The 121,896-nt window shown below is 41.4% G+C and overlaps 3 protein-coding genes and 1 long non-coding RNA gene across 9 annotated transcripts; 2 read left to right on the forward strand and 2 right to left on the reverse strand.

Moving 5' to 3' along the window:
* Window positions 1–4,031: 4,031 nt before the first annotated feature.
* PKNOX1 (PBX/knotted 1 homeobox 1) lies at window positions 4,032–46,884 on the reverse strand. Of its 4 annotated transcripts, none has more exons than XM_060234206.1 (12): window positions 46,760–46,884; window positions 33,922–34,023; window positions 25,100–25,227; window positions 23,937–24,108; window positions 22,451–22,621; window positions 22,084–22,161; window positions 20,223–20,322; window positions 19,424–19,521; window positions 17,830–17,958; window positions 11,861–11,937; window positions 10,441–10,613; window positions 4,032–5,512 (listed from the first exon to the last, which is right to left on the reverse strand). In XM_060234206.1, exons 2-12 carry the CDS (start codon window positions 33,970–33,972, stop codon window positions 5,301–5,303), a joined length of 1,389 nt encoding a protein of 462 aa, XP_060090189.1. In that variant the 5' UTR covers window positions 33,973–34,023; window positions 46,760–46,884; the 3' UTR covers window positions 4,032–5,300. The 4 variants fall into 4 exon arrangements, with proteins under 4 accessions (XP_060090189.1, XP_060090188.1, XP_060090191.1 ...); XM_060234205.1 differs by having other exon boundaries at window positions 25,100–25,230; XM_060234208.1 differs by lacking the exon at window positions 22,084–22,161.
* Window positions 33,937–51,638, forward strand: LOC132568415 (uncharacterized). Its single transcript, XR_009555186.1, has 3 exons — window positions 33,937–34,012; window positions 46,747–47,407; window positions 50,966–51,638. It is a non-coding gene; the product is annotated as an uncharacterized LOC132568415 (long non-coding RNA).
* Window positions 51,639–62,221: 10,583 nt separating this feature from the next.
* On the reverse strand, window positions 62,222–86,184 carry NDUFV3 (NADH:ubiquinone oxidoreductase subunit V3). The gene is made up of 5 exons (XM_060235259.1): window positions 86,068–86,184; window positions 77,967–78,060; window positions 64,831–65,785; window positions 64,079–64,083; window positions 62,222–62,479 (listed from the first exon to the last, which is right to left on the reverse strand). The coding sequence occupies exons 1-5, from the start codon at window positions 86,113–86,115 to the stop codon at window positions 62,313–62,315; spliced, it is 1,269 nt and encodes a 422-aa protein (XP_060091242.1). The 5' UTR covers window positions 86,116–86,184; the 3' UTR covers window positions 62,222–62,312.
* Window positions 86,185–90,241: 4,057 nt separating this feature from the next.
* WDR4 (WD repeat domain 4) lies at window positions 90,242–119,245 on the forward strand. Of its 3 annotated transcripts, XM_060234209.1 has the most exons (11): window positions 90,242–90,457; window positions 91,646–91,708; window positions 96,273–96,419; window positions 97,341–97,497; window positions 101,320–101,432; window positions 104,244–104,304; window positions 110,751–110,849; window positions 112,321–112,385; window positions 114,348–114,531; window positions 116,084–116,153; window positions 118,053–119,245. In XM_060234209.1, the coding sequence occupies exons 1-11, from the start codon at window positions 90,339–90,341 to the stop codon at window positions 118,229–118,231; spliced, it is 1,257 nt and encodes a 418-aa protein (XP_060090192.1). In that variant the 5' UTR covers window positions 90,242–90,338; the 3' UTR covers window positions 118,232–119,245. The 3 variants fall into 3 exon arrangements, with proteins under 3 accessions (XP_060090192.1, XP_060090193.1, XP_060090195.1); XM_060234210.1 differs by lacking the exon at window positions 96,273–96,419 and having other exon boundaries at window positions 90,315–90,457; window positions 118,053–118,377; XM_060234212.1 differs by lacking the exons at window positions 101,320–101,432; window positions 104,244–104,304 and having other exon boundaries at window positions 90,315–90,457; window positions 118,053–118,377.
* The last annotated feature ends 2,651 nt before the right edge of the window (window positions 119,246–121,896 follow it).

The raw sequence follows: 121,896 nt of genomic DNA on the forward strand, positions 1-121,896 counted from the left end.
AAACCCACAGCAAGGAACAGGAAGCACTTCCCTAAGTATAACATCTACTAAAGTCATGGCACCTGCTAACTGAAGGCATACTAGGGAGCTCATCAGGCCTGGTTACCTGTGCTGGTGGGTGGAAGGTTCCTGTGTAGCATACAGGAGTAAAATAGCGGATCATGTTCCATATGACTCCCTTTCATATTGCTGGCAGGCTCAGGGCTACGGGTGCCTGCGCCCCTAGGCTGAAGGTCTATCCTCTGCCCCCCCACCCAGTGTTAATTTCGCATGCACACCCAATGACATCATAATGATGTCACTGCCACACACCCCAGACTTAGGCAAGCCAGTGCAGGGAGGGGCAGGACAGGATGGCAGCTAGGAGCTGAGCGAGGCTGGTGCTGGGAGGCGAATGGCAGCAAAGCGGGGGCCGAGCACTGGGAAGTGAGCGGGGAGTGGGCACTGGGAGGTGAACAGCAGCGGGGGGCAGGCTCTGGGAGGCGAACGGTGGCAGAGGAGTGGGCACTGGGAGGTGAACGGTGGTGGGGCGGGTGCTGGGAGGGGAGCGGATGCTGGGAGGCGAATGGCAGCAGGCACTTGGAGGTGGGCGGCCACAGGGAGGGGAGGGGAGGGCTGCGGGGAGAGGGGGTGCCTTATGGCACTCCTAGGCCAAGTGGTGCCCGAGGTGGCCGCCTACTTGGCCTACTCCCACGTGCCGGCCCTGATTGTTGGATGGCTAAGGCTTGATTATTTTGCCTTCACAGACTCAAATTAAGTCCAAGCAAGCATATGATCTCCAAAGTTCATGTGTATTTCATAGTCCACTGCACAACATTTGTTAATAGTATGGTGGAAAATACCTATAATGTGCTAAACCTCCAGAAACTAGCTTACTGCAAAATGTATTTTAGATGTTCAGAAATGAAATTTTATTTCCTTTTTGTTAGAAAGTCTTCTTGCATAAAAATTCAAAGCGGCTTCTCTGCTCGGTCTTGTGAACCTCCAGCCTGACTCACATTGCCAAGAAGGCAACAACAACAGCCAACTGAAATCCATACCACACAGAAAACGCTTTGTGCATTATGCTGTTCACATGCCACAGCTTGCTTCAAAGACTGCAGCTTCAGTGCTGGAAGGGTTTGTTGAAAATGCACTGATTCTGCTGATAAGCTCACTCATGAGTTGGGACTTCAGACAACAACACTGACATATATACATATGAAATGAGACTAGGGCAGTCTTGGGTGCTCTTTTCCGCCTGCCTTTGCCTCAGGGCCCCCTGCTATAGTGTGGAAGGCCCACATTTTCATTCTTATTACTTTGTACTTTTTAGATGTAGGGAAAAAGTGACAAGATGTTGCAGTGCATCTCTTTCCTTGACTTTTCTAATAAGATCTCAGAGAAATAATGAATAAACATAAAATCAAACTTGATTGTATTAAAAAAAATTGATAGTGGGGCTATTTTATCGAACACCATACAAAGAAAAAAAGTCAGCATTTAGATCATTCATATCAGCTACATCCCTTTAACTCAATGATATAAATTATGAGTGATTTTAAGAGGGGCTAGTGGCAGGTTCAGATGCACATATTTGCACATTTCTAAAGTTCTCTTTCTCTGTTAATTTTATGGTCATAAAACATCATTTGAATCAGTTATATTATACTATCATTCTGTTTTAAAAAACATGTTGTAAACTCTTTCTGGAATACTTCCAATACCACAAAATAGAAATAATGGGTTAAAATCAGCTTTCACGTAGTTATAAAAATGAATGTATTTATAGAAATTTAATCATTAAGGCTTTACATGAAGTGCTTCAGAACAACTACAGCTTCAGGTTGCCATCCTTCTGCAGGCCACTTGTTGCAGTGTTTTCAAGGGCACTGAGAATGAATTTTTTTTCTTTCTTATTTTGAAAGGCTATGACGATCAAGGCACTCTAGTCATTGCTGCCTGCTGCTATTTTATCTGGTGTTTAGGATTATCCCTGTACTATAGGAAACAAAGAAAATGGGCATATAGTTCGTAAATCAGTTTAACTATGGGTGTCAAACATGCGGTCTGGGAGCCGAATCAGGCTGCTGGAGAGCTCTTATCAGGTCCCTGAGCAGCTGGCTTGTCATCTGCTTCCTTCTCCCTCTCTCTTGCTTCCTTCTGCATTACAGCTTGCTTTGCAAGGCTTGCTCAATCGCACAGGAGCTACAGAGCAAGACCTAAATTTTCTCCATTGGTTGAGGCTCTTCCCTTGGGGGGGGGGAGGAAGAGCTTTCTTTGCCAGGTTCTCTCAATCGCACAGCAGCGCTATTGAACCAAGCATCTCTTCCTTCCATTGATTGAGGCTCCTCCCCCTCTTGGTCCCCCGGGGAAGGAAGGAAAGAGCCAGAGCTTCCTTTGCCCAGTTCCCTGGATCCCATGAGAGAAATACAAAGAAAGCACCTTTAAGACCAGGGGTGGCCAAACTGGCCTGGGAGCCATATGTGCTCTATCACACATATTGTGTGGGTCTCAAAGCCCCAACCATCCCATCAGCTGACATGGAGAAGGCATTTGTATCTTTAAATCAGTTCTCCAAGCCAAGCCAGCCAGCAGCTTGGAGAATGCATTTAAAATTGCTTTCTTTCCACCTCCACATCTATTTCATTTCTGCCTGCCTGCTCTCAAACATCTGACATTCATGTCTTGTAGCTTTCAAGCATCTGACATTTATTCTATGTGGCTCTTACGTTAAGCAAGTTTGGCCACCCCTGTTTAAGACCAATGAGTGCTAATGTTTTAAGCATTTGTTTTATTTTAATTTTTTTTTAAAAAATTGTGTTTGTCTGTGTCCTTTTTAAAGTTTATATCTCTGCTACTTGACATTACATTTTATGACACTCATGGCCCGGCCCGACAAACTCTCATTGTCTAATCTGGCCCTCATAACATATGCATGTGGCACCCCTGGTTTAAACATTAAAGGAGTGGAGGGGTTGGCACAGAAAAACACCTCTGCATGGAAGAAATTTCTATTACTACCAAAGCATTTTTACTCCTTTTGATAGCCATGTCCTGCAATGCTGTAGGGGACAATAGTGCTAGTGTGAATAATTCCTCCAGCCAATCTACATAGCAAGGTAATTATGGATATTAAGAGAGTTATAGGGAGTCCCTAGCAAGTGGAAGGGTTTTGGCAAAACTATGCCCTCACAGTAATGTTGGGCTTTAGTCTGATGTGGGCAAGAAGAAAGATCTGACAGTTTTCTTCCAATCTCAGTAGGATGATGAGGCAGACTTTAGAGGCAGCACCTTTAACTAAATCCCTCTGAAAAGAACAGGCTGAACAAAAGAGATCCTTGAATGCTTTGTGGAATCAAGACTTTCATCAAAGCCAATCTATCACATTCAACTGGAGACAGTTCTTTTGACTAAACAAAGATGTATCCCTAGCTTTCCTCCAAGAGCTAGTTCTGATGGGCCTCCAAACTATTTTACTTTATGAGGGAATACCAGCTTTAAGTAGAGTCAGCACCACTACCCACAAAACACTTTCAGCAAACTCAAATTGTAAGGAGGCCAAAGAAAGGTAACTGCAGCCATGGCTGGAGTCATATCATCACTATTTTTGAGTGAGCTGACATGACGTCAGTATGCTGCATCAGGATGATCTGAGTATGCTCATGCTTGAGAAATCTGTTTTTATATCATCCTATCAATTATTTCCCACTATAGATATTAAAACACATTTGAGAATTCATTATCATTAGCATGAGAAAAACCCATCCCACCTAAGAGATTAGTATATCCATATGGCTGACGGGCAAGAAGTGTGTACTGCTGAGAATTTTCTCTTGATTGCAGTGAAGATTACAGGTGTTGCCTCATCAGAGCACCTGTTCTTCAAATCTCTTGATATGAGATCCAAATTAGACTAAAATGTAACTGAAAATTAGCTTACACAAAACTCAAAGCGATGTTTTAAAAGATCCAACATCTCATTAAGGAGCAGGCTCTTAGGACACTATCAAATAGACTGTATTACTATGGGATAGCAGAGATCCAGAAGATATAGCACAGGCATGTTTTATTCAATCCGGACAGTCTTTATAACCTTCCAAATGGGAGTACTAAACAATTTTTTTCATGCGCAATACAGTCATCCCAATTCTTAGAGAATTTATAAAAATATTTTTAATCCAATAATCCTGATAAGGTAAAAATAAGTGTTTTATAGCAAATGATGAACAGAGCCACTGGCTATGAGTAGGGCTATCAGGTTACAACCTAGAGATTCTCCCTATACCTTTAAATTTGCCACCAGATGGATTGAGACAGCAGCTGCACATCTTGTCCTACTTTACATCGATCCTTTGGTCTGACCCCACTCCTCACAAGTGCAGCTAGCAGGGTTCCAGGCATGCCACAGGCCAAAATGGGAGGGGGGGCAGGGCAGGCAAAGGACTAGAGGCAGAAAACATGTGGAAGAAGCTGTGCCTGTGACAACTTTACATGGAAGCAGGAACCTTGAAGATTCCATCTAAGAACTCTATGAGAGAACTTAAACTTATATAGTCATTACTGGAATCACACATCTCCATTTTCTTTTGCATGTTCGGTTGCCCATTTCCAACTGGCAGTTTTGTTTTGTTTGTTTTTAAGGTGCAGAAGCATCTTTCAAATCTACATGACTAACTCCATAAACAAAGCCCATACACTAGTTTGACATGCTTTACATTTATATTGTTAAACCACCAAAAATTGTCTTTGAATGACAGCACTAATTGAAACTGCATCATTAATGCAGGAGATAGGAAGTACTTTCATTTCTCCTATGAAGGCAATTTCATAGGTCACAAAATTGCAGCAGACTTCAAGATGTCAGATAACAACAAACCTTGGGCCAGATGACAACTGTAGGCTGATTTTTAAGTTCATGCTGAGTTTTTTAAAAAAATAACGCAGCCATCAAAACAATCATCACCTTGCCCTACAACTGCTGTACTTTCCTCAGGCAGGTTGATCTGGGATCAATTTTGTGACCGAGAAAGTTACCCTAAGAAAAGAATGGGGTGATATTGTTGTGGTCTTTTTTTTTTAAATTACTAGATTTACATTTTCAAAATTAAAACCAAAAGAACAACACATTTGAAAGAAGTTGCTGCACCTGCAAAGACACTCGTTAAGCTTACTATGAAATACAAAAAAGTGCACTCTTCTATATCTACATATAAAACATATTAGAAATAAAACTTGTGTAAAATGTTTGCTGTGCAAACTATAAAAAGTCAGTGAGTCCATTGTTTTTCCTAAACATTTAAGCCAGCTTTTCTTGCTTCCTACTGCAGAGAATCACTGTTATCCAAGACAAGACCACTGATGTTTGTGGTTGAGAGGTCTGCACCATCATCTTCAGTGCTGTCTACAGATTCGTCCTCGCTCTGCCCCGCCATCATGACTTGCTGAACAGCCAAAGTAGTACCATCTGATGAAAGAGACTGGAGACTGTCTACATTCATGTTGACTGGAGCTGTAATTGTAACAACGGCTCCTAAAAAGGCACAACAAAAACCAGGTCTGACTGAAACAACAGTTCTCAATTAGGAAAATCTACTGTTTCTTTTTTCCCTGAAAAACTTTTGCTTTTTAAAAAGTATCTAACTCACAACAGAAATAATCACAGGACACAGATTACAGCATCATCCAGATGTGTTATTACTTAATATAAGCTTAGGGCTTGGTATACAATGGTCTACATTGAGGTTTATAGAATTCTTGTTAAAAGCAGCGAGAATGGCTATAGCATCTCAATGGAAGGCTAAGCATCCACACACCACTGACTTGTGGGTTGATATATTATGGAAAAGATAGCTTATCATAGTAACAGTTGTATAAACTCTAGAGAAGACCATTCAGGTTTTGTGGAAATATGGTGGCCATACCAAAACTATATGGTCTCTGAAGAGAAACTGTCAATACATCCTTGCTGGAAGATGCAATTACTCTCTAATATTCTTACAGATGTTATTAACTTTGACAGGTTTTTGTGTTTCTTTACTGGGATATGGCTTTGTAGTTATTGTTGTTGCAGCTACAATTATTTATTATTGTACCTGAGTGGTTAATAAACAATAAAGGTCATTTTAAAAAGAAGTAAAACCAGAATCACAAATAAACACATATAAATAAATAACAATAACATTATAGATTTGTAAATATGTATATATCTATAGTTAATGATAAATGTTCTTGCCAAAAATTAAACCAGGGTTTCCAACCTAACGAGAACTGACTTTTTTGATGTCTATCCCTTAATTGTTCACTCAATTTAGGTAACTTTGTAATTTGAAAGATTTTGCCAACCCATTGCTTCATAGTTAGGTTTTATATGCTCTTTTACCCTTTGGCTATGATCATTCTGGTAAAGGTAAAGGTAGTCCCCTGTGCAAGCACCAGTCATTTCTGACTCTGGGGTGACGTTGCTTTCACAACGTTTTCACGGCAGACTTTTTACGGGGTGGTTTGCCATTGCCTTCCTCAATCATCTACACTCCCCCCCCAGCAAGCTGGGTACTCATTTTACCGACCTCGGAAGGATGGAAGGCTGAGTCAACCTGGAGCCGGCTACCTGAACCAGCTTCTGCTGGGACTGAACTCAGGTTGTGAGCAGAGGGCTCCGACTGCAGTACTGCAGCTTTACCACTCTGCGCCATGGGGCTCTTGATCATTCTGGTAGCTGTAAGTAATTCATGCACTGTACTTTTATGTCTATCCAGAACAAAGCCTGCTATCAAACCCAACATCAATAGTTTCATCTTCTTCACAATCCGCCTTGGTTTTCACCATTCTAAATAATTTAGTATAATCCACAAAGTTGGCCACTACACTGCTCCTCAATTCTGGATCATTTAAGGACAAATTAAATAGCAGGAGTCCCAATATGAATCCTTGTGGGACCTCACTATTCACTTCCCTGTATTGCAAGAACTGTCAATTTATTCTTACTCTCTGCTCCCTACCATTTAAACAAATTTTAATCCATAAAATGACCCATCCTCTTATCCCATAATTGCTATGTTTACTTGGGAGTCTTTGATGTGGTACCTTGTCAAAGGCCATTTTGAAGTCCAAGTATATAATGTCTATGTATACAAGATAACTTTTATTCACCTGCATGTTAACTTGCTCAAAAAACTCCAAAAGGTTAGTAAAGCAAGATTTCCCTTTGCAAAAGCCATGCTGATTTTCTCTCCGCAGACTTTGTATGTGCTTACTAATGCTATCTTTAATAACACTTTCAACTAATACAATTGGAACAGATGATAGGCTAATTGGCCTATAATTCCCCGAATCCACTTTTGGACCCTTCCCCCGGCTTTAAAATGTTATTTGTTATTTTCCAGTTGTCTGGCATAGAGGCCAATTTTAGTAACACATTTTATTTATTTGCTTTATTTGTAGTCTGCCTTTTTCATTGGGACTCAAGGAGGAATATAGGATGTAAAATAACACAATCAGTATAAATTACATATATTGGTTTAATAGATCAACAATTTCACATTTGAGTTCTTGAAAGTGTTATGCCATCCAGATATGGAGACGCAATTTTTTCAGTTTGTCTAGCAGTCATAGAACAATCTCTTATCACCTCATTTCAGCTCAGTTCTTCAGATACCATTCCTCAAAACAGTGGCTCTGGCACAGCAGCGTGCCTCCACTTTCCACGGTGAAAATATATGCAAAAAACTCATTTGGTCTCTCTTTGATTTCCCTATCCTCTTTAAGCAATCCCTTTTTCCCTTTGTCATCCAAAGTTCCAACTGCTTCCCTAGCTGGTTTTCTGCTGTGGATATATTTGAAGAATCTCCTCCTCATCTTTTTTGCTCACTTTGAACCTGTGCCCCGCTTCATTTCATTAATCTTTCCACTTTTTAAAGGAAGACTTTTAGTCTTCTATGGCTTCCTTGACTTGGGTCATTAATTATGCAGTCATTGTTTTATACTAGGTGTAGCTGTCTTAACTTGAAGTGTGCATTCTATCTGAGCTTTAACTGGTGTAATTTTAAATAGTTTCCTGGCACCCAGGAGAGAGTTAATTCTTCCTTCTGACTAGACCCCTCACTTTTGCAAAGTTCTTTCTTTTGAAATCAAAATTAATTGTTTGGACTTTGGGAGCAACTTAATAGCACTGTGGTCACTGTTCCTAACTACTGCAACCACATCTACACATCATACCATGCCTCAAGCTCAGTTTGGAACCAAGTCCTGAGTTATTACACCTCTGGTTTGCTCCATGGCCAACTGCTTCAATACCCAGTCATTTATAAAATACATCTAGAAAACTATGTATGATATGACTCAAGTGCTCATTTTCCCAGTTGCTGCAAGGATAATTGAAGTCACTCAGTATTACAACATTTTCCATTTTAACCATCTCTGTTAATTTTGTCTCAATCTCAAGAGTTGCTTCTGGTTTGATAAGGGAGACAATAGTACTGCCCCATGAGAAACCCCTTAGGGACTAGTATTTCCACCTATCGCAATTTCATGGAAGGAGTTTCTTCCCCTAATGTTTTTTACCTTGATATATAGCCCCCTTTTTATATACAGAGCAATGCTGTTCCCAACATGTCTGTAACGGACAGGCAACAGTCATGCCATTTCTATTAATCACTAATCCTCTCTATGCCTTTTTGGTAAGTGCGCAGAGCAGCTAACAGCCAATCAGGATCCATGGAATGCTGGAGGAGCCAGGAAAGTTAAGAAAAAATCCACAAAACTGTCAGTCAAATAGTGCTTGAGCCTCCTGACAGTGAGATTGAAAGGATCCATTCTCAGGAGACTGCTGTCTCAGAGACTGGCTTTGAGGGAAAGCAGGCTAATATTGTGAATTTTTAATATTTAAGATATAGGGTTTGTGCCTCCATGAGGTTAGGCTGTAAGGGAACCTCTATCAGAAGATTATATAGGTCTCAAATTCTGGCTTATAGGAAAAGCAGTCAAATTTGGGGAATTCTTAGGACTGTATCTGTCTCGGAGCCTATCTTCCAGTGAAACCGGCTACGGATTTGGGTTTTCTAGTATGAGCTCACACATATACTGTGGAGTTCATGAACTTATGGAAAGGCCAGATTCATGTCAACAGCTTTAAAAGGTTGAGTGATAACTGCTCTCTGCACCCACTGTCAACTGAAATGTTATACTTGAATAAGTCTCGCAAATGCTGTGTGCTACACTTGTAAAATTTTCAAGCCGCTTTTCTGAACATCCTTATTCCTCTATGCCAGGATGCAAATAAACTGGTCACTGGTTTTTATTTTGTTTCCCTCATGTCTCATGTGGCATCCTAGGGAGGGCAAGGCATTTCTAGACATAATTCATGCAGTATTACAGGAAAGGAGAACTGTAAGGCCATCATAACTGTCCCAGGCAGCAATACTAATTAGGCTGAGGTAAAGCCCCTCACATGTACCTAAATAAGTGCATTCAGAAGCCACTTTGGTTCAAACTGTCAGATGCAGGTTGAGAGAGTCCATGCTGGTTAAATACATCACACTACTTCTATTGACATTTAATTTAAAATACACATTTAATTTAAAATACCAGCCTTCACAAAGTCTCTCTCTGTCCTACATATAAACATTGTATCCAGGGATAACACTGATTTTCCCCAATCAGGCTTCTGCCCATTGTAACTAAATTGTCATTTAGCACCAAGCACTTCAGCCTCTCCATCTTGGCTCAGAGACTTCTAGCACTGGCATATAGGCTAGTTTCCCTCTCTAAGGATCTCTGTTTCCTCACAGATCTCTCACTTACTGTCTTATTCTAATTCTCAAGTTCTAGCCCACCAATATTTTCCCAAGAATTTACCACACCATTACTTCGGAATGAGTCATTTCTAACTAGAGGCTCCTCCACATTTGCCAGCTTTCCTCAGGAATTAGTTTAAAAGCTGCTCTGGAAACTGCTGTATGTGTAAATTCAGGAGCCAGTCGAAAGCAGCTGCAGGTTGCAACCTCAAGTTGCCATCTTTAAAGTTGCAGTTTTATGTACTTTACATGGAAGTAAGTCCTGTTCAGCCTGGTAGGCTTTACTTGCAATACAATATGTGTAAGACTGGGTTACAAACATGAATCAGATCTAGGCACATTTACCTGAACCACTACATAAGAGTGCATGTATATCTGATGGGAAGTGTGAAGCAGATAGGAGGGAAATCTGCTGTGCATCCTCCTTTACTTTTGGATGAAAAGGTAAGGAAAATATAGAAGAAAGTGTTGTTATGAGGAAAATATAGAAGAAAGTGTTGTTATGATACACCACTTCTTTCAAGGCAGTTTGTACCAAAATACTGCATTCCGTGTGTCCATTCAAGTCACATGCAAAATAATTTAACTAATTTTAGAAGTTCCCTCAAGCAATAAAGACTAAATAAAGAGCTCCTTTTAATTCAAGACATGTACTTAATCTGCTCACCATCTGACATTGTAAGTTCATTTGATTGATGCTGAGCTACTCCTGATGCAATGGAGTCTGGCCAGAACCTTTGAACTGGTCGGTTTTGAGCTGTTTTCTTCTTTGTTTTAGGAGTTTCAGAACAACTGGAATCCAACATTGGCTGGAGAATTCGTCTCCTGGCATTGATAAACCTGAATATGGTCAATGTGAATATGTCAGACAAAATTAGACAATGTCAACATTAACCAACCAAAAAATGTTACCTTGCTTAGTATATTTCGTGGCAATTTTTAATCATGGGAAGGGACGAGAAGTTTTTGATTTTAGAAGTGGCTCCTGGAGTTTAAAAGTTGATTTTAAAAAGCAGTTTACAATTTATTGTTACTTCTTAGTTGGCTTTCTTCTTGGGGCCCTTTTTCTTACTTCTGTGGCCACATAGTTGCATATGCGCAATATAGCCCCGCACCCCACATGACAAAGCAAGCTGTGTATCACTGCTTTATCCATTTAGATCATTTCATGTGGCCCCAACTATTTCACTCTTCTGGGGTTTTTTTTAATTAATTGGAGTTTTGCAGCACCTTTGGACTAAGAAGTTTTGATTCCAACATCAACTTTCATTGACTACAGCTGAGTTTGTCAACAAACTCATAAAGGAAAAATATTAATAAACAGCAGGGGCATGAAATCAGGAGGAACACAGTGAGACATAATTACACAAAATTAAAATGTAATCACAAAAAGTACAAACCATTCACAATAGCAGTAATTCATAATACTACAATTAATTTTGCTAAGCTAGTTAACACCTGTTGCTGAGTTGAAGAATACTGCCCGTTTATGTCAACACAGTTCTGTTCTCTGAAAGCCAATGCAATGTAGTGGTTATTGTGTCAGACTATGACAAAGAAGGCAGAGTCAGATCCTTTCTGTGACATGAAACCCACTGGCTTTGGGAAAGTCACTCTCTCTTAACCTAACCTGCCTCAGAAAGTTGCCCCACCCATAAAATGGGGTGGAGCATTTTTAATGGGGAGCAGAGTTTCTGGGTTTTATTGTATTTTAGCCCCACACCCCATTTATATTTAAAAGTGTTAAGCTGCCTTGGAATTTCCCAACACTCAGAAAAGTTCTGGTATAAATGGAAAATGAGGGGGATAAAATCTAAGAAAACAAGCAAACAAAAACATATATATAATTACCTTTAGCATTAGCCATTCTGCTACAACAGGCCCATTGTCTGGTTATAACTAACTCCTATGAGACCTAACACATTACAGCAGCAAGACTTGCAATGGCAAATGAGTGTAATGGACGCTTTTTCACTTGCACAAAGGACCACAACAGACGTCAGTAAGCTAATCTTCTCCTGATCTTATTTTTATATTTTTATTATAGATAAAACATTGCATCATATCCAAATATGTATTCATCTTACCAGTTGTTAACCTGGAGTAATGTCAGATTTGTTTGTGCTGCTATCTGCTTCTTCTCATCTTCTGTTGGATATGGATGCTATAGACAAAGGGGAAAGGATATTTTAGAGGGAAAAAACTCGGATGACCTTTCAGTTTTTTTATATCTATAAACATACATTCACGAAGCAACAAGTTAGCATAAAGTTTAGCTATCACCTTCTGACCAGCAAACTGATTGTTCCCATAATGCATGTCACTGTAAAATTATTTTTCATAAATAGCTTGCAGCTTCCCTTGTCTATACCCAATATGTTAGTTTTAGAAGGCTACCAAATTTATTAATAAAATGATGAATCAAAAGTAATTTCTTAGATTTTAATTTTTGTGCATTTAAAATTTTTGCAGCTTTTAACATATTAAAACCCAACATTTTCTCACTCCTTGTACCAGTCTCATATTAATTATGCACTATAAGATCCATAGGAGCTTGAATGCCTGGAATCTGAAAAAGTAACATATCAGTAAAAATAGCAGTAGCTTGTTTCCCTCAACATTCCCAGGCATTTGCAATATTTTAAATTATTCCTCTAACTTTAATTTCCCAATGTGTATTTAACTACGCTATTCAATTGAATTATACTTTATTGTTTCATGGAAATTATAGATACATCCTCCTCTTCTGTTCATGTTATATAGATTCATGTATTTCAGGACATAAATTCACATATTTCAGAACATATTTTTTTTCTAATTTCAGTTCTACTCTAAGAACATAAGAGAAGCCATGCTGGATCAGGCCAATGGCCCATCCAGTCCAACACTCTGTGTCACACAGTGGCAAAAATTTTTATATATATACACACACACTGTGGCTAATAGCCACTGATGGACCTGTGCTCCATATTTTTATCTAAACCCCTCTTGAAGGTGGCTATGCTTGTGGCCGCCACCACATCCTGTGGCAGTGAATTCCACATGTTAATCACCCTTTGTGTGAAGAAGTACTTCCTTTTATCCGTTTTAACCTGTCTGCTCAGCAATTTCATCGAATGCCCACGAGTTCTTGTATTGTGAGAAAGGGAGAAAAGTACTTCTTTCTCTACTTTCTCCACCCCATGCATTATCTTGTAAACCTCTATCATGTCACCCCGCAGTCGACGTTTCTCCAAGCTAAAGAGTCCCAAGCGTTTCAACCTTTCTTCATAGGGAAAGTGTTCCAGCCCTTTAATCATTCTAGTTGCCCTTTTCTGGACTTCCTCCAATGCTATAATATCCTTTTTGAGGTGCGGCGACCAGAACTGCACACAGTACTCCAAATGAGACCGCACCATCGATTTATACAGGGGCATTATGATACTGGCTGATTTGTTTTCAATTCCCTTCCTAATAATTCCCAGCATGGCATTGGCCTTTTTTATTGCAATCGCACACTGTCTTGACATTTTCAGTGAGTTATCTACCACGACCCCAAGATCTCTCTCTTGGTCAGTCTCTGCCAGTTCACACCACATCAACTTGTATTTGTAGCTGGGATTCTTGGCCCCAATGTGCATTACTTTGCACTTGGCCACATTGAACCGCATCTGCCGCGCTGACGCCCACTCACCCAGCCTCAACAGATCCCTTTGGAGTTCCTCACAATCCTCTCTGGTTCTCACCACCCTGAACAATTTAGTGTCATCCGCAAACTTGGCCACTTCACTGCTCACTCCCAACTCTAATTGTCCTTCTGGCTATCAGTGGAACCTCTTCCACTGGCAAAAGAGAATCTTGCAGAGATAGAAGGCTCCTTTGTGCAGGAGTCACAAGCCGCCATTAGCCAAGCAGAGTGATAGGATACAACCCGATAATCTCCCAAGAGTTCATCCTCTGAATGGCTGTGCTGAAAAAAGCGTCTGTCTGTTTTTCTTTAAACTAAGAACAAACATCTAAAAACCAGCTGACCCATAAAAAGTTATAAACCTCCTAATGTAGTTGACTGCTAAAAGATGTTGAATTCATCTGTTAATACCCTCATAACAGAAATGTCACCATTATTAACCATGTACGATTGAGAAAAAAACCCCTTACAGCTGCCAGAAGCCCTGCTGGGTGGCATGGATCTTGACATAAGTAACATGACAAAACTGGATTCACAATATACTGTTTGTCGTATGACAGAGAATGGGTCATATGATAGAGATTAAAAACCTTAATTTTTTTTTTAAGGTAAAAGTAGTCCCCTGTGCAAGCAGCAGTCGTTTCTGACTCTAGGGTGACATTGCTTTCACAACGTTTTCACAGCAGACCTTTTACAGGGTGGTTTGCCATTGCCTTCCCCAGTCATCTACGCTTTCCACCCAGCAAGCTGGGTACTCATTTTACCGACCTCGGAAGGATGGAAGGCTGAGTCAACCTTGAGCTGGCTACCTGAACCCAGCTTCCGCCGGGATCAAACTCAGGTCGTGAGCAGAGCTTAGGACTGCAGTACTGCAGCTTTACCACTCTGCGCCACGGGGCAGAGTTAACGCACACTCACAGTTATCCCACAGTTAACACACACCAAGAATGTATATGATTTTTTTTGCCTACAGTATTTGTTACAGGAACATTACTAACTTATGGAGAGCTGTTAACATAGATTTTTTTCCTCCTTTCGCTGATATTACACTATGGCTGTGTTCACACACAATAAATCAGGGGTGTCAAACATGTGGCCTGGGGGTCAAATCAGGCCCCTGTAGGGTTCCTATCAGGCCCTCAAGCAACTGGCTGCCATCTGCCTCCTTCTCCCTCTCTCTTGCTTCCTTCTGCATAACAGCTTTCTTTGCAGACTTGCACAGGAACTACAGAGCAAAACCTCCATTTTCTCCATTGGCTGAGGCTCCTCCCTTGGGGAGGAAAGGGAGGATGGAGAGCTTGCTTTGCCAAGCTCTCTCAATCACCCAGCAGAGCTACTGAGCCAAGCTTCTCTTCCTTCTACTGGCTGCGGCTCCTCTCTCTCCTCATCTCCTGGGGAAGGAAGGAAAGAGCCAGAGCTTCCTTTGCCCAGTTCCCTGGATCCCATGGGAGAGCTACAAAGAAAGCACTTTCAAGACCAATGAATGCTAATGTTTTAAGCATGTTTAAAGGTTTTTTTTTTTAAAAAAACCCATTAATTGTGGTTATCTGTGTCCTTTATAAAATTTATGTGTCTGCTACCTAATCTTAAATAGGTACACATATGGCCTGATCCAACATGGCCCGGCCCGGCCTGATAAGGTCTCATTTATGTCAAATCCGGCCCTCATAACAAATAAGTTTGACACCGCTGCACTAACAATGCACTTTCTATCCACTTTCAGTGCACTTTCCAACTGGATTGAAAGTGCATTATTTAGTGTGTGTGATCACAGCCTATATGTCTAATAGCTAAGAATGGTCTGCCAATGCAAACAACAACAACAAAAATGCACAAGGTGGAGGCCAAACAGGGTTAATGCAAGATTTCTGAAAGCCTAGGGGAATCCAAAGCATTCAGAAAAATCCAGCTTTTAAAAATGTACTAGCAACATGTTATATATAATCTATTTAAACTGAAAAGTCTGACATTCAGTCATTCTACACAGAATATTTAGGGTTAGATCCAAAGAACTGCAAGTAGACCTCCATTAGCAGGATGGATCCTTCCCAGTTCCTCCTACCTTCCCCCACCTATGCTATAAACATGCTACTCTGGAAGGTCAGGAGACTCAAGAAAACTATGGGCTGCAGCAGGTGCTTTTGGAAGAGTTGAGTAAAATCTAACATACAATCTGCTGATTGAATTCTATATTCACAAGCATGTAGCATAAAAATGAAGACAGAAAAATTTAACAATATCTAAATGATTTTTCAGACCTCAAGGCTTTGCTTCCTAATACAAAAAAATGCAACCCCACATAATTTGTAATGAGGATGACAGTGCACATGATACTTGGATGTTAGGTTATTAAAATCACATATAGTTCTCATCTGCATACAGATCACACTCTGGGGAATATTTTTCATACCCTTATGAAATAGATTGGTGATTTAAAAATAGTCTTCAAAAGGTTACTGATTAAGAAAGCACATGATAAATAACTCTAGGCATAATGAAATAAAACAAAAATTCTTCTAGCATTTAAGATCACAAGATTATGATATCTACAAATGTGGGCCTAATTCAACTCTAATAAATTAATTAAATGAATTTTGACTATGTCTGTTGAAGCTGTTTTCATATTTTAAAAACTGCAGATATGGGCTAAACCTTTTCTTTTTGTATCTATAGACATAAAGCTGGTTTCATGTTGGCAAATCCCAGTTCCCTTATTGGGTGGGACTGCACTTCATCAACCTTTGGCCTGTCAAATCATCAGTCAAGAGTACTTCCATGCCATTGGTTGAGTCCGCTCCTCTCTCCCACCCAAGTGGCTCTTGCTACCTAGCAAAACTAGTTTTGTCAGTGAAAGGCAAACAACCTGGAAGTTACTGGCTCTCCCTACTCTCCTCCTATTGGCTGAGCTGCCTGCCGCACTGATTCACAGAGGAAAGAAAATCTTCTTTTGATTGGCTGAGGGAGGGAGGAAGGGAGAGACAGCCAGAGAAAGGCTTCCTTTGATTGGCTGAGGTCTCCTTCCTATTCTCCTCTGGAAAGCGGGGTGGGTGGGAAATGGCATACTGTGCCAACAGACCAGATACACAGAGAGATTGAAGCCCTGTGCTTAAGACCAGCAAGTTTTGAGAGAGATTGTTAGTCTGAAAGGTCTTACTACAGGCCTCTGAGGCAGAACTCCTTGGGGCCAGTCCTGACTATGGCTGCCAGTTCCAGGTTCTGTGGTGGAGTCTGGGGAGGGCACAGGAGTCAGGGCTTCAATGTGGGGTAGGCCAGACCCAGATGCAGGCTGTGGAAGCTGACTGGATTGTGAGAGGAGAATTATGTAAACTGCTTTGGTTCTCCCCCCCCCCACCCACTGTCGAGAAAGACTGTCCTTTGCCCATGTAGAGACTGCAAGGAGAGGGAAGGTGATAGAAACCTGAAATCAAAGGGGCAGATAAGAAAAAGGAGATAGGTTTGCCAACTCCACATTAGGAAATTCCTGGAGATTTAAGGGGTGGGGCCTGGAGGGGGTGGGGTTTGAGGAAGGGTAGTACTTCAGACAGGTACAATGCCATTTCCCCCTTGGGAACCACTGTTGCCAATCCTCAGGTGATTAAAAAACCGCTAAGAGACACCATAAATTTTAAACAACAAAACCAACAAGGTTCAGAACATGTCTGAGAACCTGGAAATCTTACAGATATGTTCTGAACCTTGTTGGTCTCCTGTGAAGATTGGATTCCAGTGATAAATAAGCCTCCAGACTGAAGAAAGATGGATGAAACGTCTAGATATCTAGAACAGACGTCTTTGGAAGGGCTTGTTTAGTTCCATGAACTAAATACTGGAAAACTGTCACTCCTTGGTGATTGGAAAGACTGAACTGTCTTCTGTTAATGTCTTCTTGCTACATGCTCTTGTATATTTGAAGTTCTATGTGCAAGCTCTGTCAGGACACCACTGACCTTTAAATTACACTGTTTTGTTGTTTAAAATTTATCGTGTCTCTTAGCAGTTTTTTTATTTACACAGCTGTACACTAAGATACTATAGTTTCGCTAATCTCCAGGAGATGGCTGGAGATCACTCAGAATTACAACTGTTGTCCAAATGTTTCCTGCATTGTGCAGGGGGTTGGACTAGATGATCCTTGAGGTCCCTTCCAACTCATGATTCTATGAAATGGCAGAGATCAGCTCCCCTTGAGGTGGGGAGGGAGTGAATACCTTCACTTGGGTGGGTGGGAAGATGGAAAGGGGGGGGGCACTTGCCCAGAGCCTCTTTCTAGAGCCCATTGTATTTTTCTTCACAACGGACCTTATTCCTAGTGCATCAATAATAATATACCAGCAGAAACTCTCAAAATAATAGTAAATGTCATCACCAATCACTGCAACCAAACCTTACCCCTATGTGCTGAAAAAGCCACGACCTCATCACATTCGTAGCATGCTTTGGAAGAACTCCTCTTTTATTTTTTGATGACCCATCATCTTGATGCAAGATGCTTAAATCCTGGTTTAACTGTAACTGGAGCTGTACAGAATTGACAAATAACACAAAACCATTAAACACAGTGTTATGCAACTGTAGGGTTTTAAGTTTCACAAAAAAATGTTATAGAAAAATCTACACAGTTGCAAAAGTAAGCACAAGTTTAGAAACAGAAATGCTATTAAGAGGAGAAGAAATTAAATAGCTGGTTTAAACATACAGATAATCACATGGCATAGAATTCCTAGGGTTGCACAATCTTAGATTGGTGATGGGGAACTGTATATTTAAACATTTGCCCAAGTCAAACATTTCTGTCCATGGAAAACTAGCGTGACTTCTATCTTTGCTTCTTCCTAGTATGCCAGTTTTTATATGCAGGAGTATTTTTTATAGGAAAGCATCCACAAACTTCCAATCCCACAGAACATGTGGCATCTAAATATTAACAGAGAATGTTGCTCCTTCCATAACACTGCAGTGGCCTGTTAGTGAAGTATCAGAATTGAGGGATTTTTTTGCCGTTCTTCTCCCCCCCGCCCCCACCTCGCAACATTGCTCAAACATGGAGTTCCCCCCCATAAGAATGGCTGGTAGTCCTTCACCTATGTGCAAGAAAGCATGCAGGCATTCAGGGACACTACTTGTATTCAGGCAAAGCTTGCTTCTACATTTTATGGTTCAAGAGTCTGTTATGAGAAGCAGATTCTGACCTTTCTCATCTGAGACCCAGATTTCAGCTCATTTATTTTGATCCACAAAACTCAGAGGAAACCAACTAGTCCATTCACCTAGACTTGCTTTGGGTTTTGTTTCTTGGGCACATTAGCATGACAGGATGCTGAGGAAAATCATAGGCACAACTAAAATGGCCAACATTATAATGAGACAGGTGGTGTATAGAGTAGGGTTGCCAATCCCCAGGTGGGGGCAGGGGATCCCCCGGTTTGGAGGCCCTCCCCCTGCTTCAGGGTCATCAGGAAGCGGGGGGAGGGGAGGGAAATGTCTGCTGGAAACTCTTATTATTCCCTATGGAGATTTATTCCCATAGAAAATCATGGAGAATTGATCCGCGAGTATCTGGGGCTCTGGGGGGGGGCTGTTTTTTGGGGTAGATGCACCAAATTTTCCTTATAGCATCTAGTGCCTCTCCCCAAATTATACCCCACAAGTTTCAAAAGAATTGGACCAGGGGGTCCAATTCTATGAGCCCCAAATGAAGATGCCCCTATCCTTCATGATTTCCTAAGGAAGGAAGGAATTGAAAAGGTGTGCCGTCCCTTTAAATGTGATGGCCAGAACTCCCTTTGGAGTTCAATTATGCTTGTCACAGCCTTGATCTTGGCTCCACCCCTAATGTCTCCTGGCTCCACTCCCAAAGTCTCCTGGCTCCACCCCCAAAGTCCCCAGATATTTCTTGAATTGGACTTGGCAACCCTAGTATAGAGGCAGTGGTGTGGTACCCAAAGGGCGTGGAACACTGCTGTGCACTCTGTATAGAACAGACCTGTGAATTCTGGATCCTGATTGTTCCAGGTGACAAGGCTTGTGTCACTACTTGACCTTGAGGTGTGACCACAGTCACAGGCTGATATACTGTACCACCTTAAAAACATATTAAAGCAATTATGCTGTTGAACAGTAACCAAACAAGCATTTGATAACAAGCATTTTTATGCATTAAACAGACAAGATGGTGATAAGATAATTAACTTTTTGAGCCAAACTTGCTGAAACAATGCAAAGTGGCAAAAGCATTCTGAACAAACTTCCAATGTCACTAGGATATCTTTTATCAAAAAGGGAAATCTGGCCAAGAATATGATTCCCTTTTACATCAAAGTGGTTAATGTATAGCCTCATTAATATTTCTTAGAACTTGCCTTCATTTTATTTATAACACCTACATCAAACTACATGATATAAAAAAGGCTCTGAAGGGCAGTATTACTTTAAGAAGATGGCTACCTTTGCTTTAAAAAAAATCAAATGGCAATTGTCCCATAAACTGTAAATGCAAACAGGTTTCCACTAGTGACTCTTCCCATCTGCCAGTATTCCAACTCTATGGATCAGAGCCAGTATATTTAGCTTTCAGCAAGAGAAGGAATATTTTATTTTTCCAGAATAATACTAAACACTCAGCATCAACTGACATGTATAGAAATTATCCTAAACATTTGATTGCACAGCATTAGGAATCTAAAAGCATAAACAGAATTCCAATTTTTGGTCATTTCATAACAGACCTGAAAACCATCTGTGATGAAATTCAACGTCTGAGGTTTTTGTTTAGTGCATCCTACCTGCAACAGTTGCCATAGTTACATTTCCCTGCTGCAATGCTGATGCAGGCACCATAATTCCTTGGGGACTGAGTGTACCTGTGATGGCACTTTGAATTGGCTAGAAACAACAACAAAAATTATATAGTCTTAAAGAATAAGTCCTGTCATGGTAGTTGTAACAATTTCAAACAAGAAACATGAAAGAAAGTAAGCCCCATGACAAAGATGATAATGTTTAAAAACGGATGTGATTGAATAGAGTTGTGAAACTCACATAAGAAGGAAAATCAATGAAAGGACTATTTTACTGAAAATATATTTCTAGCATACTTTACTAGAAATATGCTCTCTCTCTCTCTCTCTCTCTGTATATATAATAATTACTTCAATGACAGCTTTCTTCCCCAAACTGAATCATTCTATAGCAGCGTAGAACAGACATGTGAATTTTGGTTGATAACTATTAAAAGCAACAGAACTTGTGCCACTTAATACTAGCCTCATCCCATCTTGTTATAATCAACTGGCTTGTATTTGCAGATTGAGTAATTTGAGTCAACAGGGTAACAGAATTAGATACTGTTATTCTACATTAAATTATTTGTACTTTCAGTGTTATTCTACATTAAATTATTTGTACCGTCAGACTTTAAAAACCCCAGAATACAAGGAAACCACAAACATCATCAGAAAATCCATAAAACTGTATTATTCTGAGTTAACCCCTAACTTTTCTGTTAGCAGAACAGTGAATTCAGTGACACCCCTAATTTTATTTTGTTGGTCTTAAAGGTGCCACTGGACTCAAATTTTGTTCTGCTGCTTCAGACCAACATGGCTACTCATCTGAATCTTTCTAAAGTTAATCAGTAAATCTTCATGACTTTAAACATGGTTAAAGAATTTATCCTTTTAAACTGAAAGGCATCATTTCAAGCAATTAATATATTTCACCTTTTGAAAATGTTGTATTTAAAATACTTATGTTTATTACTGTTTCTCCACAATCAAATCTCTAGGTGACAGGACTGCAGTTTTGGTTTTGTATAACTGACAAGGGGATGACATTACAACAGGAACTTGGAAGAAATAATTTTAAAAATACACCAGTATTTTAGGAATCTTCATGGTAATCTTAATCTCCACTACTGAATTAATGAACATAAATTGCCTCACTTGCTCATAAGGGTCACAAGCAGAAGGAATTATACAAATATAACTATATTTTAAAGAGCAACACTAATAGCATCCAATGAGAAAATCAAATCGTTTAAAATGTATGACTCATGCATTCAGTCAAATAACCCTTTTTCCTACTTATTACAGTCATTTGACATTCATACATTTTACATTCCACTTCCAGAGTATTAAATGAAAAGAGAATGCCAGTAAGGATTATAAATGGAGACATCACCCATTTAAGGATTCCATACAGCAGGGCCTGAGATCTTGAGCTATTCCAAATTGGAACAGACAACACTGGAATAATTGGCCCAGTGGTCTAATACAGTACAAAGCAGCTTATATGTATTATAACTTATATCTATGTTCATATGTTTCCTTTCCCCAACAAGGAGGCCAGGACAAGAGAACTGAATCCTGAAGGGCATGGTTTACAGAAATCCTTGCAGCTTTTTAAACAGGGGCACCTTTTTACAGGTAATCTAGACTAGTGAATGTGTGGAATTTTATTTATAGAATCTTTTTGTGCACGTGGCATAGGGCAATCACAGAATACTTTTTCTTTATACAGATCACCCTAACTTAGATGGGGCCATTATCTACAATGAAATGAACAAAGCCAACCCCCAAATTAGGCTAAGGATATACTGCCAAAGAAGTGTAATGATAATTGTGTCAATTTTGCTCTACTGCTCACATTTTCTGGTGGCTCTTTCCATGAAGACAGCTGCTCCAGCAAATCCAAGCTATCTTTATCATGTTTAAAGTTGCTGGACTGCAGACAAAGAGTTGACAGATTATAGTCATTCTTTCAGTATTACATTTCCATGTACTTGCCTATGAAGAAACCACACAAGGGAAACCCAGCAGTCTTAATAAAACCTTAACATCTTCTGCCAGATTGCCAGTCACAAAAAATCTACTTGTAATTGTACTGCTCAAGCAAATTTAACTGAATAATTAATACAGCACTATATTTGGTTTATTATTTTAAAATCTGTTACCCATTTTTTGAAATGGGGCAAGTTAGAAAGAAAATATACTTCAGTTAGCTTGAAAGGTACCTGGGGCTGTACAGGTGAATAAGGGCTCCCAGATTCTCCACTTAGAAGAGTCTCACTGTTCATTTTAGTTTTCAAACAGGCAATGTAGCGACTACAGAAATCCTTACAGAGCTCATTAACCTTTTCTAGCTCAAGCAGATGAATTCGGAGAACCTGAATTGCCTTTACCATCTAGAAAAGTGAAAAGCAGAAAGAACTTTAAAGCAAGGAAGACAAACGTATACATATGGCATTTATAACAGTGCAATTACAAGTAGATATTATAATAAAAAGTAAAGCTATTATTTTCAACGATGCATATACACATTTTTATTCCCCACAGATGCCCTTTTAATTCAGAAAAGTGGGTATAATGGGTGCATCAATGTGTGATGAATGAAGTTGTTCATTTCATCTACAAAATTTGGGAAGCTGGAAGTAGCAGCGGCTTCCCCTTCCCCAGCAGCTTTCCAGGAGTCCCAGGAAACCACTCTGAGAGGCCAGTAGATCCTTGTAAACAAAATGCATGACAGTATTGGGGATTGTAGTAAGGAGGGAGAATTGAGTGATGCTGAGGGTTGGAGAGCAGGGGTGGGGGGGATTTTGATAGATTTTCCACTGGATCTTAAATATAGGGTGTTTTTCAATGAGCAGATAATACATTTGGTGAAAGAATTTGAAACAGCATTTCGCACTAGACCTTTAATCCTGGTTTAGCCCTGTCTCCAAGCTGACATTCTACACTAAATTCATAGAATCATAGAGTCGTTTTCTCTGATTCTACTGTAGAATATCAGTTAGAGGGCAGGGCTAAACCAGGATTAAAGGTCTAGTGCGAAATTGGTTAAGATTCTGTTAAAAGAAATCAGTTGAGCTTAAAAGCTATTATGGTATGGAGTAGTTTTTTTCAATACCAAAGTATCGGCAATTGATACAGATGGCTATAACTGATGTTTCCCAGAATTTTGTTTGCAGTGCTGCCACTAAGGAAAATAATCAGTCTTTCTCATTCATTTTAAAGAGGTCTGAACAGATTCTGCCTTAAGCCTCAATGAAAGGAAAGACAACTGCACTAGAGAATTATGCCAAAAGCACATGCAATGTCCTGTTCACTCTTAGAAACCTACAAGAACTTCTTGGACATTTTAAAATAAAAACCTGCCTGTATATTGAGTAGTGCACCTAGGAATGAAAATATTTTCTTTTCTTTTAATTAGACAACCCTACCTGAAAGAACATTCCTATTTCAAGCCTAAATCACCCCAACACTCACTGGAACTAACATAATTTGCAACAGGGTTAATACAAGCTACTAGAAAATAAGTTGAAATTTAAATTTCAATAACTCTTTTTTAGTTGAAATTTCACAACTGACTTTACTGAGTTTTTCAGTTTCAACTGTACATTTTTCCCAAGCAGAAAAACAAAAATATTTATGAAAGAACAAACTTGAAAACAAGCAGGAAGATTTGCATCACTTGCTTCTCTAAAACATTTTTTTACTTACTAAATTATCTGTTTCTGGGTCTTCACAAAAAAAGGGTTTTCCTTCTTTCTCCTGCTTCCTGACAAAGTTTTCAATATCTACATCAAAACTGGCAGAGGTTGTGCCTTCTGATCCCTGTGTAGATTGTTCACATTTTTCAAATAATAGTGCTAATAAAGGAAAGAGTGGATGCCTGGGAAAAAGCAGAAAACATGAACAAACTGTAAGTCTGTGAAAACTTCTGCATGCAACTCAGGAAGCTGAAAAATACAGAGGATTTTAAAAATTGAAAAGATACACTGAATTACATTTGCAATGAATACACTAGGGTTTCAGACCAAATATACCATGTAATCTCTGATTTTTCCCTTAATGTGTGACAAATTCTACTAAAGCTAGAGCTATTTTTACAGGCTTAGTTTAGCAATACATATTATTTAATAGCTTGAAAGAAATTAGGTTGCTTGTACTATAGGACCCTTAAGACTTTGTTCAATGACCAAAATAATTTCAATCTATAACCTAACAGAATAGTATAAATCAAACCTATACAAGAACTTTTTAAAAACAATCTTTAATATTAAAAATATATCAGATCAATCTTTAATAACAAACAGTAACATATAAGTATATTAGTAATTCAGTATATGAAGTATAAAAATTTAACCAGAGACATGTCTCAATCCAGAGCAATTAAATGTGCTCATGCACCATTGGGACTGGGGGACTAATTAGCATTAGAAATGGTCATCAAACAAAGCCTCTCTGACCATTCCTACAACCATGCCCTGGGAAACACCACCTGAAGAAAGTAGCAGCTCTTCTCAGATCAGGGCAATCTGACAAGTGTGCAGAAGGCAAGCAGTCAACTCCACAAATCCAATATGCATCTGTGGAGATCTACATTTTTGGTTGCTAACAGTGCAATCTTAAGAATGTTACCCTGGGAAAAAAACCCCACTGAATAGATCTGATCAAGATTCTGAGTAGACCTGCTTAGAATTGTTTCCTAAGGGAAGGGCAGTTTCCTATTTTCAAATCCTATCCTTCACTGGACCTGTGCATTTGGCTTCCTAATATTCTATAGTCATAATGCAGTCCAATTCACCGTTTGAGAACCATAGCATGCCTACTAAAGAGGAAGATTTCACTTTCTGAATGTCTAATCTTATCAACATTTCTACCTGTAAATGGCCTGTTTGTCTGCATCCATCGGTGTCTGGGACTCTACTGGAGAAGGACTCAGTCCCCCTGCATCTGGTTCCAGGCAGTTTGGATCCTGCTCAGTTTTTAACTCAGTTACTGCTTGCATCTGCTAGAAGAAGATACTTTATATTACCAGCTGCATAGAATCACCACTAAACTAGCTGTTTTCTAAGCACAAATAAATGCAAAAGTCCAGTGCCAAAAGGTTGGCATGACTTGGCAATTATTCAAAAAGAACAGCCAGTTAACAAAAAAACTCTTTTGATCCTTATAACGTAGGGGCGTAGTAAAAGTGGAAAGGTCACAATAAGTTTGCTTCCCATTCATAAGAATAATGTATTGTGAAATACAAAGCTAAAAATTTAATTACTAATAAAAGTCCTAGATCTTGAGATATGCTTTCAAAAAAATTATGATCAATTTGACAAATATTGATATGTATCTATATTTGTAGACATTTATAACATTCTCTGGATACAGATGTCTTCATATCTATGGCTGCAATCACTTTTGCAATAAACTGTGGTTTGTTTAAACTAGTTTATTGTACAAACCCTGGTTAAAATAACAGTCTTGTAGCAACGTAAAGACCATCAACTTTTTTGTGGCATAGTTTTTAAGAGCCGACTTGGTCAAAACCATGAATATTTACCTTCAGTTGGCAGACAGATTTATGACCAGAACTACAAACAGCTGGAGCACATTTGGCTGGCTGCTATGATCAGGTGGAGAATAGATCATGGAAGGCAAGCCAAGTCTGCTACCTCCAACTCTTGGCTAAAGAGCATCCCTCTCCTTTATAAATTCTGGAACTTTTAACTCTGAGCCAAAATAAATCTTTTTATAACCCCTTCACACAATTAGTACGGATAATCACCTGAAAAACACTAATTATACCTTTGCAACTGCTAAATTTGCCTAATATTGTATTGGTAATGGCATCCATTCACTGTTATTAATTTTATGAAACAATTGGTTGGATCAAGCACAGTGATTCCACAGGTACAAAACATTTTCCATTGGAACATGCTCCCCTCCCTGCAGTAGCTCCAAATGCTCCCCAAAATCTTGTTCCTCTCTCCTCCAGCTGCAGGATTGTAAGGGAGCCTATTGTGACTTTCTTCTTAATGTATATAATGCTGCCACCAGGAATTTAATTCCAAACACTTTATTTAATATTTCCAACTGAATTGTGTTGAAGCTCTAAGGTAGGGTGGCCATAATGTCTGAAGGCCAGCCAGGGACACCTTGGGGGGGGGGGGGGGAAGGTAGGGGTGTGCGCGCGCGAAGCGCGAGCGCCGCCGGAAACAGGAAGTGACGTCACTTCCGGTGATGTCATGCCACCGCCGGAAACAGGAAGTGACATCACTTCCTGTGACATCATTTCCCTCGCGCCACCTGCCGGAAACAGGAAGTGACATCACTTCCTGTGATATCATTTCCCCCGCGCCACCTGCCGGAAGCAGGAAGTGACATCACTTCCTGTGACATCATTTCCCCAAAATGACATCATTTCCCCCAAATGCCACTGCCGGAAACAGGAAGTGACTTCACAGCACTTCCTGTGATGTCCCCAAAAATCCCCCAAATATCACCGCCGGAAACACCAAGATTATTTATAGAGAGGGAAAGGGGGAAATAAAGTTAAATAAAACTCTTTTTTTACTTTTTTCAAAGTGAGAAGACTAGAGAGAACGGGTTCCACACTGAGAAGCCAGTCAGATTCCAGTGAGACTGTGCTGCATAATGCAGCCTATTTATTTTGTCCTTTTTGCTCTGTTGGCTCTATCTGCGCCACCTTCATCACTTTCGGGGGTGTGGATCCCCCAGTGGGGTGGTCTCCCGACTCCCTCCGCCGGCTGTTTCTGATAGCCCTGCGCCCCCTCTTTCATTTGATATGTGTCCCGTGCGGGTGCCACCCTCCCGCCGGGAGATGCCGCAAAATGAGCCCCCTTGAGGCTTATGGCGGCAGGGCTCGGGGGAAGTGAGCTAGACTGCTGTTCTTTTGAGGGGTTATAGAGTGTTTCGAGCCCGTCCCTGTGGCATCGGTCCCATCGTTGTGGGTCCCAGGGGGCCGGCGCAGCGGCACGCCGAAGCAGCCTGTCACTAATAACACAGGTCGAGATGCAGGACAGGAACCCGGAAGTGACCGACAGGCTGCTTCAGCGTGCCGCTGCGCCGGCCCCCTGGGCCCCACAACGATGGGACCGATGCCACAGGGACGGGCTCGAAACACTCTATAACCCCTCAAAAGAACAGCAGTCTAGCTCGCTTCCCCCGAGCCCTGCCGCCATAAGCCTCAAGGGGGCTCATTTTGCGGCATCTCCCGGCGGGAGGGTGGCACCCGCACGGGACACATATCAAATGAAAGAGGGGGCGCAGGGCTATCAGAAACAGCCAGCGGAGGGAGTCGGGAGACCACCCCACTGGGGGATCCACACCCTGAAAGTGATGAAGGTGGCGCAGATAGAGCCAACAGAGCAAACAGGACAAAATAAATAGGCTGCATTATGCAGCACAGTTGAGAAAGTGCCTTATCCCCATATACTGATGAAGTAAATACAGGATCTGAGAACAAAATTGCACCAGAAGACACAAACACAAAGCTCCCTTACACTGAATCAGTGCTTGGGTCCACGAAAGTCAGTATTGTCTAGTCCAGTCACAAACACAAAGCTCCCTTACACTGAATCAGTGCTTGGGTCCACCAAAATCAGCATTGTCTAGTCCAGTCACAAACACAAAGCTCCCTTACACTGAATCAGTGCTTGGGTCCACCAAAGTCAGTATTGTCTAGTCCAGTCACAAACACAAAGCTCCCTTACACTGAATCAGTGCTTGGGTCCACCAAAGTCAATTCTCTACTCCAGGCGTGGCCAGAGGGAGAGAGGGAAGGAAGGAAGGAAGGAGGGAGGGAGGGAAGGAAGGGAGGAGGGAGGGAGGGAAGGAGGGAAGGAAGGAAGGAAGAAAGGAAGGAGGGAAGGGAGGGAGGGAGGGAAGGAAAGAGGGAAGGAAGGAAGGAGGGAGGGAAGGGAGGGAAGGAGGGAAGGAAGGAAGGAGGGAAGGAAGGAAGGGAGGAGGGAGGGAGGGAAGGAAGGAAGAAAGGAAGGAGGGAAGGAGGGAGGGGAGGAGGGAAGGAGGGAAGGAAGGAAGGGAGGAGGGAGGGAGGGAAGGAGGGAAGGAAAGAAGGAAGGAAGGAGGGAGGGAGGAAGGAGGGAGGGAAGGAAGGAGGGAGGGAGGGAAGGAAGGAAGGAGGGAGGGAAGGGAGGGAGGGAAGGGAGGGAAGGAGGGAAGGAAGAAAGGAAGGAAGGGAGGAGGGAGGGAGGGAAGGAAGGAAGAAAGGAAGGAAGGAGGGAGGAAGGAGGGAGGGAAGGGAGGAGGGAAGGAAGGAAGGGAGGAGGGAGGGAGGGAAGGAAGGAAGGAAGAAAGGAGGGAGGGAGGAAGGAGGGAGGGAAGGGAGGAGGGAAGGAAGGAAGGGAGGAGGGAGGGAGGGAAGGAAGGAGGGAGGGAGGAGGGAGGGGAGGGAGGAGGGAGGGAAGGGAGGAGGGAGGGGAGGGAGGAGGGAGGGAAGGGAGGAGGGAGGGAGGGAAGGAGGGAAGGAAGGAGGGAGGGAGGGAAGGAAGGAGGGAAGGGAGGGAGGGAGGAAGGGAGGGAGGGAAGGAAGGGAGGAGGGAGGGAGGGAAGGGAGGAGGGAGGGAAGGAGGGAGGGAGGGAGGGAAGGAAGGAGGGAAGGGAGGGAGGAAGGGAGGGAGGGAAGGAGGGAAGGGAGGAGGGAGGGAAGGAAGGAAGGAGGGAAGGAAGGGAGGGAGGAGGGAGGGAGGGAAGGAAGGGTGGAGGGAGGGAGGGAAGGAGGGACGGAAGAAAGGAAGGAAGGGAGGGAGGGAAGGAGGGAGGGAGGAAGGAGGGAAGGAAGGAAGGCCGGCCGCCCCCTCCCGCCAGCCGCCCCCCCCGCTTACCTTGTTCCAGGGCAGGTGGCGGCCTCTCCTCCGGGCGGCTGGTGCTGCTGGCGGGGCTGGCGGCGGCTGCGGAGAGGCCGGTGCTGGTCTCTGGAGGGCCTCCAGGGACCAGCACCGGCCTCTCCGCGGGCCTCTGGAGGCCCTCCAGGGACCAGCAGCGGCCTCTCCGCGGCCTCTGGAGGACCTCCAGGGACCCGCGGCGGCCTCTGGAGGACCTCCAGGGACCCGCGGCGGCCTCTCCGCGGCCTCTGGAGGACCTCCAGGGACCCGCGGCGGCCTCTCCGCGGCCTCCCTGGCCTCCGCCGCCAGGCCCCGCGCGCGGGCGGGGAAGGCGGCGAGTGAGGGAGCCAGCGTCCCTGCGCGTGCGCACACCGCCGTGCGCACGCGCAGGGACGCTGGCTCCCTCACTCCCCGCCTTCCCCGCGCGCGCGGCCCGCCGGCTCCCCGCTGGCTATACCGGGACTTCTAATGGTCCCGGTATAGCCAGCCCGGGAGCCGGGAATTGGGGGCCAGTACCGGGAAAGTCCCGGGAGACCGGGACGGTCTGGCCACCCTACAAGGCATCTTCATTGGTTGATGTGGGCCCTGAGGATGAGACTCCTAACTGAACTTTCTGACAGCTGTTGTCTCTCACACTCCTGTAATACTCTGAAGATATTCAAATTTGGCTCTCTATCCAGTCCCTAGTATGTCCTCTAAAATATTCTATTTTTCTTTCCTAGAATCTTAATGCCTTTCACAGCACTAGTATGGGAGTCTGATCAGAAGACTGCTTCTCAGACTCTGTATGCTGACTGTAGACCACAACTGATTGTTAACTACTCTCACTTCTGCTGAGAGTTAACTGCTGACTTCTCTCTCTCACCACATTCTTCTTAGCTCTGCCCACATTCTCTCAGTCACCAACCAATCACCTCACTCATTCATTTCCCCTCTTTCACCCCACTTTCTCTACTGCAACACAATGTGCTCACAATGATTCCAGTACAGATTCCTTTAGCAAATTCAAAAAGTTCTTTTGTAGTATTGCAAGACAGGTGAACTGATGGTTTCACATATCAAAACAGTTGAATTTTAAAAGTGGGTAACACTCAAGCTTCTGACAGGAACGCACATGTGTTGCTGTTTCTGATTGTACCTTTATCGAAGAGGCATCTCCCACTTATCGCTTCACAACGGATCATTCACATAGCAGTAAGCACTCCACTGGAATCATTGTGAGCACTGGCACCTTTAAATTCATTCCGCAGGAGCGGGTGGATTGTACTTGAAGCTTCTAAAGTCGGAAATTGACATGCACACGTGAACCTTTGAATGGACAGTATATTTTGTATGGATGGTGTATTTTGATAAGATTTTGTATTTGAATTTGTTTGAATAAATTTGAATACATTTTTACAATTTATAACTGTAATTTTGTGAAATATATAGAAATTTTGTTTATGAGTTTTTGTTTTATGGCTGTTTTGCTTTAAGAGAGTGAATGATACTGAATGGTTACTTTTCTTTTTTCTAGTATTATTTCATTAATATTCCACAGTTTTTTGTAGGTTTTTTCCCGCCTGGAGTCTGTGCTGTATTTGTATCTGTGCTGTATTTGTGTTGGTAGCTGGGGAGTTCAATAGACTTACTCCTAACTTTGTGCCTAAAATGAATTATAGCCTAAAATGAAAACCAAAGAATACACAGAGTTCTTTAAACATATTGCAAATATTAAGCACTTTCCTATGTATAGCATATAATTTGATTTTAAAACTCTTAAATATAGCATCCACTTTAAGTAACTAATGGATTACACCAATACATTTAAATAAAAAGAATTCCAGAGTCACCTAAAAGTTTACTTATGGCTACTGCTGATATTATTTTCCCCAAAGGTCAAATAATATACTTAGCAAAGAGAAAACAGAAGAATATGCTCATCAAATTATTTTAGTGCTACAGCCAATCTACTAAGAAACTAGTTTGTGTGATACTTTAAGAAAAAGTTTCAGTTTGAATGAAGAGTACACAAGGGAGGAAAGAAATGCTGCCAATTATCATCAAGGTTTGTTTTTAAAACCACTATGAGAGACATGGAATTGGGATAATGAAAAACTAGGCAACCAATAGTGTTCCCAACAAGATTTTATAAATACATGGTCTATGGGTGAAACCAGGATACAGGGAAGCTCTGACAATCCAGGGAAGTATTGAGTTTTTGGCAAGCCACACAAAGTCAGCAACACTGGCAGTGAAACAGATAGGAAGGTTAGGGTTTTATAACAATGCTTAGGGAACAAAGTATCAAAATTATATTGGTGAAAGACAGGATACAACTGAACCACCAAACCTTATAAGCAATGTAAAGACCTGTGCATTATTTATAGCACAATATCCACCTGGTCACAGTGAACTATTTAGACTTACAGCAATAGAGAGCAGGGGCCTTCCCTTGTAAAAAAAAAAAAGATAAAGGCAGTCCCCTGTACAAGCACCAGTCATTTCCAACTCTGGGATGACATTGCTTTCACTGGGATGACATTGCTTTCACAATGTTTTCACGGTAGACTTTTTACGTGGTGGTTTGCCATTGACTTCCCCAGTTATCTGGCAAATTATCGACCGGTCTCGAACCTACCATTTTTAGGTAAGGTTATAGAGAGGGCAGTGGCGTTACAGTTGCAGAGTTTTTTGGATGACACATCCGCCTTAGACCCTCACCAGTCCGGCTTCCGTCCGGGCTATGGGACGGAGACAGTGCTGGTCGCCTTGGTGGATGACCTCCAGCGGCATCTGGATCGAGGCGGCATGGCGGTGCTGATATTGTTGGACCTGTCAGCCGCATTTGATACGGTCGATCATCAGCTACTGGCCTGCCGGCTCGCCGACGCGGGGATTGGGGGATTGGCCTTACAGTGGCTTTCCTCCTTCCTCGAAGGACGGGGACAAAGGGTGGCCATTGGGGGGGAGCGGACCCGGAGGCACCCACTAGTATGTGGGGTGCCACAAGGGGCAGTTCTCTCCCCGATGTTGTTTAACATCTATATGCGCCCCCTTGCCCAGATTGCCCGGAGGTTTGGGCTTGGGTGCCACCAATACGCTGATGACACCCAGCTCTATCTACTAATGGATGGCCGGCCTGGCTCCGTCCCAGAAAGCCTGGACTTAGCACTGCAAGCCGTGGCAGGTTGGCTCAGACTGAGCGGGCTGAAGTTAAATCCAACGAAGACAGAGGTCCTTTGCTTGGGTCGCGGTGCCCTGGGAAGGGAAATCCCTTTGCCGGTCCTTGACGGTGTGCAGCTTAAAGCGGCACATAAGGTCAAGAGCCTGGGGGTTCTTCTGGAGCCTTCATTATCAATGGAGGCACAGATAGCGGCCGCTGCCAAGTCCGCGTTTTTTCATCTTCGACGGGCAAAGCAGTTGGCCCCCTTCCTGGAGCGCCATGACCTAGCAATGGTGATCCATGCTACGGTCACCTCGAGACTGGACTACTGCAACGCCCTCTACATGGGGCTGCCCTTGTGTCGAACTCGGCGGCTGCAGCTGGTGCAGAACGCTGTGGCTAGGCTGTTGCTGGGGCTCCCAAGGTGGGAGCACATACAGCCGGGGCTGCGCGGGCTGCACTGGCTGCCAGTGGTATACCGAGTTCGCTACAAAGTGCTGGTTATCACCTTTAAAGCCCTATATGGCCGAGGACCTACCTACCTGAGGGACCATCTCTCCCCATATGAGCCCCAGAGGGCACTGAGGTCATCTGGGAAAAACCAGTTGAATATCCCTGGGCCAAGGGAGGCCAGACTGAAGGCCACCCGGGATCGGGCCTTCTCTGTCGTCACTCCATTATTGTGGAACCAACTCCCCGAGGAGGTGAGGGCCCTAAGATGTTTAGATCAATTCCGTAGGGCCTGTAAGACCCATCTTTTCAAGGTGGCCTTCAACTAGCGATAGAATTAGTAACAAAGCTAGGTATGCTGCTGGAAATGTTTTTATTATCTGATGTTTACGAAATCTAATGTTTATAACGCCATATTGTTATGTTAATTTTAATAATTTATAACTGTTTTAACCATGTTTTTATAGTGTAAACTGATGTAATGTGTATTTTATGCTGTGAGCTGCCCTGAGCCTGCTTCGGCGGGGAGGGCGGGATAGAAATAAAAAATTATTATTATTATTATTATTATTATTATTATTATTATTATTATTATTATTATTATTATTATTATCTACACTTTCCCCCCAGTAAGCTGGGTACTTATTTTACTGACCTCGGAAGGATGGAAGGCTGAGTCAACCTTGAGCCGGCTACCTGAACCCAGCTTCCGCCAGGATTGAACTCAGGTCATGAGCAGAGTTTGGATTGCAATACTGCAGCTTACTTCTCTGCGCCATGGGGCTCTTTCCCTTGTAAAAGGGGCCAATAATATAGAAAGTAATTTGGTGTGTGTGTGTGCAAAGTAGGCTGATATCAGAAATGTGTTTGGGTTAGATTCAGCAGGTGGGTTCTGCTAATCATGGCACTTTCCTCCCACACAAACAGCCTTCCCTGGACCCCAGAAGGCACTTCTACAGGCAAAAGGTCCTTGAATTGAAGGAGAACACCACTTTAGCATAATGGATCTATGGGATTCATCAAGTTACCTGAAACCAAAATGATAAACTTTGTTTAGCATGCCAGTCTACTCCAAAAGGAATGTTTCTGACAATCCAGTTGTTTCCTACCTAACTTTCTACAAACAAAGCTAAAAAGGGAATATACAACATATAACATAACACTACTTGGAACTGAAAGTCGTTTCAAATGCCAGGTACCATAACCACTGATCAAAATACTTTAACCTGTTACTATGCAGTTACCATACCTGTTGTCCATCTTGATAGTTGTCTATACTTAATGTCTGTGTTGCCATCATGTTCACCAAGGACTCTCATAAGTCAAATCATCATATCTTAGTCCAAATTTTCTGAGGGGGGAAATCCATTAAAAAGTTAACATTTTTAAAAGTTATACACTGCAAAATAGATTACTGAAGTGTCAGCATATTATAAGCAAAATTTTGTTGGCGATGCAATTGTATTTATATGATCCATCCATAAGATTTCAGGGATTTTTTTAACAAAAGCCAACAAGACAGTAATGTTTTAACCCAGAAGTTCTGTAAAACATACAAGAAGATAAAAATTTTATATGTTACTTGTTCTTATTCTTATAACAAAGTGCAGAGATGGTCAATAAAATGTAAAACTGAATTACACAGGGCAATGCCACAGAATATTGATTTAATAATAATTTAGAATATTAATATTGTACACTGACTGAAATTAAAATGCTCAAAAGGATATAATTTATTACTACATTCCTATCCAGTCTTTCCTCCAAAGAGTTCAGGGTGGTAGATATGATGCCCTCCCTCCCTTTATCCTCAGAACCACTCAGGGGAAAAAATAACTTCTCTAACTGGCTTTGTGTTTAACTGGGGATTTGAATCCAGGTATTTTAGTTTAAAAGGCAACATCCTAGCCTAGGGTTACCAAGTCCAATTCAGGAAATATCTGGGGACTTTGGGGATGGAGACAGGAGACATTGGAGGTGGAGCCAGGAGCAAGGGTGTGACAAGCATAACTGAACTCCAAAGGTCTGGCCATGACATTTAAAGGAACCGCACACCTTTTTAAATGCCTTCCTTCCATAGGAGATAATGAAGGATAGGGGCACCTTCTTTTGGGGCTCATAGAATTGGACCCCTGATCCACTCTTTTTGAAACTTGGGGGGGTACTTTGGGGAGAGGCACTGGATACTATATTGAAAATTTGGTGCCTCTACCTAAAAAAACAGCCCCGTGCCAGAGCCCCAGACATCCGCAGATCAATTCTCCATTATTTCCTATGGGAATAAGTCTCCATAGGGAATAATAGAGCACCCAGCAGACATTTCCCTCCCCTCCCCCATCCCCGCTTTCTGATGAGGATGAAGTGGGGGGAGGGCCTCCAAACCGGGGGATCCCCTGTCCCCACCTGGGGATTGGCAACCCTTTCCTAGCCACTCTCAAGTATATGCCAAAAGCTTCCTAGAATGGAGGCAAGCTTTGAATTTGAGGCCAAACAAAAAGTGGTGAGTATGTGTAAAGTGGTGTCAAGGCACTTCCAATTTGTGAGGACCCTATGAACTAAAGACTTTTTGTTTGTGTTGTCAAATATCAAAGCCTTGCTCAAATCTTGTAAACTGAGGGCTGTGGCTTCCTTGATTGAGCTGATCCATCTCATATTGGGTCTTCCTCTTTTCCTAGAATCACTGTCCTTTAAGTGACACTTGTCTGTTCATAATGTGACCAAAGTGCAATAGAATCAGTTTGGTTAGTTTAACTTCTAGGGCAAGGATGTCAAACATGTGGCCCAGGGGCCCAATCAGGTCCCCAGAAGGCTCCTATCAGGCCCTCGAGCAACTGGCTCTTGTCTGCTTCATTCTCTCTCTCTCTTGCTTCTTTCTGTATCTCAGCTTGCTTTGTAAGGCTTGCTCAATTGCACAGGTGCTACAGAGCAAAACCTAAATTTTCTCCATTGGTTGAGGCTTCTCTCCCTCCAGGTCACTTAGGGGGGGAGGGAAAGAGCCAGAGCTTCCTTTGCCCTGTTCCCTGGATCCCATAGAAGAAATACAAAGAAAGCACCTTTCAGACCAACAAGTGCTAATGTTTTAAGCATGTTTTGATTTATTATTTATATCCTGCCTTCCTCGCCAAAGCAGGCTCAGGGCGGCTTAAAACTTATTTTAAGTTTTTTAAACAATCATGTTTGTCTGTGTCCTTTAAAAAATTTATGTCTCTGCTACATAGGTAAACATATGGCCTGGCCAGACATGGCCTGGCCCAGCCCAACAAGGTCTCATTTATGTCAGATCCAGCCCTCATAACAATTGAGTTTGACACCCCTGTTCTAGGGAGTGTTCAGGCTTGATTTGATCTAGAACCCACCTATTTGTCTTTTTAGTGATCTGTAAACTCTCCTCCAACTCCATACTTCAAATGAATCAACACTCTTCCTTTCAGCTTTCTACGTTGTCTAGCTTTTATACACTTACATAGTAACGGGGAATACTGTAGTATGAATTATCTTGATTTTGATAATCAACAACATTCTTATGCTTAAGGATCTTTTCTAGTTCCTTCACAGCTGTCCTTCCTAGTATCAGTCTCTTGATTTCTTGGATGCAGTCCCTTTTGCTTGATGATTGGGATAAGAAATAGGAAATTTTAAATTTTAATTTCTTCATTGTCAACCTTAAAGTTGCGTAACTCTCCAGTAATCATTACTTTTGTCTTCTTGATATTCAGCTATAATCCTGCTTTTGGTTTAAGTTTCAGCAGTAATCATTTAAAGTCCACTATTTTCTGCCAGTAATGTGGTATCATCCATGTATTTTCACTCCACCTTCATCTAAATCTAATCCAGCTTTCCTTAAGATCTTATGAAGACATAGCGAGATAAGTCACATCTTTGTCTGACACATCTGCCAACTGGAAACCATCCCATTTCTCCACAGTCCGTCCTAACAGCAGCCTCTTGTTTAGAGCACAGGTTGTGTGTAAAAACAATCAGATATTGTGGCATGTCCATTTCTTTTAAAGCCAACCATAGCTTTTCATGATCCACACAGTCAAAACCTTTGATGTAATCTATGAAACAAGTTGATTTTCTTCCGAAATTCTCTTGTATGCTCCAGTAACCAGTATTCCCTCTAAGCTGAGTTAGCGTGAGCTAGCTCACAGATTTTGAGCCTCCAGCTCACACATTTTTGTCTTAGCTCAAGAAAAATGGCCCCAGAGCAAACTAATCTATGCAGTAGCTCACAACTTTAATGCCAATAGCTCACAAGTAGAATTTTTGCTCACAAGACTCTGCTTAGTGGGAATATTGCCAGTAACCAATGTAAATTTGCAGTGTGATCTCCAGCTTGAACATCTGACATTTCTTGTTCCACATATGAAACAGAAGAGTTGGGTTTTACGTCCACTCCTTTCTACCCTAAGGCTTACAATCGCCTTCCCTTTCTCTCCCCACAACAGACACCCTTTGAAGCACGTGGGGCTGAGAGAGTTCTGTGACTGGCACAAGGTTATCCTGAAGGCTTCATGTGTAGGAGTGGAGAATCAAACATGGTTCTCCAGATAACAGTTCACCACTCTTAGCCAATACACCACACTGGCTCTCTATGGTAAGTCTTTGTTGTAAGAGTTCAAGCATCATTTTACTTCCATGAGAAATCAATGTGATCATCCAACAGTTGCTGTAGTCATTGGCATCTCCTTTTTTTTTAACATTGAGCATTTCCAGTCATGAGTCATTGTTCTATTTTCCATATTTGTTTGCATATTCTTGTTAAGATTTTGACAGATCTGGCCCTGCCCACCCCCAGTTTCCCTATAACACTGCAGCACATTCATGCACCTCTCAAGAGTTTTCCAGCCTTTCTCTGATCTTTCTGAGGTGCTCTTTTTGTTTTTAGAACCAGCAACTGAATATTATTATAACTTTAAAACAGTCTGTGTATTAGTTCTCTGAATTCTCCAAGTTTTCATTTTTTTAACCCTTCAAAGCAATCTGGGTGTTCGTTGACCCGGGAAGTAATGGAAAAAAATTGGTTTACCCTTTTAAAGCTTTCTACATGCCACGAACTCCTGTTGAGCCTTCCCCTCAATGAACTGCAGTGCCCTGAAGTCCCTCTATCCCCTCCCCACTGCCTTTCTTTTTTATTTTTAGTTTCATCAAAATGGTAAATGGGGTCCATCTGGCCCCAAACAGACTTGGCTTGAAAATTAAACTATGTATAATTGTTACTGGGGTTTCTATTTACCCCAACAAATACTGAAAAATATGTTCCCATGTTTAAATAGATGGACCAACACCTAATATCTCAATTTTATTGAAAGGTGAAGCAAGCAGTGAAAACAATTTTTTTCTCATAGTTTATATTTATAGACATTTCTTGGCTTTGAGGTTTTACACCACTTTTGGAATTGGAGGTTGCAATGACCCCCAGGGAAACCAGTCTTTACAACCTGAATTGTTGAGTATATAGTAGGAGCAGGTAAAAGCCCTGTGTTTGTGCTCTGTCAAAGCTTCCCTCATACCCATAGCCACATAGAAAAGCACAAAATTGAACTGTACTGCAGTTTTGGAAATGGGGTTGTTCTATCCCCCAGCAGGATAATCCTGGAAATGTTTAAAGGCAGCCCCTGAAACTCACATTTTCCAGGCTTGAAGGAGCCATGAAGCCTGGAACATTAGATGACCCCTGGCCACCTGTTTTCTGAGCTAATTGTTTCCCCCTGTCCTTCAAATTTTGCAAGCCTCAGAACGATCTTCTCAACTTATCTGGGGTGGCGGAAGTACTTCAGATGACCCCAGCCACCTGTCCACTGAGCTGACCTTTGCACTTAACTGTTCACCTTCAAATTTTCAAAACCTCTGATTTGACCATCTCAACTTTACAGGGGGAAGTTACTCTAGATGACCCATAGCTCCCTGTGCACTGAACTGTTCACCTGTGACACCTGACCACCTGTTTTCTGAACTAATTGCTTCCCTTTGTCTTTATTTGTTGTTCCACTATTATCACATTTTCAATGTTGTAAGAGTTAAAAATGATTGTTTTCTTAAAAATAAACAGTTTTCTTAAAAATAAACAGATTCCCAAATGTGTCTTTTGCTCTAAAAATGGTAGTGTCAATTTGACCCTATTTACCTTTTTGTGGAGTTTTAACATTTTCAATGAGGGGTATTTGTGACCCCAATTCCAAATTTGACTCTCCTTTGTCCTGCATTTCTGAAGGAAGTTATTCTTGAGGCCTGATTTTTTTTCCTTAGTAGCTAATGCCATGACTGAGAGCGCTATTGGGTTTTCATTGTTTTTTGCTGTAATGTGGGGTCACATTGACTCTTATGCCAAAGTAGTATAGCTGGGTTTCTTTCCTTGGGAGGGTTAAAAAAAAGTAAGTCTCTGGCTTTTTTGTTGCCAAGATGTCAAGGAAAGACGTATCTCTCCCCAACTACCAAATGAAAAAGCCCTGGTGGCACGGAGCAGGAGAGTGGCCGCTGATGGTAGACTGGGAATCTATGGGGAAACCTGCCATGCAGAAGCTGTACTGCATCCACAGCTGCAGCAACAACAAGGAAGCTACACAAGTCATGTGGAAGACACCCATATATACTGCTCTGAGGTTCTTGGAGAAAAGGAGGTCCACAAATGTAGACAGATAGGGCGATGTGTTGTCATTACTTTGCAATACCATTACATAACCTAAGCAGCAGTCAGTCCTTCTATGTAGCACTGTGAACTTCAGTTAGAAGTAGCTTGAAGACAAAAGTACAGATTATTAAAACTCAACACCAGTTTCATAATTATACTGTGTACAGTTTCCATTCACATTTAGTTGATTTCTGATTACATGTTTTGCCAGCACATATATTGTAGCATTCAGAAACTGGTGTGAATTTTGACAGCTCCTTGCTAATAAGAAACGGATCAGTAGTTTTGTGGTGGAAAGTGCCATCAAACCATAGCTTATATTGACTCTGCAGTTTTCAAGGCAAGAGACATTCAGAGGTGTTTTGCCACTGCCCTGCCTCCACATCAAGACCGTGGAATTCTTTGGAGATCTCCCATACAAATATTAGCCGGGGCAGACCCTGCTTAGTTTCTGAAATCTAATGAGATCAGGCTAGCCTGGGCTATCCAGGTCAGGGCTAGGCTTCACAACATGCTTCCATCCTGTATCTGTTCTATCAGTAAATTTTCTGCTTATTACTACTACTTCCATTGCTGCTCAGCTTCATTCCCCAGATTCACCTGTTAAATGTTCTCAGGTAATCAGATGTTGGAAGATATCCCAGCCTGGGATCCTGGAGTAACACTGCCAATCAGTTTGGACAGTACTGAGCTACAAAGACCAATGGTTTAATTCATTATAACGCAACTTACTATGCTAATATTACAAAATTCACATCTGTTTTCCTCCTTAATAAGGATTATTTGCATCAGCTCCCAAAATGCAATGTTAGAGAATACCTGCCACTGTGTTCAACCTGGTTTGCTCCTGGGTAACTATGCATAAAACTAGTTTTTATGAACTCATGTAACATTTTAAATTGCTGTCATTTCTGTAATACATTATATCTGAAATAATAATGATGTGACTAAATTTGTAACAATTTAGTAAAGTGTTTAAAATATATTTTCAGACTGATCTCTAAGTAAGATAATCGAATCTAAACAGGCAAGCAGGAATATTTATCACACAATTTGAATCTAATTTTAACTAGGCTTTAAAATGTGAAATTATCTTATGACATGTTAATGCTGCATTTAAAAATCAAATTTTGAGTTAGAAAGTTTATTAACTCCCCTATAGATCCACTATGTTTTATATTCCCTATATAAATGATGCCAAATAGGCTTAAGGAAAAGTTGGAAACTACCTGAAATATGGCGAGAATACCATGCTGTTTCCTTTTAAGAATAGTGGTATATGACTTATGTGAACCTTTGCCCTCTTTTTGTTAAATCAACCTTTTAAATACTCCAGTAGACTACTGGGGAAAAGAGAAGAACAAATTGAAAACCTACAAAAACTTTTAGGAGATCAAGAATACAATGCTCTACACTAGAACACTTACAGCTAATAACTGCATTAACTAAAACCAAAGAAACTCTCAACCATGGTCTAATTACCCTTTGCTGACAATGCTGCTAGATCTTACAATTTACGCAAGGTGGCTCTGTTATACCGCAGCCTAAGCAACATAATCTCTGGGCACACTAAAAAAAGGTGTAATATTGGCAACATTGCCATTTCCAGGTTCACTGGACCAAGGCATTTGCTGCCAACCTTCTTCCTGTGAGCTGCTCCAAAGATAGGGTCATCCAGCCCCTTATATCTCACAGAAATCTTTTTTGGACTGCGGTCCTATTGTCCAGGATTGCGGCCATCCCTGGAGTCAAGCCAAGCCTCATCACTCCCTGGCACAGGAGAAGGGCACAGACACCCTGAGGAACAGGCTACAGCTTGGGTCCTTTAAGACCCTGTTGCTTTGTGTGAGCAACTGAAGCTGCTCCAAGGCTGTGAAAGAGCAGTAGGGTGAAGAAAATCAATTTGATTGATCATTCTCATTCTTGGATTTGTGTGATGTTGGGAAGATCAACTGGGTACATGCCGATCACTGCATAAGAAACTAGATTGCAGGCAAGTGAGGAAGGTAGTATTAGCCTGGAGTCCACAAGGAACAGGCAGATGAAGGAAGAACTTCCTCTGTTCTCTCTGAGGCTCTACAGGCCAAGGTTTGGGGCACTGCTATCCATCCTATTCCAGTCTCTAGCTAGCTAGTGTTTTGAAGGATCTGATTACATAAAGAATCTCGAATAAAGAGATGAATTTAATCAAATTTGAAAAGGAAGAAACTAGGGTAGAAATTTAAACATGTAAACACATGTTTACAATGATCAGCCATCTTTAGGGACAGGCTATCATAGTGCAATCCTAAACAGAGTTAAACCCTTTTAAGTCTTTTGACATCAGTGGGTTTAGAAGGCTGCAATTCTGCTTAAAACTGTAATTAGAAATCATTAGATATTATTAGTAAGATGGGGTAAACAGGTATCTAAATATTTTTGCTGAACAACTCTGTAATGGCCTTGGCTAAAACTACTGCCACTTTATTTTAGTTCTTGGAAGTCCATATTCATGGATTTAAAACTACAATTATCCTGTCAAGGGCTCAAAGTCGAGAAACAGTCGCCCTGAGGCAAAAAACCCTCTTCCTGTTAGCAGCTGCACTGCTAACAGGTATTTCCTGAGGACAAACAACAATCTGGCAATGTTGGATATGCCAGTGCAGCAATACAGAGCTACCTCTCAGTTCATCCAGGTTGCAGTAGCATCCCAGGCCTCATTCGTAAAAACAATCTTACAATTCCATTCTGAGCAAAGAGGTATAAACTGTATGATCAGAAATGTAAAATGTTCAGAAATATTGAAAAAAAAAAAGAAGTCCAGGGGCTTGTGCCAGCATGACCGTTTGTGAGTCAGAGATCTCTTCCACAGATACAAAGGAAAACAAGAAAATAATTGTCCTCATTTTTTAAGCCATTGGAGGCAGGTGTGTATGTATGGAGGATTATCTCTCAAGAAAAACTGGAATTTGGGGGGAAACTGAATTTTACAGAGTTTATTTCTCCAATAAAGCTAAATTTGTTCAACTACTTTACCAACACTAACAGACGTTTATAACTTAGCAGGTAGGATTCGACTATATGGGACACTTGTGGGATTTAAAAGTATAAATGCCTCATTTTCCATTTTTTTTTTTTAAATTTAGCCAGAGCTGCAAACTGCTGCACCTTATGTTACCATAGGACATGTATCTTATTTTTGTCATCTAAGAGGCAGAGAAAAATAAAAATTTTAATTAGATAGCAAAATTTTGCTATAATGAAGAATATTACTTGGAGAGAAATGGCCACTATCTGCAAACTTTTGAACACTGAAAACACTGAATTTTCTAAGAAGGTATTATCAAAAACACAATTGTTGCCAATATTCACATTTCAACGATAAACATCTCCTTGTTGTCATGTCAACACTATATGAGAATTAGTTACCTAATGGCAGGCCTCAGATTCAGTGGGAGCTCATAGGAGTGCAGCTTCTGAACTTTCTGAAAGTTCCACATCCTTGTCCATTGAACAGTATTGCAGCTGTATAACAATGCCTGGATGAGCTCCACCACCTATTTTTCTACAAAACAACCCCTGCCTAATGGTGTAGTTGATCTTACATACTGCTTTATGCTACACATTTTAATGATCAAAACTGTCTTTAAAAAACATTTAATTCATTCCAAAAAGGAAAATACGTAATAGGAGATTTTCTTCCTGAACTATACCAAATTTCCCAGTGTTTCAATCAGAAAAACTGAAAAAGGTGCCTAGAAAAAAAAAACACTAAAAAAATTGTTCATTTTTTTCTTGGGCATTCACATTTCTTGCCTCTTATATTATTTATTTTCAAGGCTGATACAAGCTAGATTTGAATAAAAAGGTAAAGGTAGACCCCTGTGCAAGCACAAGTCATTTCCGACTCTGGGGTGACATCACATCATGATGATTTCATGGAATTTTTGTGGGGTGGTTTGCCATTGCCTTCCCCAGCCATTTACACTTCCCCCCCAGCAAGCTGGGTACTCATTTTACTGACCTCAAAAGGATGGAAGGCTGAGTCAACCTTAAGCTGGCTACCTGAGCCCAGCTTCTGCTGGGATTGAACTCAGGTTGTGAGCAGAGAGCTCAGACTGCAGTACTGCAGCTTTACCACAGGCTTTTAAATAGTAATGTCCTTGAGCATAAGACCTCCATCCTCTTTATCATTAGGTGTGATAGAATCTCATCGTTTACACAACAAAGCCCTGTGTTTTTAATTGTACTCTTCAAGTAAAGAATTCATAACCTTATCCTTGGATTGGTCCTTTCAAAAAAACCAAGTTACAGAGACAGGGCTGCGAGTGTATGGGCAATGTCAGCAAACAGTTCCCAAACATGGGCAAACACCTGAGCAACATTTCTATAAGAACCAGTGCCTTGTATAGTTTTTCCTCATTACCTGCAAAATTAGGCAAAATGAGCAAATCTGTAATCTATACATGCCATAACCAAGCTTTTCCCCCACAGAATTTGCATTATTTTGATGTGTAATTTGGATTTCTTGTTTTAGCAAAGAACACAGATTCTTCCAAATACATCAAAAGTAATCATGGCAAAAAAGAGAAATGGCCCTGCACAGGTTTTGATTAAAAGGTTTGGTCAGGGCTGCATTATTTCTTTCATGGGCCCTAGGCACTTTTGCCTTTGGGGGCCCTTGCCCCCGTCCTTCATAAAAATATTAAATATATTTTACTATTGCATTGCTATATAGTCAAATATAATCCAGCCTGGATTATGTTCATCTTTATACCAACGTAGTCAAGGTTGTATTACATTGCCAGACCCCCAGTGGTGTCAGATGTAGCTAGACCCCACCGCCCTGCCACTGATCAGGGATTTACCCTGAAAATTATCCAAGCATCTGCCATCATTCAGTTGGCACCTACAGCCCAAATTACATTGGCCATACCGTTTACAGTCCCTAAACTTCTCATTATAGTACAAAATAATAACATCTATATCAAAGGCATGAAAATAAATTATACATTTTAATCTTTTTCTTATTTAAGAAAAAAACATTCTTGTGGGCCCTAAAAGTTTTGTGGTTACAAGGTACTTATGCCTTTGTGGGCCACTCCCACCATGGCTGGTCCTGCCACTAGGCAAACTAGGCATTGCCTAAGGTACCAGGCAGGTGGGGGCACCAAATTGGGTGTTCCCCTTCCCTCCAAGTGCCCTAGGCAAATGTCCTGGCTTGCTCTAGGTCCTGGTGGCTATGCTCTACTTCCCTTCTGAATCGGAAGGAAGGCAAAGCCAAGCCAACCAGCCAGGGCTAAGGCAGCCTGGGGTGCCCTCCCTCACTGACACATGGGGGAAGGGGGAGAAGGGTGCCTGCTGCAGAGCGCAGCTTTCCTCCCGCATTTCCAGCTGAGGCTGGAAACGCAGGAAAATCTTTTCCGCCCCCCCCCCCTCCATGCCTCCCAGGACTTCCTGAGAGGCACGGGGGTGGCTGGCTTTCCTCCTGTGTTTCCAGCATCGGCTAGAAACACAGGAAGATCTACACCCCCCCTCCCATTCTATCTGATGCGCATATAGGACAAAATGGTGTCCATTTTATCCTATGGGTCTGTAGATAAAATGGAGGGATTGGGCCAGCACTGCAGGTTGATGCTAGAGAAGGGGTTTTAAACTTTACACCCCTTCTCTAGGGATGCACTGCAGAGGCACCGGATCCCTCCATTTTATCCTATGGGCTCATAGGATAGAATTGGGGGCGGGGGGGGGAAGTATTTCTGCCTAGGCGCCAAAGGTTCTAGGGCTAGCTCTGACTCCCACCATAATAATATCAAGATTAAAAAAATATTTGATAGAATTTTAAATACCTCCAACATTTTTTCCATTTTAGTGAATTTTAAAATATTTTGTGTGTCCTAAACATTTCATTTTTTCTGTGAGAAAAAAATTAAAAATTTTCTTTGACTCTAAAAGTTCATTTTCCTTCTTCTGATTTTAAAAGAAATTAGAACATATTCAAGGGCCCTAAGCACTGTGCCTACTGGATAAGTTGGCCCTGGGTTTGGAGTCTGGAGAGGAATATAGTTAAGAAGTTAGACTGTAAATATCAACAGCAAAAACTTCAGCATTACCGTTAATACTTTGGAACTTTGTAAAAAGAATCCTAACATCCTGCAAGTACATATACTTTTGGTTTCTCAAAACTGATTTTAAACTTAGAATTTATATATACGATTTAATTGCTTGGTTCCTTGGACCATATGAACAATATGCTATTATACTTTCAGTGCTTTACTCAAGTTTTCAATTATCCATTGAATGATGCAACTTGAAAAAAAAGAGCATGGATCTATATTATCCAGCAGAATAAGCCGAATGAATTTCCTTCTGCAAAGCAAGTTCTTATCATCATCAAACAATGTTGTCATTTTACCAGCGCACATTTTAAAATGTGATGTTTGCAACTAGGAATATGAGACTCAGCCGTCTGCTAAAAACATCTGATACCAGCAGTGTGGAGGGGGTAATTCTTGGCAGACTGCATCCTTCTCCCCCGCCCCCCCAAGTTTTAATGCATTCTGACACATATTGGTCTTTTAGACTGAAACTGAATAAACACACGTATTCCTGGTTTTCATCAAGGAACACGGATCACCGAATATCAGAAACCAACAGAAACCAAGGAGTCAGTAGCGCCCACTTTTATTGTTAACAACGAAAATTACACAATTCCCACAGATTTTATCCCCCCCACTTCACTGAGTTGCATTTCCGTATGAAATACGCTTGTGAGGCTAAAAGAAGGGGCCGCAGCTGGAAACCACTCTGAGGGAAGGGGCTAGAAGAGGAGAAGTCTCTTCCCTCACGCCTTTGCTTCGCATCACCTCCGTTTCCTACTGAGCGAAAACAACCAGCAGACAAGGCAGCGCAAGACCCATCCGGAGAGCGGCAGAGAAACCGGGGGAGGGCACTAAAAAGGAGCAACAGCTGCGCATGCATTTACACCGCTTCGCATCTATCGGAATGTCCCTAAAGACGGCCCCTTTAAATACCGCCTACCCCATCCCCCCGCCTCGCGCCACAAACAGCTGTTGCCCTTTTCTTCTTCTAGCTCCCCCTCCACCTCCCTCACCTACTCCACCCCCTGAGGCGCGCGACACCCGCCCTCGCTCCCTCCCTTCCATAGCGCGCGCTTCCTCCTCCTCCAAAAGCAACGGCCAGTCGGGCGGCTGTTCCAGAAATTTCCTCACTCCCCCTCCCCTTTCCTTCCTCGCGCCTGCCTGCCCGCCGACGCCCCTAACCCCCCTCCGGGTAGGGTACGGTGCGGATGCCCCCGCCCCGCTTTTCAGTGTGGCGGAATCGCCTGCCCCCCCTCCTTCTGCCCCACAGCCCCGGGCCTGTTTGCGCGTCTGAGCCAAGACGGCCGACAGTGGCGGCGGGCGCGCCGTGATGGATGGCTGGCTGGCTAGGAGCAGGTTTGAGTGACAGCGCTTACCTGGGTGCCAATCTTCGTCACACTGACAAGCGGCTGCAGCAATCGGGACCCGCACCGCCACGATACGCGTCACCACGCACACATGACCGCGTCCAATGGAAGCGTGCGCCTTCCAATACGACAGCACGCTTCCCAACACGTCTCATCAATATTCAGCAAGGGAGCGGGGCACGTTGCTGTTTTAGGTACGCCCACCTCGACGCATGCCTTGGTGGAGGGGCGGAGCGACTGTTGTAGCACCGCCCTCGCGGGCCTCGGCGCGCGGCCGCGCTGGCCTTATGAATACTCATAAGGGGGGCGGTCGGGAGGCGCCAATTACCTTCTTCAGGCGATATTTCTCGTTTCCTTTAGTAAGGTGTGGAAGGACTGTAAGGTGAAAGTTCCTCTGGGCCATTAAAAAAATTAAAAGACTCAGTTGCTCGTAAGCACAAGTGAGGCCGTGGCCCAAGCTGCGGGTGACGTCACTGAATCTTGCTGGTTGCTGCGGCTGCCTTTCGTGAACGTGAGACGGCCAAGGTGATCCCAATGGATAGGGATGCAACAGAATCCGCGGGGTGGAAGGGGAAATGGGAATACAGCTGTATTTTTTTTAAATAAATAAAAGCGGTCAATAACGAAGGCTGCAAACCTGTGCACACGCACTTGGAAGTAAGTATAACTGAACTCATTGTGACTTACTTTTGAGTGAGCCTTCATGGGATGCAGCTGTAAATTACTGTTTATGTAAATAATTTCGGCCCCAGCCCTCTTTATCTCCTTTACATTGAATTAGATTCATATTACTTTGAGGGGGAAGGGATAAAGAAGTAATAGTACCTATCAAAACGCCTCTTTAAGGACAAAATTTGATTGAATTACTGAGAAGAAAAGCTAAGGTGATTTTCGGCAATACGGATTTATTTGCTCCCTGCTCCCCCTTCAGCTTCTTATAATCCCGTCCTCTGTGTATTCTAAATTGAGATCTTGGACTAATGTAAGGTAAGGGTGGATAGGATTGCAGTCCTAGCTAAAATCACTCATTGTTCTTTTGATCATGTTTGGAAAAAGTAACTGGAGGAAAAGAGATTGCTGTGTAAATTCCAAAAGAATAATATGTATTGGCAGCAAATCCTGTTTCACCAGATGCATGAAATTAACAAAGACAGTATGTATACATGAGGCTTCTAGCCAAAGATTATTGCGGTAAACTTAGAAGGGAGAGGACAATCATAAATAAGTTGAAATGGTAAGAATAAATTATCTAGGATAGGCTGTTTGGCATTTGATTTGATGCTGACAAAATAGAAAGTGTCAAATGGTCCTAGATCAGGGATGGCCAAACTTGTTTAACTTAAGAGCCACATAGAATAGATGTTTGAGAGCCGCAAGACATGAATGTCAGATGCTGGGAGGGAGGAAAATAGGGAGGGGGTTGGAAGATGAAGGGGAGAGAAGTGGAAAGAAAGCAACTTTGACTTTAAATGCTTTCCTCAAGCCACTGGCTGACTTGATTTGGAGAACTGATTTAAAGAAACGTCTTCTCCAAGCCAGCTGATAGGGCACTGGGAGCTTCAAGAGCCACATGCTGTTGGCTATTGAAAGAGTCACATGTGGCTCCTGAGCCACAGTTTGGTCACCCTTGTACTATCATTCTTGTGCCTTTGCATCCTTGTTTCCCCTCCCCCTGAAAGAAAAAAAAGAACAGTGGGAGCAGCCTTACTGCTTACTGAGTAAATACATTTTTAACTTGCTTTCTTAAGTATAGGAGTTAGAAGCTCATATATGAGCAAATAGCCTGCTGTCTTCAAAAACTAATTCACAATAGACAGTTCATTTAGATTTTCCAGGCTGTGTGGCCATGGTCTTGGCATTGTGAGAAGCTGGTAAAGTCAGTTTACAACAGCACTACAGATTAGAATTTCAGTAGTCAATCCATATACTAAAGTCAGTTTGGTGTAGTGGTTAAGTGTGTGGACTCTTATCTGGGAGAACCGGGTTTGATTCCCCACTCCTCCACTTGCACCTGCTGGAATGGCCTTGGGTCAACCATAGCTCTGGCAGAGGTTGTCCTTGAAAGGGCAGCTGCTGTGAGAGCCCTCTCCAGCCCCACCCACCTCACAGGGTGTCTGTTGTGGGGGAGGAAGGTAAAGGAGATTGTGAGCCGCTCTGAGACTCTTTGGAGTGGAGGGCGGGATATAAATCCAATATCTTCTTCTTCTACTAAAGAACCCCCTCAGGTAAGCTTCTCTATTAGCATGTCCCAGCCCAGGAAGCTCCCAACTGCCTGAGTAGATATAAATTACCTGCCTGCTCAACTTCTCACTTTGACCCATAGAGAACTCCAGTTTTCTGGGTTACACCTCTGAGGATGCCAGTCACAGTTGCTGGCGAAAAGTCATGTCTCACAATGCCAAGACCATGGCCACACAGCCTGGAAAATCTACAACAACCAATGGACTCTGGCCGGGAAAGCCTTCGACAACGAACAGTTAATTTCTGAGGTGTTACAAAGGATTTACTATTACCTGTCCTGGATTTAAAGTATTTATATGATACTGTTCTATCTGACAACAGGCCTTCAAGGTGGCTTACAATCAGAGGAAAAAAATCCCATAGATGCAGTAAATATAATGATTTAAAAAAAAAACAATATGGAGAGGGGCAGTGATAGGTCTTCTTTCTAGTTCTCTTGCTACATCTGTTACACATCAAAGGATTCTCAGTGGCCATGAATAGCCTCTGTCTCTGGAGTGTGCAACCCAGCAACTAGGACTTGATAGCACTGGATGTTGTTGCAGAAGGTGTGAAGCTTTTCTTCAGGCAGGGAGAAGGAGAGTCTGCAGCTCTTGGTTGCAGTAGTGAATGATGAAAGCGGTGAGGGGGAGGTTAACTCCCTAAAGATTAGATGTTTCAGCGACACTCTGAAACTTACATCTTGTGTTTGATAAACCTATTTTAAATGTATATGGGAAGGAAATTCATTGTTCAGTATTTTTGTACTGAAGCAGGCAACTATTCCCCCTGGTTAGTTCTTTTGATCTTGGTGGGGAAAATACAAATGTTACCATCAGCAAGCAGCCCCTGGAAAACACTGAGATCTGAGTTCGTATTCAAAAACACTTTTTCAGTATGTACAGTCCTGATGTATCAGAGTAGGCAGATTGTTTACAAAACAGACAGATAACATAACAGCATGTGAAATATATTCAGTTTTTAAATAACTCACTATTGGAGTCATTCCCAGTAACCAAATGCCGCTCCAAATGCAAAAGGTCTGGCATTGCTTCTGGAAAATGCTTGGACTTTGGCGAATCTCCAGAGGAAAGGAGATCAGCAGCAGTTGCTGTGATTGCCTTTTCATGCGCCCTTGACCTTCTTGGGTTGTATACAGCCAGTATTTCAATGAGGTGGCTCCTTGTTGATCCTAACATTCAGGAAGGATGGACTGAGAGAAAATAAAGGGAAGAGCAGTTTGTGCTCCTCAGCTGACAGTTGCAAAACTCCATGAAGAATATTTTATACATGCCCCCCTTTATTTCAAAGCCCCATTGTGCAGAGTGTTAAAGCTGCAGTACTAAGCTCTGCTCACAACCTGAGTTTGATCCCTGGTGGAAGCTGGGTTTTCAGATAGCCGGCTTGAGGTTGACTCAGCCTTCCAAGGTCGGTAAAATGAGTACCCGGCTTGCTGGGGGGAAAGTGTAGATGACTGGGGAAGGCAATGGCAAACCACCCCATAAAAAGTCTGCCATGAAAATGTTGTGAAAGCAACGTCACCCCAGAGTCAGAAACGACTGCTGCTTGCATAGGGGCCTACCTTTACCTTAAAAAAAAAATAAGGTTTTTAATCTCTATCATATGCCCCATTCTCATATGATAGAGACCCATTCTCCACTCCTGCCCGGGGGGAGACTTCTCCCCGGAATCGACCCCATTCGAACAGTGGTGGCGAGGGCCAAGCGAGAGTTGGAAAGCAATCCAAGAAAACTTAGAAGCGGCTAAAGAAACTTACAAAAAACAATATGACAAGTCCCATGTCCCAGCCTGGGACTTCAAAGTAGGGGACTCCGTATTTGTATCCACTAAGAACCTGCCGCTTAGCCAACCCTCGAAGAAACTAGCATACAAGTTCTTGGAGCCATTCAGAATCTCAAGGGTGATAAATCAAGTAATGGTGGAGCTAGAGCTGCCAAAAATGTTTAGTAAAGTGCATCCTGTATTTCATTGCAGCTAACTCCGTCGAGACCCCGGGGCTTCGGTCTGGCACCCTCAAGCACCAGCCCCCCAGCCCGTCTTGATTGGGAACCAGAACCACCACGAAGTCCAAGAAATCCTGGACTCGAGTCAAAAGGGGGGTCTCGTATTATCTGATAAAGTTGAAACACTTCCCCTCCAGCGAAAATGAATGGGTGGCAGAAAAAGATATATTGGCCCCCGATTTAATCAAGAAGTTCCATCAGAAATGTTCCACCAGGGCGGTAGTGGCGGCTTAGGGGGGGCAGTATGTCAAGTCTGGCTTTAACTCTTGCTCACTCAAAGAGCATGCTGGGTAGAACCAAAGTGTAACCAAATGCTGCTAGCTAACTCTCCCCTGTTCCCCCCTCCCTTCCGTAGAGAATGTCCCTGCTTTGAAATGGTGATGTGTGAAGTCTTATCTGAACCTTCTCAGCTCAGGCTCGGGGGAGACAGGAAGCCTGGGAGTACCAAGGCCGTGGGCCTCTAATCAACATGAGAATGTATTAGTAACATCTATGTGTGAATGTTCCCTTTGCTAGATTCCCCGGCCCGCAGGAATCCCTTTGAAGTGTTCCTTATATGCAATGTATCTATTATACGGTCTTCAGTCTTTTCAAGCTCTGGCCAAGGCCGCAAGTAACCAGTATCAATAAACTAGTTCTTTGTATCTACATTGACTCGTTATTGAATCTGCAGACTTGACACTGCAGGCATGGATTACTGTGCTGATAATGGCTCAAAAATGTTGAGCAAAGTATTGTTACTGGAAAGGAAAACAAAGGAATAAACTGCAATTTCTTTACCTTAAGAAAGTATTTCAGCACAACTGATTATTTCCTGCTGCACAGATCCCAGGATAGTGGTCTTGCAGGTGTGTTGCAACACATTACTGGGTTTGATCCAATCTGTCATGGGTCCTGCATCTCGAAAGGCAGCTTTAGGGGAATAAGCCTAATATCAAAGGTTGGAGGTGCAAGATATTTCCACATAGTTTCATATAAAGGAAATAGCAGTAAATACAATGTATCACATTAAGGTTTCCATGAAAACCTAGGTTTGAAAGAGCCAAGAACATAACCTCACTGAAGCCTGAAGGCAGAACACAGAGTCACTACTATCCAATATCAACTACTAGGACATTTCCCCCTTGTTTATGAATATTACCTAGATATTGGCATGAAATAAAAGTGTTAATTCCATAAAATTATACTTTATAAGGTATAATCCCTGTCCTCAGGCTGGAATCATACCATGAAAAGCTTTAAATGGTAGAATATCTCAAAAGCTTGGGGTAAAAATGACACGTTTCCCCTAAATGGATATCAGATTTTTTTTTTATTATTCAGTGGGGCTTACTCTCAAGAACATTGGCATTGCAGGGGAATGGAGGAGAAATGGAGTGAAGCCTGCCTTGACCAGTCTCTGTTCAACATTCCATCAGACTTGTGTCCATTCCATGAGAAGGGAATGTCAAAGTAACACAGACCAGTAACTTGTACAGTGTAGTTAGCCTCATGTTTTTGTTTTTCTTTGGCTGTAACATACTGTGTGTCTATTCAGTTTTTCTAATGCTCTCATTTTAGTATTTTTTTCCCCTCTAAAGATCTGTCTGTGTTCAGCAATCTCATCTAGGGCATCTGGCTGCTTGTCCACACTTAGACCAGACACCACTCACGTGGACACGTCACTTCTGTACCTAAAGCCATGCAGAGCAAAAGAAAGAGCAGAGCTTGAGCGGTGGCATGCTACTTGTACAGCAGGAAGAGAGTGGGCAAGCCTTTGCACACAAAACCTCCTCGGCATTTCAGGTACTCTTGGGTGACAAGAGCAAGGAAAACAGAGGCAGAATTGTTTACATACACTATATAAGGTCTTTGTAGTGTCCAAATTTAAATCACATATATGGAATCTAATGTGTTCTTTTTTATAATTATTAGTATATTCACTTATCCTTACTTCTATATAGTGAGGATGTAAATAAAATGGCAGTACTAGAATAATCAACTGAAAGTATGCCGGAAAGAGTACTTATAAGTTTCTGTAATAGTTTCACAGAGCAGCTGTAAATTTCCTTCATTTTGTCAACTGTAACCAGTATAATCCATAAACGTCCCAGAATATCTGACACTATAGTAATAAAATATCTTTGCATGTGCTTTCTAGTGTTGTACATAGCATAGAATTCTGAGTTCCATTATACTGCTTTTGTCTCTAGGGCTTATTTCACATAATTCTGCTTTATGAGAATCTAAGTGAAAACAGTCAAACAGGGGAGAGGGGAGTTGGCTACACAGCTCTTCATAACAGGAATGTCTCTGGTCATAAAATCCAATGTGTTTCTGCTTCCTGATTTTTAAAATAACAGATTAAAACAAGCACTCATGGTATCTAGTTTAATTTTAAATCATTCACAGATACCTACTTTTTTGGCCTTTTGAAGTTTACTTTAAAAAAAAGACACAAACTGTTCAACCCTCCTCCCTCATGGGGTAGTATTTTGCTGGTGATTTTTAACCACCTAAGAACTAGGAAGTTCAGATAAATACTTTCACTTGTTTGGCCTCGCAGTTCCTGTTGCAGAAATACATTACATTGACAAATAAGCACTGAGGGTTATTCAGCAAAACTGCTACAGGCAAAACTTTATCATACAGGGGATGCAATTGTAATGTATCTGCTCTATCTGGAGCCAGTGTAATGCGAAAAGCACATGTCAAGGTGGTGCTTGTGCTAGGTGCATCACAATTTCATAGGGGTAAGAAATAGAGCTGAAAATAGCAGGGGAGGGGAAGAAGATGTGTTCCTCCTATTCATGAAAAATAAATTCGGTAAAACATTTCTGGGTTAATGAACCACTTTTTGTAAAGCATATGTCTTCTATGCTAGGGTCCAAGCCCTCCTTGTTTCCTGCTCCATTTTTCCCCCCTTATCCATCCCATATAGTTGACTGTGGCTCCTTCTTTGAGAATATCAAAATACATTTTGCTGCCAGAATTCATTGGCACTGACTGAGCCTAATGCTATTACAAGCCTGCAACAGCTGCAGCAGTAATACATCTGCAAGTCATTTGAAAATTGTATAGAAACTACCCATAACATCACATTGTACCTTATATATTAGTGTATTGCTGCTATCAATATTTCAGTTTCAGCACAATATGGCTTCTCTCCCAGTTTAACTTAATTGTATACAGTTTAACAAGTAGTTAACAAGGATATTTTAAGTGAAGTGGTTTTTTGTGGAGTTTTGAAGTCTCAAGTCATTGTGGTTGATTTGTGAGGAGTGGATAAGTGGCTGCCATTATCGACCACCTTTCTAAATTTACCTTCTCAGGAAGTACATACATCATTGACTTGGGCTTTGGATTTCAATACTTACCTTTTCTAACTCGATTTACATCTTGTATTTATTAAGTTATATTGTTGAGGAAATAATTTAAGAAATACACAAATAACATGATTTTGTTAGAAACTTTAATCATTTACAGTTTAGTAATATCCACTCTTGTAAAGTAGTTCACATTTATTTATTTACACATGATGTTTTTGTGTTTTTATACTTTGTGTTCTGTTCTACCTTATAGTCTCACTCAGACATGGTCAGCTCTGGAAAGTCCCCATTACAGATTTGGTATTGTGCAAGCATTTGGGATCTTTGCTGAAAAGGTGTTTGTTTACAGTTCATAGAGAGATTCAAACAAATACCTTTCCCTGCAGGATTTATAAGCCAGCTGCGTTCCCTAATCAGGGAATTCTCACTATCTCCCCCTTTGAGTCCTTGTCCTGTATTCTAGCTACACCCCAGATCAGTTAGAGTAAAACATACAAGAGAACAAAGCAGGAGTCAAGTATCAGATTTAAGACCAACAAAGTTTTATTCAGAATGTAAGCTTTCATGTGCTGTAAGCACACTTCATCATATAATAGTAGGGATCCTTACTATTGTCTGATGAAGTGTGCTTATGGCACACAAAAGCTTACATTCTGAATAAAACTTTGTTGGTCTTATAGATGATACTTGATTCCTGCTTTGTTCTCCTTCAGACCAACACGACTGCCCATCTGGATTTAAAACATACAATGTTAGTTTTGTTCTATGGAAGCCCAGTCACCTTATAACTGCATGACTGTAGTGCTCACCACAAGTTCACAGCCTACCATCAGAGGAAGCCCCACCCATAATACTACATAGATTTGTTGGGGCTTACCTTTGGTGTGAAAGGTCTGTTTAATGAACTAGACTTGTGAACAGGCCCTCCCCCATCAGTGCCACAAGGGAAAGGAGAAGGGTGCATTAGAGGTCTGAATCAATACTAATTATACTAAAATGCAGTGGGAGTTGCAAACACACATCAATGCAGAGCACTGGAGATTTCTTCCTCTCCTCAACCAGGCCAACGGTCGTTACATCTGTTCTGTTGCAAGCACAGTTTATCCCTTTTTTTTGAGCCTGAGTGATAATTAGGTAGGCAAAACCTGTGTTACAATACAGGACATGCCATTTTGTACAAAAGGGGGCATTTTAATCAAAGCATGGTCTGCAGAAGCTGTCCCTTGCAGCTCTTGTTTTGTCATTTTCATTTCATGGTGCTCTAGTACAAAATAAACTCCTAGCAGGAAAGAAAATCAGCAAGGAAGGGGTAGGTTTAGGGTGCAAACATACATGCCTGGGAAAGAATCAGCACCCCTTTGAACCTGTTCTATTGCATCTTAAATGGCTCCAGGGAATGAATAATACATAGGTGGCAGGCACTGCCACAAAAATCCTCAGGCTGAGAAAATATACATGTAACATCATCATCATTATAAGGCAAATTCTGAGCATATCTGCCCTATAGTGTAAGTGTAATGGCATCCATCAAAGAATTCTGGTAACAGATGCCTGATGAAGAGAATTCTGTCTGACAGGTTTCTAAAACATTTCAACTAGAGTTCCAAGGGAGAGGGAATAACTATAGCCTACAACATACATGTGAGCTGTATGTACTAAAATAAGAGTGTAACAAATTCTGCCTATTGTATACAGAAATACTTTGTTCTTGATGCTTTCCTCTCTTTTCTTATACCCATAATACTCATCTCTAGCCACTCCAGTGTTATAAATGCCTCAAATAATGCAGCAAAAAGAGTTTTTCTACCTCAAAATGCTTTCATTCAGTAACTATGGAAAAATACAACAGATGGGGAAAAGAAACAGAGACACAAATCAAGGAAGTCATTTCAGCAACTGCAAAGACACTACCAATTTCTTTTGTATTTTTGATTAAGAATTGTTTCAATGTTCCATTTCAAAACCCTGAAAATATGAGGAAGTTTCTAGGTTTTATATTACATAACAGCATTGCAATGTTTTATCTTATAAACATTACACACAGAATTTAATCAACTGGTTTCCACTGTGTATCAGCTGCCTGTGCAACATTAGAAAACATTTTCAAGTTTACTTGTACAGAAGGCAATTACAGTCTATTTGCAATTGGGAAAGTAACTTGAAGAAATTGTTTTCCTACTCAGTAAGCTCCCCATGTGCACTCAAAAGTCCAAACTACTTGGCAATTCACTTTCCTTGGTGTGCTGTAAAACCAAATTATACATTATTTTTATATTCCAAAACAACAGAGAGAATGTATATAATATATTAAAAAAACCATTAACAGCATGAATAGCTTGTTATGAGGGGGGCTTCCAACAGGGTTCTAGACCACTGCATCTGTTTCGAAATTCTGTTTCAGAACGGGACAACTTAATTTGCACTGCTGTCTGGGTGAAGCTGGAAGCCAGCCCAGCCACCAGTTAAGAATACAAGAGTTAACTTTCTGATTTCATGGAAATGCAGTACCATAGCCACAGCATCTTTTTTTTTTTTTAAAGGCTATTCCCATTTTCCCAGAAAGCACTGATACATAAAATTTGTGGTAAGAGGGTGTACAGCTGTTCTGGCTGCAGTGGGAAGGAACAAACAAAAGTCACTGATTCTAGGCTGAAGACAGTGTTCAATCCCAAAGAGATTAACCCCTTGCCAGTTTTAAAACACTGAGGTATTCCCTTGGCTGAAATAATGCACAAGTGTCTTGCCTAAAACATACCCAGAAGGGAGACAGACTCTTTTCATGCTCTGCCAAATGTAACCACAGCCCTGGGAAAAAGGACCTATTTTGCTAAGGCTCATGTTACTATCTTGGAGTTTCTGTGATTCATTTATCAAACACAACAAAAGTAAAAATAATGTGAAGGTCAGTTAAAAGCCCTTATGGACTTGGATCCTAAACTCCTTCTGTTTGCCAAAGGCACTATTACTTCAGGAAAGCGGGGGGGCAATTGTCAACACTGATCCTCCCCTGCACTTCAGCAGGGAGCTATGGGTCGTACCCGGGGTGGGGGGAGGGGTATAGGACAATTCCAGTGGAAAGGCGAAAGTTACAGTTTATACAGTTCAATCCAAGCCTTTGCTTCTGAACAGAGATGCTAAGAGTCAGCCTGGGCCCTCAAACAAAGATTCCTCTGTTCCCATTCCCATTCAAATATACATAACTTGCCTAGATATAGGGTAAGCAGGGCCCCTGGAATTTTGCCCCCTATTACTTCTCTTGCCTCCTCAATGGCCATGCTTGGGAAAATATTTGAGACAATTAGAACTCTTTGGGATGAAAAAGCTTGGCACAAAATACACAAAAGTAGTTCTGAACATATACAGAATAGTTTTAATTTTATCTCAGCTTCATACAATATTTTGTTTGGCAGCACTGGAATGCAAAGCATAAACTTTAAATTGAATGTTAATTTGCTTATTAGAGTATTTTCTCTATACATATAATTCCAAAACAGGGTTTTGGAAATAGTTGCATTATCAATGGAAAAACAAACCAATACTGTACATTTTTTCCGTTACTGTATTTTGCTCCTGTTTACATTATGTAATTTTAAACAGTGAGTGGGAACAGAAGTAAGGCTTCCTGTAACTCATATATTCCCATATTATGCTGTTTTGAATATTCAGATCCCGATTCATTCTTTGTCCCATGCAGAACAAAATATCTTATCAATCTATTTTTGCTCCTCCATATTGAAAAGCTTCTGTTGGAAAAAAATGCCAGAGCTAAACATTGTTATGCTTTAATGCTAAATAGTATTTTAAGCCTTAGATTGCTAGATCTGAGCTGTTTTGTCATTTAACTCAAATACATATCTTCATCTATTCTGTTTGCAAGATGAGTTTATATAGTACTCTTTTAATATAGCTGCTTTAATAAGATCCAATATTAGCACTTACAAAACTTGAAGTTGCAATATATTCGAATTCCATTGTACTGTAAAGTGCAAGCTAGTTAGCTTTGAAAACTGCATTATAAATTTCCATACTTTGATTGAGCAAGTTCACCTCAAAACTATCTCTAGCTAATGTAAGAATTAACTCAAAGAAAAGTGAAATCTGATCAGAACAAAAGCTAAGATAAAAATAGATTTTAGTATGGGAGCTGTTCTAAAAATAAGTATCTTTAACGACAGTGATACACATTATATTCATCCACTTGGACAAAACACACTAACATTTGACCAACACAATTATATTTTTATCAAGTGCTTGGCAGCACCCTCCTATGGCTTCAGTGGCTCAGCAGAGTAAACTCTGCATAGGATTGCACTTTTAAACTAGCTACAAAACTTCTAAATTACAATAGCCTTTGTGACGTGCTTGCTAACTTTTAATGCTGTCCTTGACCAAACATCTAAATTATTCTGAATATAAGCAATGAAAGCATTTAAGTTATGTAGTGACATTATTAAATGTAAATGCAGAACTGAACAAAACTAATTGCTAGCCATAGGATAAAAACATCTAGTTATAAAACTGTTGAACACATATTAAATAAAAGTTAAGAATATGTACTCTGTTGGTTAATTCCTCATGTCTGTATTCTTGGGGAATCCCTCAGTTTTCAAAGAATCTTGGTAAAACACTGGTTTGAGTTTATTAGAATAGGTTCAGATGAATAGTCATGTTGGTCTGAAGCAGCAAAGTTTGAGTTCAGTTTCACCTTTAAAACCCACAACATTTAATTTGGGGTATAAACTTTCGTTGGTCTTAAAGGTGCCACTGAACTCAAGCTTTGTTTTATTATCTAACTTTTATTAAAATAGGATTAACTATATTCATCTGTCCCACACAGTCGGGAGAGGTGTGAAGCAAGGCTGCATCCTTGTTCTATGTAATTTCTATTTAGAGTCTGGCCTGCCCCGCCTTCCCTTCTCCTCCTGTTCCCCTCCCCTTTTCTCTTAGTCATTTTGTATACTGCTCCTTATATGAATTTTTACACCATCTGGATTTTTTAAAACAGAAATTGTCATTTTGCTTTAATTGTTTTTATGGTTTTTGAATAATTATATATTATATTTAGAAAGCTTTTAATTGTATATTTATCAGATGTTGTCACCCACTCTGACCCAGTTTCAGGAGACCAGGCTATAAATTGAATAAATATATATAAACTCCTTGGTGCAGACCTCATCCAATCCTGACTTCCATTCACCCCAAATAGAAAATAGATGAATCTCCACACCTTTATATGCCGATGACATGGTTATTCTATCTTATACCAAAGTAGGGTTCAAAAGAGCCCTCTGGGAATTTATGGCTTACTGCCAAGAGGAACATTCTTGTTTTCTTTAACAAAATTCTTGTTTTCTCTAAAAGGTTTATCAAACACAGGTGGCAGATTGACAACTTAACTGCCATGAGACCAAACAACTTAATATGTTCAGATATTTAGGTGTAGTGTTCCAACCATCTGGCACATAGATAGCTCAGCTTTCCCATGTAACTGAATCTGCCCAAAGAGCAGCTACAGCAACTTTAAGATTCTTCTTTACAAAAGGGGCTCTCATATACCATAGTCATTGAAAGTCTTTCTGGGCAAGGTGGTCCCCCAGCTTACATATGTTTCACAGACATGTCTGTACAAAGAGTAATATAAACTAGAAGCAATCCAGTCCAAATTCCGCAGATCCTTATTTGGAGTACCTCGTTGTGTACACAGTGCCCTGCTTAGGCCAGAACCAGGGTTTCCACTAGAAGTATGTGCCTGGTTCTGGTTCAAGTTAAACCTCTCCCACCTGCCCTGGATTAATTTCATTAACCCTTTCAGATAATTTTCACTCAAGGTGGGTGAGAGCAACAAATTACAACTACTTGACTTCTCCTGTTCAGCTTCACTGCATCTTTGGTACCAAGGAGCCACAGCACTAATCAAAAAGGGACTATAGGATATCATCCTTCAAGTTGACAGATCACGGGCCTTCTACGCTCCAGCATTGGGAACTGTTAACAAAAACTTTGTTCCACCAAGTTACCTTTATACATTAGAGTTCCTCAGGCACCTCAGAGCCTTCACTCTGGTCCAGTTTAATGCCCTCCATCTGCCCTTGTTGAAGGGAGATATGCATGTATCCCATATGTACAACATCTCTGCCCATGTCAGTCTGGAATGATAGAAACAATCAAACATGTCCTCTTACATTGCTGATTTTACCAGGACATTCAGAATATGTACATTACCTCAATTCTGTCCAAATTACCTAGATATTTGGATTATTTTTATACTCTTTTTGCTGACTGTTTCAATTAAACTCTAAACATAGCAAGATTCCACCCTCTGGCATGTTTAACAAGGCAACAGAACATGGTCTAGTATTTTAATAATTTAATTATTAGTATTAAATATATATTTTCTGTACAGAATATCTATTTTATGCTTCCAGTATGTACTATGTATTGCTGAGATCAGCAGTCAAGAATAAACTAGCTTTAATTAAAATGGGATTAAGTATATTGTAAGATTGCTATTAGCTGATAGTCAATTATTGTTAATTCTTTTCACCATGTAACTGGGCTTCCCAGTTTTTTGTTTTTGCTTCTTAGAGATATTTTATGCATTTTTATTCCCAAATTTCTCTCATGTAGAGTTGTATACCAGTACTTTGAACAATTCAAAATAGTACTTTTTGAACATTCATAATATTCTCCAATTAAATTATGAGTAGAAAAATGTTACACTAGGTGCCAGAGAACCATCCTCCAAGTATTTCAAACTGGGAAAATTTCTTAATTTAGAACCTTAGAATTTCAATTTCCATCACTCTTTTGCAATACGACTTTAAGATGAATACTCTTTTCAGTGCCATCCTAACCTAAGTTACACTCTTCTAAGTCCACTGACTTCAATGTTCAGAATGGTGTATCTTTAGGACTGCACTGTATATTGCTCTGCTTTCTTACATTCTGAATCTTCTTGAATAGTTTGGATCTTAATTTAAGGTCAGATAATTCTTTAAGGACTGAACCTTGGAACTTACACAGTTGTAGTGACCATGTGCATGGAGCAGTCCTGTAGAATCACCAACCTCTATAGCCAAAAATATTGCTTCAGTACATAGGGCCACCACAATTTTTACAGAAGTTAACTGGTGCACTAATCTGTGCTCCAATACTATCACACAATAAAAATGAACATTAGTTCATGATTAAAATCCTTTAAAATTAATCATGTAGCAACAGTTTGCTAACTGTGCAATTCTACAGTCCCGTCTAAACCCATTGTATTTTGACAGGATTGCACTGCAAATAGGCATTTTATCAAGACACCCATACATTTTTATTTTTAAAAAAATCCTGAAAATATAGTATTACTTGACCAAAGGTACTTCATAAAAGTCCACCATCCCATTTTACAAAATTCATGCTAATTAGCTATCTAAAGCCAAGCAATACAAGCATGCTGTTAATAATACCCAATAATTGTGTACTTAAAACAAAAGCTTTCAGGGTAGACTACCATGTAATTTATACCAAAAAAGCGCCCAAATATAACTATAGTAAGTTTACCCTCCATATGGATAATGAAAGCAGTACACAGTGCTCACCACAACAAAGAGATGGGGGTTTCTCTAATTATATTGGGGGGGGGGGACTCTTGAGGTATGCAAAACAACAACAACCCACAACTAACCAATAACTGGGGGGGGGGAGCCTAAAAGAACAGCCTGATAAGTACTGAAAATATTCCAGAAGGGACAACCTGAAAGCAGTTAGTTAAAGGAAAAAGGAGAAAATAGCTTTTCTCCATAAGCTGAAAGAATCCTGAAAGAGGGGATTCTGAGGGGTGAGCTTCCAGCCTGTTAAAACTAAACAGATGGGCAATTAAGGATAGCCTATAATCTCAGAATTCAGTTGTGAAATAACTGATAACCAGCAACCTCATTTACAACACTTTATTATACAAATATTACTTCCTTTTCAGAGTCAGTTTATTCATTTATGTATTTCCACATCTGATTTTGGTGTGATTCAGTGCCTAGGGGATACTCTTCCAGATGATGGCTGAGGCAGCCTGAATTTTGAAAGCTCAACATCATAATTCACAAAGGTGAATGGTGTATACTCATGATGTTGCAAGTTCTTGTAGGTAGAAATGTCAGTTGCTTCTTGGGCAGTTTCAACTGCTGCCTTAACTTCTACAAAAGAAAATAAAAGATTAAATGCTTGTGAATCCAGGGGCAAAAAAAGGATACAGATTATTTCTGGTAGAGTAGTACTCCTTCTGTAACTGCAGACAGTTACTAACTACTGATGTTTTGCTTAAGAAAAAAACTTCAGTATTAAAGAAGAGAACATGAATACAAAATATCTTAAATTATATATAATAAATATGTATACACCATGTTACAAATGACAAAGAACATTAGCTTCTATTGACTTCCTGAATATCCTTGGATGTTTTTCATCAGGAACTCTAATGCTACGATTCAAAGACAGAATGTGTCCATGAGACATACATCCATCCACACAACATTTTGCCTTTTTAAAAATCACAGTAGTTGTTCCTGGAATAAGGCAAGATGCTTTGGAATGTTCTGCCTTCAGTTCTCTAGGTCCATGGCTACAATTCTACATGTTATGTCATACAGCAGCTCTACAGCCTTCAAACCTTTGGTATTGAACCAGAATCACAAATGCTGCCCTGTCATGTAATCAGAACTCTAGGATTGCTGTGAAACATTTAGGCTGTGTTTACTTAGTATGTGAAATTTCTTTAAATCATCTAACAGTTGCAAAGTGAGAACCCACTAACGTTCCAATCAATCTATATGGCTCAGTGTCTCAAAAAATGGCACTTTCCTATTTATCCCTTGTAAATAAGCCATTACTAATGATAGTATTTTTATGCTTTTAAATCATTTAAAAAGTTCTGCTTCTCTCAAGTTTTGGCTGGTAGTCCAACTGCCGAAAAGAGAAAGGTGGAAAGAGTGGTGTAGATAGCAAAGAAGTTTAATGTAATTTAAGGTTAAGTAAGCAAAAGACTGATACTTATGAGTCATATTTGTTTCAACTGAACAAGTTCCCACTGAAATAAGTGAGAACTGAGAATGCTTAATGTTAGCCAGCCCTCAGTTTGTAAGACCTGAGCGAAGCTGTTAATGATAGGATATTTTATAGGCCATTAGTTCATAAGGGCACGCCATTAGTCAGAAACAGCCTGATAGCAATTAACACACAGTGTTAGCAGGATCAAGCCATATATGTATTGTACAATAATTCTCATACCTGCAAGCAAATTTGCCTTTTAGTTACATTGGCACAAGCTTCAAGCAGCTCTATTAGGCTTCACTGGATTACACTTTAAACACAGTTGAATAATAACTATGCCAGTTACACGGATTCTGAACTGGTAAGTGTGTGATCTAATGCAATCCAGGTGTTTGCCTATCTGGTTTTACCAATACTGAGCACTGCACATTTCCCAGTCATTAGAGCCCTCTGCTGGAAGCCCAGGAGTCCAACATTTGGGAATAATAAACTTGTGTTTTGATTATAAGATTACTAAGAGCTTGAATTTCAATTCAATGAATTAAAGATATATCAGCCCTCTGCTTTCTAAAGAAGCTCAGTCTTGCAACTAATGTCATCATTTTTTCGATCTTAAATAGACAAATTGAAAAAAAAGGAAGGTCTGCCAATATGAACCAAACTGATTTGTTGAGACCAAGACTGCGCTCTATAGGATAGACAGCAAGGACATTACTACAGAAGGGGGATTGGATGAAGGAAATTACCCAGTCTACAGAGAAAGAGAAAAGGGAAAACATTTGACTTGGTATGCTATGAACAAATGAGACCCAGTATTCTAGAACTTCTATATGACCAAGTGAGCACAAGGAGTTTAGATAACAGGGATCGGTGACTAGGGAAGAACATGAAGGCAAAGTGTGTGCTATGAAAACATCTTTCTGCTAAAAGCTAGGCTGTGAAGCAATGGTTTTGGCTAGCCTGGAGGCTATGTTTCCATATCACTTCTCATGATGTAAAGGATTTTCCTTGTGATCAGTAAGCACAAGGGAGCCAGTTTCTACTGCTATTAGAGCATAGCAAGAGGAAAGATAGAGTACATTGGAATTCCCGAAGAAAAATAGCTGTTAAGCCTGAGGGCAAGCAATGGGCAGCAAAAGACAGCAGAAGAAGTTAACTCAATAGCTTCATTATGCATCCAGAAAAACTGGGACAAAATTGTGATTTCAATAAGGCAGCCCACTTCAGTTTCTCCTATCTCCAACACTCAATATAAAAGGCTCAGGAACTGGAAATGAACAAGATTAATAAAAAAGTCATAGGCCCCAAATTTAAGGCACTCGAAGCAAAGAAGTCTGCTGTGCTCATCTCAGAACACTAAGCTTTAGGACGAAGTGGAAGGGTTCCCAAAATATTTTCAATCATAACGATATCCTTAAGCAAAAGGCACATGCTTATATAAGGCCCTCAGCATTTACAGACCAGAGGAGATCAAGCAAGATAAAAAATAGTGCAATGCTTTTGTTTTTCACCTTGAATTCCCGTTTCCAGGGTGATTTCTTCCTTTATGGAAGTTTCCACCACACGTACATCCAAAAGCTCCTCTTGCACTTCTGTAGTACCTCTTTCTTGTGATTCAGCATCTTGTACTCCCCTTGCTGCACTTTCTTCCTGTCTCAGCAAAGTCAGACTTTGGGTCATCATGCTTTGTTGCAGAGTTTTAGACAATTTACTAGGAGCTGCTTCATGAACAGATGTCTCCAGTTGGTTAGCTGTATGTCTTTGACTCTCTACAGGTTTTATTCCAAAGTCTGTGCCCTTTAAACATGTTTCTTTAGATGATTGTTTTGCGGCATGTTTCACCGATTCTGCTTGTAACAATTTATCATCTGTTGTCTGATGCACTCCCTTTTCTTTGGTTAAAGACTCAGTGATTCTGGGACTGCATTGAGGGGCATGACTTTCTGGTGTAGGAAACTGTTGCTTACTTGTAGTTACCTTCACAGTTCTATTCTCAGAAGAGATGGGATCTTGTCTTGGAAGTACCACTCCCTTTTCCTTGAATGGTGACTCGGTGATTATGGGACTGTCAAGGCACTTCTCAGGTGCACTGTCTTCTTTTTGACTTTGAGGAAACTGCTGGTCACTTGTATTTTCCTTCACCATTCTCTCCTCAGATGAGATGGGTTTTCGACTTGGAAATTCTACCTTGGTTTTCAGAGTGTCTTTGATGACATTATCTTCCTCATCAGAGCTAGAATCTGATTCAGAGCTTGATGAAGAGGATGACTTTTCATCTGGCTTCTCATTTGAGCCTCCTGTTGAAGAGAACCCAGGCTCTCTCTCAAGAGAAGGAATTGATGCTCTCTGAGGAAATGTTACCAGTGTTTTATTTGCCCAGAATTTCTTCAGGCCTTCATCTGTTAACTTTACAGTTTCTTCAGGTATACTGCTAATAACATTCTCACTTTTATCTGTAAATCATGGGAAATAATTGGGAAATAGCTTTTAAAGGATATTATACTGCTATTTTGGTGTTTAGCAGCCTGAAGCACTCCTGCAATGCCATTACACCTACAAAATGGTCAAGAATGGCATCATACCTTAGTTTACATTTTCAAATATAGCTCTGTTAATATGAAACTCTAGGTTTTTTATTTTTAAATGATCTGGTATAAACACCACTTTAGACGCTCAGGTTTCACAAGCTTCATAAATCCTAGTTGCTGTATTTTGGACAAGTAGGAAAAGGCAAGCATATCCTTTGCTTTCCAAGGGACCTAACAAGAATTCAGGTGGTATATCGTCTTTGTTGTTTCAGATGGCCTGCAAACTTGAGCATGTCAGAAACTTCCACATGGAAGCTAATCTCTCACTTATGTTCTCTGCAATCCATTTTTGATCTTACAATGTTGGCCGTAATGAAATGGTAAAATTTTCAACAAATTGACTAAACTACACTACTATTTTATTTGTAAGACAAATGCAAAGACTGCCTTGCTGGATCTAACCCAGGTCAATTTAGCCCAACGTTGTTTTCAACAGCAGCTAACTATATGCCTCTGGATGCCCACAAGCACTGGGATGGATGGTGGCTCAATGGCAGAGCATCTGCTTGGTAAGCAGAAGGTCTTAGGTTCAATCCCCGGCATCTCCAACTAAAAAGGGTCCAGGTAAGTAGGCATGAAAAACCTCAGCTTGAGACCCTGGAGAGCCGCTGCCAGTCTGAGTAGACAACACTGACTTTGATGGACCAAGGGTCTGATTCAGTATAAGGTATCTTCATATATTCATATATGTTCATGAAGATAATAGGCTTCCACTGTCAAGTGTCCTATATAGTTGCCAACTACAATTGAGGAAATTCCTCACGATTTATGGGTAGAGCCTAGGGAGGGAGCTTAGCAGAGATTTAATGCCACAGAATCTGCCTTCTGAGGCTGCCATTTTCTCCAGATGAACTGTTCTCTGTGGTCTGGAGATCAGTTATTAATCCAGGAGAATTTCAGCCCCCAACCTGGAGGTTGGCAACACAAGTCTCCTAACACTTGATGCATGGAGATTCCAATAGCAAACCATAACCTTTTCATCCACTAAGGTAGATTCTGGTGGGGTAGCCGTATTTGTCTGAAGCAGAACAACGTTTGAGTCCAGTGGTACCTTTAAGACCAAGTTTTATTCAAAGAATAAGCTTTTCGTGCACCTGAAGAAGTGCACTTGCACATGAAAGCTTAATACCTTGAATAAAATTTTGTTGGTCTTAAAGGTGTCACAGGACTCAAACATCTTCCACTAATTTAACATCACCAAATGCATACTGTAAAAGTAAATGTTATAAGCTAATTAAACACAAATCTTTCCTGAAGTAGTACAAAGTCACTCTATTAAGCTCCAGAATGCGAATGGGCATTAGAAGTAAACAATAGAAGAGGAGAGCTCTGACTTACGCAAAAACTGGAGGCAGCATAGGACTAGGCCATAGCGCCACAGTCAAGTGTGTACCATTCAATCGTTACCTATATTGCAAAGTCTGCTGGTGGGGCAAGTCTTGGATTAAATATTGGTTTACTGTTATAAAGCTGGGTAGCCAGGTACTTGAAAAGGGTTGTAATAGCATAGCAAGCTACAATGTAATTTTGCCATATAATGTGCCATCATTGCTGGATCTGAAATGGATGTTCCTGTTGCACTGCATTTTTTAACATCATCACGTCATACTTATATTCCACCCTTTCCGCAAATGAACTCAGGGCAGCTAACAAAGAAAATCTGCTAAAAGGAAAGTCTCTGCAACGGGATAGTTAAGTGGGAAAGAGGGTCTACGGATGCAAGACTCAAAAATACAATCTTTAAACAAGCCTTAGAACCATTACTTCATTTTCTGTTAAGAGAGTCAGAAATGTCATCAATACTCTCAGCAACACACATCAGGAAAAAAAAATTAAGCAGTTGCCTAAATCAGACACATCACTAGAGACTGACACTAAACTGAAATTATGTGGCTTCACTGAGATTCTTCCACCTAAACATGCTCTGGCTTCCTAGGCCATAGTTAATAATGTAAGCCCTTCAGTTTAGCTTTGCTAAATCAACAATTGCTTCTGAAAACTTTCCTTTGCTACGGAAAACCAGAAAAATCAGAAAATTAACACTGTAGACCAGGCCACTATTCTGACTAAAGTCAGCCCTCTGACTTTTGCTGATGTTGTTTGTGCTCTGCTGACTGCCCTTCCAGTTAAAACCATGCCCCACATGCTCCCTGAACACAGATCTGCTCTGCACTTTTTATTTAAAAAGTACTAGAATCATTCTTGGGTTGTTTCAATAATTCATAGAATCATAGAGTTGGAAGGTACCTCTAGGGTCATCTAGTCCAACCCCCTACACAATGCATGAAACTCACAAACACCTCCCACTAAATTCACAGGATCTTCATTACTGTCAGATGGCCATCTAGCCTCTGTTTAAAAACCTCCACCTCCTGAGGAAGCCTGTTCCACTGAGGAAATGCTCTAACAGTCAGGAACTTCTTCCTAATGCTGAGCTTGGAAACTCTTTTGATTGAATTTCAACCCATTGGTTCTGGTCCTACCTTCCGGGGCCACTGAAAACAATTCTACACCCTCCTCTATATGACAGCCCTTCAAATACTTGAAAATGGTGATCATATCACCTCTCAGCTGCCTCCTTTCCAGGCTAAACATGCCCAGCTCCCTCAACCTTTCCTCATAGGACTTGATCTCCAGACCCCTCACCATCTTCGTCTCTGGACCTGGACCTCCTCTGGACCTGTTCCAGCTTGTCTATATCCTTCTTAAAATTTGGTGCCCAAAATGGAACACAATACTCCAGGTGAGGTCTTACCAGAGCAGAGTAAAGCGATACCATCACATCACGTGATCTGGACACTATACTTCTATTGATACAGCCCAAAATTGCATTTGCCTTTTTAGCCACCGCATCACACTCATTGGCTCATGTTCAGCGTATGATTCACTAAGACCCCTAGATCCTTTTCGCACATACTACTGCTAAGACCAGTCTCCCTCATCCTATAACAATGCATTAGATTTTTCCTACCGAAATGCAGAACTTTACATTTATCCCTGTTAAAATTCATTTGTTTGATTTTAGCCCAGTTTTCCAGCCTGTCAAGGTCATCCTGTATCCTGTTTCGGTCTTCTTCTGTGTTTGCAACCCCTCCCAATGTCGTATCATCTGCAAATTTAATAAGCATTCCCTCTATTCCTTCATCCAAATCATTTATAAAGATGTTGAACAAAACATGTCCCAGGACAGATCCTTGAGGCACTCCATTTGTCACTCCTCTCCAAGAGGATGAGGAACCATTCACAAGCACTCTTTGGGTGTGATCTGTCAACCAGTTACAGATCCACCTAATGGTAGCAGGATCCAAATCACATTTTATCAACTTGTCAACAAGGATAGTATGTGGAACCTTATCAGAAGCCTTACTGAAATCAAGATAAATGATGTCTACAGCATTCCCCCGATCCAGCAACATAGTCACTTTCTCAAAAAAAGAGATCAGGTTAGTCTGACATGACTTGTTCAGGAGAAACCCATGCTGGCTCTTAGTAATCACAGCCATCCTTTCTAAATGTTCCAGGACTGACTGACTGATAATTTGTTCTAAAACTTTTCCAGGTATAGATGTCAAGCTGACGGGTCGGTAGTTACCCAGATCTTCCTTTTTCCCCTTCTTGAAGATGGGGACAACATTTGCCCGACTCGAATCTTCTGGCACCTCTCCTGTTCTCCAAGAATTCTCAAAAATAATAGCCAGAGCCTCAGAAATTACTTCCGCAATATTATTTACATATCCTCAATTTGTTCCACATTGTGTAAACTCTTACTGCTAGTCATGACAACCCATATCTTGAGGTCACTTACATGACAGAAACTGTGATCATATGCAGAAGCTGTGAACATGTGCAGATAATTAGAACATTTGTGTTTTAGATCTGGGAAAATTCACATATTTCTGTACCAAGCAAACAGGGCAGGAAACAAACAAAAGTGTATCTCGAGGATATTAAGGAGGCAAGTCAGCATGAAATGCAGCCAAAGCGGGTGCACATGCTGAGAAGCTGAAGAGTGCTGAAGAGGATGAAACTCTTCAACACTCTTCATTGAGAAGCATTAGCATTGGGCAGCAGTATTAATGAAAGATGATGTTTAAAGGCATGGCTACAGACTTGTTCAATTCTAAATTATTAATCAGTCAAATTATTGTTGATGTTAGTTAGGGACTGAACAAAACCTTTTATCTTAAAAGTTAATGGCAGCAATCTTATGCGCAGCAGCACTGAATGCTCCAGTGCTCTCCACTTAACCTTCTCTCTCTCTCAGCTGCTAATAAATTGGTTCTGTTGCAAGAACAATTCAACACAGCAGGTGACCAGACAGGTATATATATGTGGCTTAAGAATAAAAAGCAAAATAGTATGAATAGAAAACATGTGACCCATCTAATAGTGCACAACAGCACTAGAGAGCAACCAAGCAGAACCTGTTTTCAGTGGCAGAAGCTACATCTATGAACTCAATTATCATCTTCCAATAACATCAGCAACAAATTGTTCTTTCATCGTTGCTAAAAGAGTAAGTATCTTCTTCATTTGCACTCTACAATATTATATAATACAGAATATGAGAAATGTTTCGTAGATGGTTGGAAAGCAGGGCAGGGACAGGACCTGATGCTCTTCGGGTTCCTCCCAGCCTTGATGTTTGAAGGCTACTCAGACAAGATTTGAAACAAAAAACCCACCTGTTAAAACATTACATAGGGCTGGATCTAAAGCTCCTGTTCTAAAACCAGTGGACTCTTCACTGGTAACAGAATGGAAATTTTGGAACCAACTCATACTATAGAATATAAAAATTTATTCTGGAAAAGTAGGCAAGAGAGGGGATTAGTTGCATAAATGGTATGCAACCTATTTTGCATCTATTAGGATATTAACAAAATATTAAATGGGTCAAGACCACAGATTGTAGGGAACCACGTTAAAGAGAAAAAATATAGCAGGTGCAGGATCTTGCCATATGATGCTACCAGAAAAAAAGGGATGATGTGCATAGGCCACTGTTGTAGGTGGTGACATGTATGGAAGCAGCTCACTTCATTTTACAGCACATAAAGTAGAGCCACTCTCTTTCAAAACTTATATTCTGTCAAATAGAGTCTGTATTCACACAAACTACCAGGTAGGAAACTTGCTAGGAATTAGCCCCAAGATTGATGAGCCAGATTCATTTTTCACCAGCCCAAACATCCCTAGAGCCTACCTGGGGCTCCATAGCAAGAGTTGTTTGCAGGACTTTTTCTTGAAGAAAAGGCCCAGCAGGAACTCATTTGCATATTAGGCCACATCCTGTGACATCACCATTGTTTTACACAGGGCTTTTGTAGAAAAAGCCCAGCAGTAACTCATTTGTATATTAGGTCACACCCCCTGACACAAATTCAGCCAGAACTGAATTCCTGGCAATTCCTGCTCAAAAGGAAAAGCCCTGGTTGTTTGGTAGCACTGTTTTGTGTGAATTGTTTATTTCATATCCAGCGCTCCAGCCACCAGTTCATACCACCCAGTGAGGCTTCTCTCTGTTTTTGTATGTAATCTCTTCTACACATCAGGTTAATAATCTTTGTTAATAAAAAGCTGCAGTATGCAATTCTACGCAGGCTTACCTGAGAACAATCCCTATTTGGCTAGTTTATTTCTAAACAGGGTGGATAAAAATCAATGATTTTTAAAAATATAAATTAAAAAAAATCTGGATTTTTAAAATTTAAATCAGATTATTTAAAATAAAATGCTTTTTGAGGAAAATATATTATCATCCAAAGGTTATTCCATCATGAAATAAGGATTAGTTTTTAATTCTGAAGCATAAGGCTGTATATTCATGCAATGTTTAAATGTTTTGGTAATAAATTCTTTTAATCCATTCACAATGTCATGCTCTTTCAGAGGTTTCTGTAAAATTACTGGGCAGTTTCTCTGTCTACAAGATATTATCACAGAACACAGATGCTTGGTTTTGCAGTTCTCAAAACTGTAATTTGTGTCTGCAGAGATCACATGTCTCTTCTACATAGCAAAATGTTATAAAATGAACAGAGTTGAGAAAAAGAGTTGAGAAAAAGACCTTAATCTCATTGTTCTACAAACCTATGCACACAGAATCAACCCCTTAAGAGCTAAATTTCAAAAAGCTCAATGGAAAGAAAAAGATTGCTTGGAGTAGAATAGATCTGCACAAGAAGAAATTTAAGTGTGTGTGTGGGGGGGCAAGAAGTAAAAATGAAAGTGAAACTTTTTGAACAGAATACTCCACAAGATTTTTGGATCTTTTGTGTGTATAATCCGAGGTTTATCACATTCTTTCCCTGGAGGAAAAAACCTATAATGGCAGCAGGCCATAAAAGAGACCCAGTTTGGGAATATTTTAATGAAGTTCCTCTACCTATTGGTAAGGCAGGCATGCATGCAAAATGCAAACACTGCAACAAAGAAATGAAAGGCCTGGTGGCCCGAATGAGGTAACATCATGAGAAGTGCTATGAGGAAGATGACAACAGAAACATGTTTGAACAGGCAGGATCTTCAGGTTGGTAAACATTTTTATTTAAACATATTTCTTAAAGAGTGCCTTGAATTGTCATGCTTGAGCAAAATTATATTTCTTATTACTGCATGTTACTGTCATTTTGATACAGTTATGAAGAAAAGCAAATATTCCTTTTTGGGCAGTGCTGCATGGCAATGAATATAATAAGCAGAAATTGTATAAATAATAAAATAACAGCACTGATTTTTTTTTTGTTGTTTAGGGGAATTCATCACCAACGGATTCTGGAAACTATCCACCTTCAAGATCACCATCCTCCTGTTCTACAGTTTCAGAGTTATCTATCCAGGATAGTGTTTCAGTTGCACTATATACATCAGACACCCGCAGTATATCACCTAAAAGAAAGAAAAAACTCTTCCCTCCTGGAACCACCATAGATAAGTTTTTGATAAAAAACAGCAGATTAGAAAGAGTTAATTGACGCAAAAATTGCCTAGTTTGTTTATGCAACAAACTCTTCTTTCCATCTGACTAATAACCCACACTTCATTAATATGGTTCAGTCACTGAGACCAGGATACAGTCCACCCAGCAGAGCAGATGTTGCAGGGAAACTGCTGGATAAAGTGTATGATAGAGAAATGGAGCATTGTGCAACAGCTCTGGATGGTAAGATTGTTAACCTAAGTCTTGATGGATGGAGTAATGTCCACAATGATCCAGTATGTGCTTGTATAACAACAGAAGGGAAAGTTTTCCTTGCACAAACAACTGTTACGTCAGGAAATGCACACACGGCAGAATTCTTACAAGAAGTGGCAGCAAAAGCTATAATAATGTGAACAAAAATTCAAATGTCTAGTATGCAGTTTGGTCACAGACAATGCTGCAAATGTATCCAAGATGAGAAGAAATTTAGAAGAGCAGGAAGGGAATACAAAGCTAATAACATATGGTTGCAGTGCTCACTTGCTGCACCTCCTAGCCAAAGACTTCAGTGTTCCAGAAATAAAGACTAATAATGTTGATATTGCTAAATACTTCCGTAACAATCATTTTGCTGCAGCAGCTCTGAAATGAATGGGTGAAATATGGAAGGAACTGAGTGAGCACTTAAAAACAGAACTACACATTGATAGAATTAAATTACAAGCATTAAAAAAACAAAGGGGACAAGCACTGTCTCCAGCTCATTTTCTGGTAAATATTGTCAATATCCGGTACCAGGGTCAAAACGTAAGTGCTGAGGAAGAGGAGTTAGCTATGACATGGGTATCCAGCAATCATTCATCTGCAATGCCAACTTTAATAAACTTCAGAGCTAAGAGGGAACCATTCAAGAAATATATGTTTGCTGAAGATGTTTTAAAGAAAGTCATGCCAGTGAACTGGTGGAAGTCACTTAAGCACTTGGATTTAAAGACTATTCAAATAATTATTTCATTTTTAACAGCAGTAGCTTCTTCTGCAGGCGTAGAAAGAATATTCTCTTCCTTTGGACTCATTCATTCTAAATTGAGAAATTGTTTGGGACCCGACAAAGCAGGAAAGCTTATTTTTCTTTTTCAAGATTATGAACAAAGAAGAAGATGATGACGAGTCAGCTAAAGAGGACAGTATTTAAATTTTTCATGTGTGAGCTGGACTAACAGTAAGTTTTTAAATATATATATATATTGTTTAACCACATCAGTTAACAAACATGGATGTTTAAGCAAACATATGCTATAATGTTATTGTTTTAGTTGAATAAAATAATTTAAATTATTATTATTAAGGTAATGATTATTTTTCTCCTTCCAATAAATTACAGCAGAAAAGTTGTCCAAATATGAATGATTAATCTATTAAACTGAAGATAATTCACCTCACAATAATTTCATAATTACCTATCTATGTGTTTCTAACAGTATTAAAAATCAGTATTTTTATATAATTGTAAAACTAATATGAACAGTTGTTATTCTAAAAATGAAATCTTCATCTAATTGTGAATATTAAGGTTATACCAGCAAAAATGAGTCTTTATGTAGAAAACTATGATTTAAATCAAACTGATTTAAATCAACCACCCTGTACCCTTTCTGACAGTGCAGTCCTAAACAGGGTTACTTTAGTCTAACCCATTAGACAGGAATAACTCTGTGTAGGAATGCACTGTAAGGATCATGCAACTGGTTCAGGCACTGTCCCAGCCAAAGAAATTAGCTTTCTAAAAAACAAGCATTCAATATTTTTATGTGCTTACTTTGTGTTATGTTTGATTAAAGAAGGCAAAGAAACTATTATTATTGCACCATAAATGCACACGGTGCTTTGCAGCATAGAATTCAGAAGAAAAGCTTAGGAATCCATAGAAAAGTGAATTCAGGTTTCAGTGTCTGCATGAAACTTTAAAAAATTATTCAAGAACAAAATCCAAAGTCATGTGATATCGTTTAAGATGAACCAAAATAACACAAGCTGAATGTTAAAAGAAAAATGAAAGGGGGGAGAGGATCTCAAAACTCAGAATCAGATCCAAAGCTTCCCAGCATCCTGTGTAGAATGCCATACTGACCCCCATGATTATTAAAAGACAAAATATCAGTATGATCACAGAAGTTAAAATATCAGGTTGCTCCCTTGATGAAAACAAATATTTTAAAAAGACAGATCCTCCAACCAAAAACATAAAAACTGTTAAAATGCTTTAATGTGACAAACAACAGATTACTTTAAAGAGGACTTTGTTTCTCTATACTGTGTTATTTGGGTTGGCCTTCTTTAGTGCCATTTTTATTCTACACTTCTTCCAAGGATCTTGAGGTGGCATATATTTTTTTTCCTTCCTTAACATTATCTTCCAAACGAGATTGTGAAAGAGGCAAGGCTGAAAAGAAGTGGCTCAAAATCTTGCAATGAGCTTCTGGGCAAGAATATCTGAAGCTGTGTCTCCCCTGTCCCAGTCAAACATGACTTAACTTTTTCTGCTTTTGCATACATACTCCCTTCCCCCTCCTTGACTCTTTGTGCTCTTCTCCCTTGCTATCTCTATATCAGGGATCCTCAGCTATTTTGAGCATCTGCAGCCCAACCACTGAGGCAGGGCTCTGGAAAGCTCGACAGCTGGCTCATTGAACAGCTACACTCCTGCCTCTTACATATGCTTCTGCATTCAAGGGGTTGGAGCTAGCAGTGCCCATGGATCCTCTGCCAGCTCCCTTGTCCCCAGCAGTGCTTTCTGACTACAAGAAAAGGGAGAGAGCAATTTCATTCCCTTCCTTCTCTCCATGAGTCTCCTGACTCAGGTGGTGACTGCCACCAGAAATGACATGTTATCCTTTGTACATGACATCTTTAACTTTGGAGAAAAAACAAAAACTGATGAGGAACAATAGGATCTTCTAACATATGGCATGTTTTAATATTGTGAGATGGTCATGGAAAGTGCTGTCAAGTCATAGCTGACTTATGGCGACCCCATGGAGTTTCAGGGCAAGAGAAGTTCAGGGGTGGTTTGCCATTGCCTGTCTCTGCACAGCAACCCTGGACTTCCTTGGAGGTCTTCCAGCAAAATAGTAACCAGGGCAAACCTTGCTTAGCTTCCAAGATCTGATGATACACACTGAAAAAAGCCTCCCATATGTACTGAAAAAATACATACTGAAAAAACCTCCCTTACACATCTGAGGATAAAATTACTGAATACTAAGAAAATTCATATGCATTCCCTTCCTTGTACTTCCCTTGGATCTGTTTGCTAAACTTATCTTGAAATTCTAAAATCTTATATGATATGTCACTAGGGGTGTGCACTCGGTTTATCTGGAAAAAACAACAACCAAGAAATACCTTACTGCAAGTTTTGCAGGTACCCCCTTGGACTTTATAAAAAGCATAGTGTAGACTCCAATAGTTAAAAGTCAGAGGAATAAGCAGCAGAGGTTTAAAAAAATGCAGTGTCCATAAATGCCTTCTTCTCCTCCATTGAAACCAATGGAGGATGGGGGCACTTTTGGGGGGGCTTTCATGGAACTGGACCCTTTGTTGCAATATTTTTTAAAACTTGAATGGGGTTGAGAAGTGGCACCAGTGGTCCCCATACAGTATAATGGAGCAAATAAAACAAAAAATTGAGTTTCCCAAATCTGAATATCACACTAATATTGGGATTCAGGAATAACATGAAATACCAATATTTTTCAGTTTCAATATATCAAACTCAAAAAATACTTTTGGGGGGGGGGCACACCCCTAATGTGCACTCTGATGTCTACAGCATTCAGATTCCATGGATGGCATTCCTACACTGAGGCTGTACTGGTGTTTTGTCTGTTATTGATCAGATAAAATATAATTTGTGTTACTCCTTGAATATTTTTGTTCTATACAGGGCTTTTAGCTGGGCTTGGGGGGGGGGGGGGGGAAGAGGGCGAGCCGTGCTGCAGCAGCAGCAGCTTCCTGAAGCCCGGCTCAAGGAGCCTTATGTGAGTTGTAGTCAACTCCTTCTCTATCTTCAGCATGGCTGTCTCCTGTGAGATAAATATTATTTTGCTTTAATCTGCTACATTTGGTACTGGCAGCTTCCTGGAGCTGACAAAGAGTTGAGTGGACTCTGAAAGCAGCATTAAAGCAGTTCAAAACATGACTATGCATTACTTGTTTACAGAACCTGTTTTCCTGTTTTGTGTCTTCTCTCCCTGGAGAAAGAGCCCCGTGGCACAGAATGGTAAAGCTGCAGTACTGCAATCCAAGCTCTGCTCATGACCTGAGTTTGATCCTGGCAGAAGCTGGGTTCAGGTAGCTGGCTCATGGTTGACTCAGCCTTTCATCCTTCCAAGGTCAGTAAAATGAGTACCCAGCTTGCTGGGATAAAGTGTAAATGACTGGAGAAGGCAATGGCAAACCACCCCGTAAAAAGTCTGCCATAAAAACGTTGTGAAAGCAACATCACCCCAGAGTCAGAAACAACTGGTGCTTGCACAGGGGACTACCTTTACCTTTTTACTCCCTGGAGAACAGGAAGGCTAATGCAGTGCATGGAACTTTAACCACTTTCATTTGGAACAAAAATCAGAAACGTGCATGCATGCTAGTTTGTCAACTGATGTTTCCCCCAAATCTTCGAGTATGGACATGGGGTGTCTTTCCCAGAGTTTTATTTCTTTGTTTGTCTTTCTGTTAATTTTTTTTTGGGGGGGGGGGAGGGACTGTAATGTCTTTACTCTCTAGAACTTCCAGTATCAATCATCAGAAACTCTATGAGGTGGGCATAGCAGGATGACCATACTTCTGGTGATGTCAGGGGTGGCCTAATATGCTAATGAGCCCCTGCTGGGCTTTTTCTACAAAAAAGACCTGATTTTATAAGTTGTCCCAGAAGAATGATTTTAAAACAAATTTTGTTACTTTACACAAATAACTTATGATATAGAGTTCTTTATAAATAATTTAAAAAGTTTATTAAAACATACTAGCAAAAACTCATATATGAGTAATGATTCAACAAACTTATGAGAACTATGTATTTAAAACCTGCAGGAACAAGCAACAAAAAGAGTCTCTTACTTTTTCTTGAGGTTTTTCCAGAGTCCCCTGGATTGGTGCACACAGAAACAATGGAAGGTAGACTTCGAAGACTCCATTCTTGCAGTTTTAAAATCTACAAGAAATCAAGAAAGGCTTATAAGGGCTTTCCTCCCACTTTTTAATCTTATACTGTAATAGCTGCCTGCAGAACTCGCTTGTGGATCACTAAATCCACAGAACAAAGTCACAAGGAGGATAAAGAGATTTTCCTGCACATTCAGGGGACTCCCCAGATGTATAGAAAAATATGACTTAAAAAAGAGGGGGGTGTAAATTTCACCCCCAATTTTTAAAAAAGGTACCTGATAGGACCTAGCAGGTTAGGAGCTGTGCTGGGCTGGATGGGGTGTGTGGTAGTCCAGCAGCTGTGCTGGGCCCATCAGTGGGGCAGCCCAAGAGCCACAGCAAATGTTGGGGGGGGGGGATGTGATTCCCTCTTCTGAGACTGCTACTCCCCACACCAAACCAGCAGCCTACTCCAGGTCTGGTGGAAGGTGGGAAGAGTAGCAAGGGCAGGGGTGAATGGAAAGATTGGAGGGTACAACAACAAAATTTTATTTGTATCCCGCCCTCCCCGCCGGAGCAGGCTCAGGGCGGCTAACAGCAATTCAAACATTAATTATACAGAAATAAATAAAATTACATTTAAACAGTTTAGTTAAAATTCAGATTAAGTTTTAAAAATTAGTTAATAAAAGTGCTAGTGCTATATTTGCTTTTATGATGGCAGTTTTTCTTAACAGTTTCGTTCTTCTTCAGCGAAAGCCAATCGGAAGAGGATGGTCTTGCAGGCCCTGTGGAACTGTTCAAGGTCCCTCAGGGCCCGCATTTCCTCTGGAAGTTGATTCCATAGGCTCGGAGCTATAGAGGAGAAGGCCCGGTTACGGGTGCTTTGCAACTTCACCTCTCTCGGTCCGGGAATAGTCAACAAGTTTTTCCTGGCTGACCTCAGTGCTCTCTGGGGTTCATATGGGGAGAGACGGTCCCTAAGGTAGACAGGTCCTCAACCATATAGGGCTTTAAAGGTAATAACCAGCACTTTGTAACGAACCCGGTATACAACTGGCAGCCAGTGCAGCTCACGCAGCCCAGGCTGTATGTGCTCCCACTTGGGAAGCCCCAACAGCAATCTAGCCGCCGCATTCTGCACCAGCTGCAGCTTCCGGGTTCGGTACAAAGGCAGCCCCATGTAGAGGGCATTACAGTAATCCAGTCTCGAGGTGACCATTGCATGAATCACCGTTGCCAGATCTTGGCACTCTAGAAAGGGAGCCAACTGCTTTGCCCGTCTTAGATGGAAAAAGGCTGACTTGGCAGTGGCTGCAATCTGGGCCTCCATTGATAGTAAAGGCTCCAGTAAGACTCCCAGACTCCTGACCCGGCGCCTTGTCGAAGACTGGGAGAGGTATTTCCCCTCCCCAAGCGCCCCGACCTAGACAAAGGACTTCTGTCTTCGCTTGTAGTGGTTGGTCAAGGATGAGGGGCAGATGGGGAAGAGAACAAGAGTGGGGGGTGAGTAGTGGGGCTAGTGGAAAGAGCAAGGATGGGGGTGAGGGAATACCAGGGGAGTAGGGGCAGACCTCAGATTTAGTGGAAGCTCACAGGAGCACAGCTCCTGAACCTTTCTGAGAGTTCTACCTTCTTGTCCATTGAATAGTATTTTATCTGCGTAACAATCCCTAAATGAGCTTCACCACCTATTTTTCTACAAAACGACCCCTGAGTAGGGGTAATTGAGTGTCAAGAGTAGGGGGCAAGTGGGACGAGAGCAAGGGTGGGGGTGAGTAAATGTCAAGTATGGAGGCAGATAGGGAAAGCTGCAAAAGCTGGATAAGAGAAGTACCAAGGGTGGGGGTTAGACAGGAAGAGCAACAAGCATAGAGGGTGAGTGAATGCCAGAGGTCGGGGGTAGACGGACAAAGTTGTGGAAGTGGGGGTGAGTGGAGTTCTAAGGGTGGGGAGTAGATAGGGAAAGCAGCAAGAGTGGTGGGTGAGTGGAATGCCAAGGGTGGTGGTGGGTAGGTGGGGAGACCTGCAAATGTAGGAGTGAATGAAGTGCCAAGGGTGGGCAGTAAGTAGGGAGAGCAGCATCGGGTTGGGTAGACTGATGGAGAAAAGGGGAGGGCAAAAGAAATGAGGGGTAGATTGACACAGATTAGGGGAATGGGAGAAAGGGGAAATAAGGGGTAGGCTGTCAGAGAAAGAGAGTAGACTGACGGAAGGAATGAAGAAGCAAAAGAGATGAGAGTAAGCTGACAGATAAGAGGAGGAAGACAAAGATGGAGAAGGTTGTTTGAGAAGGAGGAAGAGGGAAGGAGCCACTCCCAGACACTGCTGCCACCAGGCTTCAAGATGAGTGGTTGGACTGGACTCGCAAAGGGGGGGGCAAGATGGATTTCCCCACAAGTTCTGCAGACCCCCACTTGTACTTTATAAAAAACATAGTGTAGTCTCTTATAGTTAAAAATCAGAGGAATGAGCAAAAGTTAAAAAAACATACCATTCAAAAATTCCTTTCACAGTAAATTGAACAGAAGAATTTGAAATGTTAACTGGACAAACTTTGTGTTGAACAGACCTGTTATCTGTGCTTTACTCAAACTGAATTGCACACACATTTAAGAGATCTTAGTTTTAAATTGGTGAGTAGGTCAGAACATCAAAGAAAAATGTTTTCATTACTATACCTAATTCTCAACATGGTCCCATCTGTGAGTTCTTAAATCTGGAAACCAGAGCCATCAACAAAGAAGACCAATCTTTCTACAAAACTTCCTACACAAAGTTATAGGCTAGCATAAAAATCTGAAATCTAAAAGAATAACTCCAAATAATAGAAGTAGCAACTGTAAGTTTAAGAGAGGAATGCCCTCCCAGTGTCCATGGTGGATTGTTGCTAGGCAACCACAATATAGCCAGTGTTCAAACTTTGGTTTCTGATAGTAAAAGTAAGGAGGACCACACTCAGCCTTCTAGTCCACCCATGCTCCCTTCCCTCTTGTCCTGGAGGGAGCACTAATCAGGGCGAGGGCCAACATAAACCACCAGCAACTTGCACAGTTCACTCAGGTTTGGTGAACGCTATGAGATGACTTTAAGCCATACAATTCACCTGCATCCAGCAGCAGCCTCTACACAATTATGAGACTTGGCCAAGCTTGAAAACAGCCACCGCATAAATAACCTGAATGACTTGCTACTGCATGGCTCTTGTAACTTGGCCAGACTTTTCCAAGGGAGAGTTTGCTAGAAGGAAGAAAAGCTGAGAGCCAGTGCAGTGTAGTAGTTAGAATGTCAGATTAGGATCTGGGAAACCAAGATTCAAACCACTATTCTTCCACAAGCTTGCTGGATGACTTTGGTGCAGTCTCTTTCAACCAAACCTACCTCACAGGGTTGTTTTGGGGTTAAAATGAAGGAGAGCAATGTAAGCTGATTTGGGTCCCCACTGGGAAGAAAGATAGGGTATAAATGAAGCAAATAAATAATGAAGTTGAAGACTGAGGGAGCAGATAAAACAACAATTTGTTGGTGAGAGAAAGGAGAGAAGGAAGCAGAGATTCATTGTAACAGATTATGAGGGCTGCCCAGAAAAGAAAAAGAGGATAAAGTGTGGGGGGAAGGAGACGGTGGAAGTTAAATGCCCTCCACAGCTCCTTGTGTGTTCCATACTTATTAACTTCCTTGTTCAATGCTTATAACCAAAGTGATGCTAAAATGTAATTCCAGCAACTAAAATATGACTCCCACCCACCCACCACACAGAACTGGCTGGTAATCAAAAGCAAAAAGATATGTTAATAGTAATGAGACCATATGCACACAAATAAGAAAACACATCCTTTCACCTAATAGCAGCTATGATGCATGAAGCAGGACATACTAGAAACAGTAACTAAGTCTAAGAGAGGAATGCCCTCTCAAGGTCCATGGTGGATGGTTGCTAGGCAACCCCAATAATATAGCCAGTGTTCATACTTTGGTTTCTAATCGTAAAAGGCAGTGGGACCACACTCAGTCTCCTAGTTCACTATTACTTGTGACTGATGTGCAAACTAGAGGCCACTTAAATCCAGAATTTAAGAACGCTGCATGTTTCAGTGATCATGCAACTCTAGGGACAAATGTAGGGAAAAGGAGAATGCTTTATAACAGGGGTTATAATGTAACAGCCACACAGAATAAATGTCAGATGTTTGAGACCTACAACATGAACAGATATTACACATACATCTTTATTAAAACTCTTAATACTTTCTTTGCACGGAAACATCAAATACATATGTATGCACTTTACAACACAACCATGCTAGAAGACGACTTTTAAAAAAAACAAAAGTTGCATTAAGTTCCTCCTTGACCTCCGGGAGCCACACAATATGTGGGAAAGAGTCATATGTGGCTCTCAAGCCACAGTTTGGCCACCCCTGCTTTATAATACATCTGTAACATTAGATTATAACTTAATGGCTGGTTATGCATGTGGTTCTAAAGCTATGTAAGTACTAACAGGAAAAAAGATCACATGTTTGAAAGTGAAGGAGGTTCTATAATGCTCAGAATTTCTTTATTACTTCACACACCCCATATCATCCTGAAAATCAATGCAGGTATCAAGGCTGAGTCCTGTGGAGAATTAGGCTACTTTTGAATCAAGACAAGTCAGCTAACTCTTAGATCAAATCAGCTACTTAAAAGTCAAGACAAACTTTCTCTTGTTCAGGGTAAACTTCATAGCTTTAGAACAAAAACAAGCTACTTTCATTCTTGCATTTAAAAAACAAACAAATAAAATTCCCCTAATCAACCAAAGTGCATTATGTTTATAGAAGACTACTGGCAATTTTAAATTGTTGATTTTGAACTGGTGTATTTTATAGTGTTTTGTTGCTATTTGCATTATAAACTGTCCTGAGTTCCTGTAAGGTAGAAAGGGGGCTAATAAATGTTTTAAATCAATCTATAAATAAAACAATTAATATTAGATTACTCAGAGTATACATATTTAAGAATATAAAAATAGATTAGATTGCCCTTCATGTAACCCAGCTTATTCTTTGTTTGTTTTTTTGTATTGGTTTGTTTTGCAAAAAGCCACACAACCTTCTAGGGTTGCCAAGTCCAATTCAAGAAATATCTGGGGACTTTGGGGGTGGAGCCAGGAGACTTTGGGGACGGAGCCAGGATCAAGGGTGTGACAAGCATACTTGAACTCCAAGGGAGTTCTGTCCATCATATTTAAAGGGACAGCACACCTTTTAAAATGCATTCCTTCCATAGGAAATAATGAAAGATGGGGCACCTTCTTTTGGGGCTCATAGAATTGGACCCCCTGGTCCAATCGTTTTGAAACTTGGGGGGTATTTTGGGGAGAGGCATTAGATGCTATACTGAAAATTTGGTGCCCCTACCTCAAAAAACACCCCCCAGAGCCCCCGATACCTCCAGATCAATTCCCCATTATACCCTATGAGAATTGATCGCCACATAGGGAATAATGAAGTGCCCAGCAGACATTTCCTTCCCTTCCCCCTCTCCCCCCCCCCCCCCCCGTTTCTGGTGACTGAAGCGAGGGATTGGCATCTCTACTCACGAGTTGCAGCCAACTTCTTCAAAGTAACACAGACACACCATCCCAAGAGGAAGCCTCCGGAGGTGGAAAGTCACATGGTGGCTTGGGGGGCAGGGCTCCCCCCCCCACCGGCCAGCTGACTGGGGGTGGGAAGGAGCCTGGGAAAGTGGAAGAACCTCTGCTGAGACCTGGGGATTGGCAAGCCTACAACCTTCAAGCATCCCCTTCCTTTCTGAGCCTTCAGGCAGCTTTGGAATTTGAGACAGTTGGTGGATACCATTCCAGAACAGCTGTTGTTTGAGGCAAAGCCAAACAGAATACCTCCCTCCTCACACCTCCTGGAAAGCAGGAAAGCCTGAAAGAGGAATTGAATGTACTGGTCATCCTGTACATGTTTTTATCTGAATGAGGGCAGCCAATAACAAGCCCTCACTTATAATGACTCCATCCACGTTTTGAAAAGCTTGACAGGCAACCATGATGCCTATGTGTACCATGAATCCTGAATTAGACAATGAACACGACACTGGCCAGAGACTCATAACTGCCTTATGCCCACTCTAATTAGCTTCTATGCCAGGACATACTTTTGTGGTTTCTATTTTGCTGATTCAGCTGCTGATACACCACACTGGCAGCAGGACTTCCATATGGTAGGTTTCCCTGTGGTTCCTTGCCCTGTCCCACAGCAAGGATTTTTTTCCATTTTTTTAATTATATAAGCAATTGAATATCATTGTAATTATATGATACAAGTAAGATTTTATCTGAATTCCTACCATTCATATTTTAAAATGCAAATGTCTATTCTCCCATTTAAGAGATATGCCTTTCCCATTATATCTCCACCATGTAAGAGCTTGGAGACTTTTTAAAAAGCTGAGAATTCACAATACCTACATGTTGGCATAATATTATGACAATATTCAATTGCTAATTTTTTTGGGGGGGGGGAGAAGCTGGAGGAGGGAAAGGACTGCCACAAGGACAGTTTCAGTGTAAAATGGCTGCAACATTGGTGGGAAAATCTTAACTTTCCCAGCCAAACAGCAGCCACCCCGGCTTTTCCGCAAACTTTCCCAAAATTTCAGAGCAATGCAGGTTTGAGAAAGTGCAGAGAAAAACCAGGGAAACTCAAGACATGCACAAACACACCATGATACTGTGTGGAAGCTTTTTTTTAAAAAAACAGTACTGAAACCAGGGTAGATCATTCCTTTGGAAATGGCCCCAGTTCTAGGGATGGGTATCTTAGTTCTGAATTTTTGCTTTTCAATCGCTGATCACATATCTTGGTGCAAAAATGCAAGAGAGTTTTTATTTCTCAGTTGGTAGCCACAGCCAGACATACCATTGCCTCTTGCTGGAAAGACTCACCTAAACTCACACTTGAAGCATGGTATGATAGCATTTGGGAAACATTCATTATGTCTCAAATGACTCAACATGTTTTCTTTTTAGGAAATTCTTTATTAACTACAACTAACCATATACATAACTACTTGGACCCAGTTATTGTTTATTTTAAGTCCAACAATGTTATACTAAATTAATCTGACTATAACATATGGATGTTTACATAAATGTGTCTACTCTATTCCCTATTTTAATCACTGGTATTAGACTAAAGGATCATTAGGTTTTCATAAATTTCTTTAGAAAACCTACATTTTTAATTTGTAAAATATTGAAGTTACTATTATTGTGCAACTTCTTTTGTAAACTCAGTCTGAATGCTGGTTTATTGAAACATAAGTTTATCTCACACTCCATTTGTTTGTAATGCTTGAACTAAAATATTCTGCGTTCTAAATTCAATAAAAATTGAAAAAAAAAACCGAAGTGAAAACTATGGTGTCAACAACAACAGAAGCCACCTTCAGTCTCTCAGTACAAACCACATAACAGTACTGAGGCATAAACTGTTACATCAGATATCCCACAGCCTAAGGGCACATTCCAACCCTTTATTTGCTTTCTTGATGAGACTCTAAGCAGATTACACAATTTATAATAATGCAGTAATAGCCAACAATACAATCAAACTGCAATACAAAATTAGAGTACGGTGTACTTAAAACAGCATCATACAACGACGAAAGCAATGACAACTACCTAAAATTTCACAGATGTTAAACTATAACCCAATTTCCTTTATACGATTACGGTCATCTGAAGCTCCTGCCCTGAAATGCAGAGAGCCAAGGGGCAGTGTCCAGCAGCCTCGTGAGACCCTGGCAGAGCCTAATACCACCTGATGAGGACAGAGGACCAGTCAAGTCAGGTAAAGAACCTGGCCGCACAAATCACAAAACGGGCCAGAAGCAAGACAGTGGGACACTCTCACTCGGAAAAGTTATTTCTTTCCCTCCGGCCTGGAGAAAGCTTCAACCTCTGAACTTGGCGACTGTAAATCGCTGGCATTTATGTAAACCACTGGAAAGGCACGCCTGTTACACTAGAAGCGAGTAGTCCAGATACAGTAAGAGAGTCCACCGTATCAGTTACCTTGAAAGCCGCACCACGGCCACAAGCGACGAGAAAAGAGGACGCCATCTTGGTGCCACACCAAAACTTGTCCCCTCTATAACTTCCGAGCAAAAGCAAAAATACCCCGCCCCCCTCGTTTGAAGCTCCACTGCTGCATCCAATGAGCACGGTGGAAACACCAGAGAGAGACTCTGAAAGGCTAAGGAAGCGAGGGAGGGTCTTGTTTTGGTTGGGATAGAGACGCTCAAACGGAAAACTGAGATAATGAAGAGATTAGGAGAGTGGTGACGCCCAAGATTGGCTCATGTCCTGGGTATGTCATTAGGGCTAACTGTTCAGTGTTCAGGAAATGAGAAGGTCGTAGCCGATAAACGTGGATGTGCAATTTAAAAAAGAACCTTTGTTTTTCAAGCGTGGCTCAATGGTAGAAGATCTAGTGGCGGACCTGCATTTTTGGGGCCCTGAAGCTTGAAGTGTTATGGGGGCCCCTTCTCAACCAGCAATCTGTGTAAAACTGATAGGCACTTTTTTGATGGCACTTTTTTTGGGGGGGGGGGGCTGGGGCGGAGGGTGATGCGCTCAGTGTCCATATCTGTGATTTTATGGTCTACTTTGGAATGTTCCATGAAAGTGCAAGAGTCTCTGCATATTGGATCGATGTTTTTGCACAACTGCTATGCCACAGAATCAGCATTTGAACAGAGTAGACTCCAACTTCATTCTACAAAAAAATGTTCTTATTTTAACCCATGCTTTAGAGACCAGTGGAACATGACAGCAGATTCTAATTTATTACTCTTTACAATTCAGAGACCTAATGACATTGATATCACAATCTCCAATTCTGATGTTTATTGCCTTTGCTTTTTTTCCCTGCCCAGTTAACCCAAACTGATGATTCCCGAACCCCAACTTGTCATTCTTTTAATCTGCTAAAAACATTTTCACTATTTGGCATACTAATTTACTGCTCACTCTCTATATGTAGGACTGCTAATTCCATCCCATACTATTGTCTGATGAAGTGTGCTTTTAGCAAAAGCTTACATTCTCAATAAAACTTTGTTCTTAAAGGTGCTACCGGATTCCAGCTTTGTTCTACACAAATCCAAGTGTCTGTGGTTCAGTCAATGGACATTGACACGTGTGAATTTACAACTGAGTTTTGTGGAGTCTGTGTTAAAAACAAACAGACTCAATGCCAACATATTTTCAAATGCAATTTTTCTGCCGTGGCAATCCCAGAAGGAACCATATCTCTGTTTTCTCTAGTCCCTTCTGTTGGGGAATATCCCAAACCCTGTAAGGTTCTTTTCAATGGCTAGATGGAGACAGGCTACTCAGGCCTCCAGAGGAAAAGGACCAGAGAGAGAATAGCTTAAAACTCCAACTGTTTATTAACTCTTTTAAACAACACACAAGTAATACTCAATATTCAATAGCATACAAAAGTCTCAATTCCTGATACAGTGCACATTCTTAGAAGGCACAAGGAATGTTCCTGGACTGCAGGACCAAGACTCTTACACACTGGTGGAATGTTGACCAAACAGCCCAGAACCACTTTTTATACTCTTTCCAGTCTATAGGAACCAATGGAGGAGCCAATCCAGAATGTACTAGGCTAGCCCACTGTATGGTGATAGGGTGAACTTTTGACTAGATCTATTTTATTAAGTGCAATGTCAGCATGATTCAGAGAGTTACAGCATCTCCATAGCAGTGAATGTTTAGGCTTTGGAGCCTGGCACTTGGGGGATGGGGAATGTCAGATACAACTTCAGCGAAAGTGCCTTAGATTTTACACCTAGGCTGCCAGAAAAAAAAAAAGGCTTATGGGAGTTCAGAACCAAGAAACCAGTGTCAGTAACAGCAGAACCTACAGAGCATAGAACAGAAAGGCCCAGGCTCATGTAACCCCAAATTCTGCCACACCTTCCATGGACCTTAATGTAGTATATGCCAACAGAATTCTGACATGTTACTGTTTTATTGGCTTCCCATGCTAATGCAACCCAGATCAAAGGTTTTCTGAATCTGTTAATTTTCCTATTCTGCTATTGAATTTTAACTTTGTACCACTTTGCATTCTAAACCCCACAAGCTATATGAAGCTCTGCTTACTGAACCTCATTCCTCATCTGAAGAAGTGTACATGCACACGAAAGCTTACATTCTGAATAAAAGTTTGTTGGTCTTAAAGGTGCTACTTGACTCCTAGTCTGGAAATATGTCCTCTTTCTTGCTTTTCAAAACATGGTAACCCTTACTGAATTGCTTAAAAAAGCATGCATGCATACAGAGAGAGTGGGATTTACATATAATGGCATACTTTGGGCATCATAGTCCCTTGTAACAAATTTACTTACTTCATTTATACCCCATCTTTTTCCCCAACACGGACTCAAAAACAGCTGCCCTCAGAACAATCTTATGAGGTAGGTACTGACTGGTCCAAGGCCACCCAACAAGTCTCCATGATAGAGTACAATCTAATTAAAAGCTCAACCATCAAATGTTGGCTAGACTGTGCTCAGTCCCCGTGCAGAACTAGGGCAGAGAAACTCTCCTGACGATCATACACATTTACAGGTGGCTCTTTGATGTCACTGGCAGTAGAGACACATCCCCAAGCGATGAAGCTCGTGCCAACCATCATCACCCCCCAGAAAATCAATGTTCATGTCCTGTCCACCCCTCCGCGATAAGACTGCCTTTGAGGCCCTTGAGACCCTTCGGAAAAAGGGAGCAGGAGCCCATACAAAAACGGCTGTCCTGGCTCAGGGGAGCAGGGCGGCGGCCCGCACTGACCCTTGCGTGATTCGCTGCTTGCATCGCCATGGCAACGGCCTAGATAAAGTCCTCGCTTCGACCTCCAGGAAAACAAAAGATACAGCCGTGAAACCCGCAACAATAGACAAAAATACTTGTGATATTCCTACTGCACAAGCGTCCTTTATGTCATCCTCGGGAAAAAAAAAATTACCAACTTCCGCTCCTTCCCACCCTCGTTGGGCCCACTGAGCTGAATGAAAAGAGGAGTTTGCTACACTCTTAAGGTTCCGAGTAGAATCCCTCAAACAAGTGGCAAGAGAATGTAGAAATACAGGAAAATATGCAACGCCCTGCACTAAAGAGCAGGGCTAATTGCTCTCTTCTCTGGCACAGTAATTGTGATCTCGATCCTCCAAGTCATACACTGTTAACTCGTCTTCCAATAATCCTGGCAGGCAGACAGAACCATGCCCGTTCTGGGTCAGGCCACCGTCTAAGGGGTCAGCAGGGTCTATCGTGGCTGGTGATGGTTCTTTGGGATTTTGAATGGGGATCTTTCAGATCCCGTACTAACGAAGCCTTTTGGCTGGAGCTGGAGGTGCTTGAGGCTGAATCCGGGAGGTTCATGCATGCAATGAAGGTCCTTTACCACTAAACCAACTTGATAACGGGGGCTCATACTGGCTCAGTGGCAGAGCACTCTGCATTAGGCTGCAAATCTGAAATTTACATATTTTCTTGAAAGCCTTATGAACACAACACGATCGAGTCGCTGTAATAATTACTGCTGCACTCACTCCTAAATAAATTTGGCTATAAATCTTATCGGCATCAATGTTACTTCTGGATTTGAGTCCAGTGTGCATGCACATGAAGGCTTTATACCTTGAATAAAACGTGGTTGAACTTAAAGGTGCCACTGGACTCAAACTTTGTTCCGCTGCTTCAGACCAACACCGCAACCCACCTGATTCTTCCTTCAGGATTAAAGATCGGCGCATTAGTTTAAACCATGCTTCTGCTTTGGAAGCTAGCCCTCCTCCCCTGTCCACTATGTTTTCCTGCTGCTGAAACTACTTGTGCGTACTGCCGCCTCCTTTTCTCTGGCCACATTCCTATTAATATACCTACTGCAGAACTCATTCGCTGGATGGTACTCGCATAAATAAATTGACCAAATAAATAAAATAAATACAACTGAAAGACTTTTCTCGCGTCCTTCGCATCTGATGCATTCTGCAACTGAGCAAAGTTATTTTGATGAATGCGCTGAGAAAGAAGCTGGTGCTCAAAAGGTTCAGCTCACAGACGCTTCCAGGAACAAACGGGACTTTCTGCCACTTTTGTGACCAATGCAAGGTATCGAGAGTTTTCAGCAGATTTGAATTCGATGCCGGAAGTTGCGAACGACGCACTGGGAAGAGGAACTCTCGGAGGTTATCATTAGCTTCCAGTTTGGCGGCGCTTTCTCCAAGCGATATCTTTCGTGTTCCCACGTGGTTTTGTTATTGGGCATGGAGGCGACCGAGGCTTCTGTAGTGGCGACTCCTAAGCCGAGACTAGAGCTCTGTGGGACCTGGATGGTGGTCAGAGGGGGGACCAAGCTGCTAGCCGCCCGCTATAAAGAGCCCAGGTGAGGGCGGCGGGAGCTCTGCCATGATCCGTGCATATGAGGATCAGTCCGTGGAAAGAGCGTTCTTTTTGCGAGATCTGATTATCTGAGCCTGCTCTAATACCGGGGAGGGGGGATATTACGGGTGATTCCTTTAATCGAATACAAGAAGCTGCCTTATACTGATAGATTCAGGTGGGTGGTTGTTGATCTGAAGCAGCGGAACAAAGTTCGAGTCCCCTCTAGTTATACTGACTATTAGTGTCTCTAGCTCAGAAGTGCCTGCTTTCTGAGAGCCTTTCTGAATAAGCATACCAAACATTAATCTTTCATATTTTCTGCCTTGATACATATCCTTGGAAGGGGTATATAAAAATCTGCTTATTTTCGTTTCGTTTAGTTTCTTTGGTGTTCTGAACAAAAAAAAAAACTCCTTTAACCTTGGATTTTAGGATATGAAGGCCCTGCCTTATTCTGAGTGAAATAAATTTGCCAACAGGAATCTGCAGCCCATGCTTCTGAAGTATTAAATAGATGACTTCTCATGACTGCTTTTGAATTTCCTTTTAATTTGGTGATGGTGCGGTAGAACTCTGGCCTTCATTACATATAAAATATTTGCCTTACATCTTGCTTATGGTAACTTGCTGCTATCAACTGGATGGTATAACTAAAGCAAGAATGTATCTTTTTAAAAAAAAAACCCACAAACTTCTGCAGTCGACGCATGGGGTCCAATTATCTATTATGTTATCCTTGTGTCCTTCACAGGTCTGCCCAAAGATTTAGGATTAGCCGTGACTTGGCAAGTTCTATGCTTAGGAGGATTGCCAGGCACATGGAGGTGCTTTGTGAATTGGATATAACATAGTTAGGTCTGCTGTTCAGTAAAGACATGGCCGTATCTGCTTAAAATGTTCTGTTTCTGTTGATCTGGTAACATCTTTTCTTCTAATAAAAAGCTTGAAATATTTTTTTCTTTCAAGCATAATATTTTTACCTTTCAAGCTATGCATAAGTGTGTGCACTGCCCTACTGTTTTCCATGTAACATATTCACTTTGTAATCATGTACAAGTCAGCAGCTTATTATTTATTTTGTAGCTTTGGTGCTCAAAAGATATGGATATGAAATATTAAAATAACATAGTGCTATTGAGTACTTCTTCCACGGAGAAATACTGATGTTGTGTATATTTTTATTTTCTAGCCAAGATGATCTCTTTGTATATGATTGTACCACTGCAGGCAAGAAACCTCAAGAAAACAAAGGGTAAAACTGTTTTAGCTCTTTATACTAAATAACATGTACTTTGCAATTCCATTCGTCCAGAAACTCTGGGGGATATGACCAGTGCCTTTAAAACAGAAGTTGCTGGCTGCAAGGGGAAGAATCTCTGGCTGGTGTTCAGACACATATCTCTTTTCCAGTGGAGTGCTGGACAGAATACAGAGTAGAATCTAAAAGTACAGATATGGAATCATTCTCTTTTAAAAAAATTAACAGTGAAAGAAAGAGTGTCTTCCAGAATAATAGAAAAATATAATTCTATACCTGTATAGGCTAGCTCATGTCAAATATCCTGTATTTGAAAAATATTAATTAGGTGATAGTTGGCAGTGTCTTTTTTAGGTCTTAGGTTCTCTGTTTATATAGGCTGGGAAGGTTAGAATTAATAAATTTTAATTGACAGCATGCTGCTTAACACTGAACCATTATATACAGGCAATTTAATAACAGGTGCTTAATCAAAATCTTCAAAATTCCCTGCAATTGACCAAACTTATGTTCCGTAGGGTCCAAAGATATGCTTACACGGATCTCATTACATGAGCTTGTCTCTTTGACTAACGTGTTTTATAGAAAAAAATATAGTTCTGGACATAAAAGCTTCATGAACAATGAGTCTTTTGCTAGCCCAGGGTTTCTGTTGTTTTTTCCTTTTTCATAGAATCATAGCATCATAGAGTTGGAAGGGACCTCCAGGGTCATCTGGTCCAACCTCTGCACAACGCAGGAAATTCGCAAATACCGCCCCCCCCCCCCCCCCAATTCACAGGATCTGCATTGCTGTCAGATGGCCATTCAGCCTCTGTTTAAAAACTTCCAAAGAAGAAGAATCCGCCACTTCCCGAGGAAGCCTGTTCCACTGAGGAACTGCTCTAATGGTCAGGAAGTTCTTCCTAATGTTGAGCTGGAAACTCTTCTAATTTACTTTCAACCCATTGGTTCTGGTCCTACCTTCTGGGGCCACAGAAAACAATTCTGCACCATCCTGTATATGACAGCCCTTCAAGTAGTTAAAGATGGTGATCCTATCACCTCTTAGTCACCTCCTCTCCAGGCTAAACATGCCCAACTCCTTCAAACTTTTCTCATAGGACTTGGTCTCCAGACCCCTCAGCATCTTTGTTGTCTTCCTCCGGACCCGTTCCAGCTTGTCTATATCCTTAAAATGTGGTGCCCGAAACTGAACACAATACTCTGGTGAGGTCTTACCAGAGCAGAGTAAAGCAATACCATCACTTCACGTGATCTGGACACTATATTTCTGTTAATACAGCCTAATATTGCATTTGCCTTTTTAGCTACTGCATTACACACTCATGCTCAGCATATGGTCCACTAAGGCCCCTAGATCATTTTCGCACATACTGCTGCCCAGACAAGTCTCCCCTATCTTATAACCATGCATGGGATTTTTCCTACCTAAATGCAGAACTTTACATTTATCCCTGCTTTTGCCTAGAGAAATTTTTGGGCTGCTGGATCATAACGAGCCCCTTTGGTGTGATAACATTTTAGTATAGCATTGACAGTTCTTTCACCTTGGGCAGCAGCATACTGAATATGGGCATTCCTGGTCCCGCTCGATTGTAGGGCCATACCAAGATACTTGGAGCAGGTTAGTCACTTTCTCAAAAAAAGAGATCAGGTTAGTCTGACATGACTTGTTCGAAACTCACGCTGGCTCTTAGTAATCACAGCCATCTTTTCTAAATGTTCCAGGACTGACTGGTGAGAGATGTAAAAGTGATTGCGCCGCTTGGGAGCAGTGACCATAATGTTATTGATTTCACCGTTTGTATAAATAGGGAGTTGTCCAAAAAGACCGCCACAACCACGTTTAACTTTAAAAGGGGTAAATACACTGAGATGAGGAGGCATGTGAGGAGGAAACTGAAAGGAAAGGTACATACTGTCAAAACCCTTGGGAAAGCTTGGACGCTATTTAAAACTATAATCCTAGAAGCTCAGATAAAATACATACCACAAGTTAGGAAAGGCACAAACAGGCATAAGAAAAGGCCTGCATGGTTAACAAACAAAGTAATGGAAGCTGTAAAAGGTAAGAAGGACTCCTTTAAGCGGTGGAAAACCAGTCCAAGTGAGATTAGTAAAAGGGAACACAGGCTGTGGCAAATCAAATGCAAGACTGTGATCAGGCAGGCAAAAAGAGACTATGAGGAGCATATTGCAAAAAACATAAAGACCAACAATAAAACTTTCTTCAAATATATTAGAAGTAGGAAACCAGCCAGGGAGGCAGTGGGGCCCTTGGATGACCATGGGGTAAAAGGATTACTGAAGGAGGATAGGGAAATGGCTGAGAAGCTAAATTAATTTTTTGCCTCCGTCTTCACTGTGGAAGACGAGAACTTTTTGCCTGCCCCAGAACCACTAATTTTGGAAGGGGTGTTGAAAGACCTGAGTCAGATTGAAATGACAAAAGAGGAGGTCCTACAACTGATAGACAAATTAAAAACTAATAAGTCACCGGGTCCGGATGGCATACATCCGAGAGTTCTGAAAGAACTCAAAGTTGAACTTGTGGATCTTCTAACAAAAATCTGTAATATTTCATTGAAATCTGCCTCCGTTCCTGAGGACTGGAAGGTAGCAAATGTCACCCCCATCTTTAAAAAAGGTTCCAGAGGAGATCCGGGAAATTACAGGCCTGTCAGTCTGACTTCAATACCGGGAAAGTTGGTAGAAACCATTATCAAGGACAGAATGAGTAGGCACATTGATGAACACGGGTTATTGAGGAAGACTCAGCATGGGTTCTGCAAGGGAAGATCTTGCCTCACTAACCTGTTACATTTCTTTGAGGGGGTGAACAAACATGTGGACAAAGGAGACCCGATAGATGTTGTTTACCTTGACTTCCAGAAAGCTTTTGATAAAGTTCCTCATCAAAGGCTCCTTAGAAAACTTGAGAGTCATGGAGTAAAAGGACAGGTCCTCTTGTGGATCAAAAACTGGCTTAGTAATAGGAAGCAGAGAGTCAGTATAAATGGGCAGTCTTCGCAGTGGAGGATGGTAAGCAGTGGGGTGCCGCAGGGCTCGGTACTGGGTCCCATGCTCTTTAACTTGTTCATAAATGATTTAGAGTTGGGAGTGAGCAGTGAAGTGGCCAAGTTTGCGGATGACACTAAATTGTTCAGGGTGGTGAGAACCAGAGAGGATTGTGAGGAACTCCAAAGGGATCTGTTGAGGCTGGGTGAGTGGGCGTCAACGTGGCAGATGCGGTTCAGTGTGGCCAAGTGCAAAGTAATGCACATTGGGGCCAAGAATCCCAGCTACAAATACAAGTTGATGGGGTGTGAACTGGCAGAGACTGACCAAGAGAGAGATCTTGGGGTCGTGGTAGATAACTCACTGAAAATGTCAAGACAGTGTGCATCTGCAATAAAAAAGGCCAACGCCATGCTGGGAATTATTAGGAAGGGGATTGAAAACAAATCAGCCAGTATCATAATGCCCCTGTATAAATCGATGGTACGGTCCCATTTGGAGTACTGTGTGCAGTTCTGGTCGCCGCACCTCAAAAAGGATATTATAGCGTTGGAGAAAGTCCAGAGAAGGGCAACTAGAATGATTAAAGGGCTGGAGCACTTTCCCTATGAAGAAAGGTTGAAACGCTTGGGACTCTTTAGCTTGGAGAAACGTCGACTGCGGGGTGACATGATAGAGGTTTACAAGATAATGCATGGGATGGAGAAAGTAGAGAAAGAAGTACTTTTCTCCCTTTCTCACAATACAAGAACTCGTGGGCATTCGATGAAATTGCTGAGCAGAAAGGTTAAACGGATAAAAGGTTAAACGGATAAAAGGAAGTACTTCTTCACCCAAAGGGTGATTAACATGTGGAATTCACTGCCACAGGAGGTGGTGGCGGCCACAAGTATAGCCACCTTCAAGAGGGGTTTAGATAAAAATATGGAGCACAGGTCCATCAGTGGCTATTAGCCACAGTGTATGTGTGTATATAAAATTTTTTGCCACTGTGTGACACAGAGTGTTGGACTTGATGGGCCGTTGGCCTGATCCAACATGGCTTCTCTTATGTTCTTATGACTGATTGATGATTTGTTCTAAAACTTTTCCAGGTATAGATGTCAAGTTGTCAAGTTGACGGGATGGTAGTTACCCGGATCCTCCTTTTTCCCCTTCTTGAAGATGGGGACATTTGCCCACCTCTGATCTTCTGGCACCTCAACTGTTATCCAAGAATTCTCAAAAATAATGGCCAGAGGCTCAGAAATTACATCTGCAAGCTCTTTTAGTACTCTTGGATGCAGTTCATCTGGCCCTGACTTGATTTCATTTAAAGAAACTATGTGTTTAGGTACTACCCCTATGCTGATCCTAGGTTGGAACTCCATACCCTCATTATATGTTCTGTTTTTGCCATGTTGAGCACTGTTTCCCTCAGAAGAGAAGACTGAGGAAAAGTAGGAATTGAGTAATTTAGTAGGAATTGAGCAATTTTAAATGTTTAACACCTCAAAGTAAGTGTGCCTTAACACCCCCCTTCTTTGCTTATTTTTAGAGAGGATGGAAAATCAGCAGGTAAATCAAGTGATACTATCCTTGCCTGTGCATTTTCTTCCTCTGGAACCTATGTTGCTCTCACGGATGACCGGAAACGTCTGATTCTTTTTCGTACTAAACCATCCTGGGAGTGCCTGAGTGTAAGGTAATGGAGAGGAAAACACCTTGGAAGAAATATTGTACCTTTCTTTACCCATCTTCTCAATATCTCTTGAGTTCTTGAAGGCCATTTTTTCCTGTTCATAGTTTTGAATATGCTATGGTACAGTGTAAATGTGTTGGCAAAACAAGCTGTTTTTTCTATTCTATTTTATTACTTCCTTGAGTTGGTGATAAAAGTTTGGGGCTTGGAAACTGGGATGTTAAATCTACTATATGAATCCTTACTTTCCTCCAAGGATATGCTGTACATAGAGTTTTGTCAGTTTTTACCAACACATCCCAGTTAGGCTGGGGAGAAGTTAATGGTCACAGCTTGAATGGCTTGGGAGAGATCTGAACCCAATTCTCCTTGATTCAAATCTAGTGCATCATACTATGAGGCCATATTTTCCCAGTTTCCCAGTTCTGTTCTCAGTTGTAAAAGGATTAAATAAGTGGTTGGTTTAAAAAAAAAAGTTTAAAAACCAAAACAGCCTGCCAAAGAAATCCCAGTTCCTTGGGCTGTATTACATGCTTTTGAAATTTTGTTTCTATATATACTATGGAAAGCTTCTGAAAAAGCTTTTTATGATCCTAGTACCAAATAGTCAGTGTTCAATTCAGATTCAAGGGATTTTTCGTTCTCTATTGTAAAGAAAAATTTTTTTTTGATCACAGTGATTTGTTCTGTTGTAATATTTGTGACAGTTTAGTTTCAGGGGAGATTTCTCTTCTTTGCTCCAGTCACTGTTCACTTTCACAGGCTAATACACTGGGGGGGGGGGGGGGGAGGGGGAGGAAATCCTTTCCAGCCACAAATTTAGTAATCTGTTAGATCATGAAGTGTAAATGTAAACCTAACTAGAAAGTTCACCTTTCCAAAGAGGAGTTTTTGAACCCTAATAGAGTCAGTTCTTCTATTCAGGCTTGTCACTAGAAGATGCACCTCCTTGATTATAACAACCATGGAAGATAAGATTGTGGTTGCTGACAAATCTGGAGATGTCTATTCTTATTCAATAGCAGAACCAGAAAAGACAGGAACAATTGAACTTGGCCACCTGTCTCTTCTACTGGATGTGGTATGTGTACACAGCTTCTGTTTCAACACCTTCATTTAAAGAAAATGTTCAATTCTTTTATTAGGGCCTTTGACTAGAAATATGAGCAGTACTTCATTTAGCCCATTTGTAGGTCGGTATCTGCAGAAGACTTTGCTCAGATGAGTGAAGTTCAGGGCTTTTTTGAGCAGGAACTCCTTTGCATATTAGGCCACACACCCCTGATGTAGCTAATCCTCCTGGAGCTTACAGTAGGCACTGTACTAAGAGCCCTATAAGCTCTAGGAGGATTGGCTACATCAGGGGTGTGTGGCCTAATATGCAAAGGAGTTCTTGCTACAAAAAATGCTCCATTGAAGTTGCTGTGATGTGTAGGGGGAGAGGCAACCTCATAGATGTGAGGATCCAATGCCACAAAGGGCTTTGTATGCGATGGCCAATATCTTAAATTGAGCCTGGTAATAGATGGGCAGCCAGTGGAGTGACTGCAGAATGGTAGTAATATGCATGCTCTATCCAGCTCTTGATAAAGGGACGGCCTTACAGTGGTTTGCCTTCTTTCTCCAAGATCAGGGACAGAGGGTGGCGCTAGGGGAGAGAGTTTTTCTATGATACCCATTGGTTTGTGGAGTCCCACAGGGGGCTATCCCAATGCTATTTAACATCTTTATACGTCCCCTTGCCCAGCTGATGTGAAATTCTGGGCTGGGATGTCACCAGTCACGCTGGGATGTCACGCTGATGACACCCGGCTTTATCTGTTTATGAGCAATCAGCCAGAGGCCGCCCCAGAACATCTGGCCAGGGCTTTGGAAGCCACAGTTGATTGGTTAAAACAGAGCAAGCTGAAACTATATCCAACAATGATGGAGGTCCTGTGGCTGAGCAGGGGAGGGCAGGAATGGGTTGCCAACTCCCCTCTCTGGGATGTCTGTCAAGAATTTGGGAGTGATCCTGGATTCCTCCCTTTCAATGGAAGCCCAGGTCACAAAGGTGGTTCAGTTGGCATTTTACCATCTTTGCCAGGTTAAACAGTTGGCCCTGTACCTGTCACCCTCTGACCTAGCCAAGGTGATCCATGCAACGGTCACCTTCAGACTAGATTACTATAACTCACTCTACATAGGGCTTCCCTTGAAGTTGATCCAGAAAATGCAACTGGTCCAGAATGCAGCTGCGAGGGTTCTCACTGGGACCTCCTTTACAGCACATATCCAACTGGTGCTCTATCAGCTGCGCTGGAGCCAGATTGAGGACTGGATAAAGTTCGAGGTTCTGGTCTTGACCTTCAAAGCCTGTAATGGTCAGGGATCTGCATACTTTTGGGACTGCCTTTCCTGATATGTCTCCTGTACAACGTTATGCTCAAGTGATCAAAATCTGTTAATGGTTCCTGGCCCAAAGAGCATCCAAATATCCTCGACCAGGGCTAGGACCTTTTCAGCCCTGGCTCCAGCCTTCCAGGAGAGAACAGGGCCCTGCGAGATCTGGTAAAATTCCAAAGGGTCAGCAAAGCAAAGTTGTTCAACTGGGCCTATGGTTGAGGTCAGCAAACTTCGGGACCTATGATTGAGGGCAGTATTGGGCACCTAACTGATAGGTGCAGCAAGTTTTGACCTCCCCCTCCTTCTCTGCTCCCCTTGCTTCCCCCTTTCTCTCCATATGAGTTTTATGCCAACTTAAATTGTACACCAACTGTTTTATTGATTTTACTGTTATTTATTAACTTACATTGTATTTTGAAGGTTTTATTGTATGGTTATGAATTGTTACCTGCTCTGAGCTGGTTTTGGGGACAGCGGATTAGAAATCAAAATAAATAATATTTTATTCTGTACCAAATGGAGTTTCCAAATTGATTTTGAGGGGAGACCAATATATAGTGCATTACAGTAGTCTAATCCTGATGTCACTATGGCATGGATCCAGATGGCCAGATCAGCCTATCAAGGTAAAGGGCCATTTTTCTGGCTATGCTGAGTTGGGAGGAGCCTTTTGTGCAGCTGCATTAATTTGCTTCTCCAGCAATAATGTTGGGTCCAGTATAACTCTAAGGCTCTTAACTAAATTAACAGGGGTTGGCTGAGCTCCATCAGAAATGGGGAGCACAACATCCTTCAAGCTCTCTGCCTTCCCAACCAGCATTACCTCTGTCTTTTCAGGGTTTCGTTTCAGTTTGTTCACTTTAAGCCAATTTACCATAGCAGCCATGCTGTTATTCATGACCTCTACTACATCACCTTGGCTAAGGATATATAGAGTTGGGTATCATCCACATTTGGTGACAACCAACCCCAGAGCTATGAATGATTTGTCCTAAGGGACAGAGACTGAAAGCACAAGGGATACCACTGAGCCTTGTGGAATTCCACAGGTTAGGTTTCACAGTGATGATGGCTGAATTCCAGTGGTGACCCTTTAAGTCTGATCCGTGAGGAATGATTTGAACCACTTTGGCACACATCCCCAACGCCTACTTCTGCCTCCAAGTGCCTTTCCCTCCAAGGGTGGATTCATACCTGCAAGGTCGCATACTTTTCCCTCACTTAACTGCTCCTGGTCATCCTCAGATGTGAGATCATGTGGGGCAATAGCAGTGTGAACTGACCTATCATGAATATAGCTGCATTAGGTTGGTTGTGGTAGGCAAAAATAGTACAGTCCTGATTCTGGAGTTTGCTGCCATCTGCTGTTGGTTCTCTGTGCACTCATCCATGTAATCCCATTTTCTAAAGTAGTGGAAAGAGATTGCAAGGAGAGAGTCCTGTTCAGCTTGCGCATGGATAACATCCCCAAAGAGGCATCTGCTCAGGGCCTTTCTTGGAAATCAGATGACTCAGCAATTAAGAGTTTTTAATGCTTTTCTTTTCACATGGAACTGAGTACTTGCAACCTTTTGCCAGCCTTTATACTTGGTAGTAATCATCTTTCTTAATAAAACTAGTTTTATCTGTGATACTTTTGAAGGTATCTCATTTGAAAGTATGCCCAGTTATATATATGAACTGTGATAAGCTTACTGTGACACTTAATGTCTCTCTGTTAAGAACTAACTTGTAGCCTCATCTGAAGTACAGTATCCATTTACTTAAGGGCAAGGTCCACTGGTGGGATGAACTACAATAAACAAGCTTCGAGTAGGTCTTTAACAAGGACTGGTTCATGCTTCTTTGCCACCCTGGCGAGGTCCATGGCTTTAGTGGGACTGCTGTATGGACACACCTTTCTGTGACCCTCCTGGATATTCTGTGACTACTTCCAGAGGCAGCACTTCTGCAGTCCAACCTGCATCTGACTGTAAACAACATCGGTGGGGAGAGGCACCTCTTCCTCCTGTCTGCCTGGTGCCTGCCCCCCTTGACTCAGGAGGTGGTGACTTGGGTCTGGGATGAAGCAGTGGGCACACTCCAAACTCCATCTCTGAGTTTCAGAAATTTCGCACCCCAGGTGGATGCTTAGGTAGTGAAGTGGCCATGACTGTAATTCTGTGTGTGAGGTTTTAGCTGCTTCCTTTGAAAGTTAATTTATCAAAGTTTTTAGGCTTGGCTACTTGTCTAAATTTCTTACTGTACTATTATAAATTCAAACAAAATTTTAATGTTTGATTGTCTTGAGGTGATCAGATAGCTATTGATAGGCATTTGTAAATTGGAAGTTGTTTCTTTTCTTGCCATCAATGTAATATGCGTTAATAACAGAAGTGTGTGTTGCAGTGGGTGGGGGAAGACACAGGCTGTTAACATTTGCTGGCTTATTTTCAAGGCTTTCTCAATGTGGTACATGTGTGATCGCTTATGTGTCCAAAAGTCTTCTGTTTCTACAGTGATCTGTTTTGAATCCTAGGCTTTGAGTCCTGATGACCAGTATATCCTTACAGCTGATCGAGATGAGAAGATACGAGTTAGTTTGATGAGAGCACCACATAACATTGTCTCCTTCTGTCTGGGACACAGAGAGTGAGTGTCATTATAGAAAACCACCAATATTGTCAAAAGGGGTGGGTCCTGCTTTGGAGGAGAAGTAGAAAATCATATTTAAGTTAAAGCTTTGCAGGCATAACAGTATTCAGCTGTGTAATAGGCTGTCTGAAGAGGTTATAGACGGTAATTCCAGGCACGCCTGCCAGCAGCGAAACACCAGATAATTTTTCTTGACATCCAAAGTCTGTTCTTTGTCCAAGCAACCAATTAGGCTGATAGAAATTAGCTGATCCAAGATTGCCCTGTGAGTTTCATATTGGGGGGAAACCTTAGCCTTAGCTACTATGCCACACAGGCATTCAGACAGCCCCTACCTACTTTATAGGTAAATGTTCCCAGCCTTCAGAGCAGGGCTAGGAGCCGAGCATTTTCCCCACAACAGTTGGATTTTTCTTTACTTCTCTGCTAATCAAAATCCTTACTGGTGGGGTACTGTTCTCAGCTTTGATTTACTGACTTTAATTGCAGCTTGATTTTTTTGCCCATCTTTAAATTCAAGCCTGCTGGCACTTCTTTATGAACAAGGTTTTGATCCTGCTTGTCTGCTTTGTGAATGGGATTTATAATAGTTAATAAGCAATTTTGCTGTTCAAAAAAAGTGCTCCTGTTCATGCTCGCTCTTCTGCCCAGGCATTCAATTCATTCACAGATCCACACTGAATTCTTAGTTTTATTTGGTTCAGCACTTCGATCTGATAATGAAGTCAAATAGAGATCTGCCCAAATAATTTATTGTTGTTATTGCCTCCATCTTTCTCATGTTTGCGACTTACTTGCAGGACATAGATAAAATTGCATGAAATTTGTACTGTCTTTAATAGGGGAGCACCTCTTTTTATATACCTACATCAGCCTGGGTGAAAGGTTTTGATCTGGTGCCTAAAAGAGTAGTATTGGTGCCAAGGGAAAGGGTTCATCTGGTGTCCATAAGTAAGGCGCTCCTGCTGAAAAATCTCTGTCTCTGGTTAACATCTGCATGACCACTAAAGGTGGGGGAAATCAGAAGAGGGCTTGTGAGGTAAATCTTAACTGGCAGGCTAGATAATGTGGGAGGAAGTAGTCCTTCACTGTGTTTGTTTGCAACTTCTTCATGTTGCAGCTCAAGCCTGAGTGCTTCATAGTCTCCACAGAACCTTTTTTCTTTCAAGGGCTGTTTGGATATTTATAACATTATTTGTGGGCCATACAAAATTATCAGCTTAAAAAACTGCTCTGCTGAGTGAGAACGATTCAGGTTGGCAAAATTAATGCAAATAATTGTTTTTCTATTTGAAGTCACATGGTGGGGGGCTAATTTGGCACCCTCTGGGCTCACCACCCTAGGCAAATGCCTAGCCTGGGCTTTTTTTGGTAGAAAAAGCCCAGCAGGAACTCATTAGCATAGTAGACCACACACCCCTAATTTTAGCATAGTAGCACATTAGAATATTAGGTCACACACTCATTAGCTTATTAGGCCACAATATCTGGGATAATCAACTGCAAGATGAACTGGTGGTAGCTGGCTCCCACCCACCCCCACCTGCCTGCCTGCTTCCACTCCTCCCTCCCTTCATGCAGAAACTGCAGCTGCTCTCAGCAGATCTTTAAAGGCACCCACACACCTCAGCAGCTGTCGTTCACAATGCCCACCACTCAGGCTCCACCAGAGAGGGGGGAAGAAATGGAAGGAAAGAGGGGAAGATATGGAAGTTTGTCTCCTCTTGAACTCTCGGCATTGATTGACTGAGCTGTATTTTGGTGGCTATAAATAAGGAGTGGTGCTGGGAGGAAGATGATGCCCTGCTGCCTTTTCTCCTCCCCAGATCTGGCAGCAACTGCGGGAGGGGCTCTATTTGGAAATCTATGAATTTGGGCTGCACAAGTGAGTGAGCCCCGGCTGAACTTCACACAGAATCCTGCCCTGAGGAAGGCAGGCAGGCATGCATGCAAACATTGACAGCAGGAGTCTTTTGCCTGGGGAAGAAACTGGTGTTCCTGCCCCCATCTCCATCCCGGACTGCTTTGCATTGAAAACAAGGTGTGACTGATTGTCACAAACATTACCCACACAAGAGGGCAGGGCAGAGGGGGATTGCTGCTCTTGGTGCCTTCTGGGGCAGCCTTTTAAAAATCCCAATGGATTGGCATGGCGTTGGGTTGGTTGCTCTCCTGTTGCCAAGGTGTTGCCGGTGCACGTCCTAAAATAGCCTGGCATTCCCTTGTCTCTCCCCATTCTTTGCAGCAGGAATGCACAATGCAGGGCTAGAAAAAGAGAAGAAATTGGGCTGCACAGTGTCCTCAGTTTCAGAGCAGGGAGCATGGTCCCTCACAATGATTTTTGTTGTTGATGATGATGTCTGCCAAGATCTAAAGCCTAGATTCAGGATTTGTCCCCCTCCCCCTTAGTTCTGTACTTCTTCATCTGGTGTCCTAGGCTAGAAGAGAGAATGGGTCATATGTCTGCTTTTCACAACGCTGTTCTGTGTAGGCCAGGGCATCACTATGTAGCGCATACATGTAGTTCTGCCATCTTTTGATGGCGTTATGATGGCAATGATGACAACTATTGGGGGGCAGTTTTAACCCCCACTGCAAGAATCCAGGTGAATGCTAAATTACACAGCTAAATTTCTAAAAATATTGCTGATCCATTCCTGCTTTATTATAACACACCTGACATGCAAGATAAGATATTGGCCTAATCCAATGTAGATACTTCTGTGTTGCTATGATGATGTGCAACTTCACATATTGCTATCCTTGTTTGTCTTTTAAAGACCTGCTGGACATTTTTTTCTCCTCTAGGTTTGTCAGTCGGATATTTGTGATACCAAACTATCCAGATCTTCTCTTATCAGCTTCTGGGGTATGTATGAGCCTTTTAAAATCTGGAATTTTGCCAGTTGCCTTAAAAAGACTTGTTCTTCTGCATGTAAGAACCTCCAGCTGCTCAAGTTTATGCATATGCAATTCTATATATATGCAAGATATTATGGAACAGATCCTCACTGTCCTGTATTGTACCTGCTAGGTTTACTTTCTGACAACAGGGCAGTGATTTTTGGGTCCAGAATGGGGCTCAAAAACTGCTTCTCTTCCACTGAGCCACACCAGGCTTAAAGTAGGGTTGGCCCCTTCCCTGTGCAAGGCAGACGCATGTGGTGAACATAAGAGAAGTCATATTGAAACAGGCCAATGGCTCATTCAGTCCAACGCTCTATCACACGCTGCCAAAACACAGGTGCCATCAAGAGGTCCACCAGCAGGGCCAGAAGCCCTCCCACTGTTGCCTCCCAAGCACCAAGAATACCGAGCATCACTGCCCTTGACAGGGCTGGTGCATTAGAGTAGGCCAAGTAGGCGGCCGCCTGGGGTGCCACCTGACCTAATGGCACCACGAGGCACCCCCTCTCCTCACGCCCTGTGCCTGCAGACTTCGCCAAGGCCTCCGAGGCTTGGGAGACCTCTGCAAAGTCAGGGGGCGTGACAGCATGCGCACTCAGACCCGGGCTCTGAGTGCATGTGCGCTGCTCTCCTGGACTTTGCCAAGGCCTCCCAAGGCTCAGGAGGCCTCGGCAAAGTTGGGGTGTGTGGCAGTGCGTGCTGCTCTTCCGGACTTCGACGAGGCTTCCTGAGGCTCTGGAGACCTTGGCAAAGTTGGGTGAGGCAGCGCGCGCACTCAGAGCTGGGCTCTGAGCACGCAAGCTGCTTTCCCAGACTTCACTGAGGCATCCCAAGGCTCCGGAGACCTTGGTGAAGTCAGGGTGGCGTGACATGACGTCATCAGTAATGTCATTGTGGCATGCGTGCAAAGTGCACGCAAATATACTCTGGGGGGGGCAGAGGAGCGAGCTTCGGCCTGGGGTGCAGGAAACCCTAGCACCAGACCTGGCCCTAGACATAATGTTCCATCCATACTTTGTGACTAATAGCCACTGATGAACCTCTGCTCCTTGTGTTTATCCAGTTCCCTCTTGAAGCTGTCTACACTTGTAGCAATTCCTGTGGCAGTGAATTCCGCATGTTAACTACTCCTTTAGTGAAGAAGTACTTCCTTTCATCTGTTCTAAGCTTACTGCTAATTAATTTCATTGAGTGTCCATGAGTTCTTGTATTGTGAGAAAGGGAGCAAAGTACTTATTTCTCTACCTTCAGCTTCTCTGCCATTTCCCTACCATCTTTTAGTAATTCTTTTACCCCCTTGGCCATCGAATGACCCTACCACCTCCTTGGCTGATTTTCTGCCACTAATATATTTGAAGAAATTTTTGTTATTGGTCTTCATGTATTTTGCAATATGTTCCTGATAGTTCCTTTTTTGCCCATCAGCTTGCATTTTGTTTGCCAAGGCCTGTGCTCCTTTTTATTTACCTCACTTGAACTAGCCTTCCACCCACTTAAAGGAATCTTTCCTACCTTTTACTGCTTCCATTATTTCGTTCGTTAACTATGGAGGCCTTTTTAAATATCTATTTGTACCTTTCTTAACCTGCAGCGTACATTTCATCTGAGCTTTCAGGACTGTATTTTTAAATAATTTCCAAGCTTCCTGAAGGGATTTGACCCTTCTTAGCTTTTTTTTTGTTTCTTTTTCACAAGCCCCCTCATTTGAGAGAAGTTAAAAGTGGTTGTATTGGTCTTCTGGGGCAATATAAATGCTAAACTTAATAGCATCGTGGTCACTGTTCCCAAGTGGTGTTATCTGTCACCAGGTCTTGAGCATTACTTAGGGTTGAGTCCAGGATCAGCTTCCTCCCTATAGGTTCTGTTACCATCTGCTCCATGATACAGTCATTGAGAGTATCTAGAAACCCAATATGTTTCTCTTGACCTGAACAGATATTGACCCAATCAATGTGTGGGCAGTTAAAATAATCTATTATGACACATTTATCTAGCTGCTTTTCTTAATTCTTTTGCTGTTTTAAAATCATCCTCTAACCTCTGATCTGGTGGGTGATAATAAACTCCCAGAGTTAAGCTTCCTTTTAGACACACTATTTCCTCCCATTGCTCTAAGCAAATCTATTTCTTTTACATTCTGAATTTTACTGGACTGTAAACATACAGAACCACTCCACCTTCAACCCTTTCCTCCCTATCTTTCTGATATAGTTTATATCCATGAATCATTGTATCCCACTGATTAACCTCATCCCACCAAGTTTCTGAAATGCCTGCTAAGCATTCCAGCTCTCCCATTTTACCTCAGACACTTCTACTGTTTATATATAAACATCTATGATTTCCCAGACATGTTGGGCCTGCAATCTTTCTCCTGTGGCCACTAGACCTTTGTCAGGCAGTCAGTATTGTTTGTTACTCTCGCAGTGAGCAGTCCTAATCCATTTTCATCTATAGCAGTAACAGCTACCCTTTCATCTTTTAGAGATGAGACATCCTGAACCAGAGACATTTTATCTCCTGTTGGCTTTCCCCTAAGATTTTGTTTAAAAACTGCTGTTACTTTTTTTATTTTAAGCACCGCAGCCTAGTTCTTTCTTGAGACAAGTGGAGGCCAAACCTAAACCTTTTCTTCCCTACACGATCGCCTCATCCATGCATTAAGACTCCTAATTTGTGCCTATCAAGAATTTCAAATCCAGGGGATCATTGGTATGAAGGGCAGAGCTCAGAATTACACAACCAACCTGGGGTGTGAGTCCTCGCAAACCAGAGGTGTAGTCTGCCGCATCCTATTAGAGTCTCCCTATGATCTGAAGCCAGCAAGAAAACTCCTGATCTTTCCAGGATTAAACCAGAATGTCGAACCTGCAAGGTAGGACACTTGCAGAATGAGTTTCTATGAACCAGTTACCAGTAGGTGAATGCTTTAGTCTAACACACTTCAGATTTAGATTGCAACCTCTGAAGTACAGAACACCCAGTATAATCAAAAGGTATTTATTAAAGAGAGCAGAATATTTTCAAAGGAATTTAGCAGTGATGCAGAAAATAAACTGTCAGTTACAATTCTAACTACACAGTTATATCCTAAGACATATGTAGTTACCAGGTGAAGCTTCTGGAGTAAATACAGGCAATCATTTCAAGTCTTCTTTGTAAACCAGGCATGGTTTGACCCATGGAATGGCTAACCCATGCTTATGGAGAGTTGAATCAAGCTGCTCAACTAACAGCAGAATTACTTTTTTTGCACACAGCTAACCTCGCAGTCACAATCCTGTTCCCTCCGCAGCGTCCGGTCAGATTTTGCACCATCTGTGCCAGAGTTACAGGAAGTTCCACGGCTTTTGCATAGCAAATGTAAACCGCTAAACCCCAGTTTACATTTGCTACGCAGAAGCTGCGGCACTTCCTGTAACTCCGGCGCAGATGGTGGGAAATCTGACCGGATGCTGCAGAGGGAACAGGATTGTGACTGCAAGGTAAGCTGTGTACGAAAACGGTACATGTGTAATGTCCACTATCTTTGCACTAGGCAGGCAGTCACTATGTGGTCAGTACATGACTTTGCAACCCATCTATTTACATGCATACAGATCAAATCACCAAGTGTCAAGAGCCTCCCTCCCTGCCTGGGGATGGTTCTTGGTACTTAAGGATACCTGTTCACCAACTGTCGATGGGGTCCTTCCAAGGGAACATTCCCCATTCCGCAGCACAATGCCCTGTTTCCCTTTGACCCTCATGCTCCCTGACAGTGGCAGGGCTTCTGTTCTCAGAGTGGGACAAGTCCTCAGGAGTCTTATCCATGTGCCTAACTGATTACCTTGGCTTCAGGGGTGTGAACTAAGAGGACTTTGCACCAATCGCACACTCATGACTTCTATCCAGCTGGCAGATAGTTAGGCATGTTGTACTCAGTGCAATACACTGAATAGCCCCCAACCCACTGCTGGCGTTGTTTTTATGATTTTTAAAATCCCTTTATTTATAAATTTCCTGCTTGTGTAGATTTTGTTTGTGGAAAGTATGCTTAATCTTTAGAGACATGGAGAGACTAGTTCTCTGGTTTCCTCACCCTGCCACTGAACTCACATGTATGCTAGATTCACCTTTATTCCCTTGGTCCAGCACTGGAACAGGGATTGCTTGTAGGAGCCCTAAAAAGTTTGGGCCAAAACTCCACCCCCCACTGGATCCAATCACACTGATGGGGAGCTAACCAGTAAAGGAGGATGAGTGAATCATCCTCTGGTTGATTAACAATAGGTATTGCTGAAAGGGAGCTGCTCAGATAAAAGCTGGTCTCCTTCTCAGGCTGCCTTTTACTTCAAACACTAATTTCATTTCAAGTGTTAATTTAGCCCTTCTAGGATTGGATTAAAGGGAACTCTAGCTGAATCGCTTCAGCAGTTGCAGAAGGTATGTAACTGCTTGCTTTCTTGTAGGAATAACCCCCTTCTTTAAAGAATGTGAGAATTAGCTTAACATTTTAGGTTTAGTTTAAACTTTGACTCCATGTTTTTAAGCCCTAGCTGTATTTAAACCCTCGTTGCAATTTGTTTTCCTTCTTTTATTACAAAAACCTGCCTAAAGTTTAGCCCTGTCTGTGAACACACTGTCCCTAGTCTCTGGTATTAGTACTTTAATCTGTACGTGTAGTAAAGTTCCAAAGTTATATTGGAGAAGTTAGCCCTGTGCCTTCAGTTTTAATCCTTGTCCTTCCCTCTGTTTAACCCTTCCTGTACTGCAATAAAACTAGCTAAGAACTTCTGAGGCTGTTTAGACCTAAAGTTAGCTATGCCTGAGTAGTTTGAGCAGCTACAACACTGAGAAGTTACAAAATATAGGTACCTAAAGATATATATATATATATATATATATATATATATATATATATATATATATATATATAGTGCCACTTACCCACTCCTTGCACTTCTGCTAAACTCCTGTCTCTGCTTGTCATTGGAGTGGGGTCTGCTATCTCTCCGGGTGTGGCTGCATGGTGGGCTGCTGCCTGAATCATGATGGGGGGAGATGAACTCAGGCAGTAGCCTACCTACTACTCTTCTGCCCTCTTTCATTGTGGGGGTGGGGTTCAAGAGGCCCCAAACAGCTGTCCCAGATGCTGCATAGCTAAGAAAGCCCCTGTTTGAACCCCTGGAATTGTACCCTGCTGCTGCCTGCTCTGCTGCACATGGCACTCTCTCTCCGGCCATTTTTATTTTTATTTTTTTTGGGGGGGGGGGGGAGGGACAAAGTCTCTAATTGGGCTGTGTGAGAACACACATCCAAGTTGCAATACAATAAGTTTGGCTTAGTGCAGGCAGCTACTGTAGTTTTTTTCTTGCATTTCTGCTTATGCAAGAGTTTTAGCACAAGTGGAAATTTTGCACCGGATTCAACTCGCTATCTTGTTTTTATCCTTAAAACAGTTCCTTAAGCCAGAGCCAGTGTTATCATCCCCACATTCTGTCTGTCTTTTATATTCTCATCTTGCTCTTTCTGCAATGTAGTTAATTCTCATCAGGGCTTTTTTTTTGAGCAGGAACACATATTGATCCCAGTTCCAGCTGGCTTGGCAAGGGCTCTGGCTCAAAAAAAGAGGTCTCTGGCAGAGAGAGGACACTAGGCAGCCACATGCTCCATCCTCTCTACCGCCTCCAGCATCCGACAGGCTTCCAAATGGAGCAAGAGACACACAGCTGCCTATGAGTACTCTCTCCTGGGAGAAGTTGGACCTGCCACTGCCTGCTCTGCTGCATGTGGCTCTTTCTCTCCAGCCATTTTTTTGGGGGGAGGGACAAAGTCTCTCGTTGGGCTATGTGAGAACACCCACCCATGAAATGCAGCTGATGGCACAGTACTGTTCTGTGTCAGTATGTGGAAAGTAACCTACTGGACAGGTGATGCCACTTCTGGTGACGGCAGGGGTGTGTGGCCTAATATGCAAATGAGTTCCCGCTGGACTTTTTCTACCCCAAAAGCCCTGATTCTCATGTACATGATTCTCCTTCCTGTTGTGAGAGTGATAGTGCCTTTATAAGCAGTTACACTCTCCTCCTAGGTTTATTTAAATCAGTAGACTTAGAATGGTGTAACTCTACTTAAGATGGCATTGTGAGTGGCTTGCCTAAAAACAATGGCAGAGGTGAAATTTGAAGAGCGGCTTTCCTAAATCACAGCTCATTCTCTTGGCCATTGTGTTATGTCAGCAGCCAGCATATTCTGTGTACACAATCAGTGTCCATAAAGCACACTGCAACTGAATGTTCAAAAGTGCTGGGTTTCACGCTTTGCAGTAAATGTTGATTATAGAATATAAATGAGAGTGAAAGCTGGATTGAGGATTGCCATACTAGGAGTGTTAATTATTAGCCTGTTTGTTTTAAACTTTCACAGGACTGTACACTGAGGCTTTGGGAGTACAAAAGTGGGAAAGAAGTCTATTGTTGCCATTTGAATAGTTTAAATACATGTGATGCCAGTAAAAATGAGAAGGTAATGTGAATGTACATTTTGTTCTTTCTTTCTCATTCCTTTCATGCTAGCTGCTGCGGTGTGGGTTTAAACAGAGCTGCTTCCACATGGATTTTTGCTCCACCTTGGGTTCCTTCCTGTTTTGCTGTTTCCAGGACTACCCATATGACATTATCCTCCGTTCATCCTGTTTCTGTGTTTTGCACCTACTTTGCTGCAATCTTTCCCAGAACTGTTTTGCTATGATCTATTTTGAAAAGATTCCAGTCAAAGCAATTTGGAAGTTGTATTTTTTTAAAATTAAGAACCAAAAGGTTAAAGAAGTCAGAATGTTAGGGCCCAATAGTTCTGTATCTTAAATTAAAACATAAATATTGCCAATTATAAAGAAATTATTTGTATTTATTACAAATTAGATAAAAAGAAATGTAGGCCCAAGTTGTAGCCTCAGATCAGACACATTTGGTCGGGTTCACAAATGGACTATATTTGGGATAATTGTATGATTTTTATTTTTTGGTTAAGTCCGCCCCCCATTTCTTGTGTCTTCTAAGTTATCCTTTTATTCGAGTCTCTCTCACAGCAGCACCATTTTCCCCACTTTGGTCCTTGCAGATGCTATTCTCTCCTCCCTTCCCCCCCCCCCGGGAGGGATTTTTTGGACTTAAAAGGTAATAGCTGTATTGCTGTAGCATTGTAATGATGTATCTCCCCCTTTAAGAGTAAGGCTCTAGCCTCTTTCCTGGTGTAACATAAAAGGTAAAGGTAATCTCTTGTGCAAGCACCAGTCATTTCTGACTCTGGGGTGATGTTGCTTTCACAGTGTTTTCATTGCAGACTTTTTACTGGGTGGTTTGCCATTGCCTTTCCCAGTCATTTACACTTTACCCCCAGCAAGCTGGGTACTCATTTTACCGACCTTGGAAGAATAGAAGGCTGAGTCAACCATGAGTCGGCTACCTGAACTCAGCTTCCACCGGGATCGAACTCAGGTCATGAGCAGAGCTTGGACTGCAGTACATGAGCAGAGCTTGGACTCCACTCTGCGCCACAGGGCTCTTTTCCTGGTGTAGTTATAAGAATAAAGCTACTGGGCACACATTTCTCCTTATAACTTCTTAACTAAATGGACAATAGACTGTTATAATGCTATGGCTCTCTTACCTGTTACCAGTTTTTGTGTGTGTGTTTTTTTTTAACAATAAGGCTGGAAAAGGTCCTTTGGCAATAGGAGGAAATGGCAGCCACAGCAGGGTGCAGTGGGGAAAACTTCTGTTGCCACTGTGAATGCATTTGCAGCTGTAAGAGCTATCCAGAGGATTGTATTTTGTACATCAAGAACAAGCTGTGGAGGGGGCTATGATTTGACTTAGAGTAAGATTTCAGACTCAAATGCCTTCTGTTTTGCTACCTCTCCTTCTTTCATGTTGTTCTCCCCTTCCCCCCACAAGTCCTTGAAGATTCTAATCACATCCTCTTTCTCTTTCCTCAGAAATATACAGTCTCAAGAACAACCTATTGTTGTGAAGGAAATTATATTGCCATTTTATATGACTGGTAAGAGAAAAAAAATGGAAATGATTATCTAAAATTACTATGGAGGCAGCAGGCAGCTACGTAATTTCATTGCTAGTTATGTCAAATTTCTCTCTGCATAAAGTTATTTTGAAAACTGTGCTGTCACGACCTTTTTTAGAATGAGGTAATGTGCTTGTTAATGGTATTTTGCATTAATAATATGAATCTCCTTTGAATTAATATGGTATAATAAAGACTTACAGTTGATTATAGTTAATGCTTCCAATGTTATCTGCCAACAACATGTCTGTGGCAGGTAGGGAAATTGGAACACGAGTTTGTTCTCCCATGCATGCTTGTGCAATGCTGTGCAATGGAGTGGAAATCATGTTTGCTGTGATTTCAAGCTAATTTATACAGTTTCTTTGATTACAGATTTGTTTTTGTTTCAGTGAAAGCTTGGATAGTCTGAGTTCTAATGAGATTGTGGGACTGCTTATTTCCTGCCCTGCTCTGGCTCTTCAATAATCATGTAAAGCCAGCAACCAGCATAATGCTGGAGTACTCTTTTGGACCCAACTGAGCATTCATTGTTCATGTATTCCAACTAGTTGGTTTATAAAGTTAACACATGCCATTTAAACAGTCTTTGTGAGTTAAAAATTGGAAACCTTGATGACGTTCCTGCATCCAAAAAGCTGACTGCCTCCAGTCTCAGAGTGACAGATGTCAGAACCCTGTCTTTAGAATTTCTTTGTAGCTTCTCTGCCTTGCTGGTAGTGAGTTGAATCTTAAGCTTTATACAGTCTTAGCAGGTTCTGTATAGAAAAGTTGAACTCAACTGTAGGTGTACATGATGCCCTCTCGTAGAAGTTGCTTTAAATCTCTTCAGAGCAGCATACGGAAATTACCCTGACCATGTCATGAACTTGTGTACATGAAGATGATGAAGAATTGCAGATTTATACCCTGCCCTTCTCTCTGAATCAGAGACTCAGAGTGGCTTACAATCTCCTTTATCTTCTCCCCCCAAAACAGACACCCTGTGAGGTGGGTGGGGCTGAGAGAGTGCAAACAGCAGCTGCCCTTTCAAGGACAACCTCTGCCAGAGCTATGGCTGACGCAAGGCCATGCTAGCAGGTGCAAGTGGAGGAGTGGGGAATCAAACCTGGTTCCCCCAGATAAGAGTCCGCACACTTAACCGCTACACCAAACAATTAGGTTGGCAATTTGCACTGATTCCTACTGCAGGCCCCCTTGTGTTATTCTTGATTAGTGCAACACTAAATTAGGGAAGACATTCCACTGCTTTGGTGTTGTCTTATGTTACCTCCCATCAGACCTCTGATGGTGAAAGCACCTGGATTTGGACCTCAGGAAAACAGCCTAAATATTCCGTATAGGAGGGCTGGATCATTAAAGTATTCCTGATCCTAGGCCACCTGTGGCTTTACCAGTATGAGCTAGCACCTTGACTTGTGCTCAGAAACCAACTGGAAGCCAATACACATTTCAAAACTGTAACAATATGCTCTAAATTACTTGTCCCTGTTAACAAGACAACTGCATTTTGGACAATTGTAGTTCCTAGCATTCTTCAAAGAATGTCCCATATATGGTGCCTTGTAGTAATCTAATCTGGAAGTCATCAGGACATGATTAGCTGACTGTATTTTCATGTACAGGTGAAAAAAGGAGCTGGCAGAAAGTACTCCTGGCAACTGCTGCCATCTGGACATGCAAAAGTAGTGTAAGGTCCTGAAAAATGCAAAGCTGTTAGCCTCAATCTTCCCAGGGAGCATGGTGTTATTCAAAATATCTATTCCTGGCTCAGTCCCAGCCATCCAGCAGTATTTTCTGTTTTGTTTAGATTGAGCCTTTGTTGGTAGGTGAAGGGGAATCTGATAACTTTAAAATAAGGTTTCTAATGGTTTCACTTTTAATGCTGCTGTTTTCACTCCCTGAATGTGTTTTGTAGTGATAGTGATTGTTTTTGAAAAGTATTCCTACAGTATCCATCTTCCAGCTTGATGCTGATGCTCAGAAACTCCTTTGCAAACAGCATATCTCCTTGAATCACCAAGGCTGGGACATTGCATTTGAGGAGACTGGTGGGCTCTGGATTCTGCAAGAGGATAAGCAAACACCACTTCTATTGTACCAACCTGTGGATGGACAGTGGCAGGTGAGAGAGGTTTTTAGTTACAATTGATTGCAGACTTGTCCTGCTATAGTGTTTGGCACAGGGTAGGAGGATACAGAGAATGCTAAATGGCATGATGTTCTAATGTCATTTCCTCAGCTTTAAAGATTGCTGTTAAAACTGCAGCGATTTACTGAGCATGTATTTTGCTAGGGCAGGTCAGTCTCATTCTTTCTATAAAAGAGGCTGAGATGCAATACCTTGACCAGGAAAACTAAGTCTGTCTGCAGACAAGCTAGGATTGGATTTAGTTATAGTGGTGACTGGCGTGGTTTCATTTTTCTTCCCCCATTGGTTTGCACTTTGTAGAACAGCAACAGAATCAGATGTAAACTTTTCTACAGAATACTACAAGGCTGAGGAGCTGGGACAGGTAGCAGCACCTCATCACCCCCTCCCCACCCCAGGCACAGCAGGAGGAAGGCAAGTGCTTCTCAAAGCTAAATCAGGGAGTAAAGCAGATAGGTGCTGGATTTCTATGTGCTTCACCTGAATGGTAGCTGCTGGGAGAAAGAAATGCCAAGGCAAGAAGTACAATGTTTTGCTCTTGGCCCCAGGATCTCTCTCTCTGTCCCTCCCTTCAGCAGGCAACTGGGTGCCACACAACCAACTTAAGAATTTCTCCATTTTACTTCTTGTCCCACTCTGAGGAGAAATGCTTGACTTTCTCATTCTGTGCTTAGGGGGTGAAGGGGCAGGCAAAGATGTCTTTACTGGGAGTATGGTGCTGCACATTATTCTTAGTCTCTTTGAGCTGCTTCTGGGTGTGTATACATTTCATTTTCCCCTCTTCCCATAACTGGTTCTGTGTATGTGTGAGAGAGAATGATATTCCTATTTGGACTATGAGTGCATCTGTTATTTCCCCTCTACCTAAGTGTGATTACACACACACACGGTTGTCTTCTGGATGTGTTATTCCTCATCCCCTTTCCTCTTGTATGTGTGTTTGCATAAACACACACACTTGACTCTGCCTCATGCTTTTGCTCATTACTCTCTTTCAAAATGCCAAAGGTTTCTTCAGGCTCAGAAAGGTTGGGAACACCTGCTTTTGGTTGCAGAGTTAGAAGGATAAGGGAACTGACTGAAAAATTTCTTCATGTTAACAGAAGAGCTAGAAATTGATATATATATTTTAAATGGAATCTGGAAACTAGTTCATGGTTGCAATAGATTGTAATAATGCTGTAGCAATATAGTATTATAACAATAATGGTTAATCTTGGAAAATGAGGAATGTTGTTGTGTGATTCAAACTGCCAGATGAGGACTTCAGAAATAATTACGGTAAGTCTTTGCCACAGAGGAAGTGGGATTTCATTTTGTCACAACTCTGAAGTAATACAAGGCCCAGTAGTAAGCTGTGGTGACAGAGAAACATAGTCTCTGTTTTTCTTTGTACCGCTCCTCTTTATAGAAAGGCACAACACATAAAATGGTTTAAAGCAAACCTAATTGATTTTTTAGTTGTTACTAGTGCATTAAATCCCGTCGGTTTTCAAGATATTTAATTTTCCCCCTCTTCTTTCAGTCCGTTATTGAAGAGAAACAATTGATAAAAATGTCAAAATACTTTCATGACAACTGGACAGCATTTGAAGGTAAGTTACTTGACTTCAAAAGTTGAGAAAGTTCTGTTTAAACAGTTTCAGCTTAGAATTTGTTCATTTTGCAGCTTGCATATAATAGTGGACTTTCAGGTTTGTTTCTGACCAGGAATGCTGATGCCTTCTAGAGGCCTAGTCACCAGATGTGGAGTATGGTTTTTACCTGGTATTTTTTTTTCTGTTGTTGGGTTTGGAAAACATTAAGTTTCAGCTCTTGCAGGTGAGGAATGGTACAGGCAAATGGAAATACAATGGATTTTAGTTGAGGGTTTCAATCAACATTTTGAATTAGTAATTTTCAGCCTGTTTGCCAGGGGGATCTCCTGGGCTTTTTGGAAGCTTGTGCTCTTTAGCAGGAAAACCAGCACTGATGATAATCTTTCCTGAAATCTTCCCACTGCTGTGTGGACTTTTCCCATTTGCAATGCCAGGAGAGTAGATTCTGCAATATCCATTCAACTCATTCATGGGGGCTGTTAGGCCCAGCAGGTCTAGCCAGTGCTCCCCTTGTGGACATAGTGTATGCCTTTAAAATGTATCCCAGAATCCTCAACAATATGTTGGAATGTTGCAGCAGGTAAGTCACTGTGAAGAGGTTCCCTTGTGAGAGCAGTGAAGATTGTTGAGCTAGAGAATATTGAGTCTTTCCATTTGGCTTTTCTGTGTTTTTTCCTTAAATGTCACCTTGAACCTTTAGAATCAGGTGGGACAAGATCTAGCCAATCTATGCAGTCCAAGAAAGAACAGTTGAATAACATTGACCACATTAGAACACAAGTTACTTCTGAGAATAGTTCTTTCTAGAAAGAAAATGATAATGTATTGCTGTGATCTAAAGTGTCTCAGCAGCTGGGGAAAGAGGAGCTATTAAGATTACAGTGATTATTGCAGCTAATTAACATGAAGGGGCTTGGTTGATGAGTCCTTGGTTGATGAGATGCTAATTAGTGTCTTTACCCCAGTGGAAAAGGTGGTTATCTCCATCTTTTTATTGTTAAATTTTAATAGCTGTTCTGTCAGCCACCCCTTTCCCCCTGCTTACAATCTTCCACCACAAAATCTCAATATTTTAAAAAAATTTAACATGGCAAAGAAAAAACCCTGAACATTTAAACCTTAATTTAAAACACATCTAACATAACCTTAATGTAGTCCAGTCAAGTAGAAAGGCTAATAGATGTGTAGATTATCTGCTGATGCAAAATGCCAATTAATGACATTTTAAAAACAAAATCCATTTTGTCAGTTAAATTTGAATCTTGTGATGGATACCTCCTAGGTACCTGTCTTCACAGTTCATACATTTTTCTGGAATGACAGGTACAACGTTAGTGAGTTTTCAAAATGTAACTAAGCAAGTTCACACACACGCGAAAATAAAATCATAACCTTTATGCAGACCAAGTATTGTGGATTAGTGAGCATCTGGACTTGGGTCAAATTCACACTCTCCAGTTCTTCTTTCTTTAAGAAAAACCAATGTTCTAAAATGTTCCTTTTCAAGATTCTTGCCTAGAGGTCTTTTGAAACTGGCCCTATACCTACTACCACTACCTCTCCTGCTTTCCCTTGGCTATCACTTGCATAGTTAAGGGCATTTGTCACTGCAAACAAGTAAATAAGTAATTGCATCCCAGTCTAACAAGGCTTACTGCTTGCTTCCTCTTTCCCAAAGTCTCTAAGCATCACCTTAGTATTTCCATTGGCTTTTTGTACAATAGGCTGCATGACTGCAAGACTATAAGGTCTTAAAAACTGTTCTCTTTTGTATTGTATGCAGAAAGAAATCTGTCCTGGTTTTAAAGATAAAATTATACATTTTTAACCTGCTTGAAAATGCAGCATAAGCTAGAATTCCAGCTTTCCTTAGTTCTATATTTTTCTTTTATGTAGATTCCGTTGGCAAAGGAAGCTGCTATCAGAATCTTTACAAGGCTTCTTTTGATAACATGGCTGTTTACCTGCAAAAGAAAGAAGAAAGACTACAGCAGAAGAAGAATAAGAGAAAGGAAGTGCAGTGTGAATCAAATGGACAGACAAAGAAGGTCAAAACAGAAGGGCCATCCTTGTGATTTGGTTATGACTTACAAAAAGCATCAAGTAGCTGATTTGAGAACTTGAATTTTTCACTGGGACTCAGTGAGTAACAAGCTGATTTGGTGCCTATCACAGTATACCATCTGAGAAATACAAGTATTAAAAGAATTTAGTTGATTACTGGGATGTTATCCATCTCATTGGCAATTATGTATTGTGTACATCGTTTCTGGTCTTGAACGCCAACTTGGATGTTATTGGGTTATGATGGCAGGCATGGCAAGGAGAGGGGCAGGCTGAGATATTTCCTTCTCTAAATCCCGCTGAGAGATTGTCACATTTACTTTCTCACATGTGTTACCAAGTCTTAATGTGCATTAGAGGAATTTGAAAATATGGTAGGTGGAGGCCAGCATAGAGTGCGATGATCCTTGTGGTTCTACCATGAATTGAAGGGGTAGAAACATCATACCAGTGATATACTTATAGAATCAAATGAATATCATGCTCTACTGGACCAATAATGGAACTGACAACAGGGCAGTCTTCATGAAGAAATCTCCATTTCATGATTGATACCATAATGAAGGTATGGGTTTGCTTATTATAAAAATTAGATTTTTTTAGTATATGGGGAAAAAATGATAAATGCCAATTTGAAATCTGATTTAGACTGTAAGCAACCACCATAAAATTTTCTTTTGCTTACTGGAAAGCTTCAATTTAGTTCTGCTCCAGCACTCCATGAGAAGCAGTGGTTTTGACATGCTGTAAAATGTGTCAACTCAGTGCTATTATTTAAAGGATTTGATTTCTGGGTGAAAACAGGCGTGTACCCAAGCAAGAACTTGTTGTGTGTTACAACATATATGTACATATGGGTTTTTTTCTGTTTTGAAGATGGAATAATTTTTAAAGCTAAGGGATAAACTAAATTATGGTCTGTGAGGACTGAACCATTACAAGTAAGCAATCACACTAACTACTTTTCCATTTGAAATCAGGGAAACTACTGAGTCTGAACTGAAAAATTAAAGTATCAGAATGGTTCTTTGGGTTGTCCATATAATTACTGCCTTTTAAGTAATATGTTTGGGCAGGGCTTTATTTTTAGCAGGAACACAGTTCCAACTGGTTGGCATCAGGGGGTGTGACCTACTGTTCAAATGAGTTCCTGCTGGGCTTTTTTCACAAAAAAGCCCTGTGTGGAACTATGGTGACATCAGGGGGGGTAGCCTAGTATGCAAATGAGTTCCTGCTGAACTTTTTCCACAAACAAAGTCCTGGGTTTGGGTGATGTTCAACATACCAGATTTAATTCTGAACTCTGAATCCCACCCCCCACCCCCAAGAAAAGTACAACCCAAACCTTTGGATATGTTCCTTTTGCTATGCCAGACAGTTTTAAATTTGAAAGGAGGAATGTGCCTGTCTTCAGCTTATAAGAAATTTAAACAGACTGTGGATGATAATTGCCAGATAGCTTGCTGCTGGTTCCAGTGTCAATCACAAGCCTGCGTTGATCAGCTGTGGCCTAGGATAACAGGGCTATGGTGTTGGGCTGCTCCAATTCCATTACCATGTTGATCTCTAAGGAATTATCTGAAATCCCTATTGGCATTTTTGATGGAGACAGAACTTATTGTTTTCTGTTCCACTGATAGAATATTCCTCTTCATGATAGCAACTTTTCATCTAGTGATGATCACAATACACAGCATAATTCTCCCTTTTCCTCAGCACACTGCTTCAGTTACATTGTCATCCTATTAAATTATGTGGTTCAGCGAGCCATCAAATTACTATTGAAAAGATTCAGGTGGATAGCCGTATTGGTATGAAGCAGCAGAAAAAAGTTTAGGGCCAGTGGACTCTTTAAGACCAGCAAAGTTTTATTCAAATTGTTTGTGACTATGGTATGGTATAGAGTAGGGCCCTTCCCCTTTCTATCGGTTGCCATTTGTATCAGGGTTATTGCTGTCTAATTGCTGTCTCCTAGCACATGTGACGAATCGGTGGATCCTTGGCTGGGAAAAATAAAGGGTGGTGTGTATTATATATCAGTCCTCTTTGCTGTGCCCCCCCATTGTAACTACAGAGTTCTGTATCCCCATAAGAGAATTTGTACTTGTATGGATATGTAAAGTTCAACTTTAAAAAATCTAGAAGCTTTATTAAATTCATCTTCTTCATCATCAACCTTTATTGGCATAAAAGAGATCAGTTATACAAAGTAAGAGGATTACTAAATTATACAGAATAAAAATTACCCATAAAATTTAGAAACATTGTTACCAATTAAAACTATGGTTACAAAATCCTTTGGCATATCACGGTGGCCAGAAAAATGAACTTGGCTACTATTTCAGTGTCTTTGGGGGAGAAACCGCTCAGGAGCCTACAGACTTTCAAAGCATCCGAGCTGTCTCCTGATTTCTCTAAAATGGGATGCAGAAGTGAGTTACAAAGCTGTGAATATAGCAAACAGTGGAGCAGCAAGACATGAGGGACTGTTTCAATGGCTGTGTGGTCACAAGGACAGTATCTAAGAGAGTAGGTTGTCTTGTTAAATCTGCCAAGAAGTATGGCAGAGGGCAGAGCATTACATCTAGCAAGAGAGAAAGCTCTTCGGTGCTGGGGTGTCAATAAAAGGGGAAAGTATGAAGCCATTTTCCCCATGGTGAGAGAAATCTCAAAACACAGTGGAGAACAGGTTTTATTGGCCAGACTATATAATTCTTGGCGTTCAATGTCCAAAAGTCTACTTTTAATTTGGTAAAATGCTGCTGAAAACGACAGCATGGACAATGATTCCAGGGATAGGCCCAAAGACTTGATTTTCCCTGCAATATACTTTGACCAGGTGGAAAATTTATATTCAGAGAGCATATGGTGGGAAAAGCTCTCAGGTTCAGAGATATAGTGTAGACGGAGCCAGAAGCTTTATTAAATTAACATTGTGCTCCAGATAAAACTTTGAAAACAGGTTCCTGATTCTGCATCAGTTAGGAGGTGTTTTGAAGTTTCTCCAACTCTTTTTTTTGAGTAACCACTGGCATCTCAGTAATATCACCAAATACAAAGGGCCCATATATGTGTAACTTAGGTATAATTTTCCAGTCTTGTAGAACAGGATTATATCTTTTAGATGCTTGTACATTTCTGTGGATCAAAAAAATCAATGCATGGCTCACTGTCCCTATGTTTTATTTCCTCCTTCCCAATATGCCTTTTGCATATTGATTTATAGGTCACAGAGCTCTTAAAATGGGGTTTCAACATTCAAATAGGGTTTTAGTTGCAGAAGTAATAGCCAAGTTCTGATAATATATTGTTTCTTGCACATTCATGGCTTGATACTGAACAGCTTATCAAAGTCTTGCTCAGATTTTATGGTATCAGTTCAACAGTTTTGAGTACTTGTGATTTTGACAGATCTGCACATAACTTGACTCTGGTAACAGCATAATAGTTCTAGGCTTTGAACTATTTTGTGTCTGAACTATCTCGGGCTGCATCTAAGAACTCCATTAGGGTAAGAGTTGCTTCAGTAATTTGGTCCCCAGAGGTCCCATTAAGGTACAAAACCAGGAGGCAATGTGAAGAGTTTTATCAATATGGCCAACATAATAGGGTTAGCAAATATAATCTTGAAAGGAACAAAAGATGGGACAATAAAACTTATGACAGCACAGCACAT

The sequence above is a fragment of the Heteronotia binoei genome, chromosome 3 (genome assembly GCF_032191835.1).
Source record: "Heteronotia binoei isolate CCM8104 ecotype False Entrance Well chromosome 3, APGP_CSIRO_Hbin_v1, whole genome shotgun sequence".
NCBI classification, from domain to species: domain Eukaryota; kingdom Metazoa; phylum Chordata; class Lepidosauria; order Squamata; family Gekkonidae; genus Heteronotia; species Heteronotia binoei.

Excerpts from the sequence above, each read along its gene's own strand:
- PKNOX1 (XM_060234205.1), bottom strand. The coding sequence starts at position 33,972 with ATGATGGCAACACAGACATTAAGTATAGACAACTATCAAGATGGACAA. Across the intron at positions 20,323-22,083 it reads GGAAAGAGCCACCAGAAAAT|CCAATTCAAAGTGCCATCAC; the intron begins GTGAGCAGTAGA and ends TGTTGTTTCTAG. Across the intron at positions 10,614-11,860 it reads TTACTCCAGGTTAACAACTG|GTTTATCAATGCCAGGAGAC; the intron begins GTAAGATGAATA and ends GACCATATTCAG.
- NDUFV3 (XM_060235259.1), bottom strand. The coding sequence starts at position 86,115 with ATGGCGTCCTCTTTTCTCGTCGCTTGTGGCCGTGGTGCGGCTTTCAAG. Across the intron at positions 78,061-86,067 it reads GCCGTGGTGCGGCTTTCAAG|ATTTTAAAACTGCAAGAATG; the intron begins GTAACTGATACG and ends GATTTCTTGTAG. Across the intron at positions 65,786-77,966 it reads TGGAAAAACCTCAAGAAAAA|ATAAAAGTGAGAATGTTATT; the intron begins GTAAGAGACTCT and ends CATGATTTACAG.
- WDR4 (XM_060234209.1), top strand. The coding sequence starts at position 90,339 with ATGGAGGCGACCGAGGCTTCTGTAGTGGCGACTCCTAAGCCGAGACTA. Across the intron at positions 91,709-96,272 it reads AAACCTCAAGAAAACAAAGG|AGAGGATGGAAAATCAGCAG; the intron begins GTAAAACTGTTT and ends GCTTATTTTTAG. Across the intron at positions 104,305-110,750 it reads TTCTCTTATCAGCTTCTGGG|GACTGTACACTGAGGCTTTG; the intron begins GTATGTATGAGC and ends AAACTTTCACAG.